General features: G+C 42.4%; 4 protein-coding genes and 1 pseudogene across 12 annotated transcripts in view; 2 read left to right on the top strand and 3 right to left on the bottom strand.

Moving 5' to 3' along the window:
- Positions 1 to 295: 295 nt before the first annotated feature.
- On the top strand, positions 296 to 5,749 carry LOC139410935 (zinc finger CCHC domain-containing protein 8-like). Of its 2 annotated transcripts, XM_071156616.1 has the most exons (14): positions 296 to 503; positions 1,231 to 1,273; positions 1,348 to 1,422; positions 1,534 to 1,639; positions 1,738 to 1,812; positions 1,929 to 2,032; positions 2,316 to 2,381; positions 2,458 to 2,518; positions 2,650 to 2,783; positions 2,931 to 3,073; positions 3,209 to 3,324; positions 3,433 to 3,519; positions 3,610 to 3,715; positions 3,918 to 5,749. In XM_071156616.1, the coding sequence occupies exons 1-14, from the start codon at positions 338 to 340 to the stop codon at positions 4,808 to 4,810; spliced, it is 2,175 nt and encodes a 724-aa protein (XP_071012717.1). In that variant the 5' UTR covers positions 296 to 337; the 3' UTR covers positions 4,811 to 5,749. The 2 variants fall into 2 exon arrangements, with proteins under 2 accessions (XP_071012717.1, XP_071012718.1); XM_071156617.1 differs by lacking the exon at positions 1,348 to 1,422 and having other exon boundaries at positions 317 to 503.
- A 695-nt stretch (positions 5,750 to 6,444) lies between these two features.
- Positions 6,445 to 56,866, top strand: LOC139410933 (CAP-Gly domain-containing linker protein 1-like). 6 transcript variants are annotated; one of them, XM_071156607.1, is made up of 26 exons: positions 6,445 to 6,779; positions 17,150 to 17,429; positions 18,103 to 18,623; positions 19,509 to 19,633; positions 19,818 to 20,034; positions 20,202 to 20,399; positions 20,861 to 20,952; positions 21,376 to 21,436; positions 23,875 to 23,979; positions 26,750 to 27,658; positions 27,921 to 28,037; positions 28,342 to 28,399; positions 28,702 to 28,785; positions 33,139 to 33,295; positions 34,341 to 34,485; positions 34,702 to 34,917; positions 37,603 to 40,275; positions 41,090 to 41,227; positions 42,074 to 42,171; positions 42,728 to 42,848; positions 42,981 to 43,033; positions 47,074 to 47,191; positions 48,632 to 48,782; positions 48,862 to 48,914; positions 55,525 to 55,652; positions 55,876 to 56,866. In XM_071156607.1, the coding sequence occupies exons 2-26, from the start codon at positions 17,339 to 17,341 to the stop codon at positions 56,105 to 56,107; spliced, it is 6,861 nt and encodes a 2,286-aa protein (XP_071012708.1). In that variant the 5' UTR covers positions 6,445 to 6,779; positions 17,150 to 17,338; the 3' UTR covers positions 56,108 to 56,866. The 6 variants fall into 6 exon arrangements, with proteins under 6 accessions (XP_071012708.1, XP_071012710.1, XP_071012707.1 ...); XM_071156606.1 differs by having other exon boundaries at positions 6,481 to 6,600; XM_071156608.1 differs by having other exon boundaries at positions 6,544 to 6,737.
- Positions 56,867 to 57,484: 618 nt separating this feature from the next.
- Positions 57,485 to 68,391, bottom strand: LOC139411803 (UDP-GlcNAc:betaGal beta-1,3-N-acetylglucosaminyltransferase 7-like; annotated as a pseudogene).
- Positions 67,112 to 112,923, bottom strand: LOC139410934 (MLX-interacting protein-like). Of its 3 annotated transcripts, none has more exons than XM_071156614.1 (17): positions 112,019 to 112,610; positions 97,427 to 97,533; positions 97,000 to 97,085; positions 96,636 to 96,725; positions 95,916 to 95,951; positions 94,162 to 94,333; positions 90,817 to 90,906; positions 90,523 to 90,617; positions 89,772 to 90,363; positions 89,252 to 89,358; positions 89,035 to 89,146; positions 87,050 to 87,162; positions 86,778 to 86,885; positions 86,110 to 86,237; positions 85,866 to 85,989; positions 85,373 to 85,502; positions 67,112 to 71,643 (listed from the first exon to the last, which is right to left on the bottom strand). In XM_071156614.1, exons 1-17 carry the CDS (start codon positions 112,330 to 112,332, stop codon positions 71,522 to 71,524), a joined length of 2,526 nt encoding a protein of 841 aa, XP_071012715.1. In that variant the 5' UTR covers positions 112,333 to 112,610; the 3' UTR covers positions 67,112 to 71,521. The 3 variants fall into 3 exon arrangements, with proteins under 3 accessions (XP_071012715.1, XP_071012714.1, XP_071012713.1); XM_071156613.1 differs by having other exon boundaries at positions 95,916 to 95,957; positions 112,019 to 112,572; XM_071156612.1 differs by having other exon boundaries at positions 70,336 to 71,643; positions 94,162 to 94,402; positions 95,916 to 95,957; positions 112,019 to 112,923.
- Positions 112,924 to 118,894: 5,971 nt separating this feature from the next.
- LOC139412021 (B-cell CLL/lymphoma 7 protein family member A-like) overlaps positions 118,895 to 121,896 on the bottom strand; it is an 8,993-nt gene continuing 5,991 nt past the window's right edge. Inside the window, exon 6 of the mRNA XM_071158803.1 lies at positions 118,895 to 120,027. Within this exon, the coding sequence (XP_071014904.1) occupies positions 119,953 to 120,027 (75 nt within the window). The 3' untranslated portion in view covers positions 118,895 to 119,952. The remainder of the gene's footprint in view (positions 120,028 to 121,896) is intronic.

Below are 121,896 nucleotides of genomic sequence, written 5' to 3'. Positions count from 1 at the left end.
ACATGTGAAAATGTATAGGCCTACAGTCAGTGTCCATATTTCAGTTATTTTTCCATTTAACCCATATGAATTTAAATTAGGAATATTCTGTTTATTCATGGGTACAGGGATACTTGTAAGTAGGATAACACAGGTGCATGTAAACAGTTTATCCCGAATACGACCTTAAGCGGGATATGAGCTACTATCCCTAAAACTGAGCATGTAAACGTGGTCACTATATCCAAATATCTGTTTTTATAGTGGCCCTTGAACATGTGGCATAAAACAACCAATCAACGCTCTTGCGTGATTAAGTGTTGACCTCTGAACTCTGGCCAGCAACAACAGAGTGAAGATGGCGGAGTTTGATTTTGGTGACTGTGAGCTCTTTGAACAATTGGAAGAGAGTATGCCTGTTGCTACTCACATTCGGTTCACTGAGGAGGGTGGAGAGGAAGGCTCTGAGCTCAGTGAAAGATTGGAGGAGTGTGAGGAGACAATCCGGAGTCTAATAGAAGAGAATATCCTTGTGTGAGAAGCTAGCGGGTGCTAGCTAGCCACCATGTCTGTGGCCTAACTTTAGCTAGCCAACGAGACATCTTTATTTCACCGCTCAACCAGTCACTGGTTGGACGTGCCTCTTGACAGCATTTCATCTCACTAGCTTGCAAACTATTTAGTCATTGCAGCTAAAAAACATACTAGCTAGAACCCATGCAAAAAAAAATCGACGTTTTACTACGACTTGCCCAATAGCTAGACAGAAGACTAGTACGCTAACTCCCTAGCCGAATAAACTCAACGATTTACGATGGATTTGAGCGGCAATTAGTGTGGGTGGACTGGAGCTCCGACATCACATAACTTAATTTGATCAAAAACTACAGATTTCAGGACCGCAAGAATAATCTGCAATTACACATAACAAAACCTTAATTTTATGTGACATCTAACACATCGTTAATCGTGGAGTTGAGTTTAATCGGCTAGTAACTCCCAAATCTGGTGGGGGGAATGATAACGTCAGCCTAAAACTGTTAAATTGAGTCACTCTCTTGAATAAACACTGCATAGTTTATGTACAATACTAGAAGTAGATTCACTTTCCATTCATCCAATTATAAATAGTTTGTGGTTAAAACTGAATAATATTTTCCAAACAAACTAGCAGATTGGTTGAACGTGCTTGATGTCTGTTGTTTTGATCAAAAATGCCTCAGTATTATTTTTCTTTAACCTATTGTCCACATCAAGAGTTGAAGAGAAAATTGAAAGTTTTGACAAGGCCAAGGTAAGTTATTGATGCGCTACTCACTACAGGCATAACCTGTGTGTAATGTCCTCATTCAAATATTTTTCTTCCAGTGGCATTAATGTTGAAAACATCAAGATTGATGGGCCTCTTCTACAGATCCTTTTCGCAAATAATAGCATCTCAAAGTAGGATTTTTTGTTGTTGTTGGTTTCTTAGTCAATTTCTCCAATGATTTTGTAACTTTATTTCTATGTCTATGGGCGTTAACATGTGAACTGATAATCTTCTTTTCCCAGGCAATGCCGTCAAGAAATTGAAGACTCCATCTGTAGTATTGTTCAGAAACATCAGCTGCATGGAGAAGTTGAAAAAGGAAATCCCTCCAGCAATGTCAACCCTCAGGTACATTTTTGGATTTGGAGATGGTCTTGCTCAAGTTTCAAAGAAGAAAATATGTTTTACATGGAAAATATTTCACATCTGTTTCCTTCCACATGCAGTCTTCAAGTTTCATTATGGAAGAAGATCAGAAGACCAAGACCTGTGGCATCAAAAAGATTAAGGAGGCCTTCAGTGTGGGTGTACTTTATTTTTTTTAATGACAATCTAGGTGTCTGTCCCCTGCATGTCTTGTGAAATGTACCATTTGCATTTGTTTGTCTGGATATATTTGTGTGTCTCGTTTTCACAGATGGTGGGAAGTGTCCTGTATTTCACCAGTTTCTGTGTGGACAAACTTGGGCAGCCCCTGCTTAATGATAACCCCCAGCAGACAGAAGGATGGGAGGTTCCAAAGTATCCTCAACACTGCTTGCTCTGCTCTCTGTGGACAGTCCTGTGTCCCTCAGTCACTTATTTTTTTCTAAAACGACACATTGCAGTGTAGAATCCAGCTTTCATTGTTGGATAACATCAACTAAAAAGAAATCTCACTTTTTGAATCATTATCTTTTCTATCTTTCATTGTGTGTATTAATGCACGTGGTAGTCGGTATATGAGTAGAAAAGTGTGCTGTGTTTTGTTACGCACGTTGAAACTAGTTGCATCATTTAATTGAGTTCCTTAATTGTTGCGAAGATATCAGCAGGTCTTCAGCCAGGTCATCGCCTTAGATGGACAGGAAGTACAGATGAAAGAGAAAAGGTATAGCAGAGATTTTGTTTTTTTTATGCAGGAAATATCTGTACATTTTATTGTTGCTTTTGTGCCTATACTACAGACCTAAGCCTTGTTGTTTCAACTGTGGGTTGGATGGTCATCAACTGCGAGACTGTCCTCAGGTAAGTCTTGAATATCATTTGACTTTAATATGCATCTTATAACATGAAAGTTGTTTACTTACCATGGGCAGACAGAAGAGCTTAAAACCATGTTTGACACGTGATCAACAGCTCTGTTTGTTTCCTCTTAGCCAAAGGACATGGCCAGAATCAATGAGAAGCGGAAGGAGTTTTCTCAGGGTAACCAGGGCAACTTGAGCAATCAGCGTTACCATGCTGAGGAACTGGAGGAGCGATTTGCCAGATACAAACCTGGAATCATGAGGCAAGGCACATTTGAAATGTCTGAAGGCACTGACACAAGAAGAAACTCATTTGTTTTCAGTTATTGCAAGGTCTAAGTGAAGTGAGAACCAGGGTTTTTGGTATCACAAATCTGTTACCCTTTGCTTGTGTTTCTGGCATTGATCAGTGAGGAGCTGATGTCTGCACTGGGAGTTGAAATGAACACTCTACCCCCTCACATCTACCGCATGAGGCGGTTAGGCTACCCACCTGGCTGGCTTAAAGAGGCAGAGATGGAGAACTCGGGTCTCACGCTATATGATGGGAAGGGTAAGATTTCACCCGGAGAGACCATAACCACTTTACTAAACACTTGCCTTGCAGTTTTTGTTGAATCACTGATATTTCCTGATTCTTAATTAATATTGGGCTGCTATGTATTTAAACTGTGTTCACCCTTTATAGTGTCAAAAGATGGAGAACTAACAGAGGTCGACCATGGACAAAGTATTTCCTATGATGTTTCCAAGCTAGTAGATTTCCCAGGCTTCAATATATCTGCACCACCTAGTGTGAAGGATGTAAGTCTTCTTGAAATCATTTTGCTGGCCATCATTAGGGTACAAGCATACCGATCTTTGCCACCACTTGTAGACCTTTACAAACAACATTTTCCCCCTGACTTTTAGGACTACAGGCTATATGGCTCTATTCCAATACAGCATAACCATATGAAGCAGAATTTTGCTGACTATCTGTCCAACAATTTTCCAATGGTAACTACAATTCTCCTATTCTACATTTTAATAAATTGTTTGTCCACTGTATGTGTGCACACTATATAAATTAATATATTTTGCCAATAGCCTGGTGCCAACTGCAATAAGAGACTGCATGAATCCGAATCAACTCCCCAGCAGGCGAAAAAAAGGAGATCTGATGCCAGGAGTTCAGATATGGATGTTGATTCAGGTAGCGGTGTTATTATTCCAGGTGTCTGAATACAATGTATAACTAATTACTCTATTGCAACCAGCAGATAATTCTGCTTTTCACTGTCATGACTGGGTGGTCGGTCTGTCTGTTTGCAGAAAACAAAAGTCACTTATGTTGTATGTGTGCAATGGCCTCCCTGCTCTAGCAGTGCATAATGCTTGTCAGTGTCTGTTTCCAGACCAGGATACTACACCCCGCCGCCACCGGAGCTCAGACAGCTTCCAGTTCCAGCCCCCGCTGCCCCCTGACTCGCCATCCTTTGGTTCACCACCTCCCTTACCTCATGGTACACCACCAGCCACTCCCACTCCACCCCCTCTTCCTAAGGGAACACCTCCCCCCACACCCACTAATGGTTCACCGGCTCTACGGGGACGCACTGTGGGAGTGGGTGAGGAGTCTGTAGGTGGGGAGGAGGAAGAGCTGACACTGGAGGAGCTGGAGGAGCAGCAGAGGCTGATCTGGGCTGCATTGGAAAATGCTGATACCACCACCAACAGTGACTCTGAGACACCAGCTGTTGGAACACCCCTCCCCAGCTCGCCCAGCGTCTCCACACCTGCCCAAGTCGACACTGAAACTGAAATGGAGGAAGGTGATGCTGAAGATGAAGAAAAGGAGGGATCTGTGGAGGTTTCCAGCCACAACAGTGATGAGCAGATCAGTGTTGATCCATCTTCTAGCAAATGTCAGGATGATGTTGAAGATAAAGGCAAGGTGGTTGAAGATGAGAGCAGCTTGCTGAAAACACCAGTCCAAGAGGAGAGCCCTATGAGTCCTGAAGCTGCTGCAGATAGAGGCAATATGCTTGCACAGAGGCCCAGCTTGCTGCAAACACCAGTCCAAGAGAGCCGTCAGCCAGACCCCTCAGATCAGGATGCTGTCGAGGGAGATCTGTCTGACTCTGTGGGGAAGGTAACAGCCGTGCCTCACCGGAGTAGGTTCGCACATGGCATTATTCCCTTTGAGGACACGCCAGAATTCACAGAGGTTGCTGAGGCCACCGGGACATACCTTCGAATCCGAGACTTGCTGAAAGGTTCCCCTCGAAATATGGCGAAAAAAAAGTGAAAAGACTGGCTTGAATTAAAATCCAGGGATTCTTTTGCATAAACACTTATTTTTTAACAAATCTGTGGTGTTCATACACTTTTCTTTAAGTGTGCCACAAAAGTTGGAGCTGAACAGTTTGGTGACCTGTCATTCAAACTTATTTTTAATGGTTTATTTTTTTTGTACCAAAATGAATGTATTTTATGCGTATGAGTTAGCTGTGGTCTATGAAGACCGCAAGGTTTTCATGGAATAGTTTTTCTTTAAGGAAACATCATAAGCCAGTTTTGGCGTGTCTTTTTTTCCATTCACATAAAATCATTTTTGTAGCAATGACAACATCCACATTGCTCTTTTAGGTGTAAAGATAAGATTTTATAAAATGTTTTTCCTCTTCTGTTTTTACCATCGATTGATCATTTTTCTATGACTCTTTGCAGTCTAGGCGCCTCTCCTCTTCTCATGGTTAAAGTAGCCTCCCATTGGCTACTCCTATCAAATAAGGACATATTCATCTCGATTTTTAAGTTCATTTGAAACTTGATTGGAATGTTGAGGTGATTTTTAACTCGATTATTTTAATTTTTATTTTGACACCGGAAGTCGGTGTCTTAATTCAGAATATCACTACAACAATATGTCTCTGCTTAATATCGCACGTTTATTCAAAAAAGTAACAACCATTGTACGTCTTTTCGTCAGCGTCATAGACTTGGTTCAGCATCTGGTTATTGCTACTACATAATGGCACTAGAGAGCAGCAAAACCTAATTTGACATTTTCAGGTAACCATATTAAATTTGACTAAGAGAAACTTGTCTAGAGGAGAAGAGTGTCAAAGGAGATCGGCCTACTTTTTACTTAGGGGTCAATGGTTTGTTTTTGTTATTCTAAATTGGACTGTCATTGTAGTTTTGCCATTGAACGTCTGGATTAAACGTACACAGTATGTGGGAAGGCTGCTTGCAGTATGAATTTATCATGTTTCTGTTTTTAAATAGTGTTCAAGATTATAAACCATTTGGAGGGCTGGTTTTTAAGGGTCGTGCCCTGATGGTGCTTGGTGGAGAATAGCCACAATTAGATCTAGTAATGTACTGGTCTAAAGCGTTGTCACATTTCTTGACTTGCCAGCCCTGCTCTAATATAGCCTTTATAGAAGCAATTATTGGTCTGTACCGTATCTGTTTGGATGGTGAAATTGTACAACTGTTCTCTCCAGTCAAACCATGTGATAAGTACGTTATTAGAAAAGGACCCAACTCTTACCAGAATTTGAACGGTAAAAGGAAGCAAGTTCCACACAGGGTTTCAAAATCAGTACAGGGAAACGAGCAACTGTATTTGGGTGATAACCGTTTGCCTATATGGATTTTTTCTGAAAAATATTTGACAAATGGCATGCTCAAAACATTTTAATCTGAGCAAATGGTCCTAATTAAAGTGTATAAATGATTTTTCGTTTTGACAGACGAGCAATAATAATGCAAGTTTAGTAGCTCGTTTAAAATAATATAAATATATATATATATATATATATATATATAGCAAATGGATCGTATAACCCATTGCGTGTTCGGATAACAATTCTGGTAATTTATTGTTCAATTTGTGGTCCAGTATTAGATACTTTTTTTTTTTTTTGACTGTCTAAAGGGGCGAGACCATTTTACGTCATTGTATCACTCAATCAGCACCTCGGTCGGACTCAAAACAGAAGGCTTCGTTTGGGGAGACAACTCAGTGTCTGTGGGATTGTTTCTATCTAGCTTTTCGTCAAAGAAACGGTTCATACGAGAGTGCCACAGGTAAGGATTGGTGAAGAGACTTGCATCCGCTATCTCACGTTAGCGTCATGGTCAATGAGCCCACAACAACCCACGGAGGAAAAGGGAGTTGCTAAGCCCCATTTTAGCTCACGGCTACATCGTTTAGCCTACTGGAGGTAGAAGAAACCAAGCCAGCCACTACTACCTGGGCCTTCAAGGTTAGCTAGCTAACAACCGGTAACTAACCACATTTTCAGCATGTCTTGATTTGGAGATTATATGTTAACAGAAGACGTGATTTTAGATTTTTTTACTCTTTTTTTTAACCGGAGATCATAATCGCTAGTTCAATACCGGTTGTCCGTCAGCGGTGACATTGCAGTACGATTCGGCGTTAGGACCTGTGATTCCGTCTAACAGTAGAACTAGCTAACGTTACCGTTAGTTTCCTTAGTAACGTTAATGGCAACCCATTGTCAGTGTGCTATGTTTGCGTGGCTTTTAGGAAAGCTAAAATAGTATGAAAACGTAGCAACTGGGTAGCTAACTTTTTCGGAACGCCGTGTATTTGTCAATTTTCTTCTCTAAACTTCACGATAGCCTTGCTGCGAGAAGAGACTGGAAAATGTGTCATTAGTTTAATCACTTTTCTCAAGTGGAATGATAACTTAGTATCGTATCTAGAAAGCTGAGTTGGCAGGCACAGGCACAGGCCTGGCAGAGTATAGCTACTAATGTTAGCTAACTCGCTTGTGTAGTTTTTTTGCGAGACGATCTACTAGCAAGTGTTTCAATACATTTAGATTGTTAGCCCAATCGAGTTTTCTTGAAGTTCGCATCATAGCACTTTTCGAAGGTACTGTCAAACGATGTCCAGATGTGCCACCTCATCGACCACACCGAAAACAATACACTGGAATGGCAACGCGTCAGTGGGACTATGACACGTGGGAAATCTCCCAGGGAACCTTTCGAATGGACGATCATGAAGAACAACTCAAACTCAACAAACCATTTCTCTTGTCAGTTTGCTTATTTATACATTGCAAGCGAACTTCAAGGAAATGCTATTCGGTGGTGGAAAAAGTACCCAATGTCATACTTGAGTAAAAGTAAAGATACCTTAATAGAAAATTACTCAAGTGAAAGTCACCCAGTAAATTACTACTTGAGTAAGTCAAATTATTTGGTTTTGAATATACTTAAGTATCAAAAGAAAATTGCTCAAATATACTTAAGTATCAAAATAAAAAGTGAAAGTATAAATCATTTCAATTCCTTACATTAAGCAAACCTGATGACATGATTTTTTAGTTTTGATTTATGGATAGCCAGAATTTACAAACTAAGCATGAGAGGCAGTGGGGATGACCAGGGATGTTCTCTTGATACGAATTGGACCACTCCTGGCCTGCTAAGCAATCAAAATGTAACAAGTATTTTTGGATGTCAAAAGTGTATAGAGTAAAAAGTAAATTTATTTTCTTTAGGAATGTAGTGGAGTAAAATATTCTACCATGGTAGTGATTAAAATCACTTGATACTTTGTACCTAAACTCAGGTCAAGGTAATCTATTCTATGAATGAATGAATTACATTTACATTTTTGTGTCAAATCGCCAGTTGGCGACCCATCCCTTACTTATGGGATTAATTGGCACACAAATAAACATTAAATTGATTCACAGTGATAATTATTCCTGTGTTTTGGTCAGTGCACACTGCATAAAGAAATAAATGCATAATAGTAGATTATCTAAGCAATATTAGTAACTTTGTGTTTCAAGCTCTGAATGCTGATATGAGACCGTATACCACAGGTTTGACAAAACATTTATATTTAGTGTTCTAATTACTTTGGTTAGCAATAAGGCACCTCAGGGGTTTGCTATATATAGGGAAAGGGGGGGATACCGAGTCAGTTGTCCAACTGAATGTATTCAACTGAAATTAGTCTTCCACATTTAACCCAACCCCTCTGAATCAGAGGTGCGGGGGGCTGCCTTAATCAACATCCAGGTCTTCGGCGCCCGGTTAACAGTGGGTTACTGCCTTGCTCGGGCAGAACGACAGATTTTTACCTTGTCAGCTCAAGGATTCGATTCAGCAACCTTCTGGTTACTGGCCCAACGCTCTAACCACTAGGCTACCTGCCGCCACATGGCCAATATACCATGGCTAAGGGCTGTGTCCAGGCACTCCGCATTGCGTCGTGCTTAAGAACAGCCCTTAGCCGTGTTATATTGACCATACACCACAACCCCTCATGCGTTATGGCTTAAATAATAACCATAGAGTAGTTAAAATAACATAACAAATAAATCCAGAAAAATTAAACGGAAGACGTGTAAAAATATCTGTGACCTTGACTGGGTTTCAGTGCTTCTTTGACACTGATCATGCTCTCATTTGAAATTATTCAGTAATGATTAAATGATAAACCTGTTCGGGAAACATTTGATCATGAAAAATCATCTGCCGAATTGATTGAGTTCAGCAGAATGGAGAGAACTTCAGGGTTAGGTTTCTTTTTATGCTTGGATCAACGTCCACCAATAAGGCTCAAGAAGTTTGGCCTCCACCGGTAACAGAAGCAGGTGCACCGACCAAGGTTTATTTGACCTTACGTTCCTCTGTGTCCTGTGCCAGGCTCTGTGGTGGATCCTGATACCCTGCTCTCAGCCCCCAGGGCTGTACTCTGCAGAGGCAGCCAGGCCCTTTATATACTCAGGGTAAAAGAGCTCAGCCAGGTTTTAGGTTGCCAACAGTTAACCTGGTTTCCTCACTTCTTGGGCACCTGAGATGCCCAAGAAGTGAGGACACTTTGGTATTGGCCCTGCTCCGAAAGCTCATTTGAGTTGCTAGACTAGAGCAAGATAAGTAACAGAAAGTGTGCCAGTGAGCTGACCATTTTTATTATTGAATAATATCTGTGGCATTGAGTCTGGTGTTTGACTACCGTCTCTGATTTACAGCAAAACCATCAACAAACAATAACATAACATACAAGCAATTAGTTTACAGTTGAATTGTTTTCACATGAATCTGCTAAATGTTAAAACAAACCAGCCAGGATTATTTGATCTCATATTTGTTTAATGTTTTGATCCAAGAAAGTGCTCGTTGTCTTAAACTCCTGCTTTGCTCACTGTACTACTGATGTTTCAGAATTTAGTCGATCCCAAACTGAGCTGTCTGATTAGGCTATTGTTTATGATTTAATATGTACGATTTCTATGCCTGCTATAATGAAACTGGCCCTTAAAAAATAACAGTTATTTGGTATTACAAGTAAACCTGACAATGCTTCTTGAATGTAATAAAGTTGAGGCTTTTTTAAAGTACAGGCAATGCTGGAGGAAAAATGTGTCTGTAATGAGCCTATTTTACAACCAAGCCATGAGGGGGGGGGGGGGGGGGGGGGGCATTAGGCCTAACTCAACTCTAGCTCTAGAAGACAAGTGCTGAACCAGGCTGGTTGTGTTCGTGTTGGCCTATCGAAGGTTGTACGTGGGGAGGTATAGGTATTGGGGGTTGCAGGATCCTGCCTTTTTGTTAACAGCTAATGAAGTGTCTGTTCTCCGCACACCTTCTGCTGCCATCACTAAGGTGGCTATATAATGACCCCAGTAGATGTTTCCTCAAAGAGAAGAGCTGGAGCATGTCTTTAGTGCACTCAATATGTGGTGGGGGGCAGCAGGGGTGTGTTTGATTCAAATGTATGATGTGTTGTTCACACTTTCTACAGTCGAACAGTGTACAATATTGGGAAGCGATTTGAGGGAGGACAGGGACATAGTAGGCCTTATGATTGGGCAAATTACAAAGAAAACCTATGAGAGTGCAGATGGCACACAGCTCAGCTCCTTCCATTGTTTGTGATTATAGCCACTCGCTCAGGCAGGCTCTTCAAGAGATGTGGCAGGTGCCAAGGCTCTTCTTTAAGCTAAGCCTGCCCACTGGCTGGTGCACGAATCAAGACTAGTCAAGTGCTATTCAATAGCTGTCTTTTAGACCAAGAGCCTTAAGTCCCATGCTGAGTGTCCCTGCATGTCCCTGAATCTCTTTTTCAGCATGCAATTGTTAACCACACAAAGCATATAGGGCACATTGTTTTTTCTGCACTTTAATTTCCCACAGCTTCGTGTTTGTTACAGCACCCCACAGAATATAGTAGTACTAACATGGTTATAGCATTGTAACAAGTTATAGTTACAAAGAAAATATTAGGTTATTTGCCCTATTCTTTCTTTCCATTATAGGCCTAATTATATTCTTGGTCTTTTATTACGAGGGAAATCGGCCAGGAATCTGCATCAATACACTAGCAACACTGGCATTTCCATTGAGACAATGATGGGAAGAATGGCTTGCTTAGTAAAAGGTTGATGAGACAGCCAATTGCATTGCTATTGTGGTGCATCCTAATGCAGAGAAAAGTTGGACTATGTTCCCTGGCACAGATATAAATATATTTTCTCCGTGGTAACCTGGTATTTCCCGCTGAAACCGGACGTGTCATTCAAAGCATTATAATGCATATAAATAGGCCTATTTCTGGATTTGATAAGAGCTGCTGATGCTGATGAGCCATACGTTAAAGACATTTTAAGGATCCCTAGTCCAAATGATCATGCCGTTATCCAATACATATATGATATAGGCTACTGCACATTACACAACTCTATGCTCTCTTGGGTAAATAAATGAAACTAGCTCCTGTAGGCTAATCTTTTTTTAATGTAAATTCTATTGCTGTGCTGTATTGTACGTAATTCCAGTCCATATTATACATCGTTCAAACCATGTTAAAGCAGAGAACATGGGATTATGGTGCAGCACATGCAGCCTACAAAGTTACAAGTATAGGCTAGCAAATTTGATTTTCATTTTGAAATATAATAGGGCCTCATTTGTATTATTAATAGGCTGACTAATACACAACATGACCAAAAGTATGTGGACAACTGCTCGTCGAACATCTCATTCCAAAATCATCGGCATTCATGTGGAGTTGGTCCTGCAATAACAGCCTGGAAAAGGCTTTCCACTAGATGTTGGAACATTTCTGTGGGGACTTGCTTCCATTCAACCACAAGGGCATTAGTGATGTTGGATGATTAGACCTGGCTCGCAGTTGACTTTCCATTAAATCCAGAAGGTGTTCGATGGGGTTGAAGTCAGGGCTTTGTGCAGGCCAGTCAAGTTCTTCCACACAGATCTCAACAAAATATTTTTGTATTGACCTCGCTTTGCGCACGGGGGCATTGTCATGCTGAAAAAAGAAAGGGCAATCCCCAAACTGTTGCCACAAAGTTGAAAGCACAGAAATCGTCTGGAATGTCATTGTATGCTGTAGCGTTAAGATTTCTGTTTACTGGAACTAAGGGGCCTAGCCTGAACCATGAAAAACAGCCCCAGAGCATTATTCCTCCTCCACCAAACACTACAGTTGGCACTATGCATCTGCCAAACCCACAATCTTCCGTCGGACTGCCAGATGGTGAAGGGTGATTCATCACTCCAGACAACGCGTTTCCACTGCTCGCTCTCTTTACACCACTCCAGCCGATGCTTGGAATTGCACATGGTGATATTAGTCTGGTATATGGCTGCTCGGCCATGAAGTTCCCGACGAACAGTTCTTGCGCTGACTTTGCTTCCAGAGGCAGTTTGGAACTCGGTAGGGAGTGTTGCAACCGAGGACAGACAATTTTTACGTCCTTTAGCACTTGGCGGTTCCATTCTGTGAGCTTGTGTGGCCTATCACTTAGCGGCTGAGCCGTTGTTGCTCCTTGACATTTGCACTTCACAATAACAGCACTTACAATTGACCAGGGCAGCTCTAGCAGGGCAGAAATTTGACGAACTGACTTGTTGGAAAGGTGGCAGCCAATGACAGTACCTGTGATTTCTATTGGCTGCTGTATTTAACATTCAGAAAACAAGAGCTTGCGTACCTCATCAAATAGTATATTGATATAAGAAATGCAAAATAAAATGTCCAGCAAGCTATTCTAGTCTATCTTTTCCTACATGGGACTCCAAGAGCTAAGGAGCAACACCAGCGGAGCTCAGGTGCGTGCGTATTGTGCAAGAGACGGAGGCTATAAGTTAGAAGCTTATTATGCATAACCCATCATTAATTACCTAAATATAAGGCTAATACTGCATTGAACGTATACCTGAAAGAGGTAGGCTAGGACATCTCAATCAAGAACCGGATTATCTATTTGAATGGAATTGATGGAGAGAAAGACTGCGAGAGTGCTCGCGCGGTGCACTGATTTAAACCAACGATATTCGAGTGATAGTTTTTATTTTATTGCAGCTGCAGTGTTGTAAAACAGCCTATCTTTACAATTAAAAAAATTAAGTGACCCCTGAAAGCCGGATGGAGATGGGTCAATAAAACATGCATTCAGACTATATTAGAGGTAGACCGATTTATGATTTTTCAACGCCGATACCGATTATTGGAGGAACAAAAAAGTCAATACCGATTAATCGGCCGATTGAGGGAAAAAAAAAAAAAGAAAAAAAAAAGCTTATATATATATATATATATATATATATAAAACATAAATTTAGCCTCAAATAATGAAACATGTTCAATTTGGTTTAAGTAATGCAAAAACAAAGCGTTGGAGAAGAAAGTAATATGTGCAATATGTGCCATGTAAAAAAGCTAACGTTTAAGTTCCTTGCTCAGAACATGAGAACATATGAAAGCTGGTGGTTCCTTTTAACATGAGACTTCAATATTCCAAGGTAAGGGGTTTTAGGTTGTAGTTAGTATTTATAGGACTATTTCTCTCTATACCATTTTTATTTCATATACCTTTGACTATTGGATGTTCTTATAGGCACTATAGTATTGCCAGTGTAACAGTATAGCTTCCGTCCTCCTCCTTGCCCCTACCTGGGCTCGAACCAGGAACACATAGACAACAGCCACACTCGAAGCATCGTTAACCATCGCTCCACAAAAGCTGCGGCCCTTGCAGTGCAAGGGGAATAACTACTCCAAATCTAAAAGCGAGTGACGTTTGAAACGGTATTAGCGCACACCCAGCTAACTAGCTAGCCATTTCACATTGGTTACACCAGCCATTAGGCTGATAGGCTTCAAGTCATAAACAGCGCTGTGCTTGCGAAGAGCTGCTGGCAAAACGCATGAAAGTGCTGTTTGAATGAATGATTACAGGCCTGCTGCTGCTCAGTCAGACTGCTCTATCAAATCAGACTTAATTATAACATAACTGTTTCCAAGTGCATCCATTTCTCTGAGAAAGTTAATTACTCTTTTTGCCCTTCATGAAGGGAATGGGGAAGTGGAGGGTACAGTACATTGCAATTATTCATAATAAGCAAATTAGGTGTCATTTAGTGAGGCTTTTTCACTACTGATGTCAGCAAAAGTATATTGTACAGTGAAAAAATGCAAGGTCCATTGCCTTTTTCCTGCATTCAGAGAACTAACTAACTGTCAGAGCGATGTTTCCCTACTGTGCATGGTTTAGCTAAGCCAGATATGCTGTAGATAAGCTCCTGCAACAAGTAATCATACATGGAACTTGATTATCTCTATGTTTTGAGCCCTCAAATCAGTTTCAGAAGTACATTTGATTTACAGAACACATCCTCTTCCAGTCCCCACCCATGTCATGTATCCGAACAGAGCACCAAGGTTATGTTTATTTTTACAGTGCCGTCTTCATTGAAAAACTATTTGGAAGTACAATAGCTTGCTGGTCCACCATTCAATCTGATTTTTGATATCTCCTAAATTTACAGCATGCACTGGTGGAGTTCATTGTGTAAATTCTTAATAAGTGCTTACTTTCTGCAGGTGGCATGTGAACCCAGTGCCATAAGAAACATGTAATGAGACACTAAAATACAAAATGTCTGCACACTACAGGAAGTGGGTCAAACAAGCGCTTCAGCAAATGATCCTGGTTTGAAAGTAAGTTTAAATTTAAACAAATCAAAGTTAATTCATTTAAATGAACCTGGATGGGAATTATTTTAATGAAAATACCCTGACTAGTAACCTAGTTTAAGAAGTTGGTATGGTAACTTTTCCATAGTATCATGTCATTTTGCATGTTCATCACTAGGATATGTGAATTACCCAAAACCTGCATTGACAGAACATTGGTGTTTGGCTGCCTTCCTAACTAGAGATTAGAGTGGGAGTCAGGAGCAAAGGATTAGGGCTGCCATTACCAGCTGACTACACCGATAAACTGAAAGCTGAGAACATTCTATCACTTTCATAGGCACAAGATGTCCACAGTTTCTAAATGTAAGGCTCAGGTTTCAAGTCTAGAAATTGCTGGTCTATTTGGGAAAGCAAGTTGACTTTAGCATTTTCTATAGATTCAAGACATAAGAAGTTTGCGACGTAATGTACGAGATGTAGTCATGTTTTTGGGGAGGTTGTTTTTGTTTAATACTGTTACAGCTTTGAAAATGTCGGCCTAGACATTTGGCGTAAAGTGGCTCTTTTTTAATTTGTTATAGAGTAGAACAGATAAGTTCACTATCTACTCACTATCTTAAATAGGCACAGGCACAACAATAGATAGACCCCTCTACTCTTTCTATGTATCCTCTCATTATTCGCTGCCACAAAGATATCAATAATTTCTGTGATTGTTTTTCCTTGAGGGCCTGTGCTCGTCCTCCTGACCTCGGGGCACAAATCAGTGTCATTCAAAGACACAGAGAGGGAAAATTGGAGTGCTGCAGGGAAACTGGGTCAATGCTGCTGACTCACCCTTTATTCTGTGCTGCTGAGAGATCTATTTTGGCATTCAGGCAGATGTGTGTTTGTGTGAGAGAGAGTGCTTGATAGATCTAGGCTTTTGTGTCTGTGACTTAGCTGCAAGATCTATTTTGAATGATTTTAGTTAGCAGTTTTCCGTTATGCAAGGCGACTTGATAATGTTAGATGCTCTCACTCAGAGGGCTGGCAGCATAATAGTCAGGGAAATGGATGTAGGAAGTTGAACTATTCCATTACTGATGTTGCCTCACCTTATAGCCTAAACAGTATGCCAGATGTAGAACGGTTGTGTAGAAAATGGGTTCCTATTGGATGACATTCTGTTGGACCACATACCTCCTACTACAATAATAGTGCATAGTTTGTGTTGCCATAGCAGCAGTACTGCAGTAGTGTGTGGTTGACCTCCAGGGGTAAGGTGGTAAAGTGATATGTGCAGGCTGGAGGCTCACTGCCCTAGCCTTGCTGTCCACCTGCTGCTCTGTCTCTTAACCACAGGCATTATTTCAAGGCTTTGGAGTTCCTAACTTGGTGCAAGTCTTAGCAGACTATCAATAAAATTCAGTCTGACCTACATTCAGTACCACACGTTGCCACCTCTGGGCCAACGGCTTCGTCAGTTACTACATTATTAATGCTATTTCTCACATGAATAGTATCCTAATTGTAGTGTTATCTATCCTTATTGAGAAATCTTTAAAAGACAACACAAACATTTCCGGATTATGGCACGGTCACTCTTTCATTGTCAGTCCGGTAGTAACGGGTAGGCTAGACCCTTGTAGCATCTTTAGCTATTAGCTAAAGTAGTCTGTCCTGTAGGAGGGCTGCTAAACACCCTACTCCTTTACGTTTATGCACTAATCCCTCCCTCTTCACACAAACTCTACAGTTTATGGTGAAGAGGGAGGGCCCAAGACTCTGGCAAACACACATTAACACAGCAGAGCACTAGTGGTGGGAATGTGAGGAATTTAGAAAGATGTCATTTGTGTTTTAAATTAATGTAATGGGCCCATTTTTAAGAACTGCTTAGTAAAGCAGTGAGGGTAGAACAACATGGTATTGAGCAACAACAAAAAAAGAAGTGTACTCTGGCTGACAAGTAGGGGCCTTGGGGCCTTTATGTCTGGTGTTGAAATATGATTTATGCTCTGGTCAGGTGCCTCACACTGTCTTTCACAACAACAAACAAAAAATCGAATATGAGTGCAAATGAATGGTACTGGGGTCGTTGATACAGAAGACAGATTGACTTTGCATGTGTGAGAGAGTGAAAGGGAAAGCGAGAGAACTTGTTTTCGTATGGTGGTGACAAATGCAGACACAGAGACACTAGAATGTGGCCTGGCTTGTGACTGAGTATTTTTAGTATAGAACTCACTGTGACGGGGGGAGAGATTCTGCTTGTTGTGATAACAGACTGCCTACATTGACATAAGATCATTTGAATGTCGAGGACAGACCATTCAGCCCATCTATTCTCACCATTAATCCATTGTAAACAATAACCCTTGGCAGTGCCACCCATGATGTTGAAGTTGAACCAAATGAACAAATCAATGTAAGAAGCCAGTGTCTTGAAAGTAAAAGTACAAAATGGACCAGTGGAACAACACTCCTTCCTCCTTTCCATTTAACTGAAGTAGTCTATGGTTATGGAACATCCCATTTCCTTTAATGTGGTTTATTATCATTAGTAGTCTATTATGCAAAGTAAATAGGCTAATATTTAAAAAGTGCATACTGTACAAAGCTGTTTGTTGCACTAATGTATCTCCTTTCTCTTAACAGGGTCCTTTTTTCCCCTCCCTCGCCCCTTTTTCCTGTCTTTTATTTGTGGTTCATTTATTTTGGTGCTACTACTCAGAGAGCATTGTCATCTCAGCGGCTGAGCACAACTACGTCGATGGTTTGGGGTCAGCCGGCGCCCACTGACGGACAGAAAGGCCCTGTGGATTTCACAGCACACAGAGAGGAAACATGAGCACAGCCAAGCCCAGCGGGCTCAAAGCACCCAGCAAGATAGGCAGGCCGACGGGGGCGCCAGCCACCAAGACCTCCCCTTCCACTGGTAAGAGCTCCTCCTCAGCACCAGCGGTTCACATAGCCTGGCTGCTTCTCATTCCCGGCTGTGGGAGCTACAGCACCTAACCTCTGGCTTGGATGTCATCAATCGGCTTACGGTTGTAATAAAAGGGGCTTTACTGCTTCATCAGTCTGGATCTGCTGATTAGATTTGATGTAGACCTTATGCTGTAGACCTTATCAGTCACTGGCCATTTTGGATCCGTAGGCTGTAGTATTTACCCCTAAAATCTCTCCAATATGGTGGATTACCTCTATTTTTCAGCAGGAGAAATTGGGTGAAGTGAGTCTACTAGAGGCTGTAGACACAGTGCTCTTTATCTTGCTGTGTGAAATGTGCTGCTATTTTGTTTCAAATCGTTGACAGTCAGAGGTCATGTGAAAATGTGACTGTGAAGTGTGACCTAATGATGTCATCCAATGAACAATTATTTGTACATTGGTCAGCTGTTAACATTTGACCAAGTTTATTTGTATATACAATATTAGGCAACAGTAATTGTTGATGGTACATAACATATGGCATTATGGGGTAAGTATTGAATAACAAGGTAAATGTGTCATGTTCTGTGCGCTAACTCCTTCATGTTAGATCTGTTAGCTCAGTGAAGTTGGTTCACTGGCAGTAATTGGATGTTTTCCCACCCGTTTCCCTGCAGCCGGACCCAAAGTAGTCGCAGCCGACAAGTCCACTCCAGGTGGCGGTGCAGTGGGGACGCAAGATGGCGGGGAGAACTTCCAGGTCGGGGAGCGGGTGTGGGTGAATGGGAACAAACCTGGCGTGGTGCAGTTCCTGGGGGATGCTCAGTTTGCACCAGGACAGTGGGCTGGCATTGTGTTGGATGAGCCCATTGGGAAGAACGATGGCTCGGTGGCAGGGGTGCGCTACTTCCAGTGTGAGCCCTTGAAGGGGATATTCACTCGCCCCTCCAAGCTGTCCTACACAGAGGGCGAGGCCAACGGGACTCAGACAGCACCTCCATCCCGGGCTGGGTCACCCACCCCCTCCACCACCAGCCTGGCCTCTCACACCCCCTCTGTCAAGAAGGCCTCAACTGCAATGCCCGCCACTCCAGCCTCCAACCTGGCACGCACAAACAGCGAGTCTATCTCCAACCTCTCAGACACCGGCTCAGTCAAGAAGGGGGAGAGGGAGCTGAAGAATGGAGACCGTGTTTTGGTATGGCTTAGTTCATTAACACTTTGAAAGCAGCGGTTATTTTGGATCAGGCAGATTTTATCCCAAAGCTTTTATCCCAATGCTTATTTTTCTGCACCTGCTCGCTAGTTCATCTTTGCAAGTTAGTCTCAAATGTTCCCCCTCTCCCCTGGGCAAGCCCCGGCTCCACCCCCTCCTCTTGCCCCTTGTGTGGCGACTTTGCCGTAAATACAGGCTGGTCTCAGAGTCACATGACTGACCCCTTTCACCATGGTAATCATTCAGGAATGTGTCTGCAGAACAAAGTCTCCACCCACCCACCTCACTCCCAACTTCTCACTGACCAATGAGAACGTACGTTCTAACACGCCTCCGTGAGCTCAGTGTCTGTGTATAGTCACTCGGTTCACAGCCAAGCTCTGTCCTCTTATGAGCACCTTCCTTCCTGAGTGTTGGCCAAGGCCCCTCTCTCTTTCTCTCATAGTCAGCTTCAGGCTGTGTAACATATTGTGTTGAGAGGAAGTGTGTCACTGACGCTCAGAGGAAATGTGACGGACTGTCCACAAAAATACCATATATAGTAGCAAACTAAAACAAACTCGTCTGTGGAGGTCCAAGATCAAATATTCACAATATTCACTTGACGGGAGGGTGCTTTTCTCACTTCTCCCTTTAGAGAATTGGAAAAGTAAATGCTGACTATGATTTATCAGCTCTTTGATGTTGACAGGTTGCATGTATTGATGATTATTATGATGTACTGTTGCCTTAGTGGTTTTTATTACAAGCCAAGTTAGTTACCCTCTAGGCGCTTGGATATTCTTTCTGTAATGAAAAGTGTTCTATAAGTTAAATTATTATTTTTATTAGGCTTTTCTGAACTCTTTCTTTGTACTGTCTCTGCAGGTTGGTGGCACAAAAGCTGGTGTGGTTCGCTTTCTTGGTGAAACGGACTTTGCCAAGGGAGAGTGGTGTGGTGTGGAACTGGATGAGCCCCTGGGAAAAAACGATGGGGCAGTGGCAGGAACCAGGTAATCAGACCAGAGAGTATTATCAGACAGGTTTGAGAAAGATGCCACTCCCTGGTAACCAATTTGCATAAAAGAGAGTTAAGCACAGCCAAATCTTATTTATATATTGTAAAACATTTTTTTTTTGTTTTTTTTGGCACTGACATGTTTTTTTGTTTTATGCCCTTAATTTGTGTTTCCCCAGATACTTTCAGTGCCAACCCAAGTATGGCCTGTTTGCCCCAGTCCACAAGGTCACGCGCATCGGCTTCCCCTCCACCACGCCGGCCAAGGCAAAGACCACGGTGCGGAAGGTGGTGGCCACACCCTCAGGCCTGAAGCGCAGCCCCAGCACCTCTTCCATCAGCTCCATGAGCTCTGTGACCTCCTCTGTCAGCGCCAAGCCCAGTCGCACAGGCTTGGTGAGAAACACGCGCACACACACTCAAAGACACACACACATAAGTTCCCACACGTACACACCTGCAGTGTAAACAAGATGTCTGTTCTTTAATTGGGTCTTGTCTGGTAGAACTCCATCCCCCCAATTCACCAGTCTTAAACACTCTTCTCCGGTCCCCCACCACAGCTGACAGAAACGTCATCACGGTACTCAAGGAAGATCTCTGGCACCACAGCAGTTCAGGAGGTGCTGAAGGAGAAGCAGCAGCACATCGAGCAGCTGATGGCGGAGCGGGACATGGAGAGGGCAGAGGTGACCAAGGCAACCACCCATGTGGGCGAGGTGGAGCAGGAACTGACCCTGCTGAGAGATGACCAGGAACAGGTCAATACGCACTCCCCCTTATGGCTTATGCATACACGCACACACGCACGTACGTACGTACACGTCCCCTGTCATGGTTTACACTCACGCACACGTCCCCAGTCATGTTTTACACAAACACAGCATACAAGGTTTGCCCTCATTCCCCACAGATGAGATCCAGGACGTTCCAGCATTGGAACGCTCATTAGCAAAAGTGTATTATGTCATGCATGACAATGACAAATCTGGCGCCATGAAAACACCTTAGTGCTGTAACTCAATCAAACACTCATGTCACATAAACCTCTGCACTGCTATCTGCTGTCAATGCTCAACACTGTAAATTAGAAAACATATTTGTTTTTTTACAGGCAGCTGCTGGATGCATAGCTGCCTTCGATAATGTTTTTTCTTGGGTGTCTCAGGACCTATATTCATGAACTGTTTAATTAATGCATATTCATGTGTATCATATGAAGATGGAGGCCAAGATGGACCAATTACGCACCCTGGTGGAGGCTGCTGACAAGGAGAAGGTTGAGCTGCTCAATCAGCTGGAGGAGGAGAAAAGGTGAGGATTCAGAGGGGTGTGGGGTGACAGGAGGCCTGGGGGTGACAGGAGGCCTGGGGGTGACAGGAGGCCTGGGGGTGACAGGAGGCCTGGGGGTGGCAGGAGGCCTGGGGGTGGCAGTAGGCCTGGGGGTGGCAGGAGACCTGGGGGCATGGGGTCTTACTATGGGTATAACTATGTGCTGATGGTGGAAATATGTGTTTATAAGATTATCAGCACAGTATCACAAAGGGAAAATGGGTGGGGGGCAGATGAAGTATGTGTATCCAGTCTCCACAGTGGAGTGTTGAATTTAGAACCTAGAATTTGATTCCAAGTTCAGATTTGAAACTCTGTTTCAGACCTCTTGATCCATGATTCCTTTTCAGACCTCTTGTGTTCAATGTTTCTGAACTATAATATGAAGTGTGCTCTGTGTGATAGAAAGGTGGAGGACCTTCAGTTTCGCGTGGAGGAAGCTTGCATTACCAAAGGAGATCTGGAGGTAAACACACACCGTTCTACACACACTCCAGAAATATGTATACGGCTTTCCTTTGTATGCACAGAGAAGAATCTTTGATTCACATTCCCCTATCTCAAGTCGAAATCTGCCCCTAAGTGACTGGAATTAATCACTTTGATGCTGAGGTGTATCAGAAGTACACCAACGCTGCAGCTCATCAGGACTGCAGTTGAAACTCCCTGTCTTGTCAAATTGGGACATTTTGAGGTAAAAGCGTTTTGATGACAATGCAGACTGGAGTTCCTCTCTGGAATTAAGTCACTCTGGAACATCCCTGCTCCCGATCCCTGAGATTAGAGTAGTGCAGAATGTGCCTTATATTAATTCCTTACGTTAGAAACTATATCTTACCGAAGGTCACTATTTGGATACTCTATATGCATTAGATCAACAGTTTGGCCTTCGGCTTGGGATTTTAAGTTGGCAGGGTAGTGATCAGTGACATCTCCTTAGACTAGTATGCCAAGGACTGAGCAGTACATATTCTCTCCAGTCTGTCTACGTAGACCAGAGATCCGTCTTGCCCAGTTCCCACAGCCATCTCATATGCCCTGTAAAATGAGACTCTGACTGAAATCTCATTCTCTCTATGGTGCTGATGGCACTCACAAGTGACAGCAAGGTCATCCATTCCCACATGGAGCAGGGTTGTGTCAGAATCAGACCTGACTGAGCCTGGCTCTCATGCGCTTCTAGTATCCATGAAGTCATGCTACTGCGCATTGTAGAGGGTCAGCCTGAGCATGGCACTGCGCATACTCGCTGATCTACAAATAACGCCCCCAAACTACTATTCCAAATTTGCACACTGCCTTTCTCAGGCAGATCTGCACAAATCTGGAGGTCTTTCTCATTTCATGACCATGTAACAGAAATCCATGTTCTACTATGTAGAAATCCACACAGTGGGATTCACATAGCTTGAATGTTCCTAAACATAGTTTGCTTGAAGTGAACACCTGATCCGAGAATAATTTTAGGAATTTGTTGGTGTTTATTTATTTCCTGTGTTCCACTCGTTAAGAAATACCAGTGGTACATCAGACTAAGGTTAGCACAGTGTTGTTCCCCAACACATCTCTCTAGTTCCATTTGATGGGAATGAGGAAAGGTGGGCAATTTTGGGGGAAAACAACTAACAATTTTTTGCCTCTCCCTTGGCAACCCATATCTTTGTTTACGGCTCAGATACTCGGAAGCAAGTGGGCTCAGGGTGGCTGTTATAACATGAACATGATTTGTCATTATCTACCCCACAGTGCCACTACAATTGGGACCATCCCAATTACCCTGAAGGCATTCCACTACAAACGTTATCTTTAAAAATGAGTGCCACAGGGTTAAAGTAATACCCTTTTTTTATCTTATTTTGTTTGCGTACTAACGGTCTGTGTACTAATTACTGCAACAAATGTATTAAGCACATGCATGCAGCTTTTAAAAACAAACTTACAAAAAAAACTAAAACCAAACCAACACGGCAACAGTTGACGGTGTACTAATGTTGTCCTCTACCTACCTCAATCAGTGATGTTACTGCTTCTGTGTCCTCTCCTCCCCCTGTCCTTCATGTTGGCCCAGTGCTAAGCATGGAACCACTGGAGATGCTCCCCTCCACCATCTCACAGTCTTGTCACAGGCTTGACCTCTGACCTTCCCATTGCAATCTGTTGAAATCCAAAGTAAATGTTCTGCACTTGGTAGCATTGAATTATTAGGGGCATTTTAACCTTAATGTATCAGTTTTGTGAGGGGGAGGTGTTTATCAGATGGGGCCTACATTATAAGAGTACTAGTCCTTTTTATATGCTTTGCCCCATATTCTACTGTGTTTACTGATTTTGTCTGTTTTAAGTTGTTTATAAATGTACATGGGTTTTTGGTATTTCTTTATTGATCTACTGATCAGTGATCTTTACAAATGGGAGCAATCACAAAAGAGAGAGAGAGAGCAGTGTTGCTGTCCCTTTTCTGTGCATGAAGGCCCTCCATGTCATGGAGTAAAGTGGGGGGTGGAGGGGGGGTCTCGTCCATTTAGATTTTCACTCATTTGCCGGCTCACTCACTCAGTTCACACATGCCTCTATGCATTCCTTCATAGTCTGTCCCTGTCGTGGTTCACCAGGTCATTCTGCATGTATTCCTCTGCATACCCATAAGCATAACACATCACCCCATTTCCCATGCTCCTTCTCCCATATCCTCATATCACCTTCCTTCAGCAACATCCCCAATGCTCACCTGTGCTAGGCATGGGGTACCCTTCCCCTCCCATCCCCACTCCACCTCCCTCCACACCCTCCTCCACCCAACCACCCACCCGCAAATCTTCCCACCTCCCTCTTCCTCTCTGTGTTGGGCTGGCATGTGATAGTGGCACTGGTTGTGTTCTCTTCCTCTCCCTTCTTTACTAACAGACGCAGACCAAACTGGAGCATGCCCACATTAAGGAGCTTGAACAGAGCCTGCTCTTTGAAAAGACCAAAGCTGAGAAACTCCAGAGAGAGTTAGAAGACACTAGGGTAATGGATCTTGCTCTACATAGCGCTGCGTTTGGAAAGAGGGGTGGAGTGGGGATGGGGCCAGGGTAATGTTGAAAATCTTGGGATGGGGTACAGAGGATCTCCAGATGGCTGTACCACTGGCTTCCATAGGCTGTTTTTCTGACCTTCTCTGCCTTAGAGGGTTGGGAACGGTAGGAGTCAATATTTACAGTGCCTTCAGAAAGTATTCACACCCCTTGACTTTTTTCACACTTTGTTGTGTTACAGCCTGAATTTAAAATTGATTACATTTAGATTTTATTTTGTCACTGGCCTACACACAATAACTGTAATGTCAAAGTGTCTAGGGAAATTTTGACAAATGAATTAAAAATTAAAAGCTGAAATGTCTTGAGTCAATAAGTATTCATCCCCTTTTGTTATGGCAAGCCTAAATAAGTTCAGGAGTAAACACATTTTCTTAATAAGTCACAAGTTGCATGGACTCACTCTGTGTGCCATTATAGTGTTTAATGTGATTTTTGAATGACTACCTCATATTTGAACCCCACAAATACAATTATCTGCAAGGTCCCTCAGTCGAACAGTGAATTTCAAACACAGATTCAACCACAAAGACCAGATAGGTTTTCCAATGCCTCACAAAGAAGGGCGTTTTAAATTGATGTATTTCAGTCCTTGACTTATAATGTTCTGTACTATGTATAATGTCATGTTTCATGTGTACCCCATGGAAGAGTAGCTGATGTCTCTCCAGCGGCTAATAGGGTTCCTAATAAATGCCTATTGGTAGATGGGTAAATAAAAAAATCAAAAAATCAAACATTGAATATCCCTTTGAGCATAATCAGGTTATTAGTCTTTGGATTGTTTATCCAGGCGTCCTTTCTAACTCAGTTGCCGGAAAGGAAGGAAACCGCTCAGGGATTTCACCATGATGCCAATGGTGACTTTAAAACAGTTGCTGTGATGGGGGAGAACTGAGGATGAATCAACAACATTGGAGTTATTCCACAATACTAACCTAAATAATAAAGTGAAAAGGAAGCCTGTACAGAATAAAACAATTTAAAAATATGCATCCTGTTTGCAATAAGGCACTAAAGTATAACTGCAAAAAATGTGGCAAATACTACTCTTCATATTTTCATGCATGGTGGTGCCTGTATCATGTTATGGGTATGCTTGTCATCGGCAAGGACTAGGGAGTCTTTTGGGGGGATAAAAATAAATGGAATAGAGCTAAGCAAAATCCTAGAGGAAAGCTTGGTTCAGTCTGCTTTCCAACAGACACCTTTTAGCAGGACAATAACCTTAAACTCAAGGCCAAATATACACTGGAGTTGCTTGCCAAGATGACATTGAATGTTCCTGAGCGGCCTAGTTACTGTTTTGACTTAAACCGGCTTAAACATCTATGGCAAGACTTAGAATTATTTTGTGCAAATATTGTACAATCCAGGTGTGCAAAGCTCTTAGACTTACCCAGAAAGACAGACTCAGGGGTGTGAATACTTATGTAAATTATATTTCTGTATTTAATTTTCAATACATTTGAAAAAATGTCTAAAAACATGTTTTTACTGTCATTATGGGGTATTGTGTGTAGATGGAACAATTTGGGTTGTAACAAGAAAGTGGAATAAGTCAGGGGGTATGAATACTTTCTGAAGGCACTGTAGCTGCAATTGAATGTCACTAAGTAAACATTGAATGGTGTAATTGTCTAATCTTTTTACTTGCTAGCAACTAATATTATCTATTGGCCTTATCCGTAGTTCCAAGAACCAATTTCAAAGTTGCTTTATAATATGCAGTATCTTACGCAGGCTTTCATTTTCTTCCCATTTTGTCAAACATGAACCATTCACATTCCTGTGTGTCACCAGTACAGCAGTCTTAACCACTTTACTGCTGTCACTGAAAACATTTGAAAACATCAGGGTTATTTTTTTTACTATACTTTTAGTTTAACTATACAACAATTTTGTTCTTTTTCGATTAGGTTTTACCCAGAGAACGGCAAAGCCGTCTGATTCTTTTGCCTCTTTCTCCATGTGTTCCTCTGCTCACAGTTAGCACACAGTCTCAAATACTTTGCTGTTAGGACATGGTAGCCATGCAACCATCCCTTATTCCCAGTGGTCCTTTGTCCCACCCCCCCCCCCAATCCTACAAGCCCCAATTGCCCTGCCCATCTAGTATCCCCCGCCTCTTGTAAGTCTCTGTCCTACTCCCATCCCTTAGCAATTGTTCTGTGCTTCCCTCAGGGGTGTGCGCCAATGCAGGTGTATTCAACTGCCATTCTCAAGAGCCTTAGTCTACTGGTTTTCTTTTCCCCTGGTACTTAATTAATAGGTTAATATCATTAGTTGGCAAGAAAGTCTATCTGGTTTTATTCTGGTCTAAATCGACCCCTGATTAAAAGGTAAGGATGAAAACCAGTAAACGCTGCAGCACTTGGGGAGTGTTGTTCAATACACAAGAATTACATGTGAGGAATGATATGGTTTCATTTTATATCCACTAGAGGGCAGTGTAATATTTCAACTGTAGGCATCCTATGTAAATGTGGGATTGCACTGTTTACTTGCTTTACGCTACTACTGCAACTATGGTGGACATCTGTTTCTATAGGACCCTCTTTGAAAAGATTCCTCCCCGTAGACCTGTCTGATGGCAGGGGGATTCAACAGCTACCCATTTTCCTGTCAGTACATGCACAATCACACTGTTTCCAAAGGTTGAAGAACAGTTTTGTTTGAGCCAGAGTTGTGCCGTCCCATAGGTGGCCACAGTTTCAGAGAAGTCCCGCATAATGGAGCTAGAGAGGGACCTGGTGCTGAGGACCAGGGAGGTGGATGACCTGCGGTTGCGTCTGGAGGCCCAGCAAGAGTCAGAGGGCTCAGACTCCACTACCTCCCCTCTCCTGGAGGAAGTGAGCTCTCTTAGGGCTCAGCTGGCTTCTCAGGAAGACCAGCAACGGGTTGAGCTTGCCGGGATGAGGGAGAAGCTGGCAGCGGAGGAGAAGGCACACAGTGAGGCAATGGCCCAGCTCCAAGTCTCATCCACCAAGATTTCCACTGACAACGAGCAGTTGAAGCTACACGTCAGCCAGAACGAGAAGGAGAATGCAGACGTCATAGAGCTGTGGAGCTCTAAGCTGGAATCTGCCATCACCTCACACCAGCAGGCCATGGAGGAGATGAAAGTTTCCTTCAGCAAAGGGGCTGGCTCCCAGGCGACAGAGCTGGTGGAGACCAAGAGTGCCCTGGAGAGGCTGAAGGTGGAGCACAAGCAGGCACTGGAAGAGGCTGGGGCCAGGTGTGTGGCAGAGGCTGCAGCCCGGGCACAGGAGACGGGGGAGCTCAACAAACAGCTGCTGGTCGTGTCAGAGGAGAAGGAGCGCCTGGAGGAGAGCCTGCGGTCCAGTGTGGAGAGTGCTGAGGAGCAGCACCTGGTGGAGATGGAGGATGTGCTAGTCAAACTGCACACTGCTGAGCTGAAGGTAAAGGAACTGGAGGAGCAGGAGGCTAAGCTAGTCCAGCAGACCCAGGACAGTGCCAAGGAGGTCCAGGAGCAGGTGGCAGCTATGGAGGCTTTGCGCTCCCAGGCAGGCCAAGGTAACCAAGAGCTCCAGAGTCTGAGGACCCAGCTGGAGGAGACCCAGAGACAAGCTTGCTCACAGGGCAACAAGGTAGGTCCATACCCATGCCATCTTCCCATTGTCCGTGTATCCAGTTTCTATTTTACGTCCATGTGAGTTTTCCATAAATATAGGCATGAAATAAATACAACTGGTATGTCATGTTATGATTTACCCTTACCTTCAGTCATTACTTTGTTTTATTTGGATTCATTTTTAGCTTGTCCTTCATATTCCTAATGTCACTCATTTATTCCCCCCCCAAAAAATGTCCTCCATGTCCATGGTGTCATGCCCTGGCCTGTGGCTGTAGGTCAGTGAGTTGAGCTCTGAGCTGGAGGGCAGGCAGCAGGAGATCCTCTCCTTGCAGCAGAGCCTGACCTCTGTGCAGCAGAACACGGGCTCTCTGGAGCAAGAGCTGGGCAACCTGGTGAGTACTAGCGCTTATGTGGGGTGGTGAGGAGCCAGGGAATGGGAGTGGGTGGCCTTGCATGACTGATGGGACTGTAAGGCTTAAGGTAAGCTCAGTTAAGGAAGAGCATAGTATTGAAATGCTAGCTTTTGGTTTTCATGGGAATGATAAAGTATCTACCTATAGGTAGAACTTCAATTATACACTTATGATGAAACTTGTGTGTAACATTAGTAATTGGCAACCATTTTGAGGTTTGTCATGGAATACCTTTCTGACTAAAGCATGCATGGATGTATTCATCAAAGTTTTATTTCCTCAGAAACAAAAACTGTCAGAAAGCACAGACGATCAGACTAAGTCAACACAAACTATGCAAGGTAAATATATTTACTTTGACCATGTTGGTCCTGTAACGTAACCCAAGTAATAAGAAAACAAAGACTAACATGTGTTTTTATCAGCAAGACGTATCATATTCCTAGAGACAAAATGTTGACTTCAAGCTAATTTAATGACTAATAATGATGTGGTTTTATAAAAAATCATGTTTTATATTGGTCCACAGGGCCAGGCAGTACATAGTAGATTAGTACATATAGTACATGTATTTGTGCTGCATGGTGCTAAGCGCTTGAATGATGCAAGCTAATAGTGTCAGTCTCTTAATTCTTTCTTTCAGAGTTGCTTCAGAAGCTTGGCGAAAAAGAAGAGCAGTGCACATCGCTCTCCACCAAATCAGAGGCTCTTAGAAGCCAACTTGCAGGTCAGAACACCGGCCAGCACTGTGGCTGTTAACCTATAGTACACACAGCTCAATGTGACCGTTCTCCCGACATGCGTTCAGTTGTGTAACCTACACCAGGGGTCTCCAAACCTGCTGTTTGTTGTTGTAGTGTTTCTGGTAGATAGTGGTTCCCAAACTTTTTATAGTCCCCATACCCCTTCAAACGTTCAACCTCCAGCTGTGTACCCCCTCTAGCACCAGGGTCAGCGCACTCTCAAATGTTTTTTTTGCCATTATTGTAAGCCTGCCACACATGCACTACACAATACATTTATTAAACATAAGAATGAGTGTGAGTTTTTGTCACAACCCGGCTCATGGGAAGTGACAAAGAGCTCTTATAGGACCAGGGCACAAATAATAATACACTGCTCAAAAAAATAAAGGGAACACATAAAAAACACAATGTAACTCCAAGTCAATCACACTTCTGTGAAATCAAACTGTCCACTTAGGAAGCAACACTGATTGATAATAAATTTCACATGCTGTTGTGCAAATGGAATAGACAACAGGTGGAAATTATAGGCAATTAGCAAGACAACCCCAATAAAGGAGTGGTTCTGCAGGTGATAACCACAGACCACTTCTCAGTTCCTATGCTTCCTGGCTGATGTTTTGGTCACTTTTGAATGCTGGCGGTGCTTTCACTCTAGTGGTAGCATGAGACGGAGTCTACAACCCACACAAGTGGCTCAGGTAGTGCAGCTCATCCAGGATGGCACATCAATGCGAGCTGTGGCAAGAAGGTTTGCTGTGTCTGTCAGCGTAGTGTCCAGAGCATGGAGGCGCTACCAGGAGACAGGCCAGTACCTCAGGAGACGTGGAGGAGGCCGTAGGAGGGCAACAACCCAGCAGCAGGTCCGCTACCTCCGCCTTTGTGCAAGGAGGAGCAGGAGGAGCACTGCCAGAGCCCTGCAAAATGACCTCCAGCAGGCCACAAATGTGCATGTGTCTGCTCAAACGGTCAGAAACAGACTCCATGAGGGTGGTATGAGGGCCCGACGTCCACAGGTGGGGGTTGTGCTTACAGCCCAACACCGTGCAGGACGTTTTTCATTTGCCAGAGAACACCAAGATTGGCAAATTCACCACTGGCGCCCTGTGCTCTTCACAGATGAAAGCAGGTTCACACTGAGCACATGTGACAGACGTGACAGTCTGGAGACGCCGTGAAGAACGTTCTGCTGCCTGCAACATCCTCCAGCATGACCGGTTTGGAGGTGGGTCAGTCATGGTGTGGGAGGGCTGTGCGGCCCCACAAAGAAATGCCACCCATGTGCTCGCCCAGAGGTAGCCTGACTTCCAAGATGAGATCCTCAGACCCCTTGTGAGGCCATATGCTGGTGCGGTTGGCCCTGGGTTCCTCCTAAATGCAAGACAATGCTAGACCTCATGTGGCTGGAGTGTGTCAGCAGTTCCTGCAAGAGGAAGGCATTGATGCTATGGACTGGCCCGCCCGTTCCCCAGACCTGAATCCATTTGAGCACATCTGGGACATCATGTCTCGCTCCGTCCACCAACGCCACGTTGCACCACAGACTGTCCAGGAGTTGGCGGATGCTTTAGTCCAGGTCTGGGAGGAGATCCCTCAGGAGACCATCTCATCAGGAGCATGCCCAGGCGTTGTAGGGAGGTCATACAGGCACGTGGAGGCCACACACACTACTGAGCCTCATTTTGACTTGTTTTAAGGACATTACATCAAAGTTGGATCAGTCTGTAGTGTGGTTTTCCACTTTAATTTTGAGTGTGACTCCAAATCCAGACCTTTGTGATTTTGTTGTCAGCACATTCAACTATGTAAAGAAAAAAGTATTTAATAATATTTCATTCATTCAGATCTAGGATGTTATTTTAGTGTTCCCTTTATTTTTTTGAGCAGTGTATAATAATAACAATCATCAACAATTGATCTATTTATTTAGGCATCTTACATATAAAACTTTCTTTGTTCATCAAAAATTATGAATAACTCACCACAGGTTAATGAGAAGGGTGTGCTTGAAAGGTTTCACATAACTGTGCAATGTTGGGCTGTATTGGAAGAGAGTCTGTCTTAAATCATTTTCCACACACAGTCTGTGCCTGTATTTAGTTTCCATGCTAGAGTGTGGGCCAAGAATCCACTCTCAAAGGTACGTGGTTGCAAAGGGCACCAGTGTCTTAACAGTGCGATATGCCAAGGCAGGATACTCTGAGCGCAGCCCAATCCAGAAATCTGGCAGTGGTTTCTGATTTAAATTAAATTCACACAGACCTACTTGTTGCAATTTCGATGAGGCTCTATTGTTCAGATATCAGTAAGTGGCTTGGAGGCAGGGCATGAAAGGGATAATGAATCCAGTTGTTTGTGTCATCCGTTTTGGGAAAGTACCTGCATAATTGCGCACCCAACTCACTCAGGTGCTTCGCTATATCACATTTAACATTGTAAGCTTGAGTTCATTTGAACACAAAGAAATCATACAATGATGGAAAGACCTGTGTGTTGTCTTTGTTAATACAGACAGAGAAGAGCTCCAACTTATTAATCATAGCCTCAATTTTGTCCCATACATTGAATATAGTTGTGGAGAGTCCCAGTAATCATAGATTCAGATCATTCAGGCGAGAAAAAACATCACCCAGATCGGCCAGTTGTGTGAGAAACTCGTCATCATGCAATCTGTCAGACACGTGAAAATTATGGTCAGTGAAGAAGACTTTTTAAGCTCGTCTCTCAATTAAAATAAATGTGTCAATACTTTGGCCCTTGATAACCAGCGCACTTCTGTATGTTGTAATAGTGTTACATGGTCGCTGCCCATATCATTGCGTAGTGCAGAAAATACACTAGAGTTCAGGGGCCCTGCTTTAACAAAGTTAACCATTTTCACTGTAGTGTCCAAAATGTCTTTCAAGCTGTCAGGCATTCCTTTGTCAGTAAGAGCCTCTTGGTGGATGCTGCAGTGTACCCAAGTGACGTCGGGAGCAACTGCTTGCACGTGCGTTACCACTTCACTATGTCTCCCTGTCATGGCTTTTGCACCATCAGTACAGATACCAACACATCTTGACCACCATAGTCCATTGGATCTCACAAAGCGGTCCAGTACTTTAAAAATATCCTCTCATGCTGTCCTGGTTTCCAGTGGTTTGCAGAAGATGTCTTCCTTAGTAGACACCCCATAAACGTAATGGACATATACCAGGAGCTGTGCCAGGCCCTCTACGTCATTTGACTCATCCAGCTGTAACACATAGAATTAACTGGTTTGTATACGAAGCAGTAATTTCAAAACATCTCCTGCCATGTCAATTATGTGTGAAACAGTGTTGTTTGATGAAGGCATTGTCTGTATAGTTTTCTGGGCCTTTTCCCCCAGCATTGTCCCAGCCATATCCGCTGCAGCAGGAATAATTAAGTCCACCTCAATAGTATGGGGCTTGCCTGTTCTAGCCACTCGGTAGCTCACCATATAAGATGCGTCTAGCCCCTTCTTATTAATGGTATCTATTGCTTTTATGCATGTCTTACTACTTGAATGTCGTCTTTTTTCTCGCTGGCTTATTTTTCAAATTGTCACGTTTCTAAATGTCTGCGCAAGAGTGCAGGTTTCCCGCTAGAGAGTAACGGTTAATGTGATTGGATGTTAATTACTCTAGGCTACCTGTATTTGACATTGTGTTGTTATTTCGCTGAACACTAGATGGTTTAATTCTATTTTTGGCAGTGAAATGAGGCTACTCAGGCGAGAATAAAACCTCACCCAAATGTAATGCCCGTTGGAAAATATAAATGCACTGATACCGTATGTTGGCTGGGAATTGCCATGGACCTCACGATACAATATTATTGCCATACTTAGGTGCCGATACGATATGTATTGCGATTCAAATCAAACTTTATTTGTCACCTGGGCCGAATACAACAAGACCTTACTGTGAAATGCTACTTACAATCCCTTAACCAACAGTGCAGATTCTCACGATTCTATATGTATTGCGAATCAATACTGCAATTTTATTGCAATTTGATGTTCCAAACACATTGCTTACTATATTTCTGCTGCAGACAGACGAGAAAGCATGAGAAAATGAGTTTTGCTCAGTCATGGAAATAAGTGCTGAAAACATTGGCTCACTATTTAAAAAGAAGATGGAGAAAAAGCTAGTACAGCCGACTAGTGCTAGCTAACGCAACCTAGCACATCATAAGTATTTTTTTTTTACAGAGCAATACTTGGAAGTCAAAGTATCAATATAATATTGTCCAAAATAATATTGCGATATGCAACTGTGGACTGAGGCTTGTTACCATTGACTGAATGATGTTTTCCTCTGACCTAGGGCTGGAGAGGAAGCTAAAGGCTGGAGAGGAGAAGCTTGATCAGCTCGCAAACGACAAGGTCAAGCTCCAAAGTGACATCTCAGACATGATGAAGTCATCAGGCGACAGTTCAGCACAGCTTACCAAAATGAATGAAGACCTCACTCAGAAAGAAAGGTACACAATGAAATGAAATGTCACGAACAAAGGTGTTCTCAAACATATGCAAATAGATTGGCTTACTTTCACCGTCGACAATCAGGTTAACCGCTAGTGACAATATTTAATGAGCGTGTGACAACGATGCACAAAACCGTCGAACATGCACTGAGTATACAAAACTTTAAGAGCACCTGTACTTTCCATGACAAACTGACCAGGTGATTCCAAGTGAAAGCTATGATCCCTTATTGATGATATATATGTTATATCCACTTCAATCAGTGTAGATGAAGGGGTGGAGACAGGTTAAATAAGGATTTTTATGCTTTGAGACAATTGATTGTATGACCCTGCTGGTCATCTATGAGCCATGTTCTGTCATCTTGGCCATGTTCTGTTATAATCTCCACCCGGCACAGCCAGAAGAGGATTGGCCACCCCTCAGAGCCTGGTTCCTCTCTAGGTTTCTTCCTAGGTTCCTGCCTTTCTAGGGAGTTTTTCCTAGCCACTCTGTGTCTACATCTGCATTGCTTGCTGTTTGGGGTTTTAGGCTGGGTTTCTGTACAGCACTTTGATATCAGCTGATGTAAAAAGGGCTTTATAAATACATTTGATTGATTGATATGTGTTCTGTTCAGAGGGTGAATGGGCAAGCTTAAATATTGAAGTGTCTTTGAACAGGGTATGGTAGTAGGTGTCATGCACAATGGTTTGTGTCAAGAACTGCAACGCTACTGGGTTTTTAACGCTTTTCAGTTTCCAGTGTGGGGGTAGGGTAGTGCAACTCAATATTAGTAAGGTGTTCTTAATGTTTGGTATACTCAGTGTATAATCACTTATTTATTGACTGAACTTGTCATGATCCTGTAGTTTTCATAGGTTGTTATTATTATCCTTAAAACAGGTTTGACCTTTCCATCAACCTGGTTTTCAGTTCATCAGTTTCAGTCCAAAAACATTTGAATCTGCCCCCTACAATGAATCCCTGGTTTGTTTGAATGCCACCTGTCTCACTTGGCCAGAGAGTCACCCCCCTCTCCCCCTCGTCCCCCTTACCTAGGAAGCTGGAAGAGTTACAGACTCAACTTGCAGAGGAGAAGGAGCAGAGAGCACGTTCTGAGGAGCAACAACAGCAGGAAGTGGCCCAGAAGGCGCAGGAGCATCAGGGTCAGCTAAGCAACCTGCAGGAGAAGATCACACAACTGGTGAGTGACAACCCAGTGAAGGCTTTGAGATGTTGATGGTCAGGATAAAGTAGATGATTAGATGTTTGTTGTAAAACAGCATACATTTTTCTTCTCAGGAATATACTTTTTACTGTCTCTACCATGAACACTGAATACCTCACTCTACCACTTTCCCCCTTTCAAACAGCAAATTATTGATGTTAGCTACTCTTGCCCTCTTTATGTTGTGTGTAGGAGAAAAGTTTGCTCCAGGGTGAGGCCCAGGCCAAGGAGCTGCAGACCTCCCAGCAGCAAGCCCTGTCTCAGGCCTCAGAGCACCATGCCAAGCAGCTCAAGGAGCTGCAGGGTCAGGCTGACCAGACCAAGCAGGAGCTGAGTGTCTCCAGGGAGAAGGCCCAGGAGTTGGAGAGGCTGGTGGCTGAGCTGCAGCCTTACAAGGAGAAAGTCCAGGTGAGCACCCACCATATCATTATCAGGACCACCATGTTTTAAGTTCTCAGGAGATGTTACCTTTTGGTACAAAAATCTACTGACTTGGTTATTATTGTGTAATTGACCATTTTACCATGTAGTTTCCAAGTAAATAAAAGTGGTCTATGGTCAGGATGGATGTGGACTTGATAATAATTAGACCACCTCACTTCTAATTAGGGCTGGACAATATGACCTAAAACTCATATCTCAATTTTTTTTCAAACTTATCGGCGATTCATGATATATAAGCTTTGTTGTACAATTAAAGGTAAAAAACACTGCATTTAATAAGACAGTCAGAAATAATCTAATGAATTCAGAGCTTTTGAAATTATACCTAGGCTGAATATATTCCTTCCATAACCATAAGACCCACTAATAATGTATTGATTTGATCAAAATAGCTGTACCTGCTTTTTTTTTGCAATAATCACTGATCTGGCTTTCAGGTCTGTCTATAAAAATGCCCATTTTGTAACAAATTTAACCAGAACCATGCATAATGCATATTCACTAATAATGTAGCAGGCATTATAGCAAATTATAAACTGGGTGGTTCAAGCCCTGAATGCTGATTGGCCGAAAGCCGTGGTATATCAGATCGTATACCATGGGTGTGACAAAACATTGCTCTAATTACATTGGTAACCAGCTTATAATAGCAATAAGGCACATCGGGGGTTTGTGATATATGGCCAATATACCATGGCTTAGGGCTGTTTCCTAGCACTCCGCGTTGCGTTGTGCATAAGAACAGCCCTTAGGTGTGGTATATTGGCCATATACCACACCCCCTCGGGCCTTACTACTTAATTAACACAGTTTTTATAAACAATCTCTCAAGCACAAGCCCACGTGCTAGTGAGTAGCCAGCTAGTATTTATATTTTAAATTTAGCCAACTTGAATCTAGGTATAATTTCATAAGCTCTGAATTCCGCTAACAAGGCAAAACGGTTGAACTGTTATGAACACAACCTTCTGTCTGTCTCCAACTGTTTGAACAGCATGCTAGCCTGTCCACTTTGTTCAGATGTTGAAATCAAGTGGTCTACCTTATTTCTCAGAATGAGAACGAGTTGCCAATTGCATATAATTGTTTTATGCTTATTGCACATTTATAAAATACAGACTAAACAGCTAGTATAACAATCTTGATTTTACTAAAATGCGGCTAGCGATACGTGGTAACGTAATGCGCGCGCAACAAACCTGAGCATTAATTTTCCAGAATGAATGTTCATTGGTACATCCGTTTTACTAGTGTCTGCTCTGCTCGCAATTTGAAGAGTTGAGACCGTGTATGGTTCCAAAGGTTAACTTCTCTATTACAGTAAAATAATGTCTCAATGTGTTTTGGTGTTGGTGACCGATTCTGTTGGACCAAACCTCAAATGCAAATAGCCAGTTGAAACTGTTTGTCAGGGAGGAGGAAGTGATCTCTCATATTTGTTGTTGTGAGTGGTAGGAGGAGGGGCTTGGAAAAAAGTGGTGAAGCAAGAGGTTTCACTCCCAAAAATATATACAAAATAAGTCCAATGCGTTTCTATGCACTTATTTTGAACCTAAGCTTGTCGCCTGCATTCCCTCCTTTGGGACAACAGCTCCCGTTGTTAGGGCGAAAAGACTTGAGCATCTCGCCATTATATGCAAATCTCTGGTATAAATGGGAAGGTGCACAGCACAGAAGGAGCGAATGAGACCAGACCAAAAAGACCATATGAGAACAAGCAGACATAAACGCTCATAAAAATAAAAAAAAATTTAAAAAAAATGATTCTGCGTTACTGGCATTTGGAATATTTGCAAAAACATACATTCAAATGAATTTAATGAATTAAATATATCGCCCAGCCATATTTCTATTGTCTGGGTAGTTATCTTACCGTAAGAAGTACCTGAAGTCCGTTTTGTGAAGGGTTCACAGACTGTTATGCCATAATTATTCTACCACCGTGACCTCATTCTTTCATTTCACTAACACAAATATATTTTTTAAACTCACTAAGCCTATTCCTAAGGCTATGAGATTCATGTTAGCATTTTACCTGCTCATATGATTGTTTTTTGTTCACTGTGTTTATTCAAGTCCATTGCACTATGTAGAATTAACAGCCACGGATGATCGTCTTATATGCACCATCTTCATTTGACCATTGACAGTGTGGCTATGTTGTGGTGTGGTTTTTAGGGCCTACTTAAAAAGCAGGGGCACATCTTAGAGATAAAAAAAAAAAACTGATACTGACAGTCTTGAAGAGTTAGTGTACGGGTTTCTGTCTGTGCTCACCAATTATAACACCTTTTGAAAAAGGGTTATATACTTGTCAATCTTCTTCTGAATGGAAAGTACACAATTACGCAGACACTCTCTCATCCTCACCTAATACACTGCACACCGATTGAAAACCTGAAGCTATCATTAGAGCACACTTACAAGACAAACACACATACATAGGCATGCATAAGCACTCCATTGGCGTGCCCCTGTTTTCAATGTTTTCTGTTTACATTGTGGTGTCAGCTACTGTTTCTTTTCTCCCAATTGTTTTTTATGCTTGCACCAGCTCAACCTTTCCAGTTGCATTTTATTACTTCTTGACTTATTTTGTAACTTTTCCCTTTATATGCCCCTTTTTTTCTTTCAACTTCATTCCCTCAGTTTCTTTCTGCTGAGCTCGACTCCTCCATGCAGCATGTTGAGCGATTGTCCACAGACCTGGAGAAGCAAATCTCAGCGCTGGAACACATGTCTAAGGAGAGTTCAGATCTCAGAGCTCATAAGGAAAATCTTGAGAAGCAACTCTTCGAACTCCAGGCCAAGCTCTCTGCCTTGGAAGCTAGTCACAATGAGCTCTCGGTTAAGACTAAAGAACTGCTGACTCTGAGGGACAAGCTTACAAAAGAGCAGGAGGAACTTTTGACCACAAATCAGCAGCTGGATGGAGAGAAGGCCTCACTATTCAGAGAGATTGAGAAGCTCAGAGTTGCTGTTGAGGAGGCACAGGCCAAAAACGAATCCCTCAGTCAATCTGAAATGGAGCATCAGTTCCAAATTGAGGAGCTACAAAAGACAAATGCAGAGAAGCAGGAGGTCCTCTTAAAGTACAAACAGGAGATCCAGCAGCAGGAAACTAAGAGGAATCAGCTAGCAGAAATCTATGAGAAGACCTGTGAGGAAAGGAATGGGCTCCAGGAAGAGCTCAAGCAAAGCAGGGAGAAGCTGATCTCTGAGATGGATAGCCTCGTGTTAGAGAGGGATGCAGCAAGAAATGCTAAGAAATCCCTTGATGCAAAGAATACAGAGTTGCAGACAAGGTGTCAGTCGTTGAGCTTGGAAAAAGTAGATCTCTGTGTGAAAAACACACAGTTGGAGACCCTGGCCAGAGGTATAGAGGAGATGTCTGCTCAAATTAATGCTGCTATATCTGACAAAGAGGCCCTCCAAGTCATGAATACGGAGCTTCAGAATCAGCTGAATATCACCAAGAAGGATCTTGAGAAGTCTGTCCGTGACAACGGCGAGCTCCAGGCTTCCAAAATGAGCCTGGCCAAGATGCTGGACGAGTCCAAGACCAGCAGTGAGGTTACAGACTCCGAGAGGCTTCACCTCATGCAGGAGAAAGAGGACCTGCTTGCTACCCAGCGAAAGGTGCGTTCTGAGAAGGATGAACTTCTCAAGGAGATAGAAGAGTTGAAGGAGAAGCTCAGACTTTCTACACAGGAAGCGGCTACCTCAAAGGAGAAAGTCAAAGAGGTGTTGTCATCTTTTGACAAGGAGAAGAAAGCTCTGTGTCTCCAGAATGAAGAGACAGAGAAGGCACTACACTCCATACGGAAGGAGAAGCTGGCCATGGAATCAATACTGGAACAGCAGAAGATGGAGAGTGACCGTTTGGTACATGAAAAGGAAGAGCTTAAAGAAAAGCACACAAAGGAGATCTCTGAAAAAGTTACTCTAACAAAAGAGCGCGACAAGATAGCAGGTGAGATCCGCAGTATGAAAGACCAGCTGGACAGCTCCTCCAAGGCCATTGATGACCTGAAGCAAGCCAATTACAACCTTACGTCCTTGCTAGAGGAATCCAAACAGAAGATCCAAAAGGTGGAGGTTGAGCGAGCTTCCTTGAAAAACAAAAAGTCTGATCTACAGGCACAGCTGCAGAAGCTTTGCTCTGAGAGGGAGGCCCTTGAAAAAAGCACAACTGAACTTGCAGAAGAGAATCATAAACTAAAAGGCAACTCTGAGCAGGTGCATTTGGAACTCATCCAGCAGAGGGACACCCTAAGAAAAGAGCGGGATCTCCTGCACTCCCAGCAGGCAGAGCTTAATAAGAGCCTACAGATCCTGCAGAAGGACAAAGATGATCTGCTTCTGCAGGTCCAGGAGTTAAAGGGTCAGACAGACTCACTTTCAAAGGAAAAAATGATTCTTGAATCGCAGCAGCAGACTGAAGCCACTGAGCGAAGTAAACTGTCCTCTGCAAAGGATGACCTCTCCAGAGAGAGAGAGAACTTACAGAGTCAGTTGTCCACTCTGACACAGAAAAACACTTCCCTCCTGCAGGCTGAATCTATCCTGAAGGCAGAGATCGCCTCTGTTAGTGTTGAAAGAGACACAATGGCCTCTGAGAGAAATGGTTTGTGTTGTGATTTAAAGCAACTTAAGATGACTCACACTGGATTGTTAGGTGAGCAACATGGTCTGCTTGAGGAGAATGCCCAGATGCAAGCCAAAGTGCAGGACCTCACTCAGAAATCTGTCACTAGAGACAAGGCCATTGATGAGTTGTCTGCCAGCCTTAAAGACATTGGAGAGGAGAGAAAAGCCTTGGCTAGGGAGGTTGAGAACTTGAAGGCACAGCTGAAGCAGAGAGACAAGGAAAAGGATGGCTTGGCTGAAGACCAAGAGTGCCTGTGTACCAAGCTGGAGGAGCTTGGCAAAGAGGTCTCCTCCTTGGCTAAGGAGAAGGTAGACCTCCTAGCTATACAGTCCAGGCTGGAGAAAAACCTTTCCTCTCTCCACAGCAGCCAAAAGAGTGGTGATGAGGAATGCTCAAGGCTCCTGGAGGAAGTGGAGAAGCTGCGAGCTGCCCAGACACAGCTTGAGGCAGATGCCCAGACCCTACATGCTGAGAAGGCAGGGATAGCGGGACAGTACAAAGTCTCTGTGGAGGAGGCATCTGTGTCTGCCAAGGCCCGGGAAGAAATTGGCACCAAGCTGGAAGACCTGAAGGTCGAGAAGGATGCCTTGCTCAAGGAGAGGGATGAAGCCACCCAGCAAGTCACCCAGCTTGAAGCTCAACTCAAAAACATTCTTACCAAGCAGCTTGAGGTACTCCACTACTAACAAATCCTGTATCTAACCCTCATGTTGAGGTGGCTGTGGTCATGTTTCACCCTCACTGCATGCTAGTCTGGTCACCTTTTCTATTTATCTCACTTTTTGTTTCATCTCCTTTACTAACTGCGCTAACTTTATTCTAGTCTCCTGCAAAAAGTTTATATATGAAATATATTCCTGTGGGCTTAGAACGTTGTTTGAGAAGTTAGGGTCTGTTCCTTGGTTGGGGAATATGGTTACATCTCATCTCCCTTAGAATTTGGTTTTAAGAGTCATGTCCACAACCATGGTCTCTGTTGTCTAATTGAGATGTCAAGCAATATGTTAGGGCCAAATACATTACTGCAAGTATCCGTTCTCAGGTCACAGGATGTAATTAGTTTATTTTTCTCTACTCCTAATTTTTCATTTTAGCCTTTAGGTCCTTCACCAACACTGTAGTCAAATCTAGTTGCCTGTTACCTGACTGTAGTAGTAGATGTGGGTATTGCAATGATTCCTGAGGATTACATCAATTGCATAGTAATTTCGGAAACACAATCATCGTAACCCACTAAAGCTTCAAAATCAAGTTTGGATAACTGACATGCAATGCATGCAAATGAATTCTGCACGATATGGGAAAATGTAAATAGTGATCCCTCTGCATTGATTTGGGCTTTGTAAAATAAGTATGCATCAAATGATGATAAATCTCAGGACATAGGGGTTTGCTGTTCACGTCAACCAACACCAATCCAAGTAAGTTGCAGTTATTTCATCATATATGTCTGGTTGACATGCCCTCCTCTCCCCCACTACCCAGGCAGCAGAGTCCTCAGGGAAGACTGCTGAGGCCGTGGAGCGGCTGACACAAGAGAAGGGCCTTCTGGAGCAGGAGAAGAGTGAGGCCCAGTCTCTGCTGGAGGAGTTCAGGAGTGCCAAGCAGGAGATGACCAGTCAGGTGAGTCAGGGATAAGGAGTATGCAATGCCTCAGATGGGGTGTAATGTAGTGGTTGAACAGCATGTATTTTCCGTAAGGTATGTTGAAAAGGTTGAAATTTTGTGGGTATGGAATGATTTGTCACTGTCATAAAGGGTCCTCACTAAGGACTCTGGAAGGGGCTCCTTAGGGTTAACATGGAATCAAATAAACAAAATGAACTTAATGATCCTCTTTGAACAACTGAACCAATTTGACATTTCTGGCTGTTGTGTGTTAACTTACCAGAAGTTGGGTGTGTGGGGTGTCATGGTTGCAAACCACTTTCACAAGTTAGTCTTCACAACATAATACAGTGTTACACGTAAACAGAAATTCAGCCACAGACGCTGACATGTTCACACTTACCAAGATCACATGACCATTCCTGTGTGTGTCTGACACAGAGGGAGAGAAAGTAGCCAAACCGACGTGCGCAAGTTACACAAACTTGTTGCTATGATGGGTTATCTATCATCTCATCTGGTATTGTCAGTCTTGACTGCGTCAGTCTAGTCAGTTAAGTTAGCTAGCTAGCTTGCAAGGCTAATTGAGGCTACTTTGCTGTGCTCCCCATCCTTGTCTACAACAACATTCATATTAAACAACAGCCTACCTCTTGGGTGATCATTGTAGCCTATTCCTTCTCAGTTAAACAACTTAAATCTGTAATTATAATTCTAGTTTGCATTAATTAGAAATCTCCCACTTCAATTGCTACACATGAACCTTTGACTGTAGTGCTTCTTTGATTGATTAACAATAACAAGCGTCAATGTATTATATGCATTAGAAGTTCTTTATGTTTTGTGTGTGTTATTTCTCAGCTGGATGCATTGAAGCAACAGAATTCTAAATACCAAGAGGAGCTCAACCTCCAGCTCTGCTCAGAGAACCAGAAAATCAGCAGCCTGTGCCAGGAGATGTGAGTATATTGTGTGGGGGGGAGTAATGCGAACGTTGCAAACGTTATACACACACACACACACACACACACACACACACACATTGCTCTAAAGTCTTCAGACTTATTAGAGTCAGACATTCTGTCTTCATACTCAACCTCAAGGCCCAAATATCTGAGATAATTGTTTTTACTGAACTACGGCACAGTGCAATTCTCATAAAAATGTGTCACTTCATCACTATTCGCTACTGTGTACATATCTTATGGTGCAGTTGACACAAACGTTCATGCCTTGAATGAATTTGGCCATGAATAATGAAGCGACATTAAAGTTACAATTGTTTTGCTGTTTGTTGTTGAACAAGCGAAGGGGCCTGTATCCTGCCAGGTGATAGGTAGACAGTGAGGTGAATGATATCTGGCATGCAAATTCTAGCAGCTACCAGTTGTAGAAAGTGATTTCTTCATACCTTTCCTTGTACCTATTTCCCTCTCTCACCCCCTTACCAGTTGTCTGTTTATTCCTGTACTCATGTAGCTATATATTTATAATATTGTCTGTGTGTGTGTTTAGTGAGGAGCTGAAGCAAGTTGCCTCTGTGAAGTCCCAGTCCCTGGTGGCCTTACAGGAGGAGAACAACAAGCTGACTAAGGAGGTTGGCAGCAGCAAGAAGGAGACCAGTGGCCAGCAGAAGGTACCACCACTGGACTACTGATCTATTCCCTCAAACTGCCGCAACTATTTTAAGAATGTAACACATAGCCTACATTGAATCACTACACCTGTCCAACCAAGTAATTTAATTCCATAATGTTTTTCTTTTAAGCTGGAAACTCAGCAGTCCAAGCTCAATAAACAGTTGCAAGATATGAAGCAGAGGTAAGAAACTGTTTCATTTCTATCCAAATCAAGAGTGCAAAAAAGTATAGTTTTGACATTTCTAGCCAGATGGCATTGGAGACAGTTCTGCAATTAACCTCTCTGGGATATGTGGGACGGTAGCGTGCCACCTCGCCAACAGCCAGTGAAATTGCATGGCGCCAAATTCAAAACAACAGAAATCCCATAATTAAAATTCCTAATTTTAAAGATAAACTTCTTGTAAATCCAGCCACAGTGTCCGATTTCAAATAGGCTTTACGGCGAAAGTACACCAAACGATTATGTTAGGTCAGCACCTAGTCACAGAAAACTATACAGCCATTTTCCAGCCAAGGAGAGGGCTCACAAAAATCCGAAATAGCAATTAAATGAATCACTAATCTTTGATGATCTTCATCAGATGGCACTCACAGGACTTCATGTTACACAATAAATGTGTTTTGTTCGATAAAGTTAATCTTTATGTCCAAAAACCTCATTTTGAAATTGGTGTGTTATGATCAGAAATGCATTGTCTCAAACAAACATCCGGTGAAAGTGCAGAGAGCCACATCAAATTACAGAAATACTCATAATAAACATTGATAAAAAATACAAGTGTTATGCATGGAAATATAGATAAACTTCTCCTTAATGCAAACGCTGTGTCAGATTTCAGAAAGACTTTACGGCGAAAGCACACCTTGCGATTATGTTAGGTCAGCGCTAGTCACAGAAAAACATCCAGCCATTTTCCAAAGAAGGAGAGGTGTCAGAAAAGTCTGAAATTGCGTTATAAATATTCACTTACCTTTGATGATCTTGATCGGAATGCACTCCCAGGAATCCCAGTTCCACAATAAATGTTTGTTTTGTTTGATAAAGTCCATCATTTATGTCCAAATACCTCCTTTTTTTTGCGCGCGTTTAGCCCAGTAATCCAAATGCATAATGCGTGATCACTTGTTCAGACGAAATGTCAAAAAAGTTATATTACAGTTCGTAGAAACATGTCAAACGATGTATAGAATCAATCTTTAGGATGTTTTTATCATAAATCTTCAATAATGTTCCAACCGGAGAATTCCTGTCTTTAGAAATGCAATGGAATGCAGCTACCTCTCACGGGCGCGCGCGTGATCAGCTCATGGCCTTCTGCCAGACCTCTGGTTGAAACAGCTCTCATTCTCTCCTCACAATAGAAGTCTCAAACAATTTTCTTAAGACTGTTGACATCTAGTGGAAGCCTTAGGAAGTGCAATATTACCCCATAGACACTGTATATTCGCTAGGCAATGACTTGAAAAACTACAAACCTCAGATTTCCCACTTCCTAGTTGATTTTTTTTCTCAGGTTTTTGCCTGCCATATGAGGTCTGTTATACTCACAGACATCATTCAAACAGTTTTAGAAACTTCAGAGTGTTTTCTATCCAAATCTACTAACTAATAATACGCATATTCTAGCTTTTGGGACTGAGTAGCAGGCAGTTTTACTCTGGGCACCTTTTTATCCAAGCTACTCAATACTGCCCCCCAGTCCCAAATAAGTTAAGCATGGATGCTGGCATCAATTTGCCCTTCGCCAACGTGGCATGTCTTGCTTGTGCTCTGTCCTACATGCTCTGTTTGATTACATCCTCTTCTTTTGCCTTTCAAAGCTTGCCCAATAATACCTTCAGGTACTTCCATGCTTTTTAAAATTGTTACCTAATGTGTCATACTGTTATCTTAGGAAGGTAAGAAGAGATCAATGCTTTTCAATGAGTAGTCCCTCTTAATTCACTTGCTTTTTGTCATCTCGTATTTATTTGTCCTTATTTGTAATCCAACTGTAGACTCGGAAGTTCGCGTGCCGTAGATTATAAAATGGCAATGCAAAATTTCCTCACCCCACCTGTTTTTTCCAATGGAAAACACATGCTTGATTACACCATTGACATTGGATCTCTGTTTGTTTTTAAACAGAGATCCGTCACGTCTGTCCAATACCATGCCTGCTTTATCCACAGAATGGCTCATAATAATGGCCGGAACAGAGCCACATTTATCTGATTTATTATAGGCCCACCGTCTCTCTTTTCTTTCTTTGTTCTCTGTCTTGATGTCTCTTTTCTTTCTTTGTTCTCTGTCTTGATGTTATGCCTTTGTTTCCCTTTGAGCAGACTTCATCTTTTCATTCCATGCTTCTGAATTAGATTCACAAGCACACTTCTATGTACAATTGAAGTCGGAAGTTGACATACACAGTCATTAAAACTTGTTTTTCAACCACTCCACAAATTTCTTGTTAGTAAACTATAGTTTTGGCAAGTTGGTTAGGACATCTACTTTGTGCATGACACAAGTAATTTCTCCAACAATTGTTTACAGACAGATTATTTCACTTACAATTCACTGTATCACAATTCCAGTGGGTCAGAAGTTTACATACACTGTGCCTTTAAACAGCTTGGGAAATTCCAGAAAATGATTTCATGGCTTTAGAAGCTTCTGATAGGCTAATTGGCATCATTTGAGTCAATTGGAGGTGTACCTGTGGATGTATTTCAAGGCCTACCTTCACTCAGTGCCTCTTTGCTTGACATCATGGGAAAATCAAAAGAAATCAGGCAAGAAAATAAATTGTAGATCTCCACAAGTCTGGTTCATCCTTGGGAGCAATTTCCAAATGGCTGAAGGTACCATGTTCACCTGTACAAACAATAGTACGCAAGTATAAACACCATGGGACCACGCAGCCATCATCCCGCTCAGGAAGGAGACCTAGAGATGAACATACTTTGGTGCGAAAAGTGCAAATCAATCCCAGAACAACAGCAATACCTTGTGAAGATGCTGGAGAAAACGGGTACAAAAGTATCTATATCCACAGTAAAACGAGTCCTATATCGACATAACCTGAAAGGCCGCTCAGCAAGGAAGAAGCCACTGCTCCAAAACCGCCATAAAAAAGCCAGACTTCGGTTTGCAACTGCACATGGGGACAAATATCGTACTTTTTGGAGAAATGTCCTCTGGTCTGATGATTGTGTGGATATATTGAAGCAACATCTCAAGACATCAGTCAGGAAGTTAAAGCTTGGTTGAAAATGGGTCTTCCAAATGGACAATGACCTCAAGCATACTTCCAAAGTTGTGACAAAATGGCAACAAAGTCAAGGTATTGGAGTGACCATCACAAAGCCCTGACCTCAATCCCATAGAAAATGTGTGGGCAGAACTGAAAAGTGTGTGAGAGCAAGGAGGCCAACAAACCTGACTCAGTTACACCAGCTCTGTCAGGAGGAATTGGCCAAAATTCACCCAACTTATTGTGGGAAGCTTGTGGAAGGTTACCTGAAATTCTTTACCCAAGTTAAACAATTTAAGGGCAAGAGTGTATGTACACTTCTGACCCACTGGGAATGTGATGAAAGAAATAAAAGCTGGCTTAGGTGTATGTAAACTTCCGACTTCAACTGTAAATAAAATAGTCAAAAGTTTAGTATTTGGTCCCATCTTCCTAGTATGCAAAGACTACATCACGCTTGTGACTCTACAAACTTGCTGAGTGCATTTGCAGAAAGTTTTGGTTGTTTCAGATTATTTTGTGCCCAATAAAAATGAATGGTAAATAATGTATGGTGTCATTTTGGAGTCACTTTTATTGTAAATTAAAATAGAATGTTTCTAAATAAGTCTCTATTTAATGTGGATGCTACCATGATTAGGGATAATCCTGAATGAATAGTGAATAATAATGAGTGAGAGTTTGTGTGTCAAAGATCATACCCCCAAGACATGCTAACCTCCCCTGTTATTGTTAATAGTGAGAGGTTTATCAAGGGTGTCAACCATTTCAGACCACACTGTATATACTGTGTATAAAAATGGATCTTTACCAAACTTAAACTACCGGCCACAGTTCATTGCAGGTAAAAGTCACATTATGTTGGCTGCCGGTGGTATTCCATTATACATTAGATTTAACACAGATTATGCATGGTCAATGCTCCACTAGTCCTTGTTGGAGTGGTTAAAATCTATTCATAATAATTGTGTGTTGTCCTTGACAGAGAGACCGCCTTGAAGAAACAGTTAGATGAGGAGAAAGCCTCCCTCCAGAAGTCCATCCATAAAAGCAGTGCCTTGATCTCCGAGAAGGATCAGGAGCTGGAGACCCTAAAGAGTGAGGTAAGAATTGGCGCTCTTCCCTATTTCTAGACATTTTAATTCCCTAACCTCATGGCAGGCTTCTTGGCACTATTTCTAGGCCAAAAAGCATTGGGGTAGTCTAATTAGATCTGGAGTAGTAATGAGTTCTCTTTTCAGGATAATTTTTTCCCCCAGCATTTGTATACTATATTCATTGTATAATGTACACTACCGTTCAAAAGTGTGGGGTCCCTAAGAAATGTCCTTGTATGTCAAGAAAAGCAAAAAAAATTGTCCATTTTTAAAATAACATCAAGTTGATCAGAAATACAGTGAAGACATTGTTAATGTTGTAAATTACTATTGTAGCTGGAAACAGCAGATTTTTAAAAATTGAATATCTATATAGGCATTATCAGGCACATTATCAGCAACCATCACTCCTGTGTTCCAATGGCACATTGTGTTAGCTAATCCAAGTGTATCATTTTATAAGGCTAATTGATCATTAGAAACCCCTTTTGCAATTATGTTAGCACAGCTGAAAACTGTTGTTCTGATTTAAAGAAACAATAAAGCTGGCCTTCTTTAAACTAGTTGAGTATCTGGAGCATCAACATTTGTAGGTTTGATTACAGGCTCAAAATTGCCAGAAACAAAGTACTTTCTTCTGAAACTAACCAGAATAGAAAGAGGAGTGGGAGGCCCCAGTGCACAACTGCGCAAGAGGACAAGTATATTAGTGTCTACTTTGAGAAACAGACGCCTCACAAGTCCTCAACTGGCAGCTTCATTAAATAGTACCCGCAAAACACCAGTCTCAATGTCAACAGTGAAGAGGTGACTCCGGGATGCTGGCCTTCTAGGCAGAGTTCCTCTGTCCAGTGTCTGAGTTCTTTTGCCCATCTTAATCTTTTCTTTTTATTGGCCAGTCTGAGATACTGTATTTTCTTTGCACCTCTGTGCATGGAATAGCCTTCATTTCTCAGAACAAGAATAGACTGATGAGTTTCAGAAGAAAGTTCTTTGCTTCTGGCCATTTTGAGCCTGTAATCGAACCCACAAATGTTGATGCTCCAGATACACAACTGGTCTAAAGAAGGCCAGTTTTATTGCTGCTTTAATCAGGACAACAGTTTTCAACTGTGCTAACATAATTGCAAAAGGGTTTTCTAATGATCAATTAGCCTTCTAAAATGATACACCTGGATTAGCTAACACAACATGCCATTGGAACACAGGAGTGATGGTTGCTGATAATGGGCAGCTGTACGCATATGTAGATATTCCATTAAAAAATCTGCCATTTCCAGCTACAGTAGTCATTTACAACATTAACAATGTCTACACTGTATTTCTGATCATTTTGATGGACAAAAAAATGCGCTTTTCTTTCAAAAACAAGGACACTTCTAAGTGACCCCAAACTTTTGAAAGGTAGTGTGTATGACATAATATTGTATTTTTCCCTCTGAGCAGTTTTCAGTGCTGCGAGGGGAGAGCTCCACAGCGAAGACACTGAAGTCTACTGTCCAGTCTCTGGAGAAAGACAAGTCGCGGCTGCAGGAGCGTGTTCAGAGCCTGGAGAAGAGCCTTGCAGGAGGACAGGACACTCTTACCAGCACCTCTGGTATGACTGGGCAGTCAAAGCTTAACTCTACAGATTGAGCTTCACTGTCACTGAATGCTTATACATGTTTTCCCTTCAGGTGATGCAGCTCTGAACCAATTAAAGGAGGACAAGGAGACTTCAGAGAGCCAGGTATGCATGACTTATTATGGCCCAATTTAGCAAAAATTGGTATATAAAACACAACTTGGGTATGCCATTCAGTTGCTTTTTTACCAATGTATATTTTTGGATGATTTGTGCATTCACTTAGTTTCCATACTATTGCCATATGTCATGCACTGGATGTTTTGCGTACTATGATCATGTCAACTTTCATATTGGCAGTGTTATGGTAATTACATCTAAAGCAATCACATTTTACTCAAACTCTGCTGAAACTGATGTCCATGTCTGCCAAGTCCATGGCTGGCAATATAGGCTTCATTTAAATTTGCTGTAGAACCTCTGACGATTGATTTGTTATGTGAAATGAAACCTTATTTTTGGGCCTCACAAACCTCTAAACAGTTTAACACAAAACGATCATGTGCACTAAAATTTCTTAACGTGTAGATTAAAATGGACTCGGGTACGCTCTAATGTGTGTGTGTATAGGTCACTGGGAGTAAATGGATACCGGACTGCACTCTAGTCAAAGAAGCCCAGTCTAGGAGTTTAATGATGAAGCAGAGTATACATGTGGTATTTACTCAAAAACGCATTAAATATCCCTGCAAATGAAAAGGGTCTGATCGCCACAAAAGCCAACCAAACTGAGAAATAAATTCAGTTTTTAAACTAACAATTGGTTGCCATGGTGAATAATCCAATAATAATTGATAGGACACATGAAATGAAACCTCAGTTTACCGGAGTCTCTAAATTGAAATACTGTCAGATCAATAAATGTCTTTGTAGATCTAATAACATTTTGAGGATTCTAAATTCAAATCTAATGGGCTTTTATACAGCCGCCCCATCTTCCTTTCTATGAAAGCAGGTCTGCGCCGTCTAACATAGTGGGAAGCTCCACCAATCGGGCTACAGGATGCGGTAGATTCGAACCTTGACCGGATCCTTCCATCTGCACCTGGTATCATCTTCACTAACCGTCCAATGGGCCACAAAGCTCGTGGTAGCTGAGGATCCACTATCATGGCCACTTGTCCAACCTTCAAGTCTGGAGTGTCAATCCGTCACTTCTGCCTCTGCTGAAGACTTGGCAAATAGTTCCGCATTATTTGGGTCCAGAAGTGGCCCACCAGGACCTAACTATGCTTCCAACAGTGTCATCCAAGAAGGTCTCTGTCTGCATATACGGCATGTGGGAGCAAAGATTCATGCCGTTCCATCGTTCAGATTACGTTTGACTGGATCGAGGCTTCTACGTCTGCTGAAACAGCCAAGGGTCTTGGAGCTCAGAATGCATTCCACCTCTGTAAGGAACATCAGGAGGACATCTTCATGTTGTGACTTGTCTTTAACTGCTACACGAAGAGCATACTTCACATACCTTATTTCCCTCTCCCAGGCGCCTCTGAAATGCAGTGCATTCGGGGGGTTGAACCGAAAGGTGACCTTCTGTTCAGCCAGCTGTTCCTGGAGTGCAGGCCCGAGGGCCATGAAGGCCTCTTGCAGCTCTCTGTCCACCCCTCAGAAATTGGTCCCATTGTCCGACAGGATCTCAAAGGGTTATTCTCGTTGGGAAATGAAGCTGCGGAGCGCCATCAGGAAGGTATCTGCGTCCGTTTTGGTCAGAACATTGAGGCCGGTGCATTGAGTGGTGAGACGGGTTAGCTCAGCCAGAGTTTTCCCCCTCGTAATGTCGTCTGCTGGGTTGTTAGGGAGTGGAGATATGTCGACACCGCTATCAGTGAGATCTTGAATCTCAGTAATTCTGGTGCCGACAAACACTTTATGACACGATTCCGATTGAAGCCAGTTCAGGAAGGTTGTTGAATCTGACCACAGGGTGGTCCTGCGGACCTCCAAAGTAACCTCAGTTTTGCAGAAGATGAGCTAGTGTTGGGCTCCAGTTGGCAGCACTGAGCTCCAGGCGGGGTATTGAGGCGGGGTATTGAGACTTGGCGCTTTGGTGCCACTCGAGATCTTGCCGTGCGGAATGAGACCTGTACTTGTCGTTGGTCATCCTCAGTGTGGAGGTAGGCCACAGAGCCGTAGCTCTCTCTGAAGCATCGCAGAAGATGTGGATGTCGGTGGTTACTGTGGCGCTGTCTATGTTTTGAGGGAAATAACACCTAGGGATGAAAACCTCTGACAGGGTTAGAAGTTTGCGTTCCCACTCCTTCCACTGGTCTAGTAGGTGTGCCGATAAGAGGGGTTGTCCCATACCCTCTCCTTCGTCCAGAGCTCCTGTTCCAGGATCTTTGCTCTCGTCTTGAAGTGGATGATATATCCCATGGGGCCATACTGGCTGGCAAGAGTATGGTAGATGATCCTCATGGTGAGCGTCGGCTCCACCACAGGGCGTTACTTGTACCCCAATGTGTCTGTTGGGCAGTGCCAGCGGAGTCCTAATGTGGTCGCTTCAAGAGCTTGATCACATAGCCTGCAGTTTTTAGCTTCTGAACTTCTTGGCAGTAGCTCTTTGCCTGCTCTGGGTTCTTGGCTAAATTCTGCTCTGTGCTCCTCAGATGAGCCAAGACTGCCTCCTTGAGTGCTTTCAAGTGTGCAGAGTCCTTAACTCTGAGTAGCGGAGTGGTATAGTGTGCAACAGTCACACATACGGTGTCAGTCTCAAGGGTGTGGAAAGCCTCATGATTTTGCTTGGACCGGGTCAAGGCCATCTTTTCATTGTGGTAAGGCAGAGTATCAATCTGCAACAGCTTCTCCACATGGAGGAAAAGGCCATCTGAACGATAGTGTAAGTGAACAGGCACTGTTGTTCCTTGCCGGAATTGGACGGGAAGTTGGAAGGCCCTTGGAGTGCCCAAACAAGTCTTGTATTGACTGCAACAGGTCCACATTGATGGCTCATGCGCACCATTTCCATCAGTGTTAGCAAGTGAGGGTGATCTGAACCGATCAGGACCAGGGGACTGGCCTTGGTGAAGGTCTTGAAGGGAAGACCTCAGAGGTGTTGGTAATGCTTACTGCAAAGCCTCCACTGGGTAGCAGTACTCTGCGAAGCCTAGGTCATCAGCAGTGAAGGGTTTGGTGATACTGACCTGCTTGGATGGGTTGCACACTGGTGAGAGCTTCAAAGTGACCGAGTTGCCTTTTCACTGCACCACCTCTTGATGTACAGTCCTAAGCATCAGGGACTCTGCTTTCTTCGGCAACGCCATTTGCTGAACAGCAGCGGGAATGGTACACTCTGAGCCATAATCTATGACTGCATAGGTTTTGAGCGATCTGTTATCATTGTAGAGCCGGACTTTCACCACCTTTAGCATCACACTGCCAGAGTGATTTGGGCGGTCCAGGTAGATTGTGGTCGGAGGTGTGCTGACCATCAGGAAGCTCTTATCGTCTTCTTCAGCGAGGTCATGATGGACAGTCAGGTGTTGCTCTTTTCAGACGTTGCATGGCTTCTTTAGGGTGCAGGAATCTGGCTGGTGTCCTCTCCCACACTGCCAGCACTGGTCTTTATCCTTGACCCACTGAGCTATTTGGTATTTGGAGAGGAGCTTAAACTCCTCACAATAACTGAGGTAGTGTTCTTGGTTCTTTCAAAAAGGGCAGTACGGTTTAGGCTTCTTTGCCCTTAGATGCCTTTCCTTCCTGTGGAGCTGAGGACTTCTCGGACTTTGTTGAAAATTCAAAGTTCAGTAGTCTGGTCTGTGTTGTAGAGGACGGTGGTAGACTCGTTCTTGTTGTGGGAAGACGGGCTCTGTTCTATAGCGCCCTTGTCCTCTTTCTGGTACAACTCAACGGCTTGACTGGCAATCCGCTTGTCCCGAGACTTGACTTGTAAACAGACAGTCAGGTCAGGTAGGCTGTAAGTTCTATCGACCCCTGTTTGTATCACAGGAGATTGGTGGCCCCTTAATTGGGGAGGACATGGTAATGGCTGGAGCGGAATTAGTGGAAAGGTATCAACAACATCCCATTCCATTTGCTCCATTCCGGCCATTATTATGAGTTGTCCACCCCTCAGCAGTCTCCACTGGTTTATAGAATGCCTTTTGTAATGCAATACTCCATAAAACCGTCTATGTAGGCTCTTGGCAGCTTGGTGAGTCGGCAATCCACATATGAGCCGCACATCAGCTCGAATCCGTTGGCACTCTAGTCTGAGTGTCTGGAGCATACTCATGAGAGAGCGAATTCATCAAATGCTGTAGCATCTCCCATCTTGATAGGTGGCGCATTCAGGATGGCTTCAAGCTCGCTCTGCACAACTGCCTTGGCTGTCCATACTTGTCCTGAAGTGCGCTCAGGGCAGTGGAGTAAGGATTTGAATCATTCATACATGAGTGGGACAGTTTGTAAGCACTTGGAAGCCTGAGGTGCTCCAGCAGAACTTGGTACTTGTAATGCTCTGTCAGATGAGGATGGGGGCCAAGCAGGTTGTCCACGCCCTTCCTCAGTAGGGCGAAGTCACGCTCACGACCGCTGCTCAAGTGTGGGAGCTTTGGCTTTGGGATCCCAAAGGAGGAGGCTGCAACTAGGTCCATTAGGCTTGGGCCTGGAGTCACAGGTGCCTAAGGCACCGCAGGTGTTGGCTGCTGGCATGGATTGTGCCTGTGTGGTGGCGCTGTCCCAAGACCGTTTGGAGGATAAGAGCAGACATGGTGCTGGCATGCTCAGCAGTTGATGCCGAGAGCTGGGCTGGCTGATTAGACAATAGAGGTGGATCAATCCAACGGTCTGGGCCTAGCAGCAAGGAGGAGGCATCGCTCTGGTTGACTAGACCATGGTTGTGGACACCTGGACCTGAGGTAAGTCCTTGGTTGGTGTCATGACATGGGATTATGCTGGAGGTTGCTCTGGTATGAGCGGGTGGATGGTCTGGGGCCATCCGGAGTGCCCTTCACATGAATTTTTCAGGAGCTGAAGAAGCCGCGTCGCCGCCTTCAGCTTGTTCTGGGCCTGGCGAAGGAGTTGCTGCTCCCTCCATTGTCTTTCTCCACTCTTCAGCTGCATCTCCTGGTATCTTCTCTCCATGGTGAGTTTGAGTCTCTCCATCTCTTTTTCGGAATTAAATCGCACTGCCTCTCTCTCTTAAGCTAACTGGTGTCCCAGTTCTTCAAGTGCTGTCTTCTTAAGATGAATTTGAATATATGAGTGATCACTGTTGTCGCCATTACTGCTTTGTTGACTGGGGGCTGGCGACCCCCTTCCTTGGAGGGGCTGGGATTGTAATGCCGTACCTTGTTGTGGCTGGCCTGGGCTCAACAGTTCGCTTTGTTGAGGTTGGTGATGATCCTCTTCATCAGAATCCTCCTTGAGATCTTCTTCTTTGGGGGTGTGGCTTGCCTGAAGCTGTCCTGTGGGGGAGGGCTCACCAGTTAGAATACCCTCACCTCGGTGGGCATGCCTACTTGGAGTGGTTGTTCGAGTGTGTGGGTGGTTGACTGTTTAGGCTGCTGTATCTGCCGTCGTGGACGTTCATCTCCTCCACCGGACTGCACTCTGGTCAAAGAGTGATTACAGACACAGAAGCCAGTCTAGGAGTTTAATGATGAAACAGAGTATACATGTGGTATTTGGTCAAAAATGCACAAATATCCCTGCAAATAAAAAAGGGTCTGATCTCCACAAAAGCCAACTGGACTGAGAAATAAGTTCAGTTTTTATACTAACAATTGGTTGTCATGGTGAATAATCAAATGATAATTGATAGGACACATGAAAGTTAACATCAAACCGTTGACTGAAGTCTCTAAATGAATATACTGGCAGATCAATAAATGTTTTTTATAATCTAACAGGCTTTTATACATAGATCGGCATCCCTTTACATACTGTGATGTCTAGCTGAACTGCTTGCCTACTATTTTCTCTGTCAGTGATGACTTGAGTCTGTTTTGTCTGGCTTTAGGTGGGTCCTAATTTTGATCTGTTTTGTCTCCTCCCTCTCTTTCTCATTTACCTCCTCCTCTGTCACTGATGTTGGCCATGCTACCCGAAAATCAGGCAGCGGTTTGTTACTGTTATTCATCAGCTCCACTCATGCATGTCTATTTGTCTGTAGATTTCCCCACGGTTCTCGTTCCATCTGTGCTGTTGTGTGTTCTGGAAAATAATTCCTAAAAGTTCCTGTTGGTTTACATGTCTGGTCGTCTCCCAAGGAGGAATTAGGCCTTCTCTCTGACATCATTTACCATAAGGATGTATTTACAATTAGCTTTAAAAAATAAATGAACACCATATCCTATTCATAAAGGAAATGTACCAGAGTTATGATTTCCAGCAAATTGGCATGCCTGGATGCCACAATTTCTCATTGGTGGACGATTCAGAGTTTTACTGTTCAGTGTTGCCCTCTTTACTCTTGCTCATGCCAGGATGTGGGGTTTGTTTTCATAACTTAGAAACTGGACAAGCACGTTGGTGAAGGTGATGGGGCACTGTTATTCTTGTAGCAGGGTGGGTTGGGGAAAGGGGTGAATATATTAACAGCTTGTGTGATTTTAGCACTCAATGAGATGTGGATGCTGTTGGATGACCTGTTGTTTGTGTTCCATTTTCCAAAGTTCTAAGTTTGCTACATTTACGTTTTAACTGAAGTCTGTGCCGTATGAGCATAAAGAACTCTGTTACTGTCCGTGATTTCCCTTTTTGTCTGCGGCAGATTGAGTTCCTGAACTCGGTTATCGTGGACCTGCAGAAGAAGAATGAAGACCTTAAGGGCAAGCTGGAGAAGATGGCGGAGGCTTCCCTTAATGGGAATAATGCAAGCGAGCTTGATAACTATGACGGGTCAGCCTTCTCCCATGCTTTTAAACACTGACCCTGAGTCAGACAAGTTCAAGCCCACACTAACCTCATACTTTTTCATTTGTTGTTAATTTCATTAAGTTAGCTCAGAGCATAAAGCGGTATTTCTATTTTAACAATTCATCATAGTCCTAGTTTGCCCATTTGTCTAGTCTTCTGTACATACTCACACCCTGACCCTGTATGTTTCCCACCCTCTCCTCAGCGGTTTTAATGAAGGTCCCTCCAAAAAGAAGGTCCCACCAAGGCTCTTCTGTGACATCTGTGACTGCTTCGACCTCCATGATACAGAAGACTGTCCCACTCAGATGCAGATGCCGGACTCCCCACCCCACACTGCCTACCACGGCAGTAAGGATGAGGAGAGGGCTTATTGTGACATCTGTGAGGCCTTTGGCCACTGGACTGACTCCTGTAACGACGACCAGACCTTCTAATCTAAAGCCTTCGAGAACCATCTTTGGCACAATCTCAACTTTTGCACATAAACCAAATTCTGAGGTGTGCAAGTGCACATGGAGATCTCTACTGTATGGGTGTGTGCATGTGTTTGTTTGTGCAGAAAGTATTTATTGCACAAGCCCCTAAGTGCTATAATTGGGAGGATATTGTCTCAAAACGATCAACTTAATTATCCGCACCCACACGTCATTGACTAGCAAAAGGGGCAGAAATGCTGACGTATTGTGATATAAGGTTTTCATTGGGAATTGTTTTAAAAATCCACTGTTTGTGTTGCGACCTTCTTCAGTGTGTGCAAAAGATGAGGCTATAGTTTATTTTTTTACACTTGGACATACTTTGTACTTAAAAAAAAAAGAAAGTTGCCTTGTCAATCTGTCTGTGATAATTGTGTGGTGGAAAGGCATGGAGAGGGGCGTTGCCTGGCAGAGTTGGAGCAGTGAAACAACAGCGTTTGACTTTTAGTTTGAAAAAAAAGACTACCTCGGCCGTGTGGGATGGTGGTCAAGGTTGAAGCCGCTAAACAAACCTAAAGCACTGCACACACTTTATTCCTCTCCTCTGTTTAAAATCCTTGGTTCCTTTTTAAATGGCCTTTACAAGAACAATGCATAATTAAATTATAATTTAAGGATAAAATATTGTAAACAGATGGTATGATGCTCATGAATTTCTGTACCTAACTTTTTGAATGTTGAATATCTGTACAAAAATAAATTACATTTATGGATACATTTTAAGTTTGTTTCATAACAGTTGCAGGAGCTCGTGAAATTACCCTTCAAACAAATTTTATATTACAGTATTTTTTTTAAAGTTCTCTCTCCAAATATTTTCTGTACACAATTACTTCCTGAGTACTCTCTACTAAGCAATACAGTTTCTTTGATTGTATGCCTTGGAAATGACCACTTCTACTGTAAGCACTTCATGGTTTCAGCTAGTGTTATGACATCACGTTTAAATATACATTACACAGATTACAGCTATGGTGAAGTTTTAATCACTGTTCCCTTTAAAAACAATTTATTAAGTAATATGTTTTTTTTGCCTCTGCAGTGTGTAATAATTTTACACCACAGCTCTTGACATCCCCCCCCTTAGAACACAATAGACCTGTTTTGTTTCACATCATTACCTCAATCATTTGACCTGTTTTTAAAATGTACCATCAATACCTCTGTACTCTTAAATGGCTCTTTAACCCTCTGTGCTGATCTGATGCGTGCGTCAGGCTGACGCACATGCCCACAAAGACATCATCAATGAGGAAGAAATCATTGCAGGACGCTGCCACTCCCAGGCTCATCACTGTCTGACGTGACATCAGGTAGCCCCCACCGCCAGCGTATGGAGGATCTGGCTTGTTAGGGTACATCTCCACTGGTATGAAGTACATCCGGGACGGCAGGGTAGCCTAGTGGTTAAGAGCGTTGGACTAGTAACCGGAAGGTTGCAATCCCCGAGCTGACAAATCTGTCGTTCTGCCCCTGAACAGGCAGTTAACCCACTGTTCCTAGGCCATCATTGAAAATAAGAATTTGTTGCCTCGTTAAATAAAGGTAAAAGAAATAGAAATCCATTGGTTGTGCCGGATTGGATAGGCTCTTGGAATAATATCACCAGCGAACAATTGATCAGAGGACTTGTGGTCCTTAATGTTCCAGCAGATTGCTGGTGTGAACAAAAACGTCATTGTCCCCTTAGAACACATGGGCCCGCAGGCACTCTAGGCTGAACCAGTTCAGGAAATAAACCTCAGGTCAGGTTGAAAAAAACTCCTCAAAATCCCACTGCAGGATGTCCCCAAACTGCCTGTTCTCATACGTCAGTAGCTGCTGCAGCGGGAATCCCTGTATTCTGTCTGATGACTTGCCTACTAAGAACAACAGTTTCCCCCTTTTACCCTGAAAGTACACCCTCTTCCCACAAGTGCTCCATAGTGGAATCCTGCTGTCCACCTGGATGGCTGTGGATTTATTGGGCAGCAGGAGAAAGCGATTATCCTCACAGGGTGTCGGAGACAGCAGGCGGGGGAATGTCTTGCAGTGTTTATACATGAGGAAGTTACGGTGTGGAGGTGGGATAGAGGACGGAATGTTCTGCATGCTGTCATTCAGGGAGCACTTGAAAACATCCACAGTGGACTGTGGTGGTGTGGCAGAGGTGTTCCAGTGCCAGTCTGTGATTCATGCGTCACAGTTTGAGCACTCTATCTGGTGGTGGGACATTGAGGTCCATCATCATAAAGAGGAAGCCCATCAACAGTCACAATGACAATGGACCATCTACTGCAGCTTTGGTTTCTGAAGAGGATCCTCGTTGTTCTGAAAAATAATTAGCACACCACTTTTTAGCAACAATGAGACATAATTGTCACTAGTATATGAAGTAAGCCTACAATAGGCTACAAGCGGCACAATTTATTTTGTCTCACTACCAAAAGTACGCAGGTCACACAATTGTTCCTCTGTTTGCCTGGTCCCAGATCTATTCACGCTATCATGTTAACGCCTTGCCATACCAAACATGTTTGTGCCATACATGTCACTCCTTGTTATACCAAACAGACTGGTGGTCCCCAGGCTACCTCTGGGGCTTTCTCCATTACAGAATAATACACATTTTTGGGAAAATGTAGGCCCTAGGCCAGTGGCTTTCAAATCTCCTCAGGAATCCTCAGACATTTCAGTTTTGTTGTAGCCCAGAACTAGCTCATCTGATTCACATACTCAAGGGCTTGATGATTACTTGACAAGTTGAATCAGGTGTGCTAGCTGTGGAATAGTTCAAATGCATGTAACGGCTTGGGGTCTCGAGGAGATGTTTGTAAACCCCTTCCCTATGCTTAACAACTAGGTGTCTAACATGGCCGTAACTACATACAAGGACACTGAGGTTCGGACCTCAGTAATTGTTTCTCATCCGATTTAAAAAATATATATATTTTGTACTCAAAGAAAATCAATTACGGGTCAACATAAATTGGGCTCTCCAACCCTGTTCCTGGAGAGCTTCCTTCCTGTAGGTTTTCACTCCAACCCCAGATGTAACTAACCTGATTCAGCTAATCAACCAGCTAATTATTAGAATCAGGTAGGCTTGATTAGGGTTGGAGTGAAAACCAACAGGACAGCAGCTCTCCAGGAACAGCCCTGGTCTAAATATTGCACCTGCCTCTTTGTGAAAGAGTGGAATCAAGAACAGTGGTTTGCCTGCGTCCCAGGATTTGACTTTTTTAACATACTATCGCCACTCTCTCAAACGGCTAACCCAGCCCTGTCGCGGCACAGACAGAGGGCCTGAGAAGTGAAATGAACTACCCCAGCTAGCAGTCGGCTCAAGTAGGCAACTAGAGAGTCAAACACTGCTTACAATGTGTTTGCGAGATGCCGGAAAAAAATACAATTTTAAAACCGTCCCACGTCTCTACAGACATCCCCAAAACAAACAAAAATGTAGGGCACCACTGGTAAATAGTCACTCATACACTTGCTCTTTCCATGACATAAACTATATTTCAATCTACATTTTTTACGTGAGTAAAGTCATTGCATATAAAAAAAAACATGACAGCTGTGATGGAAACAGGACGTTTTTGTAAAATGTTATAAATGCCAACTGATCATTTGTTTTTTCGACATGGTCTGATCTTTTTGTGTCTGTAAAATGAATTATGCAAAAAATGGAGGTGGAAACACCTTTATGAGCAAATATTGATATACAGTGGATTCGGGAAATATTCAGACCCCTGAACTTCTTCCACATTTTGTTACATTACAGACTTATTCCAAAATTGATCAAATATATTTTTTTCCTTATCAATCTACACACAATACCCCATAACGACAAAGTGAAAACAGGTTGCAAATTTATTAAAAATAAAACGGACATCTTATTTCCTTAAGTATTCAGACCCTTTACTGTGAGACAATCGTTTCTACAACTTGATTTGAGTCCACCTGTGGTAAATTCAATTGATAGGACATGATTGGACATGATTCAGAAAGGTACACACCTGTCTGTATAAGGTCCCACAGTTGACAAAAAAAATCAAGCAATGAGGTCGAAGGAATTGTTTGTAGAGCTCCGAGACAGGATTGTGTCGAGGCACAGATCTGGCGATAGGTACAAAAAAGTCTGCAACATTGAAGTTCTCCAAGAACACAGTGGCCTCCATCATTCTTAAATGGAAGAAGTTTGGAACCACTAAGACTCTTCCTAGAGCTGGCCGCCTGGCTAAACTGAGCAATCAGGGGAGAAGGGCCTTGGTCAGGGAGGTGACCAAGAACCCGATGGTCACTCTGACAGAGCTCTAGAGTTCCTCTGTGGAGATGGGAGAAACTTCCAGAAGGACAACCATCTCTGCAGCACTCCACCAATCAGGCATTTATGATAGAGTGGCCAGACGGAAGCCACTCTTCAGTAAAAGGCACATGACAGCCCGTTTGGAGTTTGCCAAAAGGCACCTAAAGACTCTTAGACCATGAGAAACAAGATTCTCTGATCTGATGAAACCAAGATTTAACTATTTGTCCTGAATGCCAAGCGTCACGTCTGGAGGAAACCTGGCACCATCCCTAGGGTGAAGCATGGTGGTGGCAGCATCAGGCTATGGGGATTTATTTTTAGAGGAAGGGACTAGTCAGAATCAAGGGAAATATGAACAAAGCAAAGTACAGAGAGATCCTTGATGAAAACCTGCTCCAGAGCGCTCAGGACCTCAGGACTGGGGCGAAGGTTCCCCTACCAACAGGGGGAACCCTAAGCACACAACCAAGACAATGCAGGGGGGGCCCCGGGACAAGTCTCTGAATGTCTTTGAGTTGCTTAGCCAGAGCCCAGACTTGAACCTGATCAAACATCTCTGGAGAAACTTATGGTCTGATTTATGGTCAAATGCATTCACTTTAAGTGCAGATTGGTCTGGATTAGTGCTTTCTGCTCTGAGAAACCAAAGTTTTTGCAAGCTCATTAGTGCTGTTGCAATGAGTCACCTATTTACATACATTTTATGGTGTCATTTCAGTAATGTAGTTATATTTACTTCATCATTATCAGCAGTAGGTTAAGCTGATTTATAGCTATGCTTCTATCATGCACCATGCACTTGACATAGACTGACAGGGAGGGACTACCTATCTTGCACCTATCTATTCTATAATATGCTATTGTATTGTATGCTATTGTAGTGATCACTTCATCCTAGTCATGTTTTAGCTCTTATTAATTATTCTGCTTGCATTTTACCTTCAGGTCTTACATACTAATTCTTCATGTGTTTCATGCTGCAATTGTTGTGCTATGGTGAATGCTCACACATTCAGGTGTTAGCTGACATCTTTGCTTCATTATCTGCGCACAGTTTTGCACTATGGCATGGCTGTCGATATGGTTTTATGGGAGCATGTGCATGTTAAGGCTCTGCATTCATCACCTTGCCGATGCAAAGCTAATGCTAATTCCTGCATTGGCTGTTATGTTCTGTATCTTCTGCACATAGTCGTTATGGCATGACGGCATTGTTACTGTCAAGAGTATGGTGAGGTCGTGGTAACATAGAGGCAAACACAAGCCACCCCTTCCACAGCATCTGCTGGAGCATCGCAGTACGATTTATTTTACCCAGGATGTTTCGTCGTTTCTTACCCAGATGCAATGAGGCATTACATGAACACCTAGTTTACATTCATGTTGATGTCCTGCTTTAGTGTCGGTGTGTCTTGGCATTTTATTGACTATTTATTGTGATGTATTATTGGCTGGTGCAATCAAAGATAAAGATAAGTGTTTCCAATGGCATCATCGGTGTCACTGGTGTAGAGAAGAGTAGGCAGAAGGCAGTCACAGGTGTAGAACTACTGAGTTGATTTAAGCACCACAGATCAAAGCGGGACGAAACCCAAACGCTGTTCTGCACAAAATATATCTTCATAAACAAAAAGGCAAAGGGCAAACCCAACGTGGAAAATATAAAGTACTCAGGAAATAGCGGGTGGAGTTAGTCATAGGGGAGGTGTCTAGGTGTCTTTCTCTGTGCAAAGGTGGAGCAGGAAGAGACGTAAACCAGGATGTCCCGGGCCAAGTTGGGCCACCAGTACTTGGCGGAGAGACAGTCGATAGTACGGGCTATACCCGGATGCCCCGACACTGGTGTTGTGTGTGCCCAGGTGAGGAGACGATCCCGCACATCAGAGGGCACGTAGATATACCCCTCGGGACAGTGGGCAGGTGAGGGCTTCTGTCGCAGGGCTCGACGGATGTCCGCGTCCACATTTCACACGACACGAGCCACAATGCTGCGAGACAAGGGAATAATGGGTATCACTTTATCCCTCTGATCCTCTGTGTCATGCACCCGGGACAACGCATCGGCCTTAACGTTCTTTGATCCCGGCCAGTCGGAGAGGGTAAAGTCAAACTTGGCAAAGAATAGGGCCCACCTGGCCTGACGCGGGTTCAGCCTCTTGGCTGCTCGAATGTAAGTTCCTGTTGTCCGTCCAGACAAGGAATGGGTGTTTAGCACCCTCCAGCCAGTGCCGCCATGCTTTCAGCACCTTCTTGATAGCCAACAACTCATGATCCCCCACGTCGTAATTCCGCTCTGCTGGAGACAGCTTCCGTGAGTAGAAGGCGCATGGATGGAGTTTAGGCGGCAATCCAGTGCGTTGGGAGAGAATAGTCCGTACTCCAACCTCAGAGGCATCCACCTCCAAGATGGCGCCGAAGAGGATGGCTGATGTTTTACATACTCACCACGAACTGGAAGAAGCTTTTTCCTTTAAAGAGTCCGATGAGAAGGATATACTGCTCTCCTGGGAACAGGCCCAGATCCCCGTCATTTGCGTGAAGAAAAGACAGAGGAAAAGAGGACGCAGATTGGGCTGCATTCTAAGAATCCGTAGGGGAGCGAGTAAACTTTTATTGCCTTCCGATCTACTTGCTAACATGCAATCATTGGAAAATAAAATTGATGACCTACGATTACGATTATCCTACCAACGGGACATTAAGAACTGTAATATCTTATGTTTCACCGAGTCGTGGCTGAACGACGACATGTGCACCAGCAGAACAGTGATGCTACGTCTGGAAACAACTGGTGCGCAATGTCTAATATTAAAGAACTCTCTAGGTATTGCTCGCCTGAGGTAGAGTACCTTATGATAAGCTGAAGACCACACTATCTACCAAGAGAGTTCTCATCTATATTATTCGTAGCCGTCTATTTACCAGCACAGACCGATGCTGGCACTAAAACCGCACTCAACCAACTCTACAAGTGTCATGTTCTGACCTTAGTTATTTTGTTATGTCTTTGTTTTAGTATGGTCAGGTCGTGAGTTGGGTGGGTTGTCTATGTTCGTTTTTCTATGTTGTGTTTTGAGTTTGGCCTGGTATGGTTCTCAATCAGAGGCAGGTGTCGTTAGTTGTCTCTGATTGAGAATCATACTTAGGTAGCCCTCAGAAAAAAAAGACCTCCACAAGTCTGGTTCATCCTTGGGAGCAATTTACAAATGCCTGAAGGTACCATGTTCATCTGTACAAACAATAGTACGCAAGTATAAACACCATGGGACCACGCAGACATCATACCGCTCAGGAAGGAGACGCGTTCTGTCTCCTAGAGATGAATGTACTTTGGTGCGAAAAGTGCAAATCAATCCCAGAACAACAGTAAAGGACCTTGAGAAGATGCTGGAGGAAACAGGTACAAAAGTATCTATATCCACAGTAAAACGAGTCCTATATCGACATAACCTGAAAGGCCGCTCAGCAAGGAAGAAGCCACTGCTCCAAAACCACTGTAAAAAAGACTACAGTTTGCAACTGCACATGGGGACAAAGGTGGTACTTTTTGGAAAAATGTCCTCTGGTGTGATGAAACAAAAATAGAACTGTTTGGCCATAATGACCATCGTTATGTTTGGAGGAAAAAGGGGGAGGCTTGCAAGCCGAAGACCACCATCCCAACTGTGAAGCACGGGGGTGGCAGCAGCCTCATGTTGTGGCGGTGCTTTGCTGCAGGAGGGACTGGTGCGCTTCACAAAATAGATGGCATTGTGAGGAAGGAAAATTATGTGGCTATATTGAAGCAACATCTCAAGACATCAGCCAGGAAGTTAAAACTTGGTCGCAAATGGGTCTTCCAAATGGACAATGACCCCAAGCATATTTCCAAAGTTGTGGAAAAATGGCCTAAAGACAACAAAGTCAAGGTATTGGTGTGTCCATCACAAAGCCCTGACCTCAATCCTATAGAAAATGTGTGGGCAGAACTGAAAAAGCGTGTGCGAGCAAGGAGGCCTACAAACCTGACTCAGTTACACCAGCTCTGTCAGGAGGAATGGGCCAAAATCCACCCAACTTATTGTGGGAAGCTTGTGGAAGGCTACCTAAAACGTTTGACCCAAATTAAACAATTTAAAGGCAACGCTACCAAATTTTTATTGAGTGTATGTAAACTTCTGACCCACTGGAAATGTGATGAATGAAATAAAAGCTGAAAGAAATCATTCTCTCTACTATTATTCTGACATTTCACATTCTTAAAATAAAGTGGTGATCCTAACTGACCTAAAACAGGGAATATTTTCTAGGATTAAATGTCAGGAATTGTGAAAATCTGAGTTTAAATGTACTTGGCTAAGGTGTATGTAAACTTCCGACTTCAACTGTATACAGTGAGAGAGTGGGGATTGGAACCAGGTGTGTGTAATGATGATGAAACAAGTCCGGGGCTGATGAGTGAATTGCATTTGCCAGCAGTAGGTTCGGCAGCAGCTAGAAGGCCGGCGATGCCGAACGCCTGAGCTGGACAGGAGGGAGAGCCAAAGTGAAGGCTGGTGAGACAATCAGTGTGCATCGTTTGATTTTGACCGATTGTGAGTAGGAATTGCCTACTAATTACTTGCCTACTAATTGTTTAATGATGTCATTGGAAACACTTATTTCCTCTATCTTTTTTACTACAAAACATAGAAATGTGCCATTTTCACATATGTTGATGTTGGGATGGTGCTGGAGATGAATATGAAGTTGAAACATTTCGAAGCTTCTCTTTAACATTACTCAGTCTTTTCATTATTAAACATATATTCACCGATTACTACTGCTAACCCTAACCATTTTTTCCACACTCAGATTTTTTGTTATCACTTTGGACCTTAGTGGGGGAGCTGAGGCTGTATTGCGGTGCGATGACCAATCAAGGCTCGCTATAGCTTCCAGTCGCGTTGGATTGGGTGGTGATGATAAATTTGAGGTTACACCAACATAAAAACCACCCTAATCTGTGAGGTGTAAGGCTAGTTAAGAGCTCCATGAACGCGGTTATGCCTAAGATTTTTAGAAGCATTAGACTAGAACATTGATACTATTTGACATCTAAGTTTGAACATCAGTCATGAAGATTAGGCTATTTAGATTTTTGCAAAACGTGATGTAGTTCTCTTGGGATTTGGCTCAATCTTCCCTCCTATCTCATGTAATTATTCTTTCCTCAGGTTGTTACTGTAAATGAGAATGTGTTCTCAGTCAACTTACATGTTAAAATAAGGGCAAAATATATATATATGACCTAGCATGATCAGCTGTTTCCAGATTTCTAGGAAACCCCCCCCCCCCCCCAAGTAATTATGTTAAAAAGCATCTTTCCTGTGTTGGAATGGTGTGTAATGTTATGGAACTGAGAGGCATGATTGAGGGCTAGGCATACCCCAACAACAGAATGGTGTGTAATGTTATGGAACTGAGAGGCATGATTGAGGGCTAGGCATACCCCAACAACAGAATGGTGTGTAATGTTATGGAACTGAGAGGCATGATTGAGGGCTAGGCATACCCCAACAACAGAATGGTGTGTAATGTTATGGAACTGAGAGGCATGATTGAGGGCTAGGCATACCCCAACAACAGAATGGTGTGTAATGTTATGGAACTGAGAGGCATGATTGAGGGCTAGGCATACCCCAACAACAGAATGGTGTGTAATGTTATGGAACTGAGAGGCATGATTGAGGGCTAGGCATACCCCAACAACAGAATGGTGTGTAATGTTATGGAACTGAGAGGCATGATTGAGGGCTAGGCATACCCCAACAACAGAATGGTGTGTAATGTTATGGAACTGAGAGGCATGATTGAGGGCTAGGCATACCCCAACAACAGAATGGTGTGTAATGTTATGGAACTGAGAGGCATGATTGAGGGCTAGGCATACCCCAACAACAGAATGGTGTGTAATGTTATGGAACTGAGAGGCATGATTGAGGGCTAGGCATACCCCAACAACAGAATGGTGTGTAATGTTATGGAACTGAGAGGCATGATTGAGGGCTAGGCATACCCCAACAACAGCATGGTGTGTAATGTTATGGAACTGAGAGGCATGATTGAGGGCTAGGCATACCCCAACAACAGAATGGTGTGGGCGTATACCGGGCATAAAACATATTTAGAGTAGACTGATTGGCCAGCTCATCCTAAAATAGCACATTTTTGAAACCGTCTGTTTGAGATACACGTTTGAGGTGGGGTTTTTGAAGTGTTTGTTCTCCAATATATGCTTTGGCCACATACAAGTATAGGATTAGTCGACATTATTTGGGTATGAGTTAACAGAATATGAACTTTTAAGTGAGATTTTCACTGTACAGTTAGTTACAGACAATTCTTGGATTAAAGTATCATTGTTATCAGTTGATAGTCATAGAAGAATATTAGCCATCATTGGAAACCTTTTCAAAATAAATGGTTAAATGTAAATGTGGTGTTATACCTGATACAAATCCGTTAACATGGAATAAAAGTACTATTCAGAAAAAAATGTCAATGTCTTGAACATGAGATAAACTGTCAAAGAGCAGAAAACTGTACTGTTGTCATACTTCCTAGACTTGTAACATATGCACTCGGGAATGCAAGAAAGGAGGATATTGATGTGACCTAAACACAGTACAAAAACACAGAAATCATGCTGGGGGAAAAAATGTCTTTACTTTGTAGACCAAGAAAGAGAATATTTACAACACTTACTGTATCTCAGGGGGAACAAACATAGAAATACTTCCAAAAAGTAATCTCATAAATGAAACATCCCCTTAAACAAAATACTTAATCCTTGTTTTATAACTTAAACCAGGTCATGATTCTCGACAAAATAATATTGGAAACTTTCCCCACCACATAGTAACTGCTTGGCAAACACATTTTTAATGACATCCATCTGCTCTTGTTCTTTTGGAGTCTTTGCATAGTTCCAATTCCCTTTGAATGGAACAGAAATAAAACCTTTGATCTGAATGACACTAGATTAATGTTAGTTGTGATTAGCCCACAGAAATGCTGTCTCATGTGGCCAATACTGTACATGGGGCTCAGAATCAGTAACAATAATACAGTCCCCAGTCATAGGATAAAGAGTACTCCACTCGTAGAGTAGCAAAGAGTGCAAACATTTAGGTGATCACAGTTATTGAGATGTATTAAGGACTCTCATAAAGCCCATATAGCCTCTAAAAAAAATAACATACATTCAGGAAATACAAAACCAATAGTGCTAAATGTGATATAATTCCAAGCAAATTCCATTGTGCATCAAAATAATAAATACAACAAAAAACAAATACTAAATATCACTCTGCAACAGTCAGGAGTTACAATAATAAAGTACATTCATGTATTTGCTGTTCTGAGGTGCATTGCTAATAAAGGAGTAGTTTCTCTAAATGCCTCCCACAATGTACCAATGTAGGTCAGGGTTTCTGAGACTAATAAAGGAGAGATGTGAAATTAAAGTTTCTACTTTTGCAATATAACCTATAATGTTTAACTGTATCTTAGACAAATACGATCTGAACTATGAGAAGAGCTACGTACCTTTGACAGGCTAGCATAACGCTGTCATAAGCATACCGTAGACATAAGGATGGCTTGATTATAAGAAACAAAAAAATAACATCATACATATGCTATGTATGTAACCTGTATGCTTACAGTATGGCTGAGGCTTTCTTCATCATAAAATATCCTGATTGTGTTTGTTTGGTTATAGGGAGCAGCATAAAAAGCTCACCAGCGCATCCCTGAGAGAACAATAAGAAAAAAGCAACATTCACCACATAATGTTTGAATGCTCCTATAGCACAATGTTTGTTTAAAAGACAATGAAATGGTAGGCTGCAGCGTGTAAGGTTAAATGTGCTCAAAGTGCTTCACACCTGTCCATGGCCTTGTCCAGGAACCACCCAGGGTCCATTAGTAAAGACTGAATTTTCCTTGAGTGAAAAGTGAACCTTTTTCCATGGATAGACTTTGGCTTAACATCACTGAGGATATTAAAGACTTCTGGTATTATTTGAACAGTCCAACCCCCCAAGAAAAGGGTAGAATACCCAGAACGTCTGGCAACAAAAAACTAGGTCACTTCACTTCACGGAAGACAACTGTGCATGAGTTTGAGACCCCACCAGATGCAAAGGCACATGAGTCGAATTATGATGAAGAAACAGTAGTAAGTAGTTACTGAAGGCTTTCAGAGTACTCAAAGCATACTGCCAATCAGTGCTAAGCCTTTTTATAGCCTTTTTGATAACACTCAATGTATCCACACTCACCGTCATACAACAGAGAAAACAACAACAGAACCAACAGAATCTCAGGACGCTACAACTCATTCAAGAGATATTTCCCTTTTATGACAAATCATATGCCGTTTTCTTTGTTTCATACCTTAAAATAACAATAAGAGCTCAATAAAAACAAAAATACCAAATAAAACGAGCAAGCACGGTAAAACACCTCAGGTTCAACACCATGTTATTTACCTGCCAAAGTCCAGTGCCTTCAGAAAGTATTCATACTTACTCCATTTTTCTTTGGTGTGTTAAAGCCTGAATTCAAAATGGATTCAATCTATTTTTTTCTCTCACCCATCTACACACAATACCTCATAGTGACAAAGTGAAAACATGTTTTTAGAAATGTTTGCAAATTTATTGAAAATAAAATATGTAAATGAGATATTTCTGTAAGTATTCACACCCGAGTCAAAACTTTGTAGAAGGACCTTTGGCAGCAATTATAGTTGCGCGTCTTTCAGGGTAAATCTCTGAGCTTTCCACACCTGGTTTGTGCAACATTTGATTCAAAATTCTTCAAGCTCTGTCAATTTGGTTGTGGATCATTGCTAAACAACCATTTTCAGGTCTTTCCATAGATTTCAAGTAGATTTAAGTCAAAACTGTAACTCTGCCTCTCAGAAACATTCACCGTCTTCTTGGTAAGCAACTCCAGTGTAGATTTGGTCTTGTGTTTTAGGTTATTGTCCTGCTGAAAGGTAAATTCATCTCCCGGTGTCTGGTGGAAAGCAGACTGAACCATGTTTTCCTCTAGGATTTTGCCTGTGCTTAGCTACATTCCGTTTCTTTTTTAACCTGAAAAACTCCCCAGTCCTTAACGATTACAAGCATAATGTTGGATTCTAGTTTGAAATATACTTATTCATGTTACCATACTAGAACATATTGATTACTTTACATGTATAAGGAATGCATACGTTTGGGTCTATAGAGAGTGTAAGAACTAGGTGTATGGAAAGTTACTGAGTGAGGAAGGGGGAGTGCAGAAAGTTTACATTCTCAAAACATGGTATTGTTAAATCTCATGGCTCCTAAAGAGAGAAGCAAACTGCAACAGTCTGGTTTCAGTCACTGATAAGGTAGGGCAGCCGTGGAGTAGGGAGGAGTGAGGAATTTGTCCCGAGGTCGGGTCAGATGAAGTGACAAGGAACAGTCATGTTACAAACATTATACTTCCATGCCCATGAAGGTTCTAGCAGGAGGCGGGGCCATGACCACACCAGTGAGAGGAACCAATTAAGTCCGGACTTGCAAAAGAGATGTATTGGCTGTTTAGATGTGCAAGGAGTTGACTCAGCCTAGTAGAAGGGTATAAATATATGTGCTTGTGTAAACACGTCTTTTGCCTTTGCAGCTGTTTCACCCAGTGGGGGAATAACTTGGTTTGAGCTTTTCCTAGTTGTCCGTTTGAGTTTTTACTCTTTGTTCAGAACCTAACAATACCCATAACATGATGCAGCCACTATGCTTGCAAATATAGAGAGAGTGATACTCTGTAATGTGTTGAATTGGATTTCCCCCAAACATAACACATTGTATTCAGGACAAAAAGTGAATTGCTTTGCATAATTTTTTACAGTATTACTTTAGTGCCGTGTTGCAAACAGAATGCCTGTTTTGGAGAAGAAAATACAATTCTGTACAGGCTTCCTTCTTTTCGCTCTAATTACGTTAGTATTGTGGAGTAACTACAATGTTGTTGATCCATCCTCAGTTCTCTCCTATCCCAGCCATTAAACTCTGTAACCATGAGAGGTTGGTTTCGTTCCTCTCTGGCTACTGAATTAGGAAGAACGCCTATTTTTTTTTTTTACAAATATACCAATAGGTGCCCTTCTTTGCAAGCCATTGGAAAACCTCCCTGATCTTTCTGGTTGAATCTGTGTTTGAAACTCACTGTTTGATTGAGGGACCATACAGATAATTGTATGTGTGGGGTACAGAGATGAGTTAGTCCTGTTAAACACTATTATTGCACACAGAGTGAGTCAATACAACTTATGTGCAAATATTTACTTCTGAATATATTTAGACTTGCCATAACAAAATGATTGAATACTTATTGACTGTAGACATTTTAGCTTTTCATTTTGAATTAATTTGTAATGTTATTTAAAACAATATATATATATATATATATATATATTCCACTTTGACATTATGGGGTACTGTGCGTAGGCCAGTGACAAAAAAAAACTACATTTAATCTATTTTAAATTCAGGCTGTAACACAACAAAATGTGGAAAAGGTCAAGGGGTGTGAATACTTTCTGAAGGCACTGCAAGCCTTAAAACTAATTGGGAGTCCACCAGCAACAGTGTGGCGAGTTACATTAACAAAGAGCAATGTTATTGCTGGGTTCATAATATGCTGCAAATGTTGTTCTGTGTGTGGTGTGTATTGATCATCCAAAGTAATGCACCGAGCTTGGGTTGTTGACCGCAAAGCCCAGTCGATGTGTAGGAATGAGAGGTCAGTAAGCTGGATGAGGTCACGTATACAAAGACCACAAACTGCATGTCCTGTTCTAAATGGTAATGGATAGGGTGGAAGACAGAGTAACTTCTTTGGATTACCTTTACGGCAAACTAGTGCTGGTACTTTTCCATTCTGTAGTTTCAAGGTCTTTTTCAATCTGGAGAGGTTAGAGTACTTTGTGGTAGAGACCCTCTGTGAAGTGCTGTACTAGAGGGTACTATGACCATGCACTCAATCTGAATCACTCTTCCCCTCCCCTGGAGGTGCGGCTAGGAGTCTGCAAAGTGACTGTGGGTGTTGGTGACAGCCTGGGTGGCTTCCTCAGGCAGAAGGGTGGGGTCAGTAAGGATGGATGTGCTAGTGCTGAACTGTCGGAGAGTGCTCAGTACCACTGGACAACAGAAAGACAAATCAGCTATACATTCATCACAGTTGACATTTTGTGTGACAAGTTACACAAAACAAGTTACAAAAAATATATTTTTTCCCTCCATAAAATAATTTATGAAACAGCAGACAAAGATAAAGAGGAGCTAGCATGCCTCTCAGTAAGGCTTCAGATTGTGCATCTGACTCTTCATAATCCTACTTCCAAAAGCATGCTAATCAGACGGTAGTAATATATAGTCGCTAGTAAAAGTCTATGACCCAGGGAATCGATAGAACATCACTAAGAGATGCACAAAAACAATGTACCATTAAAAATGGGCGAATCTTCACTTTAACACTTGGTGGAAGCACCTTTAGCAGCCATTACAGCTTTGAATAATTTTGAATAAGTCACCAACAAGTCTTAAGGCAACAAATATCCATTGTTTTTGTAAAAATTGCTCAAGCTTAGTAAATTTGGTTGGGAATCATTGATGGTTAGAAATATTCAAACCTTGGCTCTGATTTTCACACAAGTGAATTTTTCACAAGTTAGGACTGAGACTGGACCATTCAGGAACACTTAACACCTCTTAGAAAGACAATTCTGGTTCGTCTTTGGCATTACTTTTGTGTAATTGTCCTGCTGGAAAATACAACTGTATCCCAGGGTTAGGTATTCAGAAGACTGTGGCAGGGTTTCTCTAACTTTTTACCTGGGCTTTGCTCCTTTCATATTTATTTTGATCCTGACAAACTCTCCAGTCCCTGCCGGTGACAAGCATACTCATAACATGATGCTGCCACCACAATACTTAAATACCTTATCCTGGGTTATGGTTTTATTTTTCAGCGGGACAATTACACAAATGTAATGCCAAAGACACAATTTGATGGCTTTCCAATAGGTGTTGAGTGTTCCTGAATGGTCCAGTTTCAGTTCTAACTTAAATTTGTTTGAAAATCAGAGACAAGGTTTGAATATTGCTGTCCATCAATGATTCCTAACCAAATTTACTGAGCAAGATCTAATTTAATCTATTTTTAGATGTAATTTTAAGCCCCAAAATGTGCAAAGGGGTGTGTAGACTTTCACTAGGCACTGTAACCTAGTGAACTGAACTGTCTCCAGTGATGATAATCTCTGACGTCAACATCCCTCCCTCTTAGATTGAGTGTGTAAGAGACACAGGTTGAACAAGAGACTGAAGGAAAATGTGTTCTTTCTTGTAAATAAGTGACAGGGAAAATATTGTGTGTGAGATCATGTCACATCAGGAGGTAAATCTTTCCTTACAAAGAAAAATGGGGGTGAAATGGACTATTAGACATTCTAAAAAAAGAAGTATATCGTGCAGCACACACTCTGTACCATATAACACCTACAGACAACTAGTCATTCAAGTCAAAATCATAGTGAAATGCTGTAATGAATGCAGTGGTATTCAAACTTTTTCAGGCAGTCTTTTTGTTGAGCAAAACTTTCTGAGGAAAGTAATACACAGAGCACAACAAACTTTGTTGAAATACGTCAAGTGTCCTTATAGGTATATTTGGCGTGGAAAATGTGAATCCAGCTGTACAGCCGTATTACCTGTTTCTGTTTACGAGTCTTTTATTAAATAATGTGAAACAATGTGTCTGTTTGCTGCTTTTCGTTAAATCATGCATAGCTGTTCTTTATATGGCCTAAAATAAATGTGTTCATATGGGCAGAAAATAATCTATAGGCTATAGCATACTGAATTTTTATCAGTTATGAAAATAAAACATTTAATGTAGAAAAGTGGATCTGGTAAACGGCTGACATTTGGATGTTTCAGTTAAAACAGACTGTCACATGACTATAGAAATGGAAACATTACGATTTTAGAGACACAAAGTAACAATAACCTATGATTAAAGGGTTAGGCTATACCGTCATCATCATTATTCACATCATTCCAATTCAATCAAGTCACAATTATCGGCTTTGGTATTGACATCAATGAGCAGACTTTCCGATTATGAAATTAGGACCGAAGAAATCCACTGTTTATATAAAAGGTATGCCTTTTCCCCTACATTTTAACAGTCTAAATAAGTCAACGTAATATAAGACATCACAAAATCCATTTGGCCTACGTCGTTTTATGTAGTCTCACTATGATGCGGAAAATGTAGGCTATTTCAAAATAATTGAATACCACATTGAGTTGACTGTATAGGCTATTATAGTAAAGATCTATCCGAGGTTCAACTTTAAGACAAGGGCATTTTTTAAAACTATTTTGATACTCACCTCATGTCTTGATAATGTGAATGAAAACCATTTCGTTTTGAAATCAGTATTTGTCCATATCATCCATTGTTCCCATTTTCAATAAAGAAATATGCATGACAGACTCACTAGACTATAACATTGGAATGTTGTAAAGTGCTGCCCTACCCTGGCTGCCGAGGACACAGGTGAAGCCACTGAATACAATTAATTAAAAGGAAATGAAGCTTTTTGCTTTTGAACCCATTTTAAACATGCTATAGGCCTACATTTTTAGCCTGTATAGTTTGGACTATCCTTTTCCGTAAAGTATGAGACTTCCATTTATTATTATTTTTTTTAACCTTGCATGCAATCACAACAGCTGTTCACATAACTGTCAAAATTCTGATTCAGCTGATTGTTGAAACAGGGTTCAAGTTGAATGTCTAATTTCACATATAAATGCTTATAGTCTGGAAGATGGCGCCAAAGAGGATGGCTGACGTTTTACATGCCAGTAACCAATTGTGCTATTTTATTAGTTTTTTGCGCTGTTTGTAACTTATTATTTAACTTATTTTGTACATAATGGTGCTGCTACCGTCTCTTATGAATGAAAATAACTTCCGGACATCAGAACAGGGATTACTGACCACGAACTGGAATAAGCTTTTTCCTTTAACAAGTCAGACAAGAAAGATATACTGCTCTCCTGGAAACAGGCCCAGAACCCCGTCATTTGCGTGAAGAAAAGACGGAGGAAAAGAGGACGCAGATCGGGCTGCATTTTGAGAATCTGTAGGTGAGCGAGTAAACTCCCACTGCCATCAATTCTACTTGCTGACATGCAATCACTGGAAAATAAAATGGATGACCTACGATTATAATTATCCTACCAACGGGACATTAAGAACTGTAATATCTTATGTTTCACCGAGTCGTGGATGAACGACGACACGGAAAATAGATTTCTGGAGGAATTTTCAACACACCGGCAGAACAGAGAAGCTACGTCTGGTAAGACGAGGGGTGGGGGTGTGTGTCTTTTTGTCAATAAAAATAAAATTTAAAAAAAGCTGGTGCGCGATGTCTAACATTAAAGAAGTCTCAAGGTATTGCTCACCTGAGGTAGAGTACCATATCATAAGCTGTAGATCCCACTATCTAACAAGAGAGTTCTCATCTAAATTATTCGAAGCCGAAACCCGATGCTGGCACTAAGACCGCACTCAACCAACTCTATAAGGCCATAGGCAAACAAGAAAATGCTCACCCAGAAGCGGCGCGCCTAGTGGCCGGGGACTTTAATGCATTGTAAGTGCATCAACGACGTTGTCTCAACAGTGACTGCACATATAGTTGAAGTCGGAAGTTCACGTACACATAGGTTGGAGTCATTAAAACTAGTTTTTCAATCACTCCACAAATTTCTTGTTAACAAACTATAGTTTTGGCAAGTCGGTTAGGACATCTACTTCGTGCATGACATAAGTCATTTTTCCAACAATTGTTTACAGACAAGATTATTTCACTTATAATTCACCGTATCACAATTCCAGTGGGCCAAAAGTTTAAATACACTAAGTTGACTGTGCCTTTAAACAGCTTGGAAAATTCCAGAAAATGATGTCATGGCTTTAGAAGCTTCTGATAGGCTATGACATCATTTGAGTCAATTGGACGTGTACCTGTGGATGTATTTCAAGGTCTACCTTCAAACTCAGTGCCTCTTTGCTTGACATCATGGGAAAATCAAAAGAAATCAGTCAAGACCTCAAAATTATTTTTTTAGACCTCCACAAGTCTGGGTCATCCTTGGGAGCAATTTCCAAACGCCTGAAGGTACCACGTTCATCTGTACAAACAATTGTACGCAAGTACAAAAACCATGGGACCACGCAGCCATCATACAGCTCAGGAATGAGACGCGTTCTGTCTCCTAGAAATGAACGTACTTTGGTGCGAAAAGTGTAAATCAATCCCAGAATAAAAGCAAAGGACCTTGTGAAGATGCTGGAGGAAACCGACATGAAAGTATCTATATCCACAGTAAAACGAGTCCTAGACCACCATAACCTGAAAGGCTGCTCAGCAAGGAAGAAGCAACTGCTCCAAAACCGCCATAAAAAAAAGTCAGACTACAGTTTGCAACTACACATAGGGACAAAGATTGTACTTTTTGGAGAAATGTCCTCTGGTCTGATGAAACAAAAATAGAACTGTTTGGCCATAATGACCATCATTTTGTTAGGAGGAAAAAGGGGGAGGCTTGCAAGCCGAAGAACACCATCCCAACCGTGAAGCACAGTAGTGGCAGCATCATGTTGTGGGGGTGCTTTGCTGCAGGAGGGACTGGTGCACTTCACAAAATAGATGGCATCATAAGGATGGAAAATTAGGTGGATATATTGATGCAACATCAAGACATCAGTCAGGAAGTTAAAGCTTGGTCGCAAATGGGTCTTCCAAATGGGCAATGACCCCAAGCATACGTCCAAAGTTGTGGAAAAATGGCCTAAGGACAACAAAGTCAAGGTATTGGAGTGGCCATCACAAAGCCCTGAACTCATTCCTATAAGGAATTTGTGGGCAGAACTGAAAAGGCGTGTGCGAGCAAGGAGGCCTACAAACCTGACTCAGTTACACCAGCTCTGTCAGGAGGAATGGGCCAAAATTCACCCAACTTATTGTGGGAAGCTTGTGGAAGGCTACCTGAAATGATGGACCCAAGTTAAACAATTCAAAGGCAACGCTACCAAATACTAATTGAGTGTATGTAAACTTCTGACCCACTGGGAATGTGATGAAAGAAATAAAAGCTGAAATAAATCATTCTCTCCTATTATTCTGACATTTCACATTCTTAAAATAAAGTGGTGATCCTAAACTGACCTAAAACAGGGAATTTTTACACGGATTAAATGTCAGGAATTTTTAAGGTGTATGTAAACTTCCGACTTCAACTGTAGATATCCCAACCAGAAGTCATGGATTACAGGCAACATCCGCATCGAGCTAAAGGCTAGAGCTGCCGCTTTCAAGGAGCGGGACACTAATCCGGATGCCAATTGATAATCCCGCTATGCCCTGTGGCAGGGCTTGAAAACTATTACTGACTACAAAGGGAAACGCAGACGCGAGCTGTCCAGTGACCGGAGACTACCAGACGAGCTAAATGCCTTTTATGCTCGCTTCGAGGCAAGAAACACTGAAGCATGCACGAGAGCACCAGCTGTTCTGGATGACTGTGTGATAACGCTCTCGGTAGCCGATATGAGCAAGACTTTTAAACAGGTCAACATTCACAGAGTGCAGGACCAGATGGATTTACTAGGACGTGTACTCAAAGCATGCGCGGACCACCTGGCAAGTGTCTTCACTGACATTTTCAACCTCTCCCTGACTGAGTCTGCAATACCTACATGTTTCAAGCAGACCACCATAGTCCCTGGACAAAAGGAACACCTACGTGAGAATGCTGTTCATTGACTACAGCTCAGCGTTCAACACTATAGTGCCCACGAAGCTCATCACTAAGCTAAGAACCCTGGGAATTAACACCTTCCTCTGCAACTGGATCCTGGACTTCCTGACGGGCCACCGGATAGGCAACAACACGTCTGCCTCGCTGATCCTCAACACCCTCAGGGGTGTGTACTTAGTCCCCTTCTGTACTCCCTGTTCATCCAAACACGACTCCAACACTGACGACACAACAGTGTCCTGATCACCGACAATGATGAGACAGCGTTTAGGGAGGAGGTCAGAGAACTGACAGTGTGGTGTCAGGACAACAACCTCTCCCTCAATGTGAGCAAGACAAAGGAGCTGATCATGGACTTCAGGAAAAGGAGGGCCAAACAGGTCCCCATTAACATCAATGGGGCTGTAGTGGAGCGGGTCGAGAGTTTCAAGTTCCTTGGTGTCCACATCACCAACGATCTATCATGGTCCAAAAACAGGGCACGAAAAATCCTTTTCCCCCTCAGGAGACCGAAAAGATTTGGCATGGGTCCCCAGATCTTCAAAAAGTTATACATCTGCACCATCAAGAGCATCCTGATCGGTTGCATCACCGCCTTGTATGGCAACTGCTCGGCATCTGTGCGAGCGCTGCAAAATAAATGTACACATACATGTTATTCAATCATTGCACCCACAATGCTTGCACATGCCAACGAGCGTCTGTGTTGCCAGGGGCTAAAACATAAGTTGCTTCTATTTGTGACGCCGAACGCGATGCAAGTCCTGTTTCACCCATCTCCTCATTGGCTTTTAGAAGCATATACCCACATGCCATCTCCTCATTGGTTATAACCATGTGGGTGATTGAAAGATGAACTGATAATACACCTTATTATGAAAGTTAGATGCCAATCGCCATATAAAGTCCAAAGAAGAAAAAGCCTGGAAGGAGAAGAGATGACTAGAAACGATTCGGTTGATCGTTTAATGTGTGGATTAATTGTCCGAGTAGAGGACTTTTTGCACAGGTAAAATAACAACATTTATGTCCCAGGACAAATTAGCTAGCAACAGCAAGCTAGCTAGCTAAATAGGTCAAATTAGCTAGCAACTGCAAGCTAGCTAGCTAAATTGCCATACATGTTTAATGCTTTTTGACCTGTCCCCAAATTAATATAATTGTTTCAGAGTTTGCTTTGATATTTCAACCTGCGTGTCGTGATCGCATTTGGTGTGAGGGGACAAAATCTATTTGCACGCGATGGCGGACGCAGTTTGGGCATGGTGGGAGGCAAGATCTGAAACCCGACTCAATCATGACTTACTTCAAGCCAGCGGCTTCTAAAGCTTTCACAAAGGTGTTTCCTGGGACTCACAACCTGGGTTGCTTCTTTCACATGAAACAGGCCATTTGGCAAAATGTACAAATGTTTTCCAAAGTGAGACAAAAGTACCTCCACGACACCGACTATGCCCAATAGATAAGGGAGCTTGGCGTGCTAGCATTCGTCCCGCCGGCTGATGTAGGCCAATGTGTCCACGACCTGCTGGATACCTGGGTTCTTTCAGCGCACGGAATGTCAACTGGAGGAGCTCCTGACATACTTTCAGACAACATGGGTTGGGGAAAAGGTCGGATGCATTTTTTGTATTTTGCTAAGCTTATTTGTTGATAAATACATGTTTTATAGTGAATGGTTGGTGTGAATGGATGGTGTAAATACTATATGAAAGGAAAATACATTGTAGAAACTAGATACAGGCCTAGATAGATTACAGTTTGTTTTTAGCTTTATATATACACACACTGCTCAAAAAAATAAAGGGAACACTTAAACAACATAATGTAACTCCAAGTCAATCACACTTCTGTGAAATCAAACTGTCCACTTAGGAAGCAACACTGATTGACAATAAATTGCACATGCTGTTGTGAAAATGGAATAGACAACAGGTGGAAATTATAGGCAATTAGCAAGACCACTCCCAATAAAGGAGTGGTTCTGCAGGTGGGGACCACAGACCACTTCTCAGTTCCTATGCTTCCTGGCTGATGTTTTGGTCACTTTTGAACGCTTGCGGTGCGTTCACTCTAGTGGTAGCATGAGACGGAGTCTACAACCCACACAAGTGGCTCAGGTAGTGCAGCTCATCCAGGATGGCACATCAATGCAAGCTGTGGCAAGAAGGTTTGCTGTGTCTGTCAGCGTAGTGTCCAGAGCATGGAGGCGCTACCAGGAGACAGACCTGTACATCAGGAGACGTGGAGGAGGCCGTAGGAGGGCAACAACCCAGCAGCAGGACCGCTACCTCTGCCTTTGTGCAAGGAGGAGCACTGCCAGAGCCCTGCAAAATGACCTCCAGCAGGCCACAAATGTGCATGTGTCTGCTCAAACGGTCAGTAACAGACTCCATGAGGGTGGTATGAGGGCCCGACGTCCACAGGTGGGGGTTGTGCTTACAGCCCAACACCGTGCAGGACGTTTTTCATTTGCCAGAGAACACCAAGATTGGCAAATTCGCCACTGGCGCCCTGTGCTCTTCACAGATGAAAGCAGGTTCACACTGAGCATGTGACAGACGTGACAGTCTGGAGACGCTGTGGAGAACGTTCTGCTGCCTGCAACATCCTCCAGCATGACCGGTTTGGCGATGGGTCAGTCATGGTGTGGGGTGGCATTTCTTTGGGGGGCCGCACAGCACTCCATGTGCTCGCCAGAGGTAGCCTGACTGCCATTAGGTACCGAGATGAGATTCTCAGACCCCTTGTGAGACCATATTCTGGTGCGGTTGGCCCTGGGTTCCTCCTAATGCAAGACAATGCTAGACCTCATGTGGCTGGAGTGTGTCAGCAGTTCCTGCTAGAGGAAGGCACTGATGCTATGGACTGGCCCACCCGTTCCCCAGACCTGAATCCAATTGAGCACATCTGGGACATCATGTCTCGCTCCATCCACCAACACCACGTTGCACCACAGACTGTCCAGGAGTTGGCGGATGCTTTAGTCCAGGTCTGGGAGGAGATCCCTCAGGAGACCATCCGCCACCTCATCAGGAGCATGCCCAGGTGTTGTAGTGAGGTCATACAGGCACGTGGAGGCCACACACACTACTGAGCCTCATTTTTACTTGTTTTAAGGAAAGTACATCAAAGTTGGATCAGCCTGTAGTGTGGTTTTCCACTTTAATTTTGAGTGTGACTCCAAATCCAGACCTCCATGGGTTGATAAATTTGATTTCCATTGATACATTTTGTGTGATTTTGTTGTCAGCACATTCAACTATGTAAAGAAAAAGTATTTAATAAGAATATTTCATTCATTCATTTAGTGTTCCCTTTATTTTTTTTGAGCAGTATGTATGTATGTATGTATGTATGTATGTATGTATATATATATATATATATATATATATATATATATATATATATAACCATATGCACAAATGTATATATAATATTCTGCCCATTCTAACTTATTTTAGTTACTGAACCAATTTCTGTATATACACACACCATATTCTACCCATGAGCGCTAATGTATATACTATATTTGTAGCCATACGTGATTAAATGAAAAGCACTAAAAACACCTGCCCATGTGAACGAATGTAGGCCAATAGGCTATACAATATTTAGAACCATATGAGTAAACGAAAAGCAGTAAACGTACATATTATTTCACATTCTTTAATAACAGACTCAAACAAAATCACGCAATAGACTACAGATCACTTCACAGCTTCACCAGGAAACTCAACGTATTGTAGCCTCACGTCTGAAAGAGTAGCGGAGGAAGGAGTTCGCTTCTGCTGCAGTGTTCATGGCAAAATATTATGTGTTGCAGTGGTGCTTTGCTTTTTCAGCGGGGACTCAAATTATTATTTCCACCAACATTTCTGGAACCCTATTTTTTTTTCGCCGGAAATTCTGTAGATCCCACCACAAATCTAATGAAACAACCTTAAAAATGGGTACATTTAGATTTTCATATCAACAAATAACCATCTCTCCTATCAAAATAAAGAGAACCAATATATACAGTGCCTTCAGAGTATTCATATCCCTTTACTTATTCCACATTGTGTTACACCCTGAATTTAAATTTTGTGTCACTGATCTACCCACAATACCCCATAACGTCAAAGTGGAATTCATTTTTTTTCAAAATAATTCAAGCTGCAATATGTAACTTTTTGGGCAACCCAACCAACATTCACATAAAAATATGAGTTATAGATCTGTCATTCTCTTTGAAAGTAGGTCTATGAAAATGGTAGATATGTTCTATGTGTATTATTTCTATGCTTCCCATTCTTTAGTTTTGTTTTTGTGTCTGTTACTTTCAGTTTTGAACACCAGCTTCAAACAGTAGATATTTTTGGTTATGGAAAATATATTTCACAGCCGTTTAGATTGTAAAATGATTCTCTACACTATACTTACTTGTTTTGTCACATAAACTGAAATTAGGCAAGCTATTACAAATTTACCAGGTAATGGTGGAATGATATCTGCATAATACATCTTTAAAAATGAAAAGCTGAAATGTCTTGAGTCAATAAGTATTCAACTACTTTGTTATGGCAAGCTTAAATAAGTTCAATAGTAAACATGTGCTTAAGAAGTCACATAAGTTGCATGGACTTGTGTGTAATAACAGTGTTAAACATCATTTTTGAATGATTAACTCATCTCTGTAGCCCACACATATAATCATCTGTAAGGTCCCTCAGTTGAGCAGTGAATTTCAAACACAGATTCAACAACAAAGACCAGGGAGGTTTTCCAATGCCTCGCCAAGAAGGACACCTATTGGTAGATGCGTAAAAAAAAATCCCTTTGGAAACTGCTCAGAGATTTCACCATGAGGCAAATTGAGATGTTTAAACAGTTGCAGAGTTTAATGGCTGTGATAGGAGAAAACTGAGGAATGGATTAACAACATTGTAGTTACGCCACAATACTAACCAAACTGACAGAGTGAGAAAGGGACAGAATAAAAAAAGATTCCAAAACATGCATCCTGTTTGCAATAAGGTACTACAGTAATACTGCAAAAAATGTGTCAAAGCAATTAACTTTTTGTCCTGAATAGAAAGTGTTATATTTGGGGCCAATCTACAACACTGAGAACCACTTCATATTTCAAGCATGGTGGTGGCTGCATCATGTTATGGGTATACTTGTCATGAGCAAGGACTAGGGAGTTTTTTGGGTATAAAAATAAACAATAGAGCTAAGCACCAGCAAAATCCTAGAGGAAAACTTGATCCAGTCTACTTTCGAACAGACACTAGGAGACAAATTCACCTTTCAGCAAGACAATTACCTAAAACACAAGGCCAAATATACACTTGAGTTGCATACCAAGACAACATTGAATGTTCCTGAGTGGCCTAATAAGAGTTTTGACTTTGAAAATGTATGGCAAGACTTGAAAAGGACTGTCTAGCAATGATCAACAACCAACTTGACAGAGTGTGAAAAATGTTAAAGAATAAATGGGCAAATATTGTACAATCCAGGTATGCAAAGCTCTTAGAGACCCAAAAACACTCACAGCTGTAATAGCTGCCAAAGATGATTCTAACATGTACTGACTCAGCAGGTTGAATACTTATCTAATCAAGATACAGTATATTAGTGTTTTATTTTTCCATATAAAACAAATAATCTTTGAATTTTTCTTCCACTGACATTAGAGTATTGTGTGTTGATCGTTGACAAAAAAAACAATTAAATCCATTTGAATCCCACAATGTAACACAGCAAAATGTGTAAAAAGTCAAGGGGTGTGAATACTTTCTGAAGGGACTGTACATGTCTTTACTCAATACACATGAAAAGTTTGGGTTTTTCTTTATTTGTACTATTTTCTAGATTGTAGAATAATAGTGAAGACATCAAAACTATGAAACACATATGGAATCATGTAGTAACCCAAAAAAATGTGGAACAAATCAAAATATATTTTATATTTGAGATTCTTTAAAGTAGCCACCCTTTGCCTTGATGACAGTTTTGTACACTCTTGGCATTCTCTCAACCAGCTTCATGAGGTAGACACCTGGAATTAAGTTAAATTAACAAGGTGTGCCTTGTTAAAGGTTAATTTGTGGAATTTCTTTCCTTCTTAATGCGTTTGAGCCAATTACTTGTGTTGTGACAAGGTAGGGGTGGTATACAGAAGATATTAGCCCTATTTGGTAAAGTACCAAGTCCATATTATGGGAAGAACAGCTCAAATAGGCAAAGAGAAATGACAGTCCATCATCACTTTAAAACATGAAGGTCAGTCATTATGGAACATTTCAAGAACTTTGAAAGTTTCTTCAAGTGCAGTCGCAAAAACCATCAAGCGCAATGATGAAACTGGTTCTCATGAGGACCGCCACAGGAAAGGAATACCCATAGTTACCTCTGCTGCAGAGGATAAGTCCATTAGAGTTAACTGCACCTCAGATTGCAGCCCAAATAAATGTTTTACAGAGTTCAAGTAACAGACACATCTCAACATCAACTGTTGAGAGGAGACTGCATGAATCAGGCCTTCATGGTCGAATTTCTGCAAAGAAACCACTACTAAAAGGACACCAATAAGAAGAAGAGACATGCTTGGGCCAAGAAACACGAGCAATGGACATTAGACTGGTGGAAATCTGTCCTTTAGTCTGCTAAGTCCAAATTTGACATTTTTGGTTCCAACCACCGTGTTGCATGCGTGATTCCCACAATGAAGCATGGAGGAGGAGGTGTGATGTGTGGTAGTGCTTTTCTGGTCACACTGATGGTGATTTATTTAGAATTGATTTAGAATTCAAGGCACACTTAACCAGCATGGCTACCACAGCTTAGTGGGGCGATCATTATTTTTCTTCAGGATAATGACCCAACACACCTCCAGGCAGTGTAAGGCTATTTGACCAAGAAGGAGAGTGATGGGGTGCTGCATCAGATGACCTGGCCTCCACAAATCACCCAACCTCAAACCAATTGAGATGGTTTGGGATGAGTTGGACCGCAGAGCGAAGGAAAAGCATCCAACAGGTGCTCAGCATATGTGGGAACTCCTTCAAGACTGTTGGGAAAGCATTCCAGGTGAAGCTGGTTGAGAGAATGCCAAGAGTGTGCAAAGCTGTCATCAAGGCAAAGGGTGGCTACTTTGAAGAATCTCAAATATTTGTTGTTTAACACTTTTTTGGTTACTACATGAGTCCATATGTGTTATTTCATAGTGTTGATGTCTTCACTATTATTCTACAATGTAGAAAATAGTCTAAATAAATAAAAACCCTTGAATGAGTAGGTGTGCCAAACTTTTACCTGGTACTGTATATATTTGTATTATCTTTCTCAATAAGTTAATATATTATCATAGGAATTTAATACGTACTCTGGTTCTCCCCCTGAAAGAAAATTTTTATTTTGCGATCCCACTGCAATTCCATTTGAATATCACTGCTGTAATGGAACCACTTGCCAACAGCCACTTCTCTATCCACCTCCTCACTGTCCTACTCTGACGCTGCAGCTACAGGAAGACTGATTAGCAGGAAAATCATGGGGGAATCTTGAAACCATTTAATTGAAAACATTGAGTGTGTGTGTGTCTGTGTGGATTTTTGGTTTTATTATCCTTGGCTCAGAGGTTAAGTTTGGGGTTACAATTAGGGTTAGGAGTTTGGGTTAGATTTAGGGGTAAAGGTTAATGGGAATCAATTGTTTGATCCACACAAGGTTAGTAAAACAAACGTGTGTGTGTGGGCTTTTACTACCCACAAGGATAGTAAAAACAAGGAAAATTATCCCTCATGGGGACATTTCCCAGATCGCTACAACGACAAAGGCTATTTTAGGTTTAGGGTTAGCATTAGTGTTAGAATTAGGGTTAGGTGATAGGTTTAGGAGTTGGGGTTAGGATTAAAGTTAAAGTTAGGGAAAATATAATTTTGAATATTTTAGGTCCCCACAATGACAGTAAAACATATGCTGTGTGCGTGTGTGAGAGAGAGAGGTTAGGGGCATTGAGTGTAGTTTACTCACTGGGCCTCAGCACATGGAGGGAGCAGTGACGGTCCAGCCATTGCAGTGTGGTCTCACACAGCTCCCCTTTGCTTGTAGTGGAGACAGTCCCATTGAAGGACTCAAATAGGGGTTTAATAATGATGCTGAACTAAGGATGGTGGGTCAAGGGTCAAACACATAGGGAAAAGATTCAAAGTTGCATCCTATTTCAATCTCAGAAGACATATGAACGAACCTCTCTGGCAGAAAGGACCTCAGATGTACTCAGATGGCTCATGGTATACAGTCCTATATCATACTACTTCATTTTCTACAGTCGTAACCTTCACAAGTCCCCCTGAAACCAAAAATGATTGCTCTTCTTTGCTTATATACAGCATCTAATCTAGCCATCTGACATAAATTAAATAAATATTAAAAGTAGCCTGATTGAATCTTATATCATTATGACAAAGTCATGTTAAACGCAAAAGTCATGTTAAATGTCAGTGATAAGGGTAAAAACGGATACAATCCAAAACTTCCAGTTCTGAAGTGTGCGGCTCTTCACGTACTCATCAAACTTCTCCCGCATGTGGTCGAATCGGTGGCGTGTGATGGGCACACCTGTAGCAGGCAGCTGCTCCTGACACACACTGTGGCACAGCAATAGCACACAGATCAGATTACTATGTCATGTATACTCGTACTCAAACTGTTTCCTGAACTCGTCTACTCAGATAAGAGAGATAACATAACAGTGAGGCAGTACATACTTTATGGAGGCATTGACCTCCTCAATCTCCTCCCGTAGCCTTTTGGTCTCCTCCTGCATCTGCTGCCTCTCCTGCTGCAGTTTCCTAATGTACTCCACTGTCTTCTGCAGCGTGACTGCATTACTGATCTGGTATCAAACACAACAAGAATAGGTGCCGATATTGGAAAGGTCATGACACGTCGTCAACTGCTGGAGCATTCAACAATGTGTGGGTATGTATCATTCTTTCATGACTTTACCATTTCAGACAGAAGATGTGATATATTACCTGTAAAATAAAATTAAACAATGGGTACTGTTTACATTTCACATTAGAGAGGTGTTAAACAATGGAAATGTTAATGCACTTACCTGCAGAAAAAGCATAGAACCATTCACACAGCCCCGATAACTGTATTTGGTTATAGGGCTTTTAATTTACAATGTTGTTTTTTTACCCCCTACATATATATGCAAAATCTGGTATAAAAAAGAAGGCATGGTAAATGTGGGATTTTGGTCTGTGTATGAAAGGGATACTATATTTGTACCCTATACCTGAAAATAATAGGATGTGCAAACACTATGCTTCTGAACTGATCTTTAAATAAAAGCCATCAAAAGCTAGATCTGGAATATATTAGTAGGAGGACTCAGTCGACAGATGACAGACAGACATGGCTTTACATTGGACTGGGACTTGAGAGCAGGAATCAGGCTGCACAGCATTTTGAAGCCAATGTTGATGTTGAAGCGCCTCTTCTGTTCAGCAGTGATATGGGTCACCCTACGGCTCTGGAACAGACAGGGAGAGAACAGACACACACATAATCAGAATGATTAGTCTGCAATGATTCAACGGCAGGCACACAACACTGGACCTGCTTGAAAAAGCTGGAGTCATACACAGTCACATACACAGACAGAGAATAGTAGGCAGGAGGGTGGGCTGCTGTTACCTGGTTGGACTCGTTCTTGGAAAGGGCAATGCAGCTGCTGTGTGGAGACTGAGGACTGGAGACCTGTTCTGACCCACACAGTGACCCCTGACCTGAGCTACGGTCCTCATGCCCTGGGAGACACAAATTATCCACACTTACCAAAAACCATCATAACAAAGACTGCTACACCAGTGAGCACCAACTCACATTAAAGACAATTCATTAATTTTATGGGAAGCAGATCAGTACTGTAAACATTCCAAAACACTGTGTATGAATGTGTTACCATGCCACATCCTGTATACACATGTAGAGCTAATAGATTGATAGCTTATGTTTGACAGGAGGAAAGCACCCTGTGACAATTGACTGAGTTTAGTGTACATACAGTGGGGCAAAAAAGTATTTAGTCAGCCACCAATTGTGCAAGTTCTCCCACTTAAAAATATGAGAGAGGCCTGTAATTTTCATCATAGGTACACTTCAACTATGACAGACAAAATGAGAAAAAAAAATCCAGAAAAATCACATAGGATTTTTAATGAATTTATTTGCAAATTATGGTGGAAAATAAGTATTTGGTCACCTACAAACAAGCAAGATTTCTGGCTCTCACAGACCTGTAACTTCTTCTTTAAGAGGCTCCTCTGTCCTCCACTCGTTACCTGTATTAATGGCACCTGTTTGAACTTGTTATCAGTATAAAAGACAACTGTCCAAACCTCAAACAGTCACACTCCAAACTCCACTATGGCCAAGACCAAAGAGCTGTCAAAGGACACCAGAAACAAAATTGTAGACCTGCACCAGGCTGGGAAGACTGAATCTGCAATAGGTAAGCAGCTTGGTTTGAAGAAATCAACTGTGGGAGCAATTATTAGGAAATGGAAGACATACAAGACCACTGATAATTTCCCTCGATCTGGGGCTCCACGCAAGAGCTCACCCCGTGGGGTCAAAATGATCACAAGAACGGTGAGCAAAAATCCCAGAATCACACGGGGGGACCTAGTGAATGACCTGCAGAGAGCTGGGACCAAAGTAACAAAGCATACCATCAGTAACACACTACGCCGCCAAGGACTCAAATCCTGCAGTGCCAGACGTGTCCCCCTGCTTAAGCCAGTACATGTCCAGGCCCGTCTGAAGTTTGCTAGAGAGCATTTGGATGATCCAGAAGAAGATTGGGAGAATGTCATATGGTCAGATGAAACCAAAATATAACTTTTCGGTAAAAACTCAACTCGTCGTGTTTGGAGGACAAAGAATGCTGAGTTGCATCCAAAGAACACCATACCTACTGTGAAGCATGGGTGTGGAAACATCATGCTTTGGGGCTGTTTTTCTGCAAAGGGACCAGGACGACTGATCCGTGTAAAGGAAAGAATGAATGGGGCCATGTATCGTGAGATTGAGTGAAAACCTCCTTCCATCAGCAAGGGCATTGAAGATGAAACGTGGCTGGGTCTTTCAGCATGACAATGATCCCAAACACACCGCCCGGGCAACGAAGGAGTGGCTTCGTAAGAAGCATTTCAAGGTCCTGGAGTGGCATAGCCAGTCACCAGATCTCAACCCCATAGAAAATCTTTGGAGGGAGTTGAAAGTCCGTGTTGCCCAGCAACAGCCCCAAAACATCACTGCTCTAGAGGAGATCTGCATGGAGGAATGGGCCAAAATACCAGCAACAGTGTGTGAAAACCTTGTGAAGACTTACAGAAAACGTTTGACCTCTGTCATTGCCAACAAAGGGTATATAACAAAGTATTGAGATAAACTTTTGTTATTGACCAAATACTTATTTTCCACCATAATTTGCAAATAAATTCATTAAAAATCCTACAATGTGATTTTCTTAGTTGAAGTGTACCTATGATGAAAATTAAGGCCTCTCTCATCTTTTTAAGTGGGAGAACTTGCACAATTGGTGGCTGACTAAATACTTTTTTGCCCCACTGTACATATAACAAAAAAAGTAAGGGCCTGGCGTATGTCACTCTCACCAGTACTTGTGGAGGGTTCTTGTTTCTTGCGGCTGGAAGAGTAGGTCTCCTCTTTAGGGATAATGAGCTGGGGAGACTTCGGAGTCTGTGGAAGGATGTGAAATCCAGGAGCCTGAGATAGAGGGATGTAAAGAAATAAAACACAAAATAAATGAAAACTATTTTAATTAAAACAGTTGAATGCAAAGGGGGCGCTTCAGAGCAGACCGGGTCTTACCCTTGATAGGCTGGAGGAGCCGATGATCACGCCCGTTGAAGGAACCACATCTGCTTTCAGGGGGGTTGGAGTAACAATCACTGCACTGGTATGCCCTGGGAAGGGTGCTGGGACAGCAAAACATCATCTGTCAGGGCCTTTGACATTAAAACCACAGGGTAAATGCGGATTCTCTCATGTATTTAATGTCTAATATTGAGCCTGGATGTCATTGATGATCTTTGCTAGGATCATTTCGGCTGAATCGCCTACAAACATTGACTAGTTTTCATTTAGTTTTTCATTACAATAGTGACTGACTATATAATGATATACAGTAGCACCACCTAGTGGTGAGATCAGACAGCTCTAGTGGAGCAGTAATCCCCCACTTCAATAAATACTATTGTTTCTAATGTGGTCGTTTTTTTCTGGGTAGCACCAGCTAGGCATGTATTAATTCAATATTACATTTGATATTAAATCAATCCACCATTCTTATTCAGCAACAGTTAAACCTTTTGGGATATGATTAACTCACCTGTTAGGATGAGGTGAGACGAGGAGATGGCAGGAACAATCCTTTGCACACGGCGTGTCTTTTTGTTGGAGCAAGAGGGCTGGATGGGTCTGGGCAGGGCGAAGGTCTGGGGGTGTTGTGGGGTGGCGGCAGGTGAGGGTGGCAGGGGCTGGAGGGGTGGTGGTGTAGGTTCCCGGTTTAGGGAGCTGAAGTCAGAGCTGTGACTGAAGGTGGTGGCAGCATCACTGGGTAGAACAGTGGAGGTGGTTGTATGTGTTATGACAGATGAGGGCGGGGAACCGTCCAGGCTTGTGGCATCGTCTAGGGGTGGGGGGGCTACTAGTGTTGGGGTGGCAGCACCCTGGCAGGTCTGGGTGTGCCGCACCGTGGGAAGGGCTGAGGTTTGCATGAGGGAGGAGCCTCCAGCCTGAGCACTAGGGGGCACCGGCCCAGAGAACAGAGGCATGTAGTTCTGTACGTAAGAGGGGCTTCCACTGGTTTGATTGGACATGAGGGAGGAGATAGTCAGGGGGGCTGGGGAGGCGATGAGTCTGTGGTCATGACTGACGGACGGGAGGTCAGCTGAGAGGTGCATGGAGGAGAGAAGCTGGCCCTATCAAGTCACAAGGACAAGAGCAAAGATAGCACATTTATAATGTTATCAGCTAGTAAGATGTTGTGAAAACATAGAAGAATAAAAGACAGGTGTGTTAGGTCTGGGGGTGTGTTAGGGTTGAGGTTCACAGGGACCGGGCCAAGGGTTGGGGTTTACCTGGGATTGAGAGCTGCTGCTGTGCAGAGGAGTGGCGGATGAGGCAGTGAGGGAAGCAGAGGGGAAGATGGGCTGACGGAGGCTGTGAAATAAGTCTGGAAGAAGAGTCTCTAGGTTAGTTAGAATTAGTATAACATCCACTCTACCCTCATAAGTGTTAGGATATTCCACCTGCTGTATTATACTTACCGTATGAGAGTAACATGGTGCTCCAGGGACCTGTTAAAGAGTTGGTGCACTGTGCAAGTGACATTATTTAGAGTTTGTCGCTGTGGCAGAGTGCATTGTCATTACCTTGTAATTGCTCATAGGAGTCCATAAAGTCCAGGTTGGGCTGTAGGGGGATGAGTCCAGGCTGGATCATGTCTGCGTTCCCTGCATGAGCTATGGGGAACATGGATGGGGTGTGAATAACAAACAGACTTTTCCTATAGCTCTGGTTGGAGGAAGGTTTGGGTGGATCTGAGTAAATAGAAAAAGGTGTATGGCAGTGCTATTCAACTGGCGGCCCGCGGGCCAGATCAGGCCCGTTTATCAATTTAGAAAAGCCCTTTGATCAATTCTGAACATTAGTAAAAAGAACAACTGAAACAATCCCCCCAAAATCTAATGTTAAGTGCCAAAAGGAGCCCTCGTTCAATATTCTCCATTGGGAGAATCTGTTTTCTTGTAGTCCCAACCATTAAGTTCTGTCAGTCAATATCACCCAACATACAAGTTACAGCAAATCAGAGCTGCTAACAGGGGTACAGGGTCTGTTTTCCCACCTATTGGCTCTTTCACCGCAGATGAGATCACTACACTGCCTGATACAGAAGAGCGTGATTTGAGTTTTAAAAAAACATCACAGACTCAGTTGTGGCTATCATAAACTTTATCCGATCAACATCTAGCCTGCAACATCGCTTATTTCGTAGTCTGCTGAGCATCATGATCTACTTTACATACATTTCCCCACATTTTGTTGTGTTACAGACTACATTTTAAAATGGAGAAAATGTAGATTTTGTGTCACTGATCTACATACAAAACCCCATAATGTCAAACTGGAATTATGTTTTTAGAAATGTTTACAAATTAGTAAAACATTTAAAGCTGAAATGTCTTGAGTCAATACGTATTCAATCCTTTTGTTATGGTAAGCCTAAATAGGTTCAGGAGTAAAAATGAGCATAACCACCCTGCAGGCCAGAAGCATACCACCCTGCATCCCACTGCAAGCTTGCCTCTGAAGATAAGCAGGGTTTGTTCTGGTTGGAAGACCAGATGCTGCTAGCAGTGGTGTTGGAGGGCCAGTAGGAGGCACTCTTCTCTGGTCTAAAAAAATATCCCAATACCCCAGGGCAGTGATTGGGGACATTTCCCTGTTTAGGGCATCATCTCTCAGATTGAATGTTTAACAGGTGGCCTGACTCTCTGTGGTCATTAAAGATCCCATTGCAATTATTGTAAGAGTAGGGGTGTTAGCCCCGGTGTCCTGGATAAATTCCCAATCTGACCATCACGGCCAACTAATCATCCCCAGCTTCCAATTGGCTCATTCATCCCCCTCCTCTCCCCTGTAATTATTCCCCAGGTCGTTGCTTTAAATGAGAATGTGTTCAGTCAACTTCCCTGGTAAAAATATAGAACAATAAATTGCATGTACTCCTTGTTCAATAATGGTGTTTAACGTGATTTTTAAATGACTACCCCATCTCTGTACCCCCCACACACACACACACACAATTATCTGTAACGTCCCTCGGTCGAGCAGTGAATTTCAAACACAGATTCAACAAAGACCATGTAGGTTTTCCAATGCCTCGCAAAGAAAGACACCTATTGGTAGATAGGGGGAAAAAACACACAAAAAAAAACAAACATTGAATATCCCTTTGAGCATAGTGCAGTTATGAATGTAACACTTTGGATGGTGTATCAATACACCCAGTGACTACAGATACAGGCGCCTTTCATAAATCAGTTGCTGGAGAGGAAGGAAACAGCTCAGGGTTTTCCCCATGAGGTCAATGGTGATTTTAAAACAGTTAGAGTTTAATGGCTGTAATAGGAGATGACTGAGGATGGATCAACAATATTGTAGTTACTCCACAATACTATCATAAATGACAATGAAAAGAAGGAAGCCTGTACAGAATGCAAATATTCCAAAACATGCATCCTGTTGGCAATAAGGCACTAAAGTAACACTGCAAAAAAAATTGCCATAAAAAAAAAAGATTTTTGCCCTGTGTTACGTTTGGGGCAAATCCAACACAACACATCACTGAGTGCCACTATTGAATATTTTCAAGAATGGTGGTGGCTGCATCATGTTTTGGGTATGCTTGTCATCGGCAAGGAGTAGGGAGTTTATAAAAAAGTAAAATAAACAGAATAGAGCTAAGCACAAGCAAAATTCTAGAGGAAAACTTGGTTCAGTCTGCTTTCCAACAGACAAATGTACCTTTCAGGAGGACAATAACCTAAAACACAAGGCCAAATATACACTGGAGTTGCTTACCAAGATGACATTGAATGTTGCTAAGTGGCCTAGATATGTTTTAAATCGACTTTAACATCTATGGCAAGACTTCAACCAACTTGACAGAGCTTGACACATTTTTTAAAGAATGTGAAAATATTTTACAATCCAGACAGATAGAGACTTACCCAGAAAGACTCACAGCTGTAATCGCTGCCAAAGGTGATTCTAACATGTATTGACTCAGGGGGGTGAATACTTACAGTATCTAATCAAGATATTAGTGTTTAATTTTTCATTAATCCAAAAAAATACAAATGTTAATCTACTTTGACAAAGTATTTTGTGTAATCCATTTAAATCCCACTCCGTAATAACAAAATGTGGAAAATGTCAAAAAAGATATATCTTCAATCAATTAAATTTACTTAATTTGGGACTACAGGGGAGGGATAAAACATTTAGTGACATGGTTGGAAAAACAAATTATTTTCAAAACAAATGTGTTATGTCACCCCCAAAGTCAATTCCTCCTTTGGCCGCCTCTCCTTCTAATTCTCTGCTGCCAATGACTGGAATGAACTACAAAAATCTCTGGAACTGGAAACACTTATCCCCTCACTAGCTTTAAGCACCAGCTGTCAGAGCAGCTCACAGATTACTGCACCTGTACATAGCCCATCTATAATTTAGCCCAAACAACTACCTCTTCCCCTACTGTATTTATTTATTTTGCTCCTTTGCACCCCATTATTTCTATTTTGCACATTCTTCCACTGCAAATCTACCATTCCAGTGTTTTACTTGCTATATTGTATTTACTTCGCCACCATGGCCTTTTTTTTGCCGTTACCTCCCTTATCTCACCTCATTTGCTCACATTGTATATAGACTTATTTTTCTACTGTATTATTGACTATGTTTGTTTATTCCATGTGTAACTCTGTGTTGTTGTATGTGTCGAACTGCTTTGCTTCATCTTGGCCAGGTCGCAATTGTAAATGAGAACTTGTTCTCTATTTGCCTACCTGGTTAAATAAAAGGTGAAATAAATAATAATATATATATTTTTAATTCCCCACTGTAAATAACCTTCTTCAAATCTGGCCCCTGTAAGAATATAGTTGATAAGCCCTGGTGTATGGAATGGGATGTTGGTGGTGGGCCCTCACCTATTTCCCTGGGATTTGGCCAGGCCATGGGCTGGTGGGAGGCCAGCGTGGAGAAGAGTGTGTCAGAAAACTCTGACATCAGCACGTCCATGTCAAAGAGTGGGTCCATCTCCATGGGGACGGGTGACTCACGGCTCTTGCGAGCAATGCGGCGCCCAGCCATTTCCTCATCCTGATAAAGGGAAACACGGAAGGTGTCTGGAAAGACATCCCCAAACAGCGAAAACTGTTCTTCCGGACCCTTTGGGGTGTTCAATATGCAACAAGCCAGCCAGTCAGTTACACAAAAAACATGCAGTGCACATTTATACAGCATAGTCACACAACTAATCTACTTAACAGAGTAAGATAAAGCAATTATGAAACATGCACATCGCATACTCAAATTGATTGGTTTGTTTGAAGTAGACCTACTACACTCCCCTACGTATTTTTTGGACAGTGAGGCTGAAACTTTTAATTTGACTCTATACTCTAGCATTTTGGATTTTGAGATACAATGTTTCATATGAGGTGACAGTACCTTTTATTTGAGGGCATGCTCATACATATTCCGTTTTACCGTTTAGAAATGAAAGCACTTTGTGTCTCTAGTGCCCGCTTTTGAAGGCGTCATAAGTATTTGGAGAAATTCACTTTTGTAATAAAGTAGTCAAAAGTTCAGTATTTGGTCTTATATTCCTAGCACGCATGACTACATCAAGCTTGTGACTCTACAAACTTGTTGGATTCATTTGCAGTTTGTTTACGCTGTGTTTCAGATTATGTTGTGTTTAGTAGAAATTAATGATAAATAATGTAGTGTGTCATTTTTGAGTCACTTTTATTGGAAATAAGAATAGAATATGATTCTGAACACTTCTAGATTAATGTGCATGCTACATTGATTACGGATAATCATGAATTAATCGTGAATAACGATGAGTGAGAAAGTTAGAGGCATAAATAGCATACTCCCTCCCAAAAATGCTAACCTTCCCGGTTATTTGTACTGGTGAGCGGTTAGCATGTCTTGGGGGTATGATCTTCGTGCCTAACTCATTCATGATTCATTCCAGATTTTCTGAAATCATGGTAGTATCCACATGAATGTAGAAGTGTTCAGACACATATTATATTCTTCTTTATAATAAAAGACTAAAAAATTACACAATACATTATTTACCATTAATTTATATTGGGCACAACATAATCTAATTTACAACTAACACAAACTGCAAATGCATCCAACAAATTTGTAGAGTCACAAGCTGGATGTAGTCATTGCGTGCTAGGAATATGGAACCAAATACTAAACTTTGACTACTTTAACACACATAAGTGAATTTGCCCAAATACTACAGGCACTTTCAAATGGGAGAACGAGATGCATAAAGTGCTTACATTTCTAAACGGTAAAACAGATATGTATGAAAATACCCTCAAATAAAAGGTGACATTCTGTAGTGTTCTGTAAAGTTGATCTCAAATCCAAAATGCTGAAGTATAGAGACAAATTAAAAGTTTTAACTTCACTGTCCAAATAAATACGTAGGAGAGTGAGTGTTTGTGTACTCAAAAACAGCTTTAGAACACAACCTACAACTTTAATGAATTCATTCTGTGACATTAATAACCTATTATTTTCCATTTTCACATTAGATTTCAGATGTTGGGATTATTTGGGTGTTAACCTTATTTTCTCTCACACTACTTTGCTATTACCAAATTTGAATAGAGCCAGCATCACACACAAGATCACTTAGATTGCATACCTTGAGAAGGCTTGAGAGATCGTCATCCTTGTGCTTCTGTAACTGTGACAAATTGGAAAATCAATGTTAATTGGCAGATTCATATATTGAATGAATAACATGAAGTAGAGCATACTAAATGTAGGATATTCAACTGGTTGCCTCACGAGCCAGTTAAAGCAACTGACAAGAACCTAAAATAGGCATACTACTGCTTAGTCTTAAAAATTAGTCAACTTTGTTTAATTGCGACATAGCGGTACTTTTTCTTTTACATTTCTTTTTCATTTTACCCCTTTTTTGTGATATCCAAATTGGTAGTTACAGCTGCAACTTCCCTCCTTCGAAACATGACCCTGTCAAGCCGCACTGCTTCTTGACACACTGCTCGCTTAACCCGGAAGCCAGCCGCACCAATGTGTCAGAGGAAACACTGTCCAGCTGACGGCCGAAGTCAGCTTGCAGGCGTCCGGCCCGCCACAAGGAGTCTCTAAAGTCGCGATGGGACAAGGAAATCACGGCCAGCCAAACCCTCCCCTATCCCGGATGATGCTGGGCCAAATGTGTCTCCCGGTCACGGCCAGCTGTGACACAGCCCGGGATCGAACCCGGGTCTGTAGTGATGCCTCAAGCACTGCAACCTTAGACCGCTCCGCCACTCAAGAGGCCTAACATTGTGCTAATTTAATCTAAACACAGAAAAGGCACCATTTCAGGAAATAACTAAATCCATTACTCTACCCTTTTCTTGAAATATGTCCTCCACTTGTGATACTCTCGAATTACAATTTCAATTCTTCTTTTCCAATATTTCCCCTCTGTGGCTATTGCCTACGGAAGATAGAGGGGGAGGGAGAAAAGAACGTGGGAAGAGGTTGACAGAAAAGTGGTAAGCAGTAAGGAGGAGTGAGAGACATGGGTGGGAGTGGAACAGAGGAGAGGGGAAAAAAATCATATAATTGATAATGAAGAGCGACATGCGAAGGAGCCAAAACGATTCGTATGGGATAAAAAAGTGATCAGAGAGAAGAGTCTGGTTATTAGGGTGAAGCAGCGGTATGGGTACTGTTGCCTATATACCCAGCAATCCACTACTCCTCCTTACCTCTGCCGGACGATGGTCCTCCATGTCCACGGTCCCATCCAGAGGAGTAACAAAATGGCAGACAGGGTTCTCTCGCTTCTCCACATCTGTAGAGTAGAACACATGCAAGAGCTACCAGTTGAGTGAAAATAACACACCAGCTTACTAATTATAGAATATACCTAATATAATTGAGAGCAGATCAATTTACCCAGATTGATTAAATATGATTTGTACACATTAACTGTAGACTATACTTCTCAATCAGAAGGTGATTCAAGTGCCATTCAGTGGCTCTCCAAACCCAACCCTGGATTCCCCTGCACAAGCGTTAACCCAAAACTTCTTTCAGCAAAGTTAAACCTGGTTGTTACTTCGTTACAACAATTGGGTTACTGTTTTTAGTGAGAGACAGAATAGAGTATGAAGCCATGTGTGGAGCTCTTACATTGCATGTACCAGGCCCTCCAGATAGCATTGTTGAGCCGGATCTTGTCTCTCCACAGCAACTTCAGGCCTTTGAAGTTCTTCCATTTTGGCGACACCAACTTGCCGCTGAAAAGGCAGAAGACAACACAAGCATCTAAATGACCTACTCAAGCGGCAAAGACGCAGGTTTGCAAAATCAGGAGGTAATGTTAACAGTGGAGTTAGAGGTTATCATAAATCAGGAGGTAATGTTAACAGTGGAGTTGGAGGTTATCATAAATCAGGAGGTAATGTTAACAGTGGAGTTGGAGGTTATCATAAATCAGGAGGTAATGTTAACAGTGGAGTTGGAGGTTATCATAAATCAGGAGGTAATGTTAACAGTGGAGTTAGAGGTTATCATAAATCAGGAGGTAATGTTAACAGTGGAGTTAGAGGTTATCATAAATCAGGAGGTAATGTTAACAGTGGAGTTAGAGGTTATCATAAATCAGGAGGTAATGTTAACAGTGGAGTTAGAGGTTATCATAAATCAGGAGGTAATGTTAACAGTGGAGGTTATCATAGAACAAATATGGATGTCACCCCTGATTTCAGACAGCTCAACCTTCCCTTTATCCTAAGTGTAGGCAGGCTGCCTTGACAGTGGACACACTCCATGACTGCAACTCTGAAAAGGCCAACATAACACATGCGTCCATAGGGACTAAGTAGGCCACCGTTGACACTGGAGACTACACAAAACACAACAGTGAGGCAGAGAGCATAGGTGAGGCAAAGACAAGGCAGTGGAGGTTTTAGCATGTTCTATCAATCATGAACAACTTCATGTCTTATTTCACACCGATGCTTGGTGGTTATCGTGGGGGAGTGTTGGAAAGATTAAAATCAAAAATAGACTTGGTTGACTTTCTGAGTCATGAAAAGAAAATGTGTCTCCTTGTCTATGTAACTGACATATTTGGGAAACTAAATGAACTGAACGCAAGCATGCAGGGGAAATACAAAAACATTATATGAGTGACAATCAGTGGATTCAGAGGAAATAATTCTTATTGGAGAGTCTTTCAAAAGTGAACCATGCGCCCTTCCCTTGGCGGTGCATGTCACATGCGCTGAATACAACAGGTGTAGTACCGTGAAATGCTAACTTAAAAGCCATTAACCAACAATGCAGTTAAGAAAAATAAGAGTTAGGAAAATATTAACTAAAAAAAAAGTAACACAATAAAAGAATAATGACGAAGCTATATACAAGGGGTTAAGTCGAGGTAATTGAGGTAATATATACATGTAGGTAGGGGTAAAGTGACTATGCATTGATAATAAACAGCGAGGAGCAGCAGTGTAAAAACAAATAGTCGGGGAGCCATTTGATTAACAGTTCAGCAGTCTTATGGCTTGGAGGTAGAAACTGTTAAGCAGTCTTTGGTGCTCTGGTACCGCTTGCCATGTCTAAGACTAGGGTGGCTGGAGTCTAACCATTTTTAGGGCCTAGGTGTTCCTTTTGTCCAGGTGGGAAAGGGCAGTGTGGAGAGCAATAGAGGTTGCGTCATCTGTGGATCTGTTGGGGCGGTATGCGAATTGGAATGGTTCTAGGGTTTCTGGGATTATGGTGTTGATGTGAGCCATGACCAGCCTTTCAAAGCACTTCATGGCTACAGATGTGAGTGCTACATGTTGGTAATCATTTAGGCAGGTTACCTTGGTGTTCTTGGGCACAGGGACTAGGGTGCTCTGCTTGAAACATGTAGGTATTACAGACTCGGTCAGAGAAAGTTGTCAGTGAAGACACTTGCCAGTTGGTCAGAGCATGCTCTGAGTACAGTATCAGTAAGTGTCCCACACGAGTGATGACTGCTCACCTCCAACGATTAGAAGTACAGTTTGGGACTTACTTCCCAATCCGTTTGACTGTGATCCTGGCTCAGTTGATGTGCCAGTAAGTAAAATCAAACAGTTGATTGAGCTGTCATGTGACTGAATGCTGCAGATAACGTATTTGTCTATTTCAGCCACACTCGTTGCTGACAGGTTTATCAAATTGAGCACTCAGCCATACAATCTCCATAGACAAACATTGGCAGTGGAATGGCCTTGTTGAAAATCACTGAGCTCTTCAGCGTGGCACCGTCATAGGATGCCACCTTTCCAAACAGTCAGTTAATCAAATTTAGCCCCACTAGAGCTGCCCTGGTCAACTGTAAGTGCTGTTATTGTGAAGTAGAAACATCTAGGAGCAACAACGGCTCTACCGCGAAGTGGTAGGGAACACAAGCTCATAGAACGGGAACCACCAAGTGCTGAAGCACTTAGCGAGTAAAAATAATCTGTCCTCGGTTGCAGCAATCACTACGGCATTGCGCCATTGGACTCTGGCGCAATGGAAACACGTTCTCTGAAGTGATGAATAACGCATCACCATCTGGCAGTCCGATGGAAGAATCTGGGTTTGGCGGATGCATAGTGCCAACTGTAAAGATTTGTGGAGGAGGAATAATGGTCTGGGGCTGTTTTTCAAGGTTCGGGCTAGGCCCCTTAGTTCCAGTGAAGGGAAACCTTAACGGTATAGCATACAATGACATTCAGGATGATTCTGTGCTTCCAATTTTGTGGCAGCAGTTTGGGAAAGCCCTTTCCGGTTTCAGCATGACAATGCCCCCATGCACAAAGCGAGGTCCAAACAGAAATTGTTTCTCGAGATCGGTGTGGAAGAACTTGACTGGCCTGCACAGAGCCATGATCTCAACCCCATTGAACACCTTTTAGATGAATTGGAAAGCTGACTGCGAGCCAGGCCTAATCATCCAACATCAGTGCCCGACCCCACTAATGCTCGTGGCTGAATGGAAGCAAGTCCCTGCAGAAATGTTCCAACATCTAGAGGAAAGCCTCCCTAGAAGTGTGGAGGCTGTTATAGCAGCAAAAGGGGGACCAACCATATTAATGTCCATGATTTTGGAAAGATATGTTTGACGAGGTGTCCACATACTTTTGGTCATATGGTGTATCTGTGTGAAGCTGGATTCAGTGCTCTCGTCTGCATTAAAACCAAATGTCAATCCAGGTTGGATGTGACAGCAGAGATGAGGCGCGCCATTCGAAAAACCCCCCTTGACTTTGAGAATCTCCGACTCGACATGCACACCCATCTCATTAGTGCTGGTGAGATAATATACATGTCAGTAATTTGCCATTGACTGTCATAGCCCCACATTAAAACGTAGGCTATGTGATGGTGATTTGAGAAGACAATCAGAAATACTGTTAGAATGTTTTTCAATCGACTGCCATAGCCCCAAATAAAAAAATGTTTCTCACTTGTTTCTCACTTGGTTGGGATCTGAATAATTTTTCGCTATCAACATAAAAAAATTATGTAACCATTATTTAACTAGGCAAGTCAATTAAGAGCAAATTCTTATTCACAATGACAGCCTACACCGGTCAAACCCGGACGACGCTGGGCCATGTGTGCCCAAAAAGGTTTGGGACTCCCTGGCCTAGTATAATCTGTTTACTATAACTAAAAGAGCAGTTCATAGGGTTGAGTCAAACACAGGAAGACAGAGGCCATCAACAGGACAAGAAAAAAACAGGAACAACGGGACATTCATATGTGTAGGACTAACAGGTTGCGCCACAGCAATGGATGTTCCCCCGACAGACATGGTTACGGCGAGTGTTTAGTTGGTCGCTCTACACAGACGGGTTTCCTCACACAACGCTCCAGCTTACACTTCTGTAGAAGTTCCCATTTCAGTTGGGACAGAGAGGATGAGTCAGAAATGAACGCGCGTCACCGGTGACATGACTGCCATATCCGCTTGTTGCCCTATTTAAATATGAGCACAATTCCTGCCCGGGAACTATCTTTCCCCTTTTGAACTTTCAATGAGAATCTGGGGAAATATGCTATGTTGGATTGACATTAAAGGTTGCCCAATGGCCCAGGGTAGGTAAACTGTGGATGCCCGGTCGGGAAAGGTACAATTTTGTCACAAAGACAACCTTTATTTCACATTGTTGTTTTAAACAAATAGAACACTAGAATCAAACATTAAACCAAGGCCAAGTGCCTCACTCACTCAATTCTGATCAGACCACTCCCTCTAGTCTATTCACAGGCGTGCTGAACACAAAAGATCCCATTAGGCCTGTAGAAATACTGCCTATAAAACGCATCTAACTGATGGGATACACAAACAAAACTATAGACAAGCTACATTCCTTGCTTAATCACGACAGTTTTATCACAAATTCAAAAGAGACTTGCGAACCGCTAGTGTGCCATTTAGAATTGGTTACAACAGCCCTACACCTAGGCAGGTTCCAGACTGAAACGTGCAACAAAAACATTGTTTTGGAAAAAGGCAGAGTATTGTTTTCTGAATCATTAGTCTACTTTGTTACATTTTAACAAAAGCCTGCCCACCAAGTTTAAACTAAACAAATCAAACACAAGGTAAACAAATGTTACACCCATGGAATAAGGGTGACGTATGGTTAAATATGGGAATTTTAGCTTTCTAATGTTGTTAACGGTTGTCTCAACTCGCAATATTCAGGGAAAAACAGCCTGTTAAATCGGGAGTAAACGGTGAACAGCGACGAAGTTGCACCTGGGCTTAGGAGTGTTTTAACGAAGCATCGTTCCAACGCCCGAAGACTTAACATACGTTTGTCAAAACACCATGCAGAGAACGTTTGTTATATGCGTCGTTGAAGCATGTGTCGATACTGAAAAATAGGCAGCACTGCTCTCGGATCACCTTTCTACACTGCACAAAAATATAAACGCAACATGTGAGGTTCCATGTTTCATGAAATTAAAGATCCCAGAAATGTTCCAAATGCACAAAAAGCTTATTTCTCTCGAATTTTGTTTACATCTCTGTTAGTGTCAATTTCTTCTTTGCCAAGATATGCCACACCTGTCAGGTGGACGGATTATCAAAAAGCTGATTATACAGCCAGATCATGCCTCCCAAGTTGCGCAGTGGTCAAATGCACTGCATCGCAGTTCTTGGGGTGTCACTACAGACACGGGTTCGATCCCAGGCTGTGCCACAGCTGGCCATCCAATCACAGCCCACGTGTATGGAGTCGTGTGGGCGAGCAGGTTTGCTGATGTCAATGTTGTGAACAGAGTGCCCCATGGTGGCAGTGGGGTTATGGAATGGGCAGGCATAAGCTATGGACAACAAAAACAATTGCATTTTATCAATAACATTTTGAATGCACAGAGATATACGGTGACGAGATCCTGAGGTCCATTTTTGTTAAGGTATCTGTGACCAACAGATACATATCTGTATTCCAAGTCATGTGAAATCCATTGGATAATTTATTTAAATTGACTGAATTCCTTACTGTCACTGAGCAAAAAAATGTTGTGTTTATGTTTTTGTTCAGTATATATTAAAATCTTACCTTAACATTAGAATTCTTTCACAATACTGAGAATGGATCAGCTCCTAGAGAGATATTACCACCCATGACTGCAAATATAGGAGTGTTATTCTAATGCCTACCCAATAATAATGCACTAAAATCCCAGATTTGGTACAAAATTGTCCACATGCTGTTAGGCCTACACATTAAATATATTGAGGCAAATATTACAGAAAGTAGCCTACAATTAGCCAAATATAACTCAACTGATTTAACATGAAATTGAAATTGATTTTTTTTCTACTGTGTTATTGACTTGTTAATTGTTTACTCCATGTGTAACTCTGTGTTGTCTGTTCACACTGCTATGCTTTATCTTGGCCAGGTCGCAGTTGCAAATGAGAACTTGTTCTCAACTAGCCTACCTGGTTATATAAAGGTGAAATAAAAAATGTAAAAAAAAAAAAAATTAAATGGGATTTAAAGATATAGGCCTATATAGCCTATACTGTATTTATCTGAAACGTATTTTTATCCTTTGCTTATTTGTAGCCTAGTCAACATCATTCTGAAGTTATCGGCGGTCAGAGAGACAGACAAACATCTTGATTCTGTGTTTAGCGTATATCTTCGTTAGATGCAAAAAACATCTAACGACACACTTAGCTGGTTCGTATTGCCTCGGAGGCCAGGTTGGGGCTGGTTCTATGAGAGGTCTGAGGTGAGGACACTTGATGCTCTGGACGCCCTACCCCAACCCCCCAAGTTGCAAAGGCAACACTTTGCGGGTGGGTGATGTCTGTGTCAAGCCATCTGAGCAAGTGCCAAGGTCAAGAGTGTACATGAATGTGGTAGACTGGCCCAGTTTAAGTCACTGCCATGAGTCTGTCAACCTTTCTCACTCATAATAGTTGCACATTGGCATTCACTCTTGACCTTGGCACTTGCTCAAATTGCTTGACACAGGACAAATAAATCACTGTGTTGCCTTTCACTTGGGGGGGGGGGGGGGGGGGGGGGGGGGGGTCGGGTAGGAGGTGGGCGTCAGGAGCAACAAGTGTCCTCACATGGGCTGTCATAGATGGAGAGGACATTTGTAGATGTGAAGATGCACCCAGCCAATGTGAAACTACTATGAGTGAAAAAGGTTGGCAGAATCGTTGTGATTCCTTAAACTGGGCCAGTCTACCACAGTCATGTGCATCTTCAAATGCAGTGTAATAAAAAAAAAAGAGGAGTGAGTTTGATTTTATGGTGGACTCTTCAGGTGCTGTCCTACTGTGTAGCAAAACAGAGTGTACCTGGACAGTCTACATTGCAGTACACTTTTGTTGCTCTAAGAGAGAGCCAAAGTGCTAAAGGAATCCAGATTATTGTGCATGTAGTAAAGGGTGTGGTTCACTAGAGATAAACAGTCAAGCAGCGCTTACCTGACATCACTGAGGGATGACCTTAGCTTGACATCACTGAGGGATGACCTTAGATTATGAGAATGAAAGCGCAAAAAATGCTGTTGATTTAATTGGCCAAGTTTGTGTTATGTACCTGCACCATGGCCCTACCACCTACATTTAGTTCAGGTTCTGAACATCTGTCATTGTTCTCTACATTCCACTAAACCTAGTCTGCCGTAAAACTAGAGCAAAGGTTGCGGGATGTGTGATGGTGCCAATCCTTGGCAAGCAGAGAGCTGTAAAGGAATGCAATCTCCCTTGCACAGGTGTCATATCATGTGTTGACATGGGTTGAGGGTGTTCTGAGAAGGAGCAACACCGACTTTTATTGCAAAACCCCTGTCAGCAAAGTGGTGCTCAGGCTGTTTGCATTGCCTGGGCATCTGGTGTCAAGTGTCCTCTCCACACTCAGAACATCAAGCATGGCTAAACATCGGGTTGTAAAATCCCAACAATCCAGGGTCCATTCTCTTAGCGAAACAGGGTGTGTATATGTCTGTCTGTGTTTGGCACTAAACAAAAGACGGCACGGCACCTGAGTGATTCCTTATAAAATGCAGGATTTTTTCCCCTCATTTTGTCTGTCATAGTTGAAGTGTACATATGATGAAAATTACAGGCCTCATCTTTTTAAGTGGGAGAACTTGCACAATTGGTGACTGACTAAATACTTTTTTTGCCCCACTGTATATAGCGAAGGTACATGACGTAATGACGCCACGTAAAATTTTGCTCTATACATTCAACACAGCATTCCTAAACTAGCCCAAACGTCTGCTGTGTGGATCGATCAGTCAACAAAGTCAAGCAGTCAACAAGTCAAGCAGTCATTTGAAAGAGTAACAACATTTCAGCAAGACAACTCAAAGGCGAAATCCATTAAAGCCAAGATAATGGAATTCATTGCTCTTGACAATCCACCGTTCTCCATCGTTGGTGATGTTGGCTTTCGCCGACTGGTCGGGCACCGGTTAACACTACCAAGTGTGCTATGTTGCCTTACCGGAATTACACAGTAATAGCGTCACTGCTATTAGCTTCACGACATACATACTATGAAACACCGTTTGGGTCTTTGTGTGTCAAAAAAAGATACACTAGCACTGTCAAAGCTGTACAAAAAAAGTCAGCAAACATGCAAACACTGGTTATGAAAGATGTGTTTACAATACAGCATTGGTTATCAAGCATAATTTGTTCAACCGCAACTTCTGGGGTAGCTAGCATTACCTAGTCAGCCTGAAAACAATGACCAGTAGAAACTGCAGTCATTTTCATTATTCTGGGCAATGATTTAGGAATCTTTGTGAGTACGTATTAGCTAGGTTGCCACTTGTTATTCGTCTATTGAAATTGAACTTCAGTTCATGAAAATAAATAGCTAGCCAGCTACTTAACCATATTGCCCAAAGCTAACGTTATATGCAGCCAGCTAGCTTCATCCAGCTAGTGAGGCTCGACAGGAGCGGGTTATGTGTTGTAAAGCTAGCCACAATAAGGATTAGGCACAATGGTGGAATTTGCGGTTCACCTTCAAAATAAAATAATGTCATTAAAAGTGATGCAAATTAATAAAAATAGTAGAATTATGCCATACTTTTACTTTGAAGGCTAGCCGCAAAGTCCATTATTGCGGCTAATCCTTATTGTAGCTAGCTTCACATAGATGGGGCTGACCACCATTAATCAAGTAAGAACGGTCTTATAAATTAGGGTTATTTTAGATGACACCTAGCTATATAGTTAGCTAGCTAACTATAGCTACTGAAACAGATTGTCGTTTTGCTATGTTTTTGAGGAAGATGATTGTTTGCATCCATGAGCAACCTAGCTTTTTTTATGATCAGCACTGTAGGTGCGCGAGACAACTTTACCAGCACATTAGCATACATAGATGAATCGTTGTGACATATCAAATATGAGTGAGTGTAATCAATGTGTAATAACTACTTAAAACATTTATGAACGTTAAATTATTATGTGATGTACAGTCATAGTCAGGTCCTGATTGGTCAAATATTGTTATTTGACACGTCAAATAGTGTTAAATAGTATAATTTTTGACACGCAAAACAGTGTTCCATAGAAATCCTGGATGAGATTGAAACGACTGAACAGATGAACAACGAAACAGCACAGTAAGTAAATTAAATAAATACAGTTGAAGTCGGAAGTATACATACACTTAGGTTGGAGTCATTAAAACCCGTTTGCAACCACTCCACAAATTTCTGCTGCCGCCCCGTGATTCACTTTTGGGATGTGTTCTTCGGCTTGCAAGCTTCCCCCTTTGTCCTCCAAACATAACGATGGTCAAACAGTTATATTTTTGTTTCATCAGACCAGAGGACATTTCTCCAAAAAGTACGATCTTTGTCCCCACGTGCAGTTGCAAACTGTAGTCTGGCTTTTTTATGGCGGTTCTGGAGCAGTGGCTTTTTACTTGCTGAGCAGCCTTTCTGGTTATGTCGATATAGGACTTGTTTTACTGTGGATATAGATACTTTTGTACCTGTTTCCTCCAGCATCTTCACAAGATCCGTTGAGGTTGTTCTTTTCGCACCAAAGTAAGTTCATCTCTAGGAGACAGAACGCGTCTCCTTCACGAGCGGTATGATGGCTGTGTGGTCCCATGGTGTTTATACTTGCGTAGTATTGTTTGTACAGATGAACGTGGTACCTTCGGGCGTTTGGAAATTGCACCCAAGGATGAACCAGACTTGTGGAGGTCTACAATTCTTGGCTGATTTCTTTTGATTTTCCCATGTTGTCAAGCAAAGAGGCACTGAATTTGAAGGTAGGCCTTGAAATACATCCACAGGTACACCTCCAATTGACTCAAATGATGTCAATTAGCCTATCAGAAGCTTCTAAAGCCATGACATCATTTTCTGGAATTTTCCAAGCTGTTTAAAGGCAGTCAACTTAGTGTATGTAAAATTCTGACACACTGGATATGTGCCAAAGTAAATTATAAGTGAAATAATCTGTCTATAAACAATTGTTGGAAAAATTACTTATGTCATGTACACAGTAGACATCCTAACCGACTTTCCAAAACTAAAGTTTGTTAACAAGAAATTTGTGGAATGGTTGCAAAACGAGTTTCAATGACTCCAACCTAAGTGTATGTAAACTTCCGACATCAACTGTGCACACATACATATACACACATATTTCTATTTTATTTCACCTTTATTTAACCAGGTAGGCTAGTTGAGACCAAGTTCTCATTTATAACTGCGACCTAGCCAAGATAAAGCAAAGCAGTGCGACACAAACAACAGCACAGAGTTAAACATGGAATAAACAAACAGTCAATAAACAGTAGGAAAAAAGTCTATACACAGTGTGTGCAAATTAGGTAGGATAAGGGAGTTAAGGCAATAAATAGGCCATAGTGCCGAAATAATTACAATATAGCAATTAAACACTGGAGTGATAGGTGCAGGCAGGGATAGGTTGAAGAGCATGCATTTAGTTTTACTTGCATTTAAGAGCAGTTGGAGGTCACGGAAAGAGAGTTGTATGGCATTGAAGCTCGTCTGGAGGTTGGTTAATACAGTGTCCAAAGAAGGGCCAGAAGTTTACAGAATGGTGTCGTCTGCGTAGAGTTGGATCAGATAATCACCAGCAGCAAGAGCGACATCATTGATGAATACAGAGAAAAGAGTCGGCCCGAGGATTGAACCCTGTGGCACCTCCATAGAGACTGCCAGAGGTCCGGACAACAGGCCCTCTGATTTGACACACTGAACTCTGTCTGAGAAGTAGTTAGTGAACCAGGCGAGGAAGTCATTACAAAAACCAAGGCTGTTGAGTCTGCCGATAAGAATGTGGTGATTGACAGAATCGAAAGCCTTGGCCAGGTTGATGAATACAGCTGCACAGTATTGTCTCTTATCGATGGCGGTTATGATATCGTTTAGGACCTTGAGCGTGGCTGAGGATCACCCATGGCTAGCTCGGAAACCAGATTGCATAGCAGAGTGGGATTCGAAATGGTCTGTGAACTGTATGTTAACTTGGCTTTCGAAGACCTTAGAAAGACAGGGTAGGATAGATATAGGTCTGTAGCAGTTTGGGTCTGGAGTGTCTTCCACTTTGAAGAGGGGGATGACCGCGGCAGCTCTCCAATCTTTGGAAATCTCAGACGATAAGAAAGAGAGGTTGAACAGGCTGGTAATAGAGGGTGCAACAATTCCGGCTGATATTTTTAGAAAGAGAGGGTCCAGATTGTCTAGCCGGGCTGATTTTTAAGGCTGATTTTGCAGCGCTTTCAGAACATCAGTTATCTGGATTTGGGTACAGGGCTGTTGACCAGGGTAGGGGTAGCCAGGGGGAAAGCATGGCCAGCCGTAGAAAAATGCTTACTGAAATTCTCAATTATCACGAATTTATCGGTGGTGACAGTGTTTCCTAGCCTCAGTGCAGTGGGCAGGAGGTGCTCTTATTCTCCATGGACTTTACAGTGTCCCAGAACCTTTGGGTTTTTGCTACAGGATGCAAATTTCTGCTTGAAAAAGCTAGCCTTAGCTTTCCTAACTGCCTATGTATATTGGTTCTTAACTTCCCTGAAAAGTTGCATGTCAGGGGGGCTATTTGATGCTAATGCAGTATGGCACAGGATGTTTTTGTGCTGGTCAATGGCAGTCAGGTCTGGAGAGAACCAAGGGCTATATCTGTTCCTGGTTCTACATTTTTTGAATGGGGCATGCTTATTTAAGATGGTGACGAAGGCACTTTTAAAGAATAACCAGGCATCCTCTACTGACGGAATGAGGTCAATATCCTTCCAGGATACCCGGGGCAGGTTGATTAGAAAGGCCTGCTCGCTGAAGTGTTTTAGGGAGCGTTTGACAGCGATTAGGGGTGATCGTTTGACCGCAGACCCATTACGGACGCAGGCAATGATGCAGTGATCGCTGAGATCCTGGTTGAAGACAGCAGAGGTGTATTTGGAGGGCAGGTTGGTTAGGATGATATCTAGGAGGGTGCCTGTGTTTACGGATTTGGGGTTGTATGTGGTAGGTTTATTGATCATTTGCGTGAGAGATTGAGGGCATCAAGTTTAGATTGCAGGATGGCCGGGGTGTTATGCATGTCCCAGTTTAGGTCACCTAACAGCACAAGCTCTGAAGCTAGATGGGGGGCAATCAATTCACAAATGGCGTCCAGGGTACAGCTGGGGGCAGAAGGTGATCTATTGCAAGCGGCAATGGTGAGAGACTTGTTTCTGGAAAGGTGGCTTTTTAAAAGTAGAAGATCAAATGATTTGGGCACAGACCTGGATAGTAAGACATTACTCTGCAGACTAACTCCGCCCCCTTTGGCAGTTCTATCTTGTCGGAAAATGTTATAGTTAGGGATGGAAATTTCTGGGTTTTTGGTGGTCTTCCTAAACCAGGAGTCAGACACAGCTAGGACATCCAGGTTGGCAGAGTGTGCTAAAGCAGTGAATAAAACAAACGTAGCGACTTAGGAGGCTTCTGATGTTAACATGCATGAAACCAAGGCTTTTACAGTTACAGAAGTCAACAAATGAGAGTGCCTGGGGAATGGGAGTGGAGCTAGGCACAGCAGGGCCTGGATTAACCTCTACATCACCAGAGGAACAGAGGAGTAGGATAGGAGTATGGCTAAAGGCTATAAGAACTGGTCGTCTAGTACATTCGGAACAGAGTAAAAGGTGCAGGTTTCTGGGCACGATAGAATAGATTCAAGGCATAATGTACAGACAAAGGTATGGTAGGATGTGAATACAGTGGAGGTAAACCTATGCATTGAGTGACGATGAGAGAGATATTGTCTCTAGAAACATAATTTAAACTAGGTGAGGTCACCGCATGTGTTGGGAGGTGGAACTAAAGGGTTAACTAAAGCATATTGAGCAGAGCTAGAGGCTCTACAGTGAAATAAGGAAATAATTACTAACCGATTTGCTCTGGTTTGAGTCACGCTGTGCAGACTACCGAGAGTTCTCCGGGCCTAAAGGTAGCTGATGACCGCTAGCAGTGGCTAGCTGACGACTAGCTAGTTAGCTGGTTAGCTTCTGTTGCGGTTTCCAGTTCACAAGTAAAGAAAATAGCAGATCCATACCACATTGATTGAGGCGGATTGCAGGAGAGTATGTTGAAGATTGAGGTTAAGAAAAATATTTTTTTAATATATGCGTAGAAAAAAGATATAAAAAGATATATACAAGGGACACGACAAGAACAGGACAAAAGACGTCTGACTGCTACGCCATCTTGGATTAGACACACACGTATAGTTTTCCAGAGTGGGATCTCTGCTAGTTTGAAAATTATGCCGCAAATGTTCCATTATATTGACCAGATACTCCATTGGCCGCTCTAACAATGAAAATAAATGTCTTAAAATGGAAAGTAATCGGGAGGCGGCATCAGGTGGGAGTATTATATTCAAAGAAAGGGCAGATACGCGAGTGAATCACAACGGTCCTTGCTATTTGGAATCTTTGGGACTTCCCTACCCCATTGAAGTTGCCATTTAAATTGGTTTAGGTGCCGGATAGGGTTATGGTTAGGATTTTGGGGTAGCGATGTCAAAAAGATTCCGGATTGCACCCTCAGGCACAATTCTGATAGTGTTTTTTCTCAAAGTTGCCGGGATGACACGTGTCCTATTTATACCAGTACACTCCTAACAGCATAAGCATTACGAAACTTCTATTTGATCAAATAAACATCACATAGCATGTAAATACACATTTTGGTTGACCAAATTCGACATTCATTGACCTCCATACAAAAAAACTCAAAACGCTACCTGCTGGAGAATACATTTTCGGCCGAGTTACCTTCTGTGTACAAAAATAGTTTTCTTCCAATAGCCCTACGTCAGATTATTAGAGTGGGTTTAAATATGACTTCATATTTCAACAGTTTAAAAAAATTACGGAAGGTTATGCCGTTAGGTAGTGCCTAATGCGGTGTAACTGTCAAACTGTTATGCAGTTATCCAGACCAGACCTGCAAGTAGGTCAGGACAATATACTGCAACAACAGACAACTGATATTGGGACCGCTGCACAACACATAATATTTAGCAAATTCCGAATATTTGCCTGGCTACCCAGCCACATCGTTCCGACCAAACGCCACGCCCAGGATAGATATAACTGAACTAAATTCAGTAAGTAGCCTGGCAAGCCTAATAGCTTCTCATCTGACATTGACAGACACTACATGTGAAGGAGCTGCATCGAATTATTACATGTAAAGCATTAATTAGATTATGGTTGTTGTATGCCACTATACTGTAGCCTGTGTTTAAGAAATTTAGACCCGTGACTTCAGCTACACCCAAAGCTTTGGGCGTGGGATCAAATACTAGAGAGACACTGGAAAAGGAAAGGCTCGTCCAACTTGTGATTCGCTTAGAAAATAAAACCACTTAGATAGTTGTCATTGGTCGAGTTCGTTTTGCATGTCCCGGTGCACCGCGTGATTTTGGTCGAGTTCACTTTGCGTTCCCGGTGCACCGCGTGGGCGGAGTTTATCTTTTGAGGCAAGTCCATTGGTCTTTAAACACATCTCCACTCAACCGGAGCACCGGGCCATGCAAAACAAAGTTCCCCATTCGGTAGCTGGGTATGGACAACGCATATTTTTAACACAGTCCAATATGTAGCCAATTCAATTAATGCCACCGCAGTAAAGCAATGCTTGGAAGCTAGGTAACTATCTAGTTAGCACACGTTAAATTGATTGACGACGAGAACCAACCAATACACAAACCTGTATGCAAGGGTCATGCATTCGAAAAGTTTTGTCAACGACGCGTCAATGGAGAGATGTGATGTACACTTCTTCCCGAAGTGATACGTCCGACAGGTTTGTTTGTTGACTGTGTCGAAATCGTAACCTTTTCTTGGTGGGTGTTCAATGTGCGGCGAAGACACCATGAAGTGACCACTGTGGATTATCTGCGACTCGCGTCCATCCGACTTCTTGAAACCAATGTGAGACTCCTCCGTGTCCGAGTCATCGTCCTGCTCCTGCTTGATACTCACTGTGGGGCTTCGGTATTGTATTTCCCTGGTGGTAGCCATGTCTTAGTTATTTAGTTAGTTAACGTTAGTTATTCTGGAATGCTTTGCTAACGTTAGCTGTTCTCATAGGTAGTAGTTGCGAGTTAAAATAAAGTTATTCATACATGATGTTATTTTGCTCTTTCGAATACATTTTCCAGTTTTGCTCCACCCTTTGAGAAACGTTGCATTGTTGGCAGCCACTGCCAGTCTTTTCAGTATCCTATTTTGCTAGCTATATATAGCTTGCTTACAGCTAACAAAAGTGTTGTTGGTATCGAAATATTTCCAGTGAAGCTAAAGGGACTAACTGTTGCGCCGTCATGTCTGCCAACGTGATTGGCTGAAGTATCACAGAAACACCCTCCACTCGAGCTGCAGGCTCAAAATAACTTCCGACGTAGAGAGTAGTCGTCTTCGTGTGGTAGACTCTTTGTTCCATATTGCAGCGTTTCCCAGTTGGGAAAGTGCATTGTATATTTGTTTACGAAAAAGGGTAAAGGAAATTGAAGCGCCATAACCATATACATACCACTATGCCCAACACACATTCCCACTACTTTGGCCAAACAGACCCCACACCAGGCCTGGGAGGCTAGACCGCCTTCTCTCAAAGCCCCCTGCAGTTCTTCAGCACAAATATCATACCCTAGAACATCTCTGCTGCTGTTGCTACTACCAATTCAATCTGGGATTTCCTTCCCCTCATTGTGGTACAATTAATGACCATAACAGCAACAAGCGAACTTCTACCCACAGGGCTCCAATCAACAAGGCCTACTACTCACAGGGCTCAAATCTCTCACTAGCACAAGACATTTCTGATCCCCAGCAGCATGGTTACCCCCACAATTGAAACACACACTTTTTCCCTTTAAACTACACTTGTCCCATGCCCTCCTGCACACTTATCACACTTGAATCCTCCTTCTGCATACTGCTGTAACATGACCATAAATTTGGCACCTGAAACACCTTAGTGGGTTCGGAACAAAAGCTCTCACAGGATAATTTATACCCTAGGATGACTTTATCCGGCAACACTGCATCAAAACTCTAAAGGACAGACCGGGTCTCCTCAGTCTCACGCTCTCCACCGGGTCTGCATTGCATCACGCATTGACTTCACCAGGCCCAGGCTTTAGCCCCAAATTATTTAGTCTCTGTTCCGAGTCTTTTGCCCTGCTGGGATAGTGTAAAATAAGCTATTCTACACTGCAAAGAATACTACAAACATGAGCCCTGGCCTGCCCTGTCTTTTTAGTGCTGCCTAAAACCAGCATTTCAGTGTATGGTGTCACTTTAGGAGGTGGAAACAAGGGGGTTTTCTGAAGTCATTTTTGATTCCTCCCCCCAAAAAATATATTTTGCTGTGCACAGGCTCATTCTCTGTGGGAGAGAGCGCAAAGATGAGAAGGAGAACTGGAGGTAAACTTTGTTCGCTTGCTATTACTATAGCACTTTTTTTTTTAACATGATGGTCTACCCAGTCGAGCTAACACTGAAACGGTTGTTGTATTTGCAGAAGGAAGTGAATAGATTGTGTGTGTACAATACAATTATTTAGCATCTAGCTACATAGATGGGTTGGCTGACAACGTCACAAAAATGATGTGCAATCTTTCATGGGGCTTAAATCAGCCTGTTGTGATTCTGGATGGCCAGATTGCTAGCAAGAATCCATGTGTGGGAATAATAAGTGTCTTATTTCAGCATATTGCATCCAAGTTATTGATACCATGTCTTGTTTTGACTGATTTCATGTCAATGCAAATATGGCTAAAATTCACTAGCTAGCTAACCAACAACTGTAACGATTTATTTGAAACAACAAGTGGTCATTGTGCAAATGTATTTGTTTTCAATAAAAATAGGACACTAAATATAGCTTACATGTTAACAATCTAAGCCAACCTAATTTGTTTTGCCACATGGTTGCACGCATTTATAATTTGTTGCTAAAGCGACAGCGAGAGAACACAGGTATTGTGGTTAGTGAAGGGTAAGACAGTTGAATGTTAATCAGGTTTAAGATTTGAGTGAAAAAATGTATGTAAACATTATTTGCCTGTTCATGTTGCGTGCATATTGCTTCTGTGTTTGTCTGTTCAGGATAGTCCATATTGCTACGGCACTGATACTATGCCTTCTCTGTAATAATATAGGAAATCCAAGACAGCAGAACGTCAGACTGCAAGGAAGAGAGGGGAGAAGACAGGAGAACATCTCGAGAGGGCAGGCCCACACAAGACAAATATGGCATATTAATCTCAAGCCAGAGGAACTAGTCCTTGCTAAACATAAAGATGCCACTTCTGACATGTCCTGTGTGTATAAATTGTTAGACACTGATATTTTCCCATCACTGAAGGCAATCATACAGACTGTGCTGACATCCCAGTTAGCAGCTGTGAGAGATCTTTCAGTGCATTAAGACATCTACATACCTGGCTTAGGAGACCAAGATAGAATGCCCCATGACAATTGACAAGGATATTCATACTGTAATACTAACACACTTGGGAAAGAGTGAAGTCATAGTCAGGTTTGCACCTACAGTTTAATTTCTCATTTTTATGGATGGACTAATCCTAGTACTGTGTAATATAACTAGCAACCATTGTGAATATTTAGTTGGAGAATGGATTGTATGTTGGTACATGTGTGTAAAATTGTGAAGTGTTGTTACTACAGGGGTGTTGGAGGGGGTGTATTTGTTTTTGTGTAATTACTTGGGTAGAAATATTGTCAAGTAGTTAATTGACCTTGGACCTTTCAACATCCACGCGATTAGGAATATACCATCTTCATAGTCATGTTATGCTTGGTTCAATAGAGCTATTGATGAGGAAACCGAATACCCAATATAAAACTAATTTTACCTCTGTAAGCAGGACACCACTTTCAGCCCCAGAGACTCAAAACCACAAACAGATCGACCAAAGGTATGGATCCACTTTCTCCAAGAATCATACTCCCATTGGGCCAGAGTCTTCCTGATCATTGGAGTGAGGCTCAGAAGCCTTCACACCACCTGACGACCCAGGTTTTTTCTCACTTTCTTCAGGATCAATTTCAAGTTCACTGTCCGTTGACAGCTCAAGGTCTTCAGGCACGTAACATGCATTTTGTCTTTCCCGTTTCCTACCCCATTGAAGTTGAAAATTTAAATGGGTTAGGTAAGGGTTAATGGCAGGGGGCTTGCCTGTTTTGCATGCTATTTTGGCATTAATACATGTCACATCAGTTTGCAAACAATGTAAAAAAATATATATATACATCAAGTTAATAAAACTGCATACAAACATGGTGTCTTTTTAGTTTTTTGGAGCAAGGCAGCTCCAAAATGCAGGTATTTCAGCCTTGCTCAGTGCTTCTGTGGTGGTGGGACAAGCCAGCAGAAGAGCATTGTGCTGTGATTGACCCAGGGTTCTGTCACTCATGGGGACACTACGTCGCCACCAAGTCTAAGGGCAGAGCTCGAAAATTCAAGCCCCCTTGGGTGCTGCCATAGAGTTATTAGATGTGCCCATCCAAGAACGCTCAAGGTCCTTGGCCACAGAATTACATAAAATCGTGTTATATCTACAGTAGCTTTGATTGGACTTTCAACATCTTAGCTGGGCAGTCATCACCATGAATCAAGTCGACAATCTACTGGCAAATCCTTTTTAATCCTTGTCATATGAAGAGAAATTATAGATAAAACATATTGGTGCTCATCGGCCATTGGACAAACATTACACAAGTTGGAAATCGCATTCAACAGAGTGGTTTGGAAGGAATCAGTGGCTAACTGCAAGCATTGCAAAGCAATCATTAGCCTCCTATTCAGGGAAGTGGCTGTGGTCACAAGTCTAAGATTAAGGGCCTCTTTTCCTAGTTTAAAATAACATTCAACATTGGCCATGCTGTCAATGAAGCATGATTTGTGCCGCGCACAAAACAACTTAATTTGGAAATGCAAAATCTGACTTTAGTGAGTTTAAGACAACTGGGAACTCTGGAAAAATTAACCAAGACTGGGAAAATACGTTTTGAACTTTCATCCAACTCCGAATTGTAAATCCGGAACTCTGCCTCTTTTTAGAGATCCTGGTTTGAGTCCAGGCTCTGTCGCAGCTGTCTGCGACCCAGAGACCCATGGGGCGACGCATAATCGGCTGGGGCGACGCATAATCGGCCCAGAATCGTCAGGATTAGGAAAGGGTTTGGCCTGCAGGGATGTCCTTGTCCCATTGCACTGTAGCCTTACTTGTGGCGGGCCAGGCGTAAGCACGCTGACACTGTCGCCAGGTGCACAGTGTTTCCTCCGACACATTGGTGCGGCTGGCTTCCGGGTTAAGTGGGCATTGTGTCAAGAAGCAGTGCGACTTGGTTCGATCGTGTTTCGGAGGACACATGGCTCTCGACCTTGGCCTCTCCCGAGTCCGTACAGAAGTTGCAGCGATGAGACAAGACTAACTTCCAATTGGGGAGAAAAAGGGGTAAAAGTAAAAAAAATAAAAGTTATACTAAGAGTATGTTGTGTAGTAAGCTGTTAGTAGCCCATGTGCTTCACCCTAATAATTTGGCCTATTTCCACCTCTTAATTTCAAATACTGTTTTGACATGGTGGTGCACATGTAGCCTATAACCTGTTTTTGAGAAATGTAATTATTGAAAATTGTAAGAGCTTTCATTGTCTGCTTATAAGACCCCTTTATTTATCCTATGGTTCTGACTTGGTGTACAGGGATAACACTGTAAGAACCGCCCATGTTCTGAATTCTGTCGCTTTACATTTGAAAAGTGCTGAACAAATAGTTATATTGACTATATCCGCCCTAGCTCGCTCATTAATGTCTTAATCGAAATTACAGATTGCCTCATCTGCTTTTCGTCCCATTATACCAGTTTGTACATCTCAATTGTCAGTAGAAACCACATTTGTTTAAGCAAGTCAGCCATATCAGCCATGTTTTTTTAAAGTCAGTAAATGAGGCTGAATGAACTGTTTTGCTGCCAGACAAGGCTCCGATTATAGCCAGGTGTGGCAGTGGTAAGGTGTTGGGACAACTTGTGGGCACTGTTTGTCACTGTTATAGTGAAATTAATGTATTGTTTAGTGTTGTGTGGTGACTTTGCTGGCATGCATCCCACATTTTTTTATGCTAAAATCGTCTCTCATATCCTCAAAGATGGAAGGCAGGTGGGAGGCAAGATCAGGTGGGACCATTCTAGCCAATGAGAGGGCAAATAAGTGTGTGAACAGGCTATAGAGCTAAGATCTTTGTATCTGAGCCATTACAGCGTCTGAGACAACCTCAATGGTGCTGCCTATGCTGTCTCCATTTTAAAGTAGTACATTCTTCTTCATTGGCTGATTGCTCCCAACTCAGGAATTCCCACCCAGTTGACTACTTAAATCAAAATGCATTTGTCACATGCTTCGCAAACAGGGTAGACAAGGAATAAATACACAATGAATAAATAAAACTTGGCTATATACACATGGTACCAGTACCGAGTCGGTGTGCAGGTGTAAAGGGTAATTGAGGTAGATACAAGATGCCCTCAATGGTGCAGCTGTAGAACTTTGAGGATCTGAGGGCCCATGATAAATCTTTACAGCCTCCTGAAGGGGAAGAAGCATCGTCATGCCTTCTTCGCGACTGTGTTGGTGTGTGTGGACCATGTTAAATTCCTTAGTGATGTGGACACAGAGGAACTTGATCTCAACCCACTCCACTATTGCCTCATCGATGTGAATGGTTGCCCTCTGTTTCCTGTAGTCAACGATAAGCACCTTTGTCTTGCGGACGTTGAGGGAAAGGTTGTTGTCCTGGCACCACACTGGCAGGTCACGGACCTCGTCCTTATAGGCTGTCTCACCATCGTCGGCGATCAGGCTTACCACCGTCTTGTCGTCAGCAAACTAAATGATGGTGTTGAAGATAGGTGCGGCTACGCAATCATGGGTAAACAGGGAGCACAGGAGGGGCCTACGCACGTACCCCTGAGGGGCCCCCGTGTTGAGGGCCATTGTGGTTGATGTGTTGTTGCCTACCCTCACCACCTGGGGGCGGCCCATCAGGAGGTCCAGGATCCAGTTGCAGAGGGAGGTGTTCAGTCCCAGGGTCGAGCTTTGTGATGAGCTTGGAGGGCAGTATGGTGTTAAGTACACGTCCTGGTAATCCATCTGGCCTTGTTAATGTTAACCTGTTTGAAGGTCTTACATCGGCTAAAGAGAGCGAGATCACATAATGTTATTGCCAGTGTAGCAAAATGCTTGTAAAAACAAAATGCTGCAAAGTTGCTTAGGAGCTTAAAGCAGAGCTGCCATGTCTGTTGGCGCCAGCATGCATGGTTCAGTGTTGCTTGCCTCGAAGCAAGCATAGAGGGCATTTAGCTCATCTGGTAAACTCAAGTTACTAAGCAGCTCAAGGCTGGGTTTCCCTTTGTAATCTGTGACAGTTTTCAAGCCCTCAATGGCAATGTCCTCCATCTCTATGACAGGCACAACTCCCTTAGTCTTTTTCCCCTAAAGTTTCCAAAATGCCATGTGCATCTACTTATCAGTGCATTCATAAACGAACCATTACAAAAAACTTTTATTTGATCAAATAAGCCTTACGTTAGCCTCTTCCTCTCTGACTCAATTCTGGAAGATATCCATATTACAGGTTTCTAAACTAGAGCTATGTGCATTGCAGCTTTATATCGGTGGCAGCTGCATAACAAGTTGTTTTTTTGTAGAATTGTTTTATTTTAAAACCTTTTACATGACGAAATCAATTAATATTTGTGGAATAAATTATGCTAGTTAAACCCCACTCAAATGTATTCCAACACTAATAAAATAATAATACAAATAAGGGTCCCAAAAGAAGACATTCAACATTTGACTTTCTGTAGGACTAATTGAATAAGGCATTTTTAGTTGGGCAAAGGCTGACGAGGAAACAACTATTTAGGCCACTTACACTTCGCAAGTAGAGGTTATACTTATTGTTTAATCTATACATAGTGTTGCCAGCACTGCTGGACTTCAGTGAGGTATTCAAAGAGCTATAACCAAGCAGCCTACATTTGCACTGAAAAATGCTTTGAAAAGGTTAACAAAAACTGGGCAATGGGCACTTGATATACCAGAGTGAAGTATACACACACTATAGAAACAAATCTACACACATTATTCTGGCAATTCAAGGCACACAAACCTGGAAGTAGGCCTATGCTACAAGCTACAGCTTTCACACGAGGAGAAAGGGAAACCAATATGCAACCAAGTGCCACTAATTAATAAAAAATGTAGGTGTTGTCTTATAGTTAAATTAACTAATGTCTAACTGTCAAAGTAATAAAAAAGTTCCAACAGCAGCAGAACCAACAGATCATAAAAGGATTCAAACAGTGTGTTGACCCTCCTGAGCAAAACAACAAAAGTGACTAAATCAAAATACTGTATGTACATACACTTTGGCGAAGAACCAAAACAATAGCAGGTGTTAGTGGCACAATGAGAGGGGGGTGGGGGTGCTGGACTCCTCTGGGACCATTGCAGAAGAAGAAAGAGATGAAGACACGGGAGAGGTTAGGACACCTGAAGTGATTAGGAAATAGCGACAGGTTGAGGAATTGCTGATGGGAGAAGATAAGTTAGATTTCCTCAAAATCAGCTGAGGGAGTTTCCAACTTGCCCTTCTTATTGGGAGGAGTGCCATCTTCAGATTCCTGCAAAAAATAATACAAATCATTTCAGAAAAAGTAAGCTTTTCATATTAAAATGCTTGCTGTCAAACGAGTTTCATTATACTGCATCAATAAAATGTATAATTGACAAGCATACAGTACCAGTCAAAAGTTTTTATTTGTACTATTTTCTACATTGTAGAATAATAGTGAAGACATCAAAACTATGAAATAACACATATGGAATTATTTAGTCCACAAAAAAATGTGCTAAACAAATCAAAATATATTTCAATTAATAGGTGCCTTTGTGGAATTTCTTTCCTTAATGCGTTTGAGCCAATCAGTTGTGTTGTGACAAGGTAGGAGTGGTACACAGAAGATGGTCTTTTGCCAAATAAGGCTAAGTCTGTATTGTGGCAACAGCTCAAATAAGCAAAGAGAAACAACAGTCTATCATTACTTTAAGACATGAAGGTCAGTCAATCTGGAAAATGTAAAGAACTTTGAAAGTTTGTTCAAGTGCAGTCGCAAAAACCATCAAGCGCAATGGCTGCAGAAGAGAACTTCATTAGTTACCAGCCTCTGAAATTGCAGCCCAAATAAATTATTCAGAGTTCAAGTAACAGACATCTCAACATCAACTGTTCAGAGGAGACTGTGTGAATCAGGCCTTCATGGTCAAAATGCTGCAAAGAGACCACTACCAAAGGTCACCAATAAGAAGAAGAGACTTGATTGGGCCAAGAAACACAAGCAATGGACATTAGACCGGTGGAAATCTGTCCTTTGGTCTGATGAGTCCAAATGTTTGATTTTTGGTTCCAACTGCCATGTCTTTGTGAGACGCAGAGTAGGTGAACTGATGATCTCCGCATGTGTGGTTCCCACAGTGAAGCATGGAGGTGGTGGTGTAATGTTGCTTTGCTGGTGACACTGTCTGTGATTTATTTAGAATTCAAGGCACACTTCATTTACAAAATAGCTTCCAATACTCTACTCAGCAAACTGGATGCAGTCTATCACAGTGCCATCTGTTTTGTCACCAAAGCCCCTTATACCACCCAACACTGCGACCTGTATGCTCTAGTCGGCTGGCCCTCGCTACATATTCGTTGCCAGACCCACTGGCTCCAGGTCATCTATAAGTCTATGCTAGGTAAAGCTCTGCCTTATCTCAGCTCACTGGTCATGATAACAACACCCACCCGTAGCACGTACTCCAGCAGGTACATCTCACTGGTCATCCCGAAAGCCAACACCTCCTTTGGCCGCCTTTCCTTCCAGTTCCATGACTGGAATGAATTGCAAAAGTTGCTGAAGCTGAAGACTTATATTTCCCTCACTAACTTCAAACATCAGCTATCTGAACAACTAACCGATCGCTGCAGCTGTACATAGCTCATCTGTAAATAGCCCACCCAATCTACCTACCTCATTTCCGTATTGTTTTTATTTACTTTCCTGCTCTTTTGCATACCAGTAATTCTACTTGCATATCATCATCTGCTATTTATCACTCCAGTGTTAATTTGCTAAACTGTAATTACTTCGCTACTATGGCCTATTTATTGCCTTACCCCCTCATGCCATTTGCACACACTGTATATAGACTTTCCCCCCCTATTGTGTTATTGACTGTACGCTTGTTTATTCCATGTGTAACTCTGTTGTTGTGTTGCTCTGCTTTGCTTTATCTTGGCCAGGTTGCAGTTGTAAATGAGAACTTGTTCTCATTAGCTTACCTGGTTAAATAAAGGTGAAATAAAAAATAATATTTTTTTTAAAGGCACACTTAACAAGCATGGATACCACAGCATTCTGCGGGGATACGCCATCCCATCTAGTTTGCCCGTAGTGGGACTATTTGTTTTTCAACAGGACAATGACCCAACAACTCCAGGCTGTGTA

This window comes from Oncorhynchus clarkii, chromosome 6 (genome assembly GCF_045791955.1).
Source record: "Oncorhynchus clarkii lewisi isolate Uvic-CL-2024 chromosome 6, UVic_Ocla_1.0, whole genome shotgun sequence".
NCBI lineage: Eukaryota > Metazoa > Chordata > Actinopteri > Salmoniformes > Salmonidae > Oncorhynchus > Oncorhynchus clarkii.
This window is presented reverse-complemented; position numbering and strand designations above follow the sequence as displayed.

Coding starts and splice junctions, on each gene's coding strand:
- LOC139410935 (XM_071156616.1), top strand. CDS start 338: ATGGCGGAGTTTGATTTTGGTGACTGTGAGCTCTTTGAACAATTGGAA. Junction 1,423..1,533: donor GCAAATAATAGCATCTCAAA/GTAGGATTTTTT, acceptor TTCTTTTCCCAG/GCAATGCCGTCAAGAAATTG. Junction 1,640..1,737: donor CCAGCAATGTCAACCCTCAG/GTACATTTTTGG, acceptor TTCCACATGCAG/TCTTCAAGTTTCATTATGGA.
- LOC139410933 (XM_071156607.1), top strand. CDS start 17,339: ATGAGCACAGCCAAGCCCAGCGGGCTCAAAGCACCCAGCAAGATAGGC. Junction 27,659..27,920: donor CTTGCTCACAGGGCAACAAG/GTAGGTCCATAC, acceptor CTGTGGCTGTAG/GTCAGTGAGTTGAGCTCTGA. Junction 48,915..55,524: donor AGGAGACTTCAGAGAGCCAG/GTATGCATGACT, acceptor TGTCTGCGGCAG/ATTGAGTTCCTGAACTCGGT.
- LOC139410934 (XM_071156612.1), bottom strand. CDS start 112,332: ATGGCTACCACCAGGGAAATACAATACCGAAGCCCCACAGTGAGTATC. Junction 86,886..87,049: donor CCAAGAACGAGTCCAACCAG/GTAACAGCAGCC, acceptor TGTCTGTTCCAG/AGCCGTAGGGTGACCCATAT. Junction 86,238..86,777: donor CTCTCAAGTCCCAGTCCAAT/GTAAAGCCATGT, acceptor GTTTGATACCAG/ATCAGTAATGCAGTCACGCT.